At 42.4% G+C, this 110,427-nt stretch overlaps 4 protein-coding genes across 5 annotated transcripts; 3 read left to right on the top strand and 1 right to left on the bottom strand.

The window, feature by feature from the left end:
* The first annotated feature begins 406 nt into the window (after window positions 1–406).
* grin3bb (glutamate receptor, ionotropic, N-methyl-D-aspartate 3Bb) lies at window positions 407–53,619 on the top strand. The gene is made up of 9 exons (XM_036519448.1): window positions 407–1,050; window positions 38,561–39,189; window positions 41,509–42,601; window positions 42,963–43,108; window positions 44,775–44,890; window positions 48,819–48,970; window positions 51,912–52,076; window positions 52,791–52,858; window positions 53,091–53,619. The coding sequence occupies exons 1-9, from the start codon at window positions 598–600 to the stop codon at window positions 53,617–53,619; spliced, it is 3,351 nt and encodes a 1,116-aa protein (XP_036375341.1). The 5' UTR covers window positions 407–597.
* Window positions 53,620–55,568: 1,949 nt separating this feature from the next.
* On the bottom strand, window positions 55,569–67,587 carry tmem259 (transmembrane protein 259). Of its 2 annotated transcripts, none has more exons than XM_036521479.1 (11): window positions 66,432–67,587; window positions 64,104–64,397; window positions 63,833–63,941; window positions 62,414–62,524; window positions 61,890–62,012; window positions 61,498–61,598; window positions 61,120–61,177; window positions 60,572–60,655; window positions 60,168–60,300; window positions 59,523–59,622; window positions 55,569–59,076 (listed from the first exon to the last, which is right to left on the bottom strand). In XM_036521479.1, exons 1-11 carry the CDS (start codon window positions 66,639–66,641, stop codon window positions 58,303–58,305), a joined length of 2,097 nt encoding a protein of 698 aa, XP_036377372.1. In that variant the 5' UTR covers window positions 66,642–67,587; the 3' UTR covers window positions 55,569–58,302. The 2 variants fall into 2 exon arrangements, with proteins under 2 accessions (XP_036377372.1, XP_036377371.1); XM_036521478.1 differs by having other exon boundaries at window positions 63,779–63,941.
* Window positions 67,588–69,646: 2,059 nt separating this feature from the next.
* med16 (mediator complex subunit 16) lies at window positions 69,647–76,705 on the top strand. The gene is made up of 15 exons (XM_036521608.1): window positions 69,647–69,724; window positions 70,318–70,563; window positions 70,937–71,044; window positions 71,406–71,575; window positions 71,760–72,191; window positions 72,780–72,885; window positions 73,073–73,228; window positions 73,594–73,817; window positions 74,129–74,335; window positions 74,562–74,772; window positions 74,963–75,096; window positions 75,230–75,422; window positions 75,601–75,817; window positions 76,275–76,358; window positions 76,522–76,705. The coding sequence occupies exons 2-15, from the start codon at window positions 70,422–70,424 to the stop codon at window positions 76,646–76,648; spliced, it is 2,511 nt and encodes an 836-aa protein (XP_036377501.1). The 5' UTR covers window positions 69,647–69,724; window positions 70,318–70,421; the 3' UTR covers window positions 76,649–76,705.
* Window positions 76,706–85,522: 8,817 nt separating this feature from the next.
* plppr3b (phospholipid phosphatase related 3b) lies at window positions 85,523–91,199 on the top strand. The gene is made up of 7 exons (XM_036521838.1): window positions 85,523–85,884; window positions 86,199–86,384; window positions 86,845–86,974; window positions 87,323–87,518; window positions 87,783–87,840; window positions 88,215–88,388; window positions 89,873–91,199. Exons 1-7 carry the CDS (start codon window positions 85,804–85,806, stop codon window positions 91,175–91,177), a joined length of 2,130 nt encoding a protein of 709 aa, XP_036377731.1. The 5' UTR covers window positions 85,523–85,803; the 3' UTR covers window positions 91,178–91,199.
* Window positions 91,200–110,427: the final 19,228 nt, after the last annotated feature.

A 110,427-nucleotide genomic window follows, 5' to 3' on the forward strand; every position in this document is an offset into this window, starting at 1 on the left:
GGTGCAAATTTATAACAACTTGTAACGCGTTTGTTTTACTTGACTTGTGCTAATTGTGTGGTGAGATCAGACAAAATTGAACCAAAGACATCGAAACTTTATTTAGGTCAACAAATACTATTAGGGGCAATGAACCCTATCCGCTCAACACCTCCCTGGCAAAAAAACGACTGGAAAAAGCCATACACACACACACGCACATACATTATATACGTGTAATTACTGTACAATAATAGCCGTGGATAAACCCATAAACAAAAATGCACATGCAGTTTCATATCGGAATTTCACTGTTATTGATCATAGGTTACACACTCAAACAACCGTTCACTTGTTCGTATCACCGCCTCACGACATCTTCGCCGGTGTTAACGCCGAATGACAGTCGAGCGGCATCTCCGCCTTTCCAGCGTTCACCCCCCTCCCCTTCTCCACCGTATCCTCACATTCGCACTATAACTCCATCTATAGATCACCACTCATATCATCGTCAACAAAACGGAATTAAGAACAAAAGAAAGGAAAAAAGGGACAACGAAATAAGGCAAGCAATGCTATCTTCTGACAATACCTCATTCCGATTGAGAGCGAAGCAGGATGAATTTAATCTTCTCAAGATTCTTGGCATACTTTTACTTCGGGTTCCAAGTCGTTCTCCATTCCTTCATCGACCCTTGTCATCTTCATCCCCAGCCTTGCCACATCCTGGCGCAGATAGGACATACCGTGCGCCTGGGTGCTCTTCTGCCTACCCGCCAGCCGGCCAGGGTGCAGGCTGCCCTGAACCGCGCCCTCACCGGTCTGGCTCAAACTGGGGACAACTTCCTTCCATACAACCTGAGCTTGGAAATGGTGCCGCGCGAGCCCCTCAACGGAGACCCGGAGTCCCTCTTCAGGTGCGTCTGCCAGGCTATCGTTGTACAGGGGGTCTCCGCTGTGCTCGCCTTCCCCCAGACCCAGGAAGAGCTCGTACAAGTGGAATTTATGGCTTCTTTTTTGGAGATCCCTTTTATCAGCATCATTGAGCAAGGGGAACCTCTGAAAACACAGGTATGTGCTAAATTTGCATTTTAAGCATAGTTGTAATGTACATGGTTCGGAAGTTACAGGTGGTAAACTTTGGCAATTGAGCGTGCACAAATACCTCTTGGTGTTTTAACTGTTTTTTTTTTAATCAAAATATCTGCAAATTGTATTTAAGGGCAATAGGTCATCAAGATATGTAAAAGTTGCAATTCTTCATTAAGATATGATTGTATAGTCTTGATATTGCTACAAACTTTTGAAAAGTATACCGCGTCTGTGCATAAGTTCAGGGTTACCGTGTCCCTTCAATTTAATGTACAACGATGTTGGCGTTCAACTACTGGATGTGCGTTTGGAATAACAAGAGTATGTATGCATCAAAAGCTACCCATTTCTTTTCCATAACGCTCATACGCAAATTAGTGTACAGTTTCAGAAAATTCTGGAGCTCACAACAGCAGCTTCTGCGTGTGGTTTTGTAGATTTTGCATTGTCCATGACTCATTAAGTCATTCAGCTGTGAAAACGTGCGTGACCGGAGCACAATGTGTTGGGCAGTGCTGAGGCGCTCGGGTGCGCACAATAATTAGTAGCGGTGTCGTTTGCCCAAAAATATGTGTGGGTCACGATGCCAATGTCGAGGCTGCAGTTCAATAAATATACCTCTACCTTGGTAATCTCTGTGTTTTACATTTAAACATTAACATTTCGCAGTTTCACTGAACGTTTATTTATTTACGCGCCAATTTAAATTGGATTGAATTTCATATGTGTGCGGCTGATAGGTAACAATACACAGACTGTGACGCAGGCGTCAGCTTGGCAACATTGACCATATTTCACATCGCATCTTTTCAGTCGGATAGGTTTCAGTGATATTTTTTTTACCTGTGTACAATGTTTTTCTTACTGTTTCATACATAATCCTGTATTTGCGTGGGTTGCGAAAATCATATCTTTACCATTGTGTTTGCTCTACTCGTTGACATTTATGTTTTAATTACATGAGACTTAAACTACTCTTGTAGGGTCTTGCAGTACAAATTATCACTAATTCTCCCAGCAGCCAATACAAAGGCAGATGCTACTTATAGGTAGTGCGTCTGTTTAATGGCATAATGCGTGGGCACTGATGATATAATTAAATTTCATTTTCAGGCGAGATTCTGCTTAGTCATAATAAATGGCATCGCAGACTTTTCTGTAACCGAGACAGTAATATGTTTGGAATTTTCCCCCGGATATACTACAGTTTCAGTTGGATCCTGTCGTTCCTGATTTTCATAGCTATTGCACTGTAGATTATTTGCATTGTGTGGTTTTGTCTCCCCCTGATTTTCAGCCTCCCACATAAAAAGAGACAAAAAGCCCAAAACACTTGAAACTTAAAAGCATCGTCGCCAGTGTGAACGCTCGGAGCGGGATCTTGCTCTAGGGTGAGCGAGCTGCCTCTCAGATCCCTCCAGGGGCCGTGGGATCCCGCTTAGTATTCCCGGCGTAAATCCTCAGCGCAGGAGCAGTTGTGTTTCTCCAGCGGTGCAGCCAGCTGTAGGAGTCTCCTTCAGCAGAGGAAGCCCTTTATATTCAGCGCCGATGTCCCTGCACTGAAAGCGGAGAATCTCATTGTATTTTTATCGGAGAAAGGCAGTCCTTTTGGACGTGTTTAAATAAAGTTCCTTATGTAACAAAAATGTTGCGGAGATGGCTGCATTGGAGAGTCAGACTGAGAAAGCAAGAGATAAGAGATGAGAGACTTGTGAGAGGATTGTGACAAGAGATGAGAGGGCCACACTGTCAAAGATTTTCTCCCAGGTCTTAAACAGAAAAAAACTCATCACATTCATTCTGTAATTACACTTCTCTTTTGGCCCTTTTTTTATCATTACAAGTGAGTTTATATCAGCTGCCACAGTCACCTAAAACACCCAGCACAGTCAAAGCTTAATTTTCAATAAGCAGCGGAATGCTAACTTATTTACTTTGACGTACTCTGCGGTGTACCAATGGTGCACAAACACAGCATTGCTGCCATTGCAGCCTGCCAATGAGTACTTAAACGTGGTAACTAATGAGATTCTCCCTTCTAAGCTGGAAGGGTGCACTGAAAGGCTCATAGGTTCCAATATCAACCCTTCAGGCTGGTGCATTCTAAGGGCTGTCAAGTCAAGGTGTTACACCTGTTCTGAGTTTCCAATATATAGAATCCTTCAGACAGTTCCTTTGCACCCATGAGCACTCAGTCACGAAATCTATGCTTCAAGTAATGTGAGACAGGTCTCCTCCGATTTGAGCAGGCGTATCCACATCAACGGATATGCTCCTCTCTTGAGCCTCACATTGACGTGGCTACCATGATATCAGAAGAAATAACAACCTTCACTGGTAATCAGTAATCCCCATAAATAATCTTGATACACCCAAAGAATATGAGGGCCTGTCTTTCTGTATTTGTCTGCTTGTAGCTGTTTGCCTTCAGAAAACTGCAAGCAAAGGGTTGTGGTTCTGTTTGGCAGGGATCATCGATAAATTGCTGTGACTGTTTATCTGTCTGTTGCTGTATGTTTCTTTCATTATTATTTTTGTCTGGTAAGGTGCTTGTGTATCTGATGTACACTCGGCCTGTTTCCCTCAGTGTCTGTGTGTGCGGTGATGGCGTCTGTATATCAGTGTGTCTGCATCTGCATGTACTGTAGGAGCTGGCAGCATTTGCCAGTGGAAAACTGCTTACATCACAAGGTACTTTAACAAATTAAAAGAAAAAAAAAAAATCACACACTGTAAATCTTACTGCCGGCTAGGAAAAGTGCACACATTTGTCTTGTTTAATGCCTGCCCATTAAAATCACTTTGGAGGGTTCCTTAACTGACTGTGAAATTATCACTCTTGGCTGAATTTGGAATGGACCACAGCACAAAACACATAAAAAATAGACTAGCCACCTGGAAATAGTTGTCTTGTACTGTGTCTGTGCACCAATGCAGTCAATTTAGGCAGGGAATCTAGAAATATCATGTAACATAAAAGGTTCATGTCCATGGTCAGGACATATTAAATAAAGAGCATTGTGATCCTGTAAAGAGGTGTCAGTGTATCAGGTTGGTACTAGAGGGTGACACGGGAGTGGATTTTCACCCCTGTCCCATCCCACTCCCACAAAGATACTTCTGTCCTGTCTCAATCCCGGAAGAATGATTCCCGTCCCATCCCGTTCCTGTTTTGTTTAGTGGCGGGGGGGGGGGGGGGGGGGGGGGGTGGTTGGGGGGGTAGTCTTTAGGCAATGCAATGATTTTGATTTAATGTTCTCACCATCCTTTTCTTAGATTGCTTTGTGTTCTACTGCACAGTTTTTTATTCACACCATTTGGCCAGTACGTTGGCAGTACCAAGAACACTGGTTCACCTGTAGAAATATGGCATTAGGCATACATTGCCTTAACCCAAAAACCAAAATGCCTTCACTAAAGGGCACAAAAACATAAAGCTCTGTCAGTGTGTTACATGGATCATTGTCCTTTACTCTGCGTTGCAATGCTGTCTTCCCCCAATCTGACTGCGACTCCATTGTTGGCCATGGCATTTTTTTGGTGGCTGTATCATGTGTCGTCAATCCACACATGTCATGTACTGGGCAGGTGGCTGCCTGCAACCAACCAGCAACCAGCCACCAGAGCAGACAGGAGAGAATAAAAAAGACAACAACTAGCATTATGTTCAAAATAGGGTTGTCAAAATAGCACGTTAATTTTGGTTAATTAATTATAGAAAAAACAACACGTCAAAAAAATTAACGCAGATTAATTGCGCTCTACATGCCCCTTGACCCCATGCATCACTGTGCATTTAAGCAATGTCACAGAGGGAGTGCTGCTATACTGAATATCAGCACGGCTGTGATTCTGTCGTAGGTACAAGTCCGCAAGCCGAGTGCCGAAGATAATCACAGCCATGCTGACAGGGATGCCGGTTCCCTAGCTTCCTGCTTTTTATCATACATGAAAAGGCTAGCTAGCTACTTTCTTTCATACCTGACAGCAGGTTCGCCAGCTACTTTTTATCATACACGTTGTCAGGCAGCACAGGCTAGGACTCAGTCGCAGACCCAAAAAACGCGAGGGCAGAGAAACACACGGCAGAATCAAAAACCAGGACACAGGCAGGGTCAAAACCAGAGAGGCAGTCCGAGGGCAAATCCAAAAACGGGAAAGTCAGAACGGGCAGGGTCGGAAAACGGGAGGGCACGATCAGGCGAACAAAGCAAAGTGGCAGGCAAAAAACGGAGTCAAAAACAGGCAGGTCGAAATCACAAAAACAGCGAACAAAGATAACGCGGGGACGAAACAGGCGAAAAACACTGTGACGAACTAGCAAAGACTGCACAGCGAGCAGGGCATATAAAGGGACAGACCGACGAGGGGATGAGATGCAGGTGCGCAGGTAACCAGGCGGAGACAGGGCGGAGAGAAGGGCCGGGCAGAAACACAAGGGAAAAAGGGAAAAAAAACCAAAAGCGCAGGGCTAGGAGGCGGGAGCACTGACACACGTAAAGGCTAGCTATAAAATAGGCAAGCAAGCCACTTTTAATATTAATATGTGATATAGGCAAATAATGATATATGCGATGAATTCAGATTACTTAATCACAAAGCATATAATTAATGATTAATATGATTTTTTTTTTTTAATCGCTTGACAGCCCTAGTTCAAAATAAAGAAAACAGTGTTTTTTCATATTAGAACTGCATATTTATATATAAAAACTGACCTATTGTTATTAGGATTCCCATATCGCCCACTCCTGTTGACTTTTCTTCCTGTCCCGTCCCAGTCACGTGATGAATCGTGAAATTCCCCATTCCCCATCCTGCGGGAATCCCATAGGAATCCCGCAACCCACAGGATTCCCAAAAAAATGTCAGCCTCTAGTGGGTACAGGATTTGTCCATAGACTCAGAGGGTCGATGATCGATCTGTACTTACCTCTCTGAGCACCTTTTCCACATATACCCGAAACCCCCATCCCCCAGTCCCCCGCTCAGCCTAAAAGCTCCAGTTGGTCAGCAATGTAGCCAGTGTCATCAACCAAAAACATAATGGAAGTGAGGAAGAGAAGGCATGCAGATGACATACTTCAGACTGGATTTCCTTAGCTGAAGTGCCTTTGAGATGATGAACAAGCCAGGGACTGAGAGATCAGTGACTGCTCTGGGACTTGGCTCTGCCTCGTTGTACTTTATTGTGCTGAGACTGTCCCTGCTTTGGTGATGAAATGTTAGGGGTAACAAGCGTTGTGTCTCTGAGAAATGAAATCTGTTATCCTAAGCTCACAAAGTTTGTTTCCTGGGTGAGTTTGCTGTATATGTTTCATAATTGACAGAATGCTGGAATTTGCACTTGAATTGATTATTTTATTTCTGTCTAACGACTATCGATTATGACTGAAGATCTGCCACTGTGCCTTAAAATATCTGAAATTCAGTTTGGGCATGTAATCAGAATCTAATTGTTTGCTTGAAAGACATATAGGTACTGAATATGATGTGCTGTCAGCATTCAAATTTTCTGCCTTTTATGGTTCTGAAAAGACTCAGCATTGCTAATATAGTGTGATGAAAGGTATGACCCTACCCCACCTGCAAATTAATTTTTCATTATTGAGTAAAATATTGACTACAGTATCTGTCTCACAGTTTTTAAACCACTCAGTCACTGAACTTTATATAATAATCTGTTCCTGTGGACTCCAGAGAATGTTTTTTGATGAAAAAATTGATTCTAACAAAACTCAGAGGTTCCTCCTTTGAGTGAGATCCCATTCTAATCCCAAGACTTTACCGGATTTTGTTTTGGAGCGGTTCATAGCCAGTTGCATTCTGTGAAGGTTATTACGTTTAATGAAACTCCAGCTCCAGAGAGATGATTTTCATGTCTGAAAAGAAACACATATTAAAGATGAATGGATCTGGCCCACGGATACAATAGAAATCCTACACTGCCCAACAGCTCAGGGCAAATGAACTTTAAAAAGGTTAACTCTTTTGCTTATGCAACTTCTCCAAGATTGCATATAATTAGGATTATCTAAAAGGAAGGTTCCACACAGCTTTGTGAGAGGGCAAAAAAAAAAACCCGGGTGTGAAGGCTCTCTTTTCTGCGTGTTTCTTATTCTCCAATCCAGGCTTTGCTGCCAGCAGCAGAACTTCAGCTCCCATAGTCGTCATGGCAGGCCAGTACATTAGTGAAAGAGGTTTGACTCAGTCAAGCTCCTGAGCACCAAAGATAGAAACTGCTTTCGCAGTGGCAGGCCGAGCTCCCCGCTCAGAGGACAAAGGAAAGGAAGAGCCACTATTAAAACTTTCTGCAGGACTTTGGCACTTACTACACTGGAGACGATGACTCATCAAAGAGGATTTGCTGTGCTAATGTCTTACAAAGGTGATTAGAAAAGATAGAGCAGGGTTAACATCCTAATTCTACTATTTATCCTTTAAGGCACATACTATTTCAAGATATTCACTTTCAGGATTTGCCACAGTGTCTCTGCACTTTGGCACAGTAGGTCTATTGTTCACCAGTATCATCTGCTATGCCATAGCTACTCTTGTTTCTTCAGATAGTTATGACACCCTGCTTCGCATCTACAAGTACTGTATTGTACAAAGTACAAATACCAATACATCACAATTTCATTCCCATACACGATGCACATTATTGTTGTTTGCACTACCACACACACCTGCACTTTATGTATATTGTTTGTCTTTTATGTAATCTGTGTATTTCTTGTATATTGTGTATTGTCTGTAAATAATATGTACATTGTCTGTATATTGTCTGTATTGCTTGAGAGACACCAATGACCAGAACCAAATTCCTTGTGTGTGAAGAATGCAATTATGATGAGTAAAATATCATTAAAGTATTCAAATAAAAACACATAAATAAATTTCCCTGTCACACCACACCTCTCAAAGACTACATATGAACAAACCAAACACACCTTCGCACATACAGTCTCTCTCTCTCTCTCTCTCTCTCTCTCACACACACACACACACCTTATAATAGCAACACCTCTGTATGTGTGGAGTTACTGCCTGTGTCCTAATAACTTCATCAGTGTACAACATCAGTGGTATAAAAACAGGTGTGAAATACCTGTGGGAGATAACCTGTAATGGCTGCCAGGTGTGCTGGAGCGATAGACAGAACTGCTTCATGTGCCCAGGGCTTCACAGTGTGCTATCTACACCTGATATACCTGAGTGACTGGCTGCTGAAAGTAGGAGTGACCTGGTTTTTCACAGCAGGGTGTGTATATGAGGGTGGACACTATTATGCATATGTTTACAACTGTGAACTCCTTCCAGATGCTCACTGAGATTACCAGCCCTTATCTCCATCCATTAAGGATGTCTTCAAATGACACAGCTATTAATACATAATGTGTTTAGTCATTGAAGCACATTTAAGCGATACAGTTGATGATTTACCAATAAAGCTGCTTACCGTACACTACTTTTTGACCCAAATGTACTAAACATGTAAGAGACAAGATGCTGATTCACCTTAGATGCTGTAATTTAGTGGTAAAGAAGAGCTAAGGCCTTCTTGATAGCTGAAATTATTGTAAATGTTAATTAAAAGAAATTCTTCCGATGAAACTCCAGAAAAACATTGTGCTCCTCCATCCTCCGGGTCCTCTCAGCATGCAGCTCACAGAGGAGCAAACTGGGCACAGCGTTTGGCTTGGATCTGCACCATGTTGGCATCAGATTAGTGGAGCTGTTAAACAATGACAGTGACGCATGAGTTCGGTGAACAATTGCACAGCGCAGCCTCAGATTTGGCTTTCAGCGCACCGAGTCTTCTGTCCCGTCGCTGCCAGTTACATCTTTAGCACGTGCCGTTTCTGTTCTTTTGCCATTTAAATGAGCAAAGTAAATTAAATTCCCATTGGGTAAATGACGGTCTCTTAAACGGGGGGGCCCCTCTTTTGTCTGTAAATAATGCTTACTATTTTGATCGGTCTTTTCCCTGATGTGAATGGTGTCTACTGTTTCCCAAAATCAATATTCCCATTTGTTGTTCTTTTAGGGTTTATTGATCCCAGTGGTCAGTAAGTATGTAGGGATTATTCAAGGCATCTTATGCATACATTCATGACGATACATTTGCCTGAGCTCGAAAACCCTCAAGACTGATTTAGGAGATTGCTGAAAGTATACCTGAGTCATTCTTTTCCTACTACTACTTCAAAGACAGTGCAGAATGAGCATGGTGGGATCAAAATTTGATCATGATGAGATCCCTCCAGGTATCTCCACCACAATGTGTCCATCTTATTGGCACAATGCTTGTCCCTTTGTGAAACTATGGGAATTTATGCGGCTCACGAACTGTTCAATTACAGCTGGAAGTTTCTGCCAAATAAACAGGCAAACAAAACAAAGTCAGCAGGTCCCACTTTATATTGACCTGCTTTACTGTACAGTCACTGGGCATGCTCAGTGAATTTCAGCCATGTCATACTTTCAGTGTCATCCTTAATTTATTGCGCATACCTATTGACCCATTGTTACTCCCAGAAGCCTTTCTCCCTCTGACTTATTGAGAATTAATTCAGCTGCCTGGCTTTTACAGAGGGAACACAATCAGGACCGTATATTTGCTGGATGGACCCTGCTGGCATCTCACTTGAGAGATTATGCATTGTCTTCCCTCAGACTGCAAACAGCCTTTTGGCAGATGCCATGCGCACTGTATTCTGCACAAGCTGCTTAGCCTGCCAAAGACTCCCCAGCAACATTGCCATACAGCCTGTATCATAATGCAACCTTTAGCCATGTCACACTCCCCTTCAGGTTGTAACCACCATGTCTTCATTTCTGGATTCAAACTAACCTGATGTGGCACAGGTACAGTTTTCAGGCCACTCCCACCGCTGACCAAGCTACATCAGTTTTCTTGACACCCCGTTTCTTGCATTCACCAGGCATCACTGCTGGTGTTTGTTTGGGTAAACAAAGAACACATTTTCTCTGTGTGTTTATTCGAGAGGAATTACCCATAGATATGCAGGGCTAAAATCAAAGCCAACAATAGAGAGAAGTGAGCCAAGAGAACCAGTTTACCACCGATACATCCTGCATAAACATCTTAGACAAACAAAGGAGGGGTGGACATGTTTCTAACCATCTGCCTCTGTCAGAGTCTCCGTTTGCATCATCTTACAGATACAGCAACTGACAGGCAAGAGCCGAGGGTTGTGCTTTGGAAGGCTCTGCAAGGTTTTATTCCAGCAACTTTGCAAACAGTAATTCATGCAATCCTTTAATTAGCACAATGCATTTCTTGATATATAAAAAAAGAATCAGTTGCTAGAATGTTACTCAAGATAAAGCCAAATTTCCATATGCAAACTGGAAAGGAAATTATTACTCTGTTGATGATTAGTTACTGAGATAGCAACTGAGATTGGAACCTGTCAATTATTTTGAGGCAGGGGGCCATCCATTCTGTGGATGGCAAATTCCCTCAGTGTATGAGAATCAATGACAAAAGGAAACCAACTCCAGGGAATACCAATACTGGTAATAGGAAATACATCAAAAATAGTAAAGGAACAGCTAACTCTTTCCTATTCAGGGAAAAGGTAAAGGGAAAGTGAAGAGGAGAATAAAAGGATTGAGAAGCTCATTATCCAGTCAAAACTTATCTATTGCAGCTATTTTAATTACAATACAATACAAACAGAATGTCCATTGAATCATTTATCACTGCAACACATCTCAATGAAAAAGAACAGCAACAACAATCAGGCAAATCCTGTAAAAAAAGCAAAGAAAAACATCTTAGGCATTTAGCAAGAAGGATCTAAGGGAGAGATTGAGAAGAACAAGAGAGGGAAAGAGGGTCATTTGGAGTCATTGCACACCACATTTTTCCACAGCAAGCAGGTAATCTTTGACAGCTGTAAATGTTGATGTTAATTCTTATAGATCTAATCATAATCACAGTCATTTTTTGATGTTCTTAGTCTCTCACAGAGCAGATTAAAAATAGCTCCTCTCAGTTTGGGGAAAGTCTGACCTGCCTGATGTATCTTGATCTTGATTGTTAACTTAAATGGCAAGCTGAGAGCAAAGAGGAAGATTGAGTCACGCTTGCCACTGAAATTCTGTGAAAAAAATCTGAGAGGCTGCATGCTAGAGCTCTAAGTGCGAACAATTTTTTTTTTTTTTGATGTAGCAGTGATAGGCAGCATGGAATTAGAACAGTTCGTCCCTTTTCAGAAGTATTCTGCATGCTTATTTATTAATATTACCAAATTATCATGCAATAATCCATCTCTGGTAGTTCAATGTATGCCCCTTTTAAACTCCCTTTCCGCTGGCATGCCATACTGTAAAATTTAGTAAAACCTCTATGTGTTTCTGTTACTGAGGAGCCTGACAATGAAGTTTATGATCCTGTAACTTAGCTGGTGCCATTCCACTGAGATAAAGCCTGTAGGCGGAGTTGGTGAAGGGCATCCTTCACAGCAGGTGTAGCCTAATGTCACATTCTGTGAAATGCATATTGTCATCACTATAACATCCTACCACTAACAGAAAGGAATATGACTCCACAAAGGTAAACAGATCTTGCCTTCAGAATTTTTAGAGATAAACCATAGTTGTCTCTGTAGATGGTTAGATTTCTTTTTATTCATCGTCCACAGTCTTAACAGCCAACTGTAGAATGAGGCTGAAACTATAAGAGAATTTTTCCCAGCTCCCTGTGCAACACTGTGGCTATCCCTATATTGCTCTGTAGAGGCAGCAATGTGTGTGTGTGTTTTTTTTTTTTTTTGGTAAAAGTGCGAATGCCTCAAAGCCCTTTGTGTTCACATCGCACGCTATTGTACGTCATTCACTTTCTGGTAAGGAATGATTGGTAAGCATTTCTGTGTCAACAAGTATTAAGTCCTGTCAGGTCTGTGCTCCCGGGTTCTATTGTGGAGGATCTTCTAGTTTCTTAAAAGGCAGACATTTCCTGGTAGCTGCTCACCTTGAAATCACCTGGGCGCACCATGGCATACTAATGGAAAAGGGGTATTAGTGTCTGATTTACTGTTCTGGGGGTCTATGCCCACTGTAAGATGCCTTTGTACGTGTCATGTTTATTTCAGGAATTAAAGGGTCATCAGTAGGTATGAAGAGGTACTTTAACTGATGCATGTGGTAATAGAACTTAATGAGTTTTGTGTGCCATTCCTCTGTCCACCCACCTCTATTCTACTGCTCTGACTGCTTGTCAAGACAGCAGGGCTTGTCTTCTGTTAGCAAAGCAGTGAGGTGTTGTGGACCTGGCAGCAAACAATGAGACTGTCTTAGTATGTTAAATGATGGTGATCTCCGGAGCCTGGCTTGAGGCCTAGCTATTAAAAAAATAAAGGAGCATGGCAGGTGATTAATTCCTACCTCGTGTGGGACATGCACTTGTTTAAAGGACAGATAATCAGTTTGCATAACGGCGCGTGACTGATAAGGTGCAGGAACGATCTGGAAGCGAAAGCCAGCATGAGAGGAGACGAATCCTCTACTTCTGTTGAAGTGATAAATCTTGATTGAACAAACTTGTTCTCATTTCCTATCCAAGCCAACCCTGACAGGATATGGGACCAGAGCAATGCCTTTGCTCTGCACATCCTTGCTCACTGTCACCGTCTCATTTTGTGCTGCGTTATTCTTGAGGCATCTCTCTGTTGTAGTCTTTTCTCCTGTGCTGTCACCCCTTTTCCCCAAAATGGTGAACAAAAGGAGTTCCACAGAGGCTACAAAGTTTTCCTCAAATCTTGGAACAGAACATGCATAATGACATGCAACAGATTTGGAAGTCAAATCTTTAGTGCATTATACTGTTTTTTTCTTCCCTGTGTTCCTCTGTGTTTGGCTCAGAGGTCATGGTTGAACACTCCTCTTGAACTGCTACTCCATAACCCCCCTCTTGCTGTGCAGGGATCCATCTTGGCTGTGACACCCTGAATTAAAAACCTCTGATGAAGACAAATATCCAAATGCTTATTGATCTGACCCATTTCCAGGTTGTGGTTGATGCAGTGTCTTACAAGCCCTTCCCCTGGTTGATTCCCTTTTTTGAGTTTTAAATGCTGTGTATGTTTGTGTGTGTGTGTGTGTGTGTGTGTGGTGGGGGTATCCTTACATTTATCAGAAGTATTCTTAGCGTGGGATTAGTCTTATGCTTGTGCATGTGAAAAATCAAAGAAACATTATTTTACTTTGTCAACAGAGAGCACCACATTCAGGGCTTTTATATATACCAACCAGCCATTCCAGGGACCAGTGTACACTATATGCATCACAGAGTGTTTATAAGCACTCATTTTGCCTGATTTTCCTTTTTGAAAAGCCTTTTCTTTGGGTCTAGAGATATTTTAAGGAGAAAGTGACTGTCTAACAGGTCAATTGAAAAAGGAGCCAAAAAACACTGCTCTCATTTTAGTGCTGGGCCCCTTGTCTCTGTCTTCTGCTTGCAAGAAAATTATTCATCTGCAAACTTATTATACTGACAAATAAAAGTGAAATATGGGGTGAAGTCAGCTGAGAGTTGGCTGCTTTGCAAATTGAATAATAAAGGCATTTAAATGTCCTGAACACTCATTTATCATTTACTGTTTTTTTTATATAATAATTTCTGTGATTATTTTGGTTCTGTACCATATAAATTATTACATCTATGCAAATATTATAAGGGCTTAAGTTGGGAAAAATTATATCCATATACGGTACACACTAATGATCTCATTATTTGGAAAGTGTTAGACATGTTGGTGATGAGCAGGGAAAATCAGCATTAGCATGAAAGAGTCAGGCTCCTTGGAGAAACGCACGGTAAAGGGGTCACTGGTGTTGACTGTAGCAATTCCCGTGTTCAAAATCTCACATTTTATTGCTCAGGCTGTGGCCTGCTTTTGTGCTGGTTTTCTCCCAGGGGGTATTTATGGGTTCATTTTGTGACTTAAAGCTAAGATTCTGGATTCCAGAATCTGATCACATATCTGTTCTTACTGTTATCATTCCATCAAACTCCTTGAGGCATATTATCTCCTTCTGACCTTTGCCAAGGACTCTTAGAAATGTGTTTATCCCACCACCAATCACACATGGTCTTTTGACACTTCTCTTCTTAAAAATAGAGTTTTTAGGTATATTTTTAAACAATTCATAGAATATTCATATAGAATATTCAAAATGCCCATAAAAATTACTGACCATATACAATAAAAGAAATGAGAGGAAATAATAATATGACTTATTGTAGACACTGTCTTCATTATGATAAATGTACATGTTTGTGCTTAGTGACACAACGTACACTTTGATGTATGTGAAGTACAGCCTACATCAGGAAGTGTTTGCATTATATTTATTATATTTTCAGCAAACTACAAATTCAGCCCTTTTGAGGATTATTTTAAAGTCAATGAAATACTTTTCCATAAATAAACAATGAATTATAAACATAACTAGTACATTTTCTGAATTCTGAATATTATTGGTTTTAAGTGCCAGCATGATCACAAGCCACAAAACTGAATGTGGTGCAGTAAATTATAGTTGATTAAACTACAGTTGAAACATAGTGTGAGCTGAGTGAGAGTTTTGGGGACACGAGTGTAGTACTTTAGAGAATGTGGAGGCTGGGGTCTGGGACCCAATGCTAATGTAGTAAGTTAATGGTTTCGGAAGCCTGCCTTCCTGATAGCTTATCTGAGTGATTGCAGACTGTCAGTGGGCTTAGATATCCTTATCAGGCATTTCCAATGTAATCCCCGCAAACACGTCAACTGTAGACGTCTGCTGAAACAGAGGCTTTGTTAATAAACTCACTTTGACCCTTTTAGGAAATTAGATAACCCTACTATCCCACCCCATGACTTACTTCCCCCATGCCTGTAAGTATTGCTGTCAGACCAAAAACAGTCTGTAAAGTCGACAAAGGTAAACCAGGAAAGAGCCTACGGTTTACGGTCCAGGCTGATCCTTAAAGGCCTCTACACACCAACCCTGTGCCCCCCAGCCGATCTCTTAGGGACTAATTACCATTCTATTACTGTACAGGACACACCAGGGCGCACTGACCAACTTTCCTGAACGAGTTCTGAGTCCGCGCCGTTCTGAGCCTGCACTTCTCACCTGAGAAAACTCTGAGAAGAAAGCAGAAGCAACACTCCCACAAGCCTTAACTTTGACTTAAATGGACGCCGACCTCATTTTTAAGCTTGCAAGCTTGGGAAGGCAACATTTTCTGTCACTGGGAATTTATCCAAATTCTCATATGAGGATGAGTCATATATTGTGATTTGCTTGGCTGACGAGGGCGGGGGGAAATATTGAATATCCCTCTTACTTGAACAAATAGGTTGAGCTCAGACATTGGTCCCATTTTGCTGAAAGTTTCCCAGGTGTGACGGGAATGACAGGGCGAGAGCAATCTCAGCGTTGTCAGCCCCAGAGAGCTGTCCATCACTGTCTCATGCAGACAAGCACAGCGAGGCCTGTGGTAATACCATCCTCTTTATTTCAGTCTTTTCAAATAGCCTATCTGTGACTCCAAACAACCCAGGGACAGAACTGAAACCGACAGCAATGCAAAGATACTGCTGTGTTTAGGCGAAGACAGGCGACAATGACAAATGGCCTGAATGTGCGCTCGGTGGCACATTGATTTGGTCAGGTGGCTCTTTTTGGCCCCGAGTACTTTATATCCTCTTTTCCTACTACTGTGGGGCTTTTCTTGAGGTGGTCTCTCTGCTACTGACTGTGTCAGATGACTTACGTCATCGATTCTCACCTGTCACACACACATCCAGGGTAGACTAACCGCAGGGCCCCTGACATAGTAATGGCATCCCCAGGATACAGAGATATCAGCTCCCGTCAGGAGATGTGCCAGTGTTTTGGTGCCTGACAGACTGTATGCTATCTCTCCTCCACTTTACACCTGTGGATTCCCTCTGGAGTTCACAGTGGAGTTACTTTGTGCTTTAGAGGGGTTCTTATTTCCCCAGTGTTCTGGTGGGCATGGCTCATCATTAAAACATCACAGGAAGCTTGACCTTGACAGACTATATCTTGATTATTTTCCATTGTTGTACAAGTACAGTAATAGTGTGAGATGTTGTTGAGAAATCAATGGTCTGAAACCCAAACTGCTTTATCACATGCACTTGAGTTTCTCCTAGTGCCCTTGAATTGTGAGCAGAATCAGAGAGAATATCAAAAGATTCGCACTGAAGTACACTCAAAGAAAGCTGAAAGAGGATGTAGGTTCTTTCATTAAGTCTCTTTCATCTCCGCAGATGTCAATCCAGGCATCTTGGGATGAGAGTGCTAAAGCCCAGCTGACAGCGAGCTAAAAACCTCCAATTTCAACAATCACAACGTCAACCATTTTGTCCTGTAGCCTGTGACAGTATTGGTATACTCAGTACTACCCTGAAAATGACTCAGAGAGGGCACACCTCAAATGCATTGCTTACCACACGGACACCCAAAAAAGTGATTCAGCATTTTTTTTTCCACCCATTCAATTTTTACAGGTTCCAGTGTCATTAGAAAGCTGGATTCTGTTTCTGTTTAGCTTCCCTAATGGATGTTGCAGCTTGACATATGGATGAAAAGGCTGGCTGTTTTGAGAGAGCCCCTGATCCCCTTGTGAATGGTTTTGGGTTGACTTCTCACCTTATTGCCTCACTACCCTAGAAACTGTCATTAGGATAATCCTCTGAGGTCAAAAATCTTGGGAACCTGAAGGAATCCCCCAGTTCTATTTCATTTAATACAGAAAGATGAGGGGATAATAATAGATAAAAAATAATAGCGATTAAGATTTCATGGACCACTTTACATGCCTTTCAAAGATGGTTTGAGTCAGTGCAGTCATCAGCCTTGATGGTTTAGCCTCCAACAGCTAAACTGTAGATTTGGGAATTCTCTTTTTCATGTATCTTTGCATATACTGTTCAGTGCATGGGTGTTACTGTCTATCAATGTCAGTGGAGAAAAAGAAAGCTGGTTTTAACCAGTCATTCATTATATCAATCTTCAACAGTGTATTTCCCTGTCAAAGGCTTATCCCCATGTAATACTTTATATGTAGGCACTTAGGAACTGTCTCTCATCAGGAAGCCAGAAGACAAGCAAGTTACGTGTACGTGTTGCAGTTGTGACGGATATTATTCACTGAATTTCTCTTTCCCATCCCTAGGATGGGCGTTAATAAGCTCTACCTCCTATTACTTTTAACATCCCCAATCTTCCAGCAGTGGGCCAACCACGTCACACAGATGACATCTGTATTTATTTCCTGGGCCTTAAAAACAGCCCACTTGCAGTTACTGTACATGGGAGGTCTTTTGTAACATAGGCTGTCTAGATGTTGTTCTGCTGTTCCTTCTGAATCGTTAAGACTGCTGTGTCTTTCATTAATGTGTGGAAATGCTGATGCACCTGCCCTGAGACAGCGTTTCCTCTCTAATTTATGATGGGTGTAGCTCTTGTTTCCCCATACAAGCTTGCAAGTAATTGACTCATTGTGCATGTCAGCTGCAGCACCTCCAGGCCCTTTTCATGCACAGGGATACTTTTAGAATGAGGACTTAAATTCCTAGTTAATTTAAAGTTTGTCAATTATTAATAGATCATTACTCTCAGGGGGACAATGCCTCCTCTGACAAATGACATGCCATATGTCATAAATTAAGATTCATATCTCTCTCCCTCACTCTAAAATGTTTTCAGTCTAATTTCCTGTGATAAAATAGAATTGGATTTTGAAGGCTCACTTTCAGTGCAAAGTTCTGAATTATCAATCAATCTGGGGAATGAAGATCTTTCTGAGAGTTTTTTTCATTTTATATTTTACAAAGATGGTTGAATGTAGAGTGTTTTGTGGGCTGCTATGTCAGTTGAATTTAGGCAGGTTGTAGAATTCAGTCACCAGAGAATGAGGTCAGAGGCCAGAGGTCACCCCAGTTGAAACCAACTTAACATAGCACAATTTTCTCAGATATTTTTAAATATGGTTTATATATTAATCATCTTGAAGTATACTCATGCATTTATATTAAAGCATTCTGAGATATAGTCCATTGAAGTGCTTATCTTTTGGATTTTGTGCAGACCCAGACTTTTTAAAGGGAACGTAACAGAGCCTTGCTTGCACACTGCCTCCTTAGATTCCTTCTCCTAGATGTGATGTGACATGTCGAACCTGCTTCTAAATATGCTGAGCTCCTGACGGGGTGACTCTGCTTCTTTACTTCCTCTTTGTTTGTCTTACGCTTGGCTGCACTGCACTTGGATCCTGTGCTAGATGTGTGTTCTTTACTTTCTGTTCTAATATGTATCTGCACCCTGTGTCCGTTTCAGGAAATGTTACTTAAATCCATGTTAACATGTTCATGAATGTCTTTATTTTTGGCAAAGCCTTATGTTAATGTATCTAGTGTGTTCATTGTGCTTACAAGCTTATTGATCTGCAGCTTTTGATCAAATTATTGCCATCAAATTATTTTTCAGGCATTTAACTCAGGCATTTTCATAAAAGGTTTGGGAAACATAGCTTCCTTTTCCCGTGCTGGCTAAAATGGTAGTTCCTTTTTTGATACCACAACAAAATTTTTATTTTGAGGTATTCCTGAAATGTGAACATTTGTTGTTCTGTGCAAAAAGGCAAAGAGTGCACATATACTGGGGAATGTAGAAAGCTTTAAAATATATGAAAACTATGCCATTTTCAAGTGTAGAGTAAAAAGTTATACTTTCTTAAATACAGCCTTGGTAAACACATTAAAGATGATGTGTTTAGGCCGAAAGATGACGTAAGTGAATTATAACTGTAGAATCTCTAAAGACAGAAATTTAATGCATAGCTTCGGAACCATGCACAGGAAAAAATTATGATTGCTAGCTTTAAAGAAAATTTGAGAGGGTCACATCAAAGTCACTTTGAATGCACTTGTAATGACCCTGTCATAGTCCTGCGTGCTAAACCCCCTATTGTACCCAGTCACAGACAGAATGATATTTTAAAGACCAAAATGGCTTTTTATTACTGAAATCATCCCTGCCGTTTAATGGTCTGTTACTATTTATGTATTTATTTTTATGGGATCTGAACAGGCAGTGCGTCATGGTTTTTGCTGTTGGTGCGAATACATTTTCCTCAAATTGCTTTTTTCACAGTAACTGGTAGAATTTAAGAGAACAGCCCCCGGCATAGTCTTCAAAGACTTGTTAAAGACATCTGCAAAAGTGTCATTTTTATTATCGTTCCTCTTTAGCTTCATGAAAAGTATATAGCATAGCATTGTCTCGCAAAGCCTTAGAGCACTCCACTAATCTCAGTCCAATTCCTTCAGTGTTTAGAGTTTACATTGACAGTCTGTGTGTAGATAGTATTCACTCCTGATGCTTCATTGTGGAGGGAAAAGTAACTGTCTACTTTGCTAATGAACACACTTCAGTGGGCTCAGCATATTTCCTCTTGATGCCTGCACTAACAGCAGCAGATCATAAAAAGCCACTTCAGGTTAACACTTCCATTTTAGAGCAGCTATTTTAGCATTTCAAACCATCATGTTCTAACCTGTGGTTTCACTTGGTATCAGTAGAGTCTTGCTGAGCTCAGTAGCTCGAGGGTAAATGTGATTTGGACCAAAATATTTCAATGCACACAAGCGCTGGATGATGGCTGGCGGCTCTCCTCTTCCTGAAGTGGATAAATGTCTGTGACCAGGCCCAGGATTGGGAGATCAATCTGAGCCTGTCTGAGAGAGACGGAGTGTATCTGGCTGCATTTGGGGATCAGAAAACCCATAAACACCATGCATGTCAGCAACAAATCAGCCTCACTCCGTGCTCTGTGCCTTTGTTTCTCTCTTTTCGCTCTGTCTCTCCCTGAGTAATTACACTGCCCAACGGCTGGTCTTGGCAGTCCCCATCCTCCTTCCCAATCCTGATAATCCATTTGTACAGGGATTTGGGCTTTCTCAGAAAGCTCTACTGCCTGCCTGGCTTTATCCTGTCAAGTTTCAGTGTTCGCAATCATAGAGGAATGTCACCTATTCCCAGGGCCTTGGTGGACCGTAGATGTCTTCAGCAATGAGTCTGAGTGGGGTGGGTTACCTGCATCTGACCATAACATAAAAGCACTGATTTGCTTTTTGCAATGGGTGTTTTGGCAGAGAAGGTCTTGATACTGCATAACATGATTCTGCTTCAGAGGTTTCAATCAGAAAACTGCTCAGTGAGGTGCTGGAATCAAATGAAGCGTACCCGATATTGGGTAATTAAATGAAAAAGGTCCTGAACAGTGACCTTCATTCAGCTCTCATGTCTTCTTCTGCAGCTTCATGTAAAACACTAAGAAGAAATACTTTTGTCCTTTGAAATAGTTTCCAGCATGTAAATGCAATCATCAGAACTTTACTTTCTAAATGAAGTAATCATCTCATTGAGGGGAGATTGTATTTTCTAATTGAGTTCTGTAATTGTGCTAAAACAGGACTGCCAAACCTCTTAATAAGAGGAAATCCAAGTAATGCCGTACAATGTTGGATAAATTGAGTTCAATAATGAGAAAATGTAAATGGCATTGTACCTTTTTATTAATTCCTGAATACCAGAAAACCATCCATTTTAGATTAACCAGACATTATTTCTATTCATATTGTTTTGTAATAATCATAACAGTGACACATCAGATTTGATAAAATTAACCAAGAAAGTGTGGTGCTCTCTGAATGACTGAGGTGGGTTATCAAGTGGCTGCATATTCTTCTTCAATGGATTTGTCACATGATTGAAACTGTAACATTGCCACATACTGTGAGGAATGTAGACCACTTCCCACCCGGACTGCGCTTAATCAGAATTCATTTGCAAATCCACACTCCTGAAGAGATGGCTAGTGATCAAATCCCTTCAATTCACTCTGATTTCGAATTAGTCCCAGCATTCCTTTGAATGAGCTCAAACGGAGGTGCAGTTGATTACTGTGGATATACATGCACCCTTGCAGTTAGAGCGCCTTTGCATACACTATCAGGCCCCTGTTTGCGCTCAGAATGCAGATACTGGGAATAATGTGAAACACTAGTGAATTGGACACATTCAACTTCTAGCCCTCCGAGAGAGATGGATTGGCAAACTAATTCTGGGCAGGCAGCACTAGCCCACACGCTCAGTGTGCGGTGGTGAGTTGCATTTGAGATCCTCCCATAAATGTGCTGGGAAAAAATATATAGCTGTGGAACACACTCCTTTGGTGCAACTTTCCCCCGAGCATGTGTTTTAGTGGTAAGTTTTATGTTGGATTATATAAGTGATTGCTAGGTTCTTTGATAATGTTATGTTTTTTTAGTGCTATTCTATAATTAATAAACTGCACACAGATATTTATATTTACATATATAATTAGCTTACGGTTCTTGATATGGGGTTGTCACCTGGCCTACACCCATAAGAAAACTTTCCCAAAGCATGATCTGATTTGTGATGAGTATAGGTAGTTTCATTTTTTGACAAAAAATGCAAACTGATTACTCTTAGGAAATATACGATCCTGCACAATGTATTCACAGTTGGGGACCGCAGTTCAGTACAGAAACTGTTATCTTTGTTCACACTTGCAAACTGAGTACTGAACAGAATGCTATGAGACAGCAGACCAGTGACAGGAAAGGAAATTTCAGGTGTGAAAAGAAATGTAATTAGTATATGACTCTTGTTCCTCTCTGCTGACATCTTTCAGGTTGGCTGGAATAAGTTGTCTTCTCTTGTTCAGACCAACCCTTCAAAAGGCATTATGAATTCTCACTGGAGCTCTCCGTATTTCTTGACTTGTTTTCTTGCATATACTTAAGTCCTCCGACACCAAAGAGGTCGATACAGCTTTTTCAAGCCTCTTGTTAAAGAATTATTTGATTGCACCTCCCTGATCAGCTGAGTTGGTGAATTAATTGTACTACATTACATTATTGGCATTTAGCAGATGCTCTTATCCAGAATGACCTACATCGGTTCAGTTTTTTTTCTAAACAATGTTATCCATTTATACAGTTGGATATTTTTTTACTGAGGCAAATGTGGGTTAAGTACGTTGCCCAAGAATACAACCAACCAACCTTTTGATTAGGAGTAGGCCCAGTGCTATGGAGGTGCTTAGGGGTGCATTGCACCCCCAGATGAACCTCACTGCACCCCCAGTTATATCCTGATGTCTACATAGTATTTGTGACTTTTTTTGCACCCCTCTGGGTTGCAATTGAACCCTTGTATATTTTCTTCTGGCGCTGAGCCTGGTAAGGAGTCCTGCTCCTTAACCATTATGCTACACTGCTGCAAATAACAACAATGTTTATGTCCAACAGTCACATGTTGAATTCAGTGGGACAGAATCACTGACAAGGCTCATGTGAAATGTTGTACATGGGTGTGTTGGCAACAAGCCTTAGAGGATGTTATTACATCATTTTAAAATATTGTCAGAATACAAATACAGTCATATTATTAAAAGTCAGCCTCTGATGCCATCTGCAACCGCTGAGTAATTTGTGCTGGTAAGGTAGGTACGCAGTCTGAAAGGCTGGCTTTCAGATTGTGAGTGATGAATTTTCCTTGCAGAACAAATAAAATATGTGATACATAATGATGTTTACCATCTGTTGATTTCGCCTGTGACTTAAGATATACGGTCAGATGTTTTGATCACTTCTTTTAACTTGTTTTTATGCAAGTCTATGGAAGATAAATCTCTCAAAGCTGGTTTGGGTGATGGGATTGCCGTGCTGTTTATTACATGCTGATTCAAAATGCATCCACTGTTGATATTATCCACTTTATAGAAAGGAATCAAAGTTCCCATTAGGATAAATTCACATCCGCGACAATGACAGACAGCGTTGAAAATTTCCAAAATTTTGTCCATCATCATTTAGAATAGAATAGAATAGAATAGAATGATCTTTATTGTCATTATACTCAGGTACAATGAAATTTCACATGGCTTCTCTCGATGTAGTTAAAATAGAACAAATAAATACAACAAATAAATAAATAAAAGCAGTGCCAGAAAGACAGCAGTAATAGCAGCTTAATGTTTAGAGAACACAGTGGTATTAGCAGCTTAATGTTAAAAAAAAAAAAAAAAATAGAAGGCACAAATTATATTTACACATGGGTTGCAGAGGTTGTAAATAAATAGTGTCTGTTGTAGCAGTTCTGGGGGTGGAGGTGGGTGTGTGCGTGTGCATGTGTGTCGCAGTCTTTGATGTGTGAATGTGTGTGTCACAGTCTCGTGTGTGTGTGTGTGTGTGTGTGTGTGTGTGTGTATCATAGTCCTGATGTGTGTGTGTGTGTGTGTGTGTGTGTGTGTGCGCGCGCGCTCACAGTTCCTGTATTCTGTTCTGCGGTTGGGCAGGGAGGGGTGTGATGGAGGCCACAGCTCTGGGAACGAAGCTGTTCCTCAGTCTATTGGTGCGGGATCTTCTTGCCTTGAACCGTTTGCTGGATGGCAGTGGTTCGAACAGGGAGTGGCTGGGGTGTGTGGTGTCCCTGATGATGCTGCTCGTTTTCCTCAGTTGGCTGGCATAGATGGTGTCCAGTTTTGGGAGCTCCATCCCGACAATGTGCTGGGCCACCTTCACCACACCATGCAGGTCCTTTCGCTCGGCGACTGTGCAGCTGGCATACCACACAGTGACGCAGTTAGTCAGGATGCTCTCAATGGTGCTCCTGTAGAAATTTAGCAGCAGTTTCTGTGGGAGCTGGGCCTGTTTCAGCTTCCTGAGGAAGAAGAGCCTTTGTTGGGCCTTTTTGACTAGGTGTGAAATGTTGGTGGTCCATGTTAGCTGTTTTGACACAGTGACTCCAAGGAACAAGTCAGCTTAAGGTAAGCAAGTCATCGTTTCATTACTATCAAATAAAGTATCACCAGAAAGACAGCATGATGCAGATATACTTCACAAACCCTCAGTAATTCTGCTAAGACCGCTAAGTCCGCTAAGAGGTTTGCGGCAGTGTAGCATAGTGGTTAAGGAGCAGGACTCGTAACCGAAAGGTTGCCGGTTCGATCCCCACTGAGACACTGCTGCTGTACCCTTAGGCAAGGTACTTAACCCTCAATTGCCTCAGTAAATATCCAGCTGTATAAATGGATAACATTGTAAAGAACTGTAACCTATGTAACTTGCTTTGGATAAACATGTCTGCTAAATGTATAAATGTAAATGTAAGACCTACTCTACAATAAATATTTCAGTAATGCTATGGCCATTACGTTACGGGCGCACCTCAGCATGACTGAAATACATGAACAATTACAGTTCAACAGCAATAAATCAATTCAAAACTATTAATTTGTTTTAGCTTACATATTGTTAATATTAAATATGACATTAGAAAGAAACAATCATGTGGAAAGTCTGTGAAATGACACCATTTGTGCGCTGTGCATGATGGCAGTTTACCTCACATTTAATGTATTGATTCTACCACAGACGCAAGGTTGTTGTAAGATGAGGAAGTCCTTATTCTCCATATCCCTGTACAGTAATCTGTTGGTCAGCTTTGCGTACTGTTCCTCACAATAGATATCGCTAACTGTAGACATACACAGTCTTTCAGACAGAGAGGCTTTGAGGAATTCCTAGCGGCAAGTGACATCCTGCGACTGTCAGTGGTTGTTGTGACGTAACCAAAAGAATGAACTTGACTTGAAGGCTTATATGACACCTTTTAAATAATATTTGAATGGGTTTTTGTCTGTCAGAATGACAAATGCGTAAGTTTACAACTAGCAAACAGAAACCATGGAGTATATTTGCGTGTAGGAACGCTATATCATGACTGAAACCAGATACTGTTGCACTCTTTCCCTCAAAGTTAATCTCAGTGTTGTGGATGTTCTTGCCATTCCTTCCATGCCTCATTTCCTTTCCTCCTAACCCAGACCAGTCAGTTATCTTTTATGAACGTCACAATTATCCACTGACTGTATAATTACTCAGGTGACTGCGCAGTTTGTTTATGATCTCAACTGATAATTGAGTGCATACAGCGACATCTGGAGGATAACGATTGACATACAGGTTTGAATCCCTGCGAGTCACATGGTTGAGAAAGCCAGAGGACCATAATATTGAAGGAAGACTTGTGTAATTTCCCTGCTGGCTGCATCAGCATTTATGGGCGTCACTGGGGAGCAATGTATTGAATTATGTATGAGTCAGGCCTGACAGTGCCATCACTGCATGTTGCTATGAACACATTATACTGTATGTTTGAGTCTTTGATTGTTGTTATAGAAAACCAGCTTCACAAATCAACAGCAAATGTGTCTAAGGTGACAGGTTTGCTGAGTGCTTGGGTGTCTGTAAGGTGATATACAATAAAAAGTAATTATTATTAGTATTATTTTTATAGCTGATTTACTAGTTAGGTAGCTTAATAAACATGTAGTTTGCTATACAGTTACCTAGCTTATAAGCTAATAGTTGTGTCAGCATCATATTGGTGATCTTTTGCTGTTGTGATGTGTTAAGTTTGATGTGATATCTATCTACAAAGTTAACAAGAAATGCAAAATAGATTTGCTATTTTTCCTGACTCCTGCATCATATTTGTGTCTTGGTTGGGAGACATGCTCCCAATCAAGAAAAGAAGGCATATTACAATCTGATCAAATTCAGAATCAGCTGAAGAGGTAACTGAAGAGTTGTCAATTACTTACAGGCAGCAGTTCACAGCTATACAAATGTACTGATCTTTGAAGAAATGGCTAATAGTGGACACATAATAAAAATTAATATAAATGCAGGAACAGTGTAGAACCAAGAGGCCAGTGGCCTCTTAGCTGGTAAGGTGTGTGTTCCTTCAAGTTGTCGAATTTCTCAAACCCGTTTTTACCCCTACAGTATTTGTACTTAAGAAAAAGACTGAGCATGTTCAAAGCCTCTGTCAGCTCTAATAATTCTTCCCTCTTTATATGTGTGACCTGACAAAAGGGAAAAAGGGTCAATGATATCTAATAATCAGTTCATTCTGTCAGTGACAAATACATTGTTGATAGAAATCTTATTTTATAAAGAAGAAGCACGTATTTCCATTTATGTTGGCTTAGTTATTGATCTGTGTGATAAATGACATCTACAAAAATTAATACATAATTGATTTTACATCAGCTGAGAGATCAGCTGCAATCCTTCCTTCCTTCTTGTTTTCCCATACCCAGTAGCAGTCTCAGAAAACAGAGCTAGGTTTGTAGGGAGGCTGACATTGAAGAGATAGCTTGATTCATTTTTTTTGTTCTGGGTGTTTTTCTTCAGCTGTGAAACACTATGCCCAGTGACTCACCCAGTTATTAATTATAAAGCACTGTCAGAAACTCAGGTTTTTGACATCTTCTTCCAAAAATATGAAGGAAAATACGTTAGCCCCAGTGTCATGAAAAATAGACATATATACCTGGAACCAGGAAAGCAACACAATTTATTGCCAGAAATATTATAATTGAAGCTTATGTTTGTGGTGATTACGCGGGGGGGGGGGGGGGATTTTTTCCATCACAACATTCACTTGGCAGCTTCAGTGCAAAGCTGTCTGCCGTCTGCAAATAAAGTATCCTTTCAGCCAACAGCAATTTTCCCACAAGGCATTTGCTTGTATTGCCCAGAGAATCAGCCTCTTACCTCTGCCAAGGGTGCATCACCAAAATAGCCACTCCTTAAATTGCTGTCTGTACTTTTTTGTATCATGACTGCAGATGTGTTGCATGTCACATTGTATTTGTGCCTCAGGTCTGTTTTATCAGTAGGAAATCTCTTACTTAATGCTAACCAGTTTTCCTCAATAAAGAGATTTATTATCAGGCAATTACTGTAATGTACGATGGAGATATTCATGGGTTCAGCTAAACTTATTGTTGCTTTTCCCTTACAGCTCTAACATTTCCATCATCTGTCTTGCTAACTGTAATGTAAAGAGGAGTGTCGTCTGCTAAGAAAGCTCCATTCATTGATGTCTGAGGCAGGTCATTTGCAAAAATGTACCATCTGTAATCACGCGTCCCTAAATAGCTCTCATATCCAAGCTTTATTTAATTAGTCTGAAGGGGCACTGGAATCTCTAATTTTCATATAGCCATTTGTGAAGGATCATTTTTAATGTATGAATTAAAATAAAGCCTTAATTTCCGAAAAGCTCCAGACTTCCATTACGGCTGTGTTATTGTTTTCACTGGGTGTAATGAATGAGGCAGCTCTCTGTTGACCCTTTTGCAGTGTAATCGTGCGGCCATTGTTTTCCTAGTTTGAGTTTAGTTTCCCAAGTCATTTCCAATGGGAGTCTTGTACATGTCTGGATATCTTAGTCTTTGCATACTTTACATACTACTCTTCCACAGGGTTTGGTTCCAAAGGACTGGAATGCTTTAGGAAACAACTCAGCTCACATTATATTAGAAATTCCACTGATTGTAGTAACTGACAGATTGTTTCAATGTCAGATGTTCTATAAGACAAATATGTGTGAATTTCAAATTTGATGATACAGGATAATGCGCTTCCAAATGACATGAGTCCTCACCAGACACACACACCCATGCACACTCACGCAGACACAATTTACATTATTGTGTTGCAGTGTTTGGATAAATTCAAAGTTACTTTCAAACAACCAGTGACCTTCCACGTTATCCGAGTGTGTGTGTGTGTGTGCTGTGTTTCGTCATATGGCAGAACAGAAATGGAGACGTGTGCACGCATCAGTGCCCCCGCCATTGGAATGCATCACCTGAGCACTCACCTTCTCACTCGGAGTGCAAGAAGCAGGAAGAGTGCAGGCAGAAGGCATTCAAGGCCCCCCTCCATGTCATTTACATTCAGATTTCCGCAAGCATGCCTCATCCTGCAGTCTGATACACCTGCTGCGTTCTACTGTAATACACGGAGAGGGAAGATACACTCACGCTCTGAAACAGAGAGCGGATATCAATTTTCATAAATCATGGAAAGCAATGCAATGCGATGCGCATGAGTCAGAATATCTGCACCTCTGTGCTTAAAAAGTATTCTAAGTCAATACTGGTCTGTGTATGCCAGTGGTAGCAATTTCTTACCAAGTGCTAGTTAAACAGTGCATACTAACTGTGAAATAAAACCTACATTTCTGAGAACAAATGTATAAAAACAGTGAATTCATCCCTTTGATTTAAGGGAAAGAATTTGAGGTTTTGAAAATACAGGCAGATAAAATATGCATTGTGCAAAAAAGCTTACAATATCTACAGCAACAACCAGGAGAAAATCACTGAACTGATATGAAGTGATTTGATTTACCCATTGAAAGTGTGACCCTGATAGGCAGTGTGTTTAATTAAAGGTCTTGTTCTCCATTATTCTTGAGTGACCTCCTGGATGCACCTATGTCTTCAAAAATGGCCAAGTCAATTAGAATAAAGCATATGATAAATGGCAGCTGTGTTATAGGGGAAAAAAAAACAGCTTTTTACTCTATGAACTGTCCCATCCATTTAAATTACATGCTGTTGATGCTGTAGCATGAAAAATTATGAACTAGTGTGACTGAACTGGAAAAATGAAGAGAATGAACAGAAGAGAATGAATGAAGAGAATGAGGAGAAGAGAATTGTTATTGGCAGGATCAATTTTCCTGTAAATAATTCATTTAGAAAAAAAAAAATACTTATTAGTATTTTATTCTACCGCAATCATAAATCATGGTAGCATGATTTGTGTCTGGATGCAAACGTTAGAGATGCAGATTTCAATTATGCAAACACATGTTTCAGAAAGAAACGTACAAGCTGTTCAGAAATACTGTGGGAGTAAATAAGGGCCTGATGTTTAGGGATATTACCAAACACATGACAGGTATGACCTTCATAGTCAGAACTGTCATGTACAGACCACATTTCCACGTGTTTTTACAGTTAGTTTAACCTATTACATAGGGTTTTATTAGGGTTGAATTGTAGACAATGAAAACGCACCTTTTCTTATATTGAATGAACAAATTAAATAATTTGGGCAGCTATTAAACATGTGCGTTATTGAGCCAACAAGAGTGGTGAACAAATGATTATGGTCCTATGGCATTGTAAGCTAAAAATAGGTTTCTGGGTACTGTCCGTGGCTTGATTGCTGCGTGCAAAAAAATACAAATTTGCATTTAAATACAAATAAAGGACAATCACAGTGGCGTTCAAATACACGTGAAATTAGCCCCAGGCTGATTCAGACAGTTACAGATGGAAGACATTTTTGAGACAGATTTTGTAAATTACTTTTGTTATAAAAATCCTCCATTGGAAAGAAAGTTCAGACAGAGAATTTTTAATGTGTCAAGATGATAACTATGCCTGTCTGGTAGGTAGTAGCACTGTTACATATATCGGAATTCACTCTGCCTTACAATCTCCCTGCACCTTAGGCAAACAATAATTGAGAAAGGCACAGAATACTGCGTTTGGGTCAATAGCAGATAAAAAGCTTTACATATAAATGATGCAAAGTATGACTGAGGCAGTAGCCTCATGATGCTGGAAAGAAACTCACATGTCAGCCTTCCTCAGATAGCAATCTTTGAGATCTTTCAAAGGTGGTGCAGAAGGCTTCTGACAGCAGGTGCAGACAGTGTGGGTGATGGGTGGCAGTCATGGGTATGCCGACAGGCTGCGTTGTCTTCCATGCTGAGTTTGTGCATTGGGTAGTCTCAGCAACCATAGCCAGCCCTGATCCGGTTTATGATTGACTGCTGGTGGCAGGGGATTTTGATAACAGGTCGTCCAGTTTTGGGGTCTTGTTTTAGGCATTTAACCTTCATGTCACTCGGATCCCAGCTTTCTCACCCTCATCTGTGTTCATTGTGTGGCCTAAGGCTGAAACCCAGAGGGGACAACATAACCCAAGGCTTGTGGGATGCAGTAGGTTTATACCCTGATGTGTTGGAAATCATGGGTTTTGGAAGTATTTTCTTGTATTTGCAGCAGGTTGCTGTTCTGTGGCAAGCTTGTGGTGAAATGATGTGTGTGAATACTGGAAGCTGTTGGGCTGGTGTTCATTTCACTATGCCCCAGAAGGTTGCTTAGGTGTCAGCGTCCTTCATAAAAGTGAAACCTCTTGAAAATGAGTTGGTTTTTTTTAGAGGTTCTTCTGTGCCAAAGTGACATTGCTACAATAATTCATGTGAATATGAATGAATGCGTAGAGACTGTGGGACAGATATATCAAAGGTGCAAGGCATGCTACAGATTTGCAGGGCTTATGTTGAGCACTATAGAATGTCTGAGTTTGAGAATCAACCACAGTATTTGCATGTATTAATAATTATCTCTGTTTATGTTAGCTCTGATGCATTCATAATTTTGCATATGCTTCTGTAGCTCAGGGTGTTGCAACACAAGCCTACAAAGTGAAAAATATTTGGAAGTGAAGTCATAAAAGCATATTCTAAGCAGCCAATGCAGTCACATGCCCTGCATACATTATTATACATTATTATGGCATCCTATTTATGACATGCCTAAGCATGAAAAACACTGACATCCTATTTTAATTTCAAAATAACATTGCAGTACAGAACTATTAATCTGAAAATTAACAAACGGGGGTATGTATTTTATTGCTTCTTGGCACATTAACCACAGTTTCAAATTCTGAGATGCTTAACTCATAATAGAACATTTAATGAGCACTCCCTAGGGTAATAGGGTAAGGGTAATATTACTGAAAGACAACTATATGGAGTGTGACATAAAGCAGATAGCATTTTTGTGTGCATATTCTAATTGGACACATATTCATATGAAAAAATGATCAATCTGAACTGTATCTAAATGTCTAACATGAGTTTACCTGAGTGCTGTACTATTGTACTGTACTACTCGGTGGAATACCACGCAAATGTGTTGTAGGGCTTGCTTTCAGCCAAAGATCTATGTGTCACCAATTAAAGTACTTACTGTTTTTCTCCTTGTTAATTTAATGTTTGTGTGTGTGTGTGTGTGTGTGTGTGTTAGGGATTCCTGCTGAACCCAGATTTCTTCACCAGATAAAGCTTTTCATTTTCTTTGTCCTTCAGTGTTGTTTTTTCCCGTATGTGCACTTACATATTGTGTTCATGAAGGCCTGATAAAGCAAGATATTCTAAAGTCCTCCAAATGTTCACAAATATATGACTTTTATTTACAAAAAGCAATGTAACCCATCCATTTTCTCTTTGACTCCTACTGTAGATAGGAAACTACTGTGTTTTTGTGTAGCTTTGAGGTAGAGGAAAGCCTGCTTAACATTCATAGCTCTTCATATATTAGAATCTCTTTCCTTTTTGTTTTGTTTGCTCTATGTAATATTGTGTGTCTTTGGGCCACCATTTATATCTGTACCAAAATTATATTACAGTGAAAAATGCTTATTTTTGTCACACTCTTAGAAAATGCAGATCTTCCATAGTTTAACAAACAGCAAACAAAACTCAATATTTCTGCACATACAGTGGATTGAGCAAAAGCCACTTTCTTAGAAGTGACCTTAGTAAAACTGATAGCACCGAGAGGCTAGCGAGATTGAATCGCAGCTTGTTGAGGACGGAGCCAGGGCAGATCTCATTCAGAAGAGTAATCAGCTCTGAGCCCCACGGGAAGAGGAGTCCTCACTCTCTGTCAGCTGGAATCCCTTTAGGCAGCAGGGCACTTTGGTGTGTGTGAAGGGTCGCAGCGGGCTTGAGTCTGCCAGTGTCTGTCACATTCTGGATCTTTCCAAAAGGAGGATTTGAAATGCCCATGACCTCACCTACGTGTAATAAACCCACACCAATGGCCCATGTCAATCTCCCTGAGGAGTCTGTTAGGCCCAGCCCTTTTCTGTTACTCTGTCTTCAACAAGGACATAGACATTAGCTATATGCAGTCTAGAAACACACCTGTAAATGATGTTTTCAGTTCATGCTCTTGTATACCCGTATGGAAAAAATATATCGTAATATACTGAGAAATGTGTTGTTTAGCCCAAGAATAAATTAGAAATATGATTAAAATGTTTTAATACAAATTAGAAATATATTACAATATACCAAAACTGCAATAATTTACATATTTTAAATGTTTTTCTTGAGATACAAATATTTCTCTAAAATATATTGTCAATATGTATATTTTTATATGGGTATCATACATTTTCTGCATAATTTTTATCAATGTACAGGTTTAGGATTTGATCGCAAAGATTGAAGGGCCCTGATGGATTTTCCAGAAATTGAGATGTTGAAATTAGAATTGAAACCTCTTATATGAAGCTGTAATAGTCTCTGAAAGCAACCATTGTATCAAGCACATTTTCACATTGCTGGTGAATCTTTACACTAATTAACATGACTGTTTCTGTAACTTAATGCAAAAGGCAGTCACACATGTAATTTAGCTTCATCTTAGTGATATGTGGGTATCAACACAGTGGATTGAATGATTAGTCAGCATATTCCAATACTGTATCACTGTATCAGATCAGCTTTTCTAAATAAACTGCAGTTGAAAAGTGAAGGCTCTTGTTAATGTAAATAAAAGATCAATACATGAAAATTTCATCAAAAAAATTATAAGCCTCTTCTTTTGGACAGATTGAAAATGCACCAATATCTTACACAATAATAAAGTTTATGGGTATAATAATATAAAGATATAGTAAAGCTTATAAAAAATCAAGTGTTTAAATTACTCTTCCTGTCTCCTTGGTTATAGCTTTATTATAATATAGTATTTTATCCAATTCCAGTATCCAGTGACAGCTATAAAGGTTCTAGAGAATGTTATTATAATATGAGTCATATGTTAACTCAACACTGAATATGTCCAAGTTAGGCTCAAATGCATATTACCTTTTATTGATACTGTGTATAGTATTTTACCCATCATACAGTAAAATGACCACTCCTTTCCCTCTGCGTCTGTCCCATACACTCACTAATCCCTGAAGGTATCGCATTAAAAACACAAGAACCTCGATACTGAGAAACCGCCTGTCATGGCCAGATAAACACTGTAATTTATGTGGGCGCACAGAAACTAACTGCAGTTTGCAAAACAGCCATGGCTTGCCTTCTACAAAGCCATCTCCCCAGCATCCTGGATATGACAGATAAATTGCATATTATTTCATTTCCAAAATGAAAATATCAAAAAGTAATGCAAAGATGTATACATGTATACCATCTTGCAACTTATTTCTGTGCCAGATTTGTGAATGTCAGATTCTAATTAACACTGCTGAAAAGTAATATTTTCTCACATACAGTAATTTATAAATGATCATTTATTTTCCTCTTGCATCAATGCTTTGTAGACCTAAAAAAGAGAACCATTAGTAACACCAAGCATGCAGTTAAAATACCAAAAAAACCCGGTAAAAAGTCTGTGCTAGGCTTCTCCAAAGCTGAATTTACTGCACTTTATTTATGAAGGAGTTGGTTGTATACATGACAATTCAGAAATAATGGATGCAAAGACGGTTCTTGCAGACAGAAGGTATTTTTGATCAAGTCATTCTTTTCATCTTTTTCAACATGTTGAGATTTACTTAAGAGAAGAAAGGATACTGCACATGATTCACAGTGGAGTCACATATATATACTTTGTTTGGAGCTTGGACTGCCAACACCCTGCCAACAGGGTGCCATGTTTTTCAGTTCGTATTTATTATCTGCCTGTATCAAATCAGAACCACTGAATCAGCTCTCACCGAAATGAGGCCATTGTTACCTTTTTATATAAGGCAATGTTCTGCAGTGCTGAGGCTGAAATTAGTTTTTTTTTCCTATGATCATTGTAAAATTTCTTTTCCTGTGAAAAAGGCATCGAGCTCCATTAGTTGAGCCTATCATAGCTCTCTGTCTTCATTTCAGACAGGATTAAACTCCGCCTGTGTAGCTGACACCTCGCAACAGCATATACCCAGCTGAAATGGCATAAAATGGCTTAAATGTTAAACAAACACCCCCCCCCCCCCCCCCCTTTTCTCTCCTGTTCTCTGGAGTCAGTGTTTTTCAACACAGTGCTAAAAGACTACTAAGTCTGTGTGCTTTTATGCTTTCAGCACATTCAACGTGACTGGTTATAAACCCACTTTTTTAGAGTGGATTTTTCCATAAATGAGACAAATAGATTGAGCCTGGGTTTTCAAAGAGAAGTCTATTTCTGGAGTCACGCTAAACCCCAAAGTAATGTACAGTATCCTCACCAATGCAGTTACAGGTGATACATTAACACTCTTATGTAATGCATACAGTATAAATTATGTATTTGTAAGTTTTCAACGTGCAGACACAATGTGATTGTTGTATACTTTTTAATGTGAACCTTTCTGTTCAGATGTAGTCATGTGGTAACCTTTACTTTACCTCTAACTGTGTGTATTATTATATTATATTATATTATATTATATTATATTATGCTGTTTCAGGGTTCTGGCACTTCATGATCAATAGGTAACAGTCTTCTTCCAAGCAGTGCATACTGTATCTTGTTCACAGAGCACCACATGCATGCATTATTTTGTGATTTCTTGCAGGAGCTTAGTTTCAGCCCAAAATATGAATATAATTCAGTTCCTGCTGCAGTGCTGACAATAACACTGTATCAACCGACAGACAGAAAAATAAGGCAATGTGGTGAATTGACATGTGCCTCATTCCTCGGTGCTCTCCATCCCTGGTTACCTTCTATTTGCTTAGATAAATGCAGGACATTAGAGATGGAATTTTCCCTCTCATAGGCCAACATGATAAATAAATGCATCACACACAGAACAGACCAAAGTGATTGAATTTTTGTGCACATCAGAGACTTTTATCAGGTATGCAGTAACCTGCTGAGGCATTAAAATAACATTCACGGGCCCCCAATGCCCAGGATTATGCATTTGTATGGAGAGAATGGAAGTGCTTAGTTATACGCTCAAACATTTGGCTCTGGATAGACTACTGCACACAGATAAACACCGCCAATTGAAATGGAGAATAAATGAAGATTGTGCTGGGTGACTGTATCAAACAAAACTGGCGGCCTATGAGGACATCTGTAAAGGGTAGATAAATATAACATTTCAACGATCAAACAGCAGTGAATAATAAGCGGATTCACTTATTCTTTACAAGTGAACTGATTATGAAATATTGACATATAAACCTGTTGAGTTTCTTTTAGCTCACATAGCTGTTTTCTTTTTTCCATTGTGCTCCAGCTCTGTTTTTTTTTTTACAATGGTCAGGTCCAGGGTTGAGGCACATATGTGGTGCTTTGTTCCGCAAAACTCTAGGCTTATTGTATGGTTCTAAGGGAGACAGATTTATGGATGTGTATAGCTTGTATGTGCATATTTGGGTTTATCCAGTGTGTTTCACAGTAGCCGAGTTGGGCTCAGCGTAGCAAAGCAGATCAGCAAAGCCCTGTTGAGGCCCAGGACAGCCACCAGAGCTGAGGAGCAGGAGGGCCATCTCTGGTGCTGACAATAAGGTACAGCCAGGTTTTCAGCTTATGTTTCCATTAGTACTGTAATTGATAAGGAACAGAGTCGGAGTAGGAACAGTATCTGAAAGGAAAAATAAAATTAGTCCTCTGTCACTCCTGAAGGCTTGAGTTCCCAATGCTTGCAGTAATGTGATATGATCTACTATAAATGAAAGGAAAGGAGCAAGGTTAAGGTATGAAAAGATAGTGGTGATAAAAATAAATGGAAAAGCTCCTGTATGGCCCAGCCTGGCCCACCTCTCTGCCGTATCTGACAATCCTGGCTGTCCCCACCCCAGCATCCCCCTCCAGCACAGGCGTGTGCTCCTCATCTAATTCCCTCCTTGACACGGCCGCTCTAAATGCAGGATGACAAGGAGGTTTTCCACCGGAATGCTAAGCAGCTGCTGCTGATGTCAACATGACAGGCAGGACAGACAGCGTGAGGGGGCTTCCTGATGTGGGAATTGGGAGACCTCTGCTGATGGGGAGGGACTGTGTGTAGGTGTGTGTGTGTGTGTGTGTGTGTGTGTGTCTCAGTTCCCCAGGGAATGAAATGGAGACAGAGAGAGATTAAATCTGAAATGGTGGCTGTCAGTGTTTGGTCACCCCGCCCCATCAACTCCCCCTCCCCATCCCACCCCACCCCCACCCTCTTCTTGCTGGGAACATCTACACCTACATCACTTGTCTGTCAGCGAAATGAGCCCTCCCCTCAATGGTGTTTTCCTCTCTGCCCTGGTGTCATCGCCTTTGTGGTATTTCATTAATTGTATGACAAACACACTCAATCCTGCACTTGTCCACAAAGCCGTGAATCATGTGGGTTATTGTCATCATCACCAAAGCTCTTCTGCGTCAGGCAATACATTCTTCAAACACCCTGAGACCCTTGAGGTGATCTGAGAATTTCTGAGCATTAAGAATGACATGAACCGCTGTACTGTAGAGCTGCCATTTGCTCACACCAATCCCCTGTTTTGTAAGTGCATCTGTCGACGTAACCTTGATGGAGCTAAAAGAAAGTTTAAATCCCAGATCCCCTTCCCAAACCAATTTGAGGGCTGAACATTTCATTAAACTGTCTAAAGGAAACAGAGCAGTGGGATCAGATAAATAATGCATGAGTTGAATTGATCTCTTTACCAGCGTGGCCTGAACTGCTGATGCTAATGCTGATGATCATTTCATCCTCATATTGTGTTCTGACATTTGCATTAAACTTTTGTTTTTCATTAGGTTGTGTAATCTGTAATGTACATGGACCCCTATACCATTATAATCTGCTGGACAGAAATGAAGTCCTGTTCTCTGGGTTTTTCAATGACAATGACAATTCTCATGTTTGCGAAAGCTATGTAAAGGAAATGAGAGGTTTTCCGCATTTTGGTCTCACCTGACTGGCCTAATTACTTGCCGTGGGCATGTGAAATGCACTAAATCTTGAGAGGAGCACACAGCTGTCCTCTGGCTGTGAGCAGATATATATGTGGAGGTGGACACACAGAGCACAGCACGCTGGATTGCGTGGTGAGCTGTGGCAGCACTCCTGGCCTGTGTGAGTAATATCTCTGGTATTCCAGTCACACCGGTACTGATGTCATGCCTGCTTGCTAGCAGAGCCAGCCTGCTCCTCTACACTCTTCACTCTCATGCTGAGTTCAAATGCTCTCCCTCTGTCTCCTGGAGAGGAACCTTTATCAGCCTGCGCGCTTTCTGCCGCCCTCGCCATCAGATCGTGCGCACGGTGTGCACTGATGACAGCTCCAGCGCACAGTCTCGGGAGCCGCCCTCTCGCCGTTGCCCTCCGAGTCCCCCCTCCGCTCTTTCTAAAGGCCACGCCGCTTCACGCGCGGTGATTTTCTGATTGCGCCTGCAGACGGAGGCAGCCAAACGGCGTTGTCGGTTCCAATGCTGATCGAAAAATTCTGCACTGCTCTGTTGCGATTGACGTCTCCCGCAATCCCTGAGAGGCACTGTCTTCCGGCGCATCGCAGTACAAAGCCTTTCGTTTAACCCCCGTGAGGATTTGCCTTGTTCTCTGTCTTTGGTCATGAATATCAACGATTGATTAGTCTTGTCGGGAGTGCTCCCTGCCAGCTTTACTCTAGTGTTAAGACATCAACTCATCAGCCCACTAGTCCTTCACCTTTTTTTTTTCTTTGCAGACAGAGTCAAAAAGGGGTAACATATGATCATGGGAAATCCACAATGACAGCTCATGAATTACAATTACTTTCCCCACTTCAGTTGCTTGGCTTGTAGAAGCAGAACAAATTAACAGCTTGTCAGGGGTGGGGGGGTTGGGGGGGGGGGGCTTACTGGAAAAAGTACTACAACACAACCAAGGTCACAGTCGAAACACAACAAATGTCTTAAGTAGGAATACTTTCAGATTAACGGTTTTCTTCATTTACATTGGTTTGAGCTATGGGATTATAGTGGATGCTGCAAATTATAGCATCCAAGTAAAGTACAACATTTAAATTCTTAATAATGCTGAAGATTGGTGCTATGTAATAAATTAATGAGTGTCAGTGTGTACATCTTGCCTCAAGTGGTCATACTGCGCCACATATTACAGCCTTATAATAATTGTGGTGTTGCTCTCCTCTCACCCCATGTAGTTATAAATGACCTCAGTTAAACCATTAAGGGCCAGTGTTGGATAAATGACACATTTGCACCGAATTAGCATAGCATAATGGAAGGTCTTTTATGCCTCATCCTATTAGGCCTAATGCTGTACTCTGAGGATACACTGAACAGGCCCATAGCAACATGTTTTATTAACCTGATCATGTGTAAGAGTTCAACAGGACTGTACACACTGTAATTGAATGTCATGCCCATGTAACTCGTATGGTAGTAAACTTGGCTTCCTTTGTCTAGGCAGGTTGTACAAGTTAACAGAGTTTCCCTCCCTCCACACTCTGGCCTCTCCCTCAGAACCGGTTCCACCTGCAGATGATGACTCGGATCCCTCCATCGGGGCTGGCGGAGCTGCTGCTGACCGTGCTGCGGAGGAGTGGCTGGCAGGAGGGCATGGCTGTGCTGTGTCAAGGCTGGGAGGAGGCGGGGGTCCTCGAGCTGCTGGAACTGCAGAGCCAGTTGGGCTGGGGTGAGGCTCACTGGCACCTGCGGGCGGCCCTCAACCTCTCCACGGCGGCGGAGGAGGATGTGGAGGTCGCTGACTTCCTCTCTGAGCACTTCCGCCAGGCCCGGCCTCCCCCGGCCTCGGTGCTGCTCTTTGGGGCTGACCCCCAGTGTGCTGCCACGGTCCTGCGCAGCGCCAATGACCTGGGGCTCACTCTGCCCACCGTGCACTGGATTATGGGATACCCTCTCAGCCCCGATGCCCTGCACTCTATAGGACTTCCACTGGGTCTGCTAGCCTATGGCGAAGTGGACCGCAAGCCACTAGACTACTACATCCGCGATGCCCTGCAGCTGGTCAGCCGGGCTGTCTCTGCAGCAACTATAGTGCGGCCAGACCTGGCATTGATTCAGAATATGGTCAACTGTTACGACAAACCCAACAAACATGAGGTGCCCTCCTCTGGCCAGTATCTTGCCAGGTAAATGTACTGTATTTACATCACATCAAATGTAACTTTCAATTTAATGAAAGAAACCTTTTTCATGTTTCTGAAAACATGTGTAAAAGAACTCACATTTTAACCCAAATAGCAGGGCTGGATATACCATTTATAAACTTGCCTGATAATGACCCAATGTGTGCATGCTGTCTTCAAGCAGACATGTTCCCTGGGATTCATTTTCAAATATTCATTAAGTTCTTTCAGTACACTTTAATTATTTCAGTAATGTTAAGGTATTTTCAACAATGTTAATGATAACTGGGAGGTAAACAATGCACAATACAGATTACTCTTTGTATGTACTGCTAGTAGTATGTCATTTTTCTGGTTTTTACAAAGTTAACTGTGGTGTCAGGTGATACTCATAGGGGTTTATGCTCTCACAGAGGCCCAGCAAGATGAACTTTTTAGGCAATGTATGAATTAGACTTGAGGTATTTTTCATATTTTGGATTGGCAAGTATTACAGCTGACCACAGAGTTTTGCTCCTGAGGTAGCAAGAGAGGCTGTTTTCCATATTTGAAGAATGCTGGGCAGTTTACAGATACATAAGTGGAATACAAACACGTTTGGGTGCTTTAAGCTTTATTCTTGAGTTCCACTCGGCTGGTTCCCCACCAGGGAGGACGCCTCTTATCAGAGGAGTCCACAGCACACATTGCCCTTCAGTACCATGGTGCAAGGCAAACCACAACACTGCCTTCCGTCTTCTGTCTGCTCCAAAAACAGGAATAAAACAGCTCTGCAAAGTATCACTGCTCCAATGTGTTCGGCAGAAAACACAATAGGATAAAACATTCCACCAGCTGCACCGTGACAGAGCTGTAGTATAATCGCAAAAATGGTTTGTTATAGGAGCCCTTTTCCATCTGCTATGGAAGAAGTGCAATTCTATGATGTTATTTGTTATTATTGTTATAATATGAACTGTTTTGTTGAGAAAAGCTGTATTTGATTTGTTGGCTGTGACCTCCATTTTCATACCCCAAAAGCCTCGAAATTTATGGGGTTTTTGCGTACATTGATGTGCCCCTCATTTGGTATAGATTTGTGAGAAAAAATGAATTTTGTGCCAAATGGTGTCATGCCAGACTGTCTCTGCAGATTCTGGTTATGAGTAAAGAGAGGCAATCCTTGTGCTGCTCTTTGAGGCAGACAGATTCAGAATAGAAATTGTTCTGATGTGTCTCTGGATGCATTAGTGTGACGTTAAAAACACTCTTTTTATGAGAGCCTTGCCTTTTAATGAGATGGCAAAGAATAGTAAGAAAGAGGATCGATATTCTTAAAAACAGAATCATAATAAAGGACTGCCATTGAAAAGTCACAGAAAGCACATGTGAGCAGAATGTTGATGCATTCCCAATCCAGACATTTCACACGTGACCTCATAAGTGAGCCTTGTTGTTTCATCCTGTCTTTCCAAGTGACTTCTCGCCATCAGTTTACGAGGGCTATTAGCCAGAGAGACTGTCTTTTAGAATTTGGAATGAGACTATGTGTTAGGTCTGATACAGTTCCGTTGTGACAGTGATGTGAACAGAAGCATATGAAGCAGATTGAATGTTATGTGCATGCACTGGAAGAACAAAGGGGGGCAGGGTTGCTTTTAAGTAATTACAACCTGCTGTCCTATTAAGAGTAACCTACCCTTTCAATGTAATAGCATTCAGTGAGGGAGGGAGGGGGTGGCACACTCTACAGGCAGAGACAGGTGAAATTAATGATCCAAAGGTTTAGGCCAAATTACATTTTCTGATTTTCTTCCCCTTTTTATTTTTCATGAAAGAGTTCAGGGTTGGTCACACATCATGCTTATTATTTATTGCTTCAGTCATTTGTCTTTAGCTCACGTCCATACCTCAGCTGCTTGGATGAGAGATCTGCATTTCCTTAAGTGACCCTGGGTCAGTACAGAAGCACTGGAACAGTCAAGCGTCTAGGCCTGATTTGTTGATGTGGACAGGTCTTACATCTAAATATGGTCGCTCATAAAAGCAGCACGGGTATGTTACAGTCTGTGAGGAGCTAAGTCATGTTTTTCATGTAGATAGGCAATCTCCTTCTCGGTAAAATCACTCGCTGTCACTCACAGTGCCACTGATATTTACAAGCTGCCACGCTACAGTGGAGATTACACTATCTTAAATTGAAGCCAGTATTTTGCCAGCACTCTGTTGTCTACTTTCACTAAACTGTGGCACAAGGAAATTGAACAAGTGCCCATATTGAACAAGCTCCCAGGTCTTGAAATCCAATGATGACCCTGTGTCTTTTTTTTTTTTGCTCTTCAGGTTTCTCTCCAATACATCCTTTACAGGGCTGACAGGCCCTGTCCAAGTCCAGCGCAACATGTCCCGTGTCCTCACCTCGCAGCGCTTCCACATTTGGAGCCTGCGACGGGACGCTGTGGGGCAGCCCACCTGGGTGACGGTGGGCAGCTGGGAGAGCGGCAGGCTGGAGGTGGAGGAGCAGGGGCTGTGGCAAGGGCCATCCCCGCGCCAGCGGGCCGAGGGACAGGGCGGCAAGAAGGACGGGCGCTGGGAGGCGGGGCAGCCGGTGGCGGGGAGCCGGCTGCGGGTGGTGACACTGGTGGAGCACCCTTTCGTGTTCACGCGAGAGGTTGACGAGGACGGCAACTGCCCCGCCGGACAGTTTTGCCTGGACCCACGGACCAACAGCTCGGATACCCTGGATCGCCTTTTCCGGGAGCTGGCGCAGGGCAACAGCAGCTTCCTGCCCCCTGACTTTAGCAAGTGCTGCTACGGCTACTGCATCGACCTGCTGGAGAAGCTTGCAGAAGATATGCATTTTCAGTTTGATCTCTACATTGTTGGGGACGGCAAGTATGGTGCATGGAAGGGCGGGCGTTGGACAGGGCTGGTGGGCGACCTGCTGAGTGGCGTTGCTGACATGGCTGTCACCAGCTTTAGCATAAACTCCGCCCGCAGCAAAGTCATGGACTTCACTAGCCCCTTCTTCTCCACTAGCCTCGGCATCCTGGTGCGCAGCAAGGACACGGCCGCCCCCATCGGCGCCTTCATGTGGCCCCTGCACTGGTCTATGTGGGTTGGCATCTTCGTTGCCCTGCACATCACTGCCCTCTTCCTCACCCTCTACGAGTGGAAGAGTCCCTTTGGCATGACACCACATGGGCGCAACCGAGTGAAGGTCTTCTCCTACTCTTCTGCCCTCAATCTCTGCTATGCCATCCTCTTTGGTCGCACGGTTTCCAGCAAAACGCCCAAGTGCTGGACCGGCCGCTTCCTCATGAACCTGTGGGCCATCTTCTGCCTGCTGGTTCTGTCCAGCTACACCGCCAACTTGGCTGCAGTCATGGTCGGAGAGAAAACTTTTGAGGAGCTCTCGGGGATTCATGATGCCAAGGTGAAATATTGATTAGAACAAGTTTTCCAACATGTGTTTTTCAAATCCAATCCCTTATTTATATTGTATATCTCTTGATTTAAACATAGGCTGAGGTAGTTTAGAAGTTTTTTTTTTCCACTGAGCATGTAATTCATTAGCTCTCAGCCTGAGTATACTAAAACGTTTGATGTGCTCCTGACCTTTAGCTATTTTACATTTTTATGTCTGAATTAAACACTAATTCAGTTTGCAAAAATTTTGCTAGTTCTTTTGGCACATCAGCTATAGAAGCTGAATATGCTTCCTCTCTCTCTCTCTCTCTCTCTCTCTCTCTCTCTCTCTCTCTCTCTCTCTCTCTCTCTCGCTCTCCGGATCTCAGCTCCATCACCCATCCCAGGGCTTCCGATTCGGCACGGTTCGGGAGAGCAGCGCTGAGGACTACATGAAGAAGAGCTTCCCAGAGATGCACGAGTACATGAGGCGCTTCAATGAGCCCACCACTCCTGATGGAGTCTCCACACTCAAGTAGGAGATCAGAGCATCTGAAACAAAGCACCCCGCACTTGGTCTGGTTTTACAAGTATCAAAGGCTGTCTGGGCAAAGTCTTCCATGCTTATATAGCATGCAGAGGTGTCCCCTCACCTGGGAATTACAGCCACATAATAACTCATAATAATGAGCCCTTGGCCTAGTGCATGAGTCACAAAAAATGAGTGGTCAACGTATTGAGTGAAACAGCTGCCATACTCTTGGAAAATTTGTAGAGAAACACATTTATAAGACAATCTACACTCAGCTGCTATGTATTAGAAATCCACACCATTGTTATTGTATCCAGATGAAGAAATTGAACGGGACTGAAGGAAAGGGCAGATAACTGAAAATAGGTCACAGCACACAACCAGAATCTTCCCCTGGCCTGTCATGAAAGAAGGCCTGTGATTCCCTCTCTCTCTCTGTTCTCTCCACTGGGAAAACTGTCTGCTCCTTGCCAGATGCAATGAAAGGTCTGTCATGCAATCAGAGTTGAGCCCAAAGGCAGCTGGGCTGAGTGCTGATTCATAGCAAGTTTTTTTTACAATGATATGAAAGTATGAAAAATATAAACAGAGTAATGTAAGGATGAGTTATGATGCAAAAATTTGGACACAGTACCCTATTATTTTAGCATCTCATTTTGCCAATGGTGTTAGAGAGCAAAAGGAAGAAGGAAGAAGGAAAATGGCTGACCTGATCGATTCAATTTTCGATATTTTATATGGGCGGCAGTGTAGCATAGTGGTTAAGGAGCAGGACTTGTACAGTAACCGAAAGGTTGCCGGTTTGATTCCCCACGGGGGCACTGCTGCTGTACCCTTGGACAAGGTACCCCCAACTGCCTCAGTAATATAATGTATAAATGGATTACATTGTAAAAACCTGTAATTGACATAAATTGCTCTGGGTAAGCGTGTCTGATAAATGCCAATAATGTAATGTTTGCTCCCATGGCTGCTTCATGTTAGTTTGGATCTGAAATTATATGAAATTTTTTTTCTACAACTGTGATGGTTTGATGATGGTTTGGCTTTGATGATGGCTCAGACAAGCTTGTGCTGAAAGCTGCAACCAAAAAAATGAAGCTATTAATTGTGTATTATATACATTATTGAAATGCTTATTAAACTATTAATGTCTAAATTGTTACTACTACCCTGAAGTTAATACTCACAACCAGGAGTAAAGCAAAGAGAAGTCCCACAATTCACAAAGATGTTTTTTTATCAGATAAAAATTGTCAGAAATGGTAGCTTGCAAAATGGGGATTCTATTCAAACCAGTGACACATGCTTCTAATTTTTGCTAACTGAAATGATGTGCAGAGGGCACAGGGTCAGAAGCGAAATAAAAAGTCAATTGAATGCGGTGCTTATTGTATATCCTCCCATCTGTGGCTGTAGCTTCAGTGCAGACTGTATTCATCTTCAGAATAGTTTCATCATGCTTTGCCTGGGATCTGATTAACAGAGCTCCTCTCTGTCCTGTGCACAATATCCCCTGGGGGCTGGTGCTGACAGTTCCATTCAGAGAAATAGGAAAAGTGTAATTATGATAACTCAACTCAATACTGTGAGCTTGCGGTAAAGCAGGAAATGGAGTGCTAGTGTGGTGTGTAGCTGCCTCTGTAACCCCTCTCCCTGTGTGTTGAAGGACAGATCCCCCTCAGCTTGATGCCTTCATTATGGACAAGGCCCTACTGGACTACGAGGTCTCCATCGACGCTGACTGCAAACTCCTGACTGTGGGAAAGCCGTTTGCCATTGAAGGTATGGCTCCCCACGCCCTATTGACTTCATTCCCTTCCTCATCCTCCCTTTTTCTCTAGCACAAATGCAGATACACTTCCTGCAGGAGTCCCTGTACCAAAGTATTTTATTCTGGATGTTATTAGTAGTAAAGTGGATTTTTTGAGTTGTCACATATTTATCATTCATGTTCTTCATTGCAGCAAGAGACAAATGGGTGTGAGTGTACTGCATAGATTGTAGATGTGTCTTATTGTGGTTAGTGTGATATTTGTTCACTTGGTTAGGGAAGGTTCTACAGGGAGGTGGTGTACTATTGCTGTGATTGTGGTTGTAAAACAGAAGTATTGCAGCCACTCGTGGTATCACTTGTCCTTTGTTTTACACTTTGTGATGAAAAGAAAAATGGTGGAAAGACCTCATTCTTCCATTTAAAAAACAAGATGTTCTGACATAGTGCTGTCATAAAAAATGAGGGTGACTTATGGTGTTGTGAAATAACCAGGCAATGGAGTGATTTAATGTAAAGGGCACATCTAAAATGAGGTTAGAGTGGGAGGGAAATCTAAGACAGAGCCATTTAGAGGCGGTGTTCATTAGCTTCAAAGGACATACCTGCGCTGATGGCCATGTGTAATGACAGCTCCAGCCATGTGCCAAGTTTTATCACAGGGGCTCACGTAAAGCTCTATCTGTGCTTTTGTCCCTGATCAAGCCTTACATTCCCTCTTTGACTCCAAAATAACATCATTCCCTGTTCCGTTTGCATATTTTAAACTCCCCCAGTGAATTTCACAGTGCACAAGTTAAGCTTTGAGAAGGCGGATTTCCTTTGGCAGATATCTTTCATGAGACTAAGTCACCCATGCTGGTAAGGAGCACCGAATTTACATTTTACTCAAGCTCTTTCAGTCTATTTCTGAAAAGACTGAAGAGACACAACAGGTTTCACTTTGAGGATAAACTATTCATGAAGACGGAGAATTCCTTTGGGGGAAAAAAACAACAGAGTGGTAGGGAAAAAAAAATCGTTCCCTCAGTTGGCTTATTGGCTTTTTCGCAATTTCTTGCCCTGACCCCAGATCAACTTCCAGAGTAAAACATTAATTGGGGTTTCCTCAATTAGACCTCTCCTAAGTCATCTTCCCTGGTGCTAATTGTTTCATCCGTTCTGCATTTCATCATCTGTTTGCCATTCAGGCCGCGGTATTGATCATTGAGTCCTCTCTTTTACCCCACATCACCCTCAAACACAAAAACACACTCACACACACACACACACACACACACACACATACATACAATACCATACACTACTCCCCCATGTGTTGATGATGAAATGACATAGGAGAAAGTTGCATATATGCACATATACAGTGGGTCTGTTTTTTCATGTAATCACAGGGACAACACAGCCTATTGCTTTCGGTAAAGTAGAGCGAGACTGAGCAATATATTATATCTCCTGAAAGGTACCTGACAGGGTTTTGTAGATTTTGTGATAAAAGTCATTGAGGTTTTAATGATTATTAATCAAGAATCCTCCACTTTATCAAGCTCAACATCCTCATCAACACTATACCGCAAATAACTCTTCCCTCATGAAATGGCTGAGGGCAGTGGTTTTATGGGACACGGAGAAGTTTACGAGGATTGAGATGCACTCCATTAAGGGGATTACACCGAACCTGAATTTGCTTCTCTGTTAAAGAGTTCAGAATGCCACTTCAGTTCGTCCCAGAGATCCCCCAGCGAAAGGGGCTTTAATCAAGATGCTGTGGGTGTGTTGATCCTCCTCCCCCCACCCTCCCTATCCATTTCCCTGTCCGTATCCCCATCCCTGTCCCTTCGCAGTCAAGAGTGATGTGTGCAGACGATTGGTGTCTCTCGCTCTGATGAAACGCGTGGATGTCAGAGAGTTTCTCACATCTGTCAGCCCCGGCTGGCTCCAGAGAGTGGGAAATGACTGACAAATGCTAGCCAGAGGAAAAAAAAACCTCATTGATTGAATAAGATTCATGCTTGTCTTCCTGAGGGACGGCGGCATCTCAATGATATCAGCTCTCATCCTCTGTTAACCCCAGCTGAACACTGCTGATTATTCGTTCCACTCTGAAGGCACACTGTGGATAGGGATTTGTAACACGCAGCCTGTCATTAGATAATGGATGTGCTCAACACTCTCACTTTTTCTTCTTTTTGTTTTTCCTGAATGTTTTTTTTTTCCTGTTCATGCTTATATTTTCTCTCTCAAATTCCTTTGTTGCTACAGCTGTCAAAAGAGGGTGATTTTTTTTTGAGGCCCATGAATCTTATGTAAAACTCTCATTTACAAATTTCATTAAAAACTTCAAAGAAAAGTGAAAAAAGTAAAGGATCAGCACTATAGGTATAGGAATTATTGAGATCTTAAGACGGCCATTCAGCCATAACTCTTACTCGTAATTCATGTTTCCTTTTTAAATAAGATTAGCGCTAAGGTCTTCATATTTTATTATATATTGATTTGCTCTTTTACCTCCTCCAGAAGAAAAATCCTGACTCAGTTTTCTCACCTAGTGTGAAGTTTGGTGTGCCACACCTCAGTTGTTACCTAATCATTTGTTTCAAAAGTTGTCGCTCGACATTTTTTACATGATTTAAACAATCCAAATGGTTTATTAGGAAAATAAAACAACCATTTTATGACATTTGTTTCCTCCGCTTGAATGAAGCCCCCTCTTGCCAAAGAACCTAGTTATGTGGGTAAGGATTTCCACTGTCACACTTCTTGGTTTCAGTTGGAGCTTGAGTCTGGCTTAGCTATTGGATCATTGCTTTCAAACCTTAAAGTTCAAATATTCCTTAATATGCTAGAAAGTTATATGTTTTGAACTAAACAGAACAAGTGTGACATTAGGACATACAGTAGTTCCATTTAAATGGTAAAACAACTTAAGGTGGTACTATACCACAGATATTCTGTACATTAAATAACAGCTGCATGTATTTCGCATTGAAAGTACATTCACAGTCTCTGCCATTGTTGATACTAAAATTCCTTTATTATTATGACTGTTCTTGAACATCCATAGCTAGCATAGAAATGCAGATGGCACCCAAACCTCCTGTTACCAACAGGAACCTCCCAGACAAGGAAAAAGAGAGGACTGGGGCACTAGAGACTACCTAATCATGTAGAATATCTGTGACTTTACCTACCCATTCATTATTATTCATTCATGAAATAATTCAGTTGGTATTCTTAAAAATTCCTGTGGACACAGAAACACTAGCCTATCGGTCTCTTTCACTTAGCAATCATAACCCAATTTACATCTTTTTCAGAGTCACTGTGTTGGATAGTCTAGCTGGCTAATTCAGGGTCATTTAAGTAAATGCTGTGGCTAATATCATTAGCTAATTAGCTTTCCAAAGCAATAAACAGTAAGTTTTCAAGCTGTTATTTTTATTCATGCATAGTTAGATACTTTTTGTTCATAACTGAATTGTGTGGACAGTCTTGATGCTTGCTCACTAGTATAGTTCAGCTTGACAACTTTGCTTGCTTGCTTAACAAGTACTCAGAAAAGCGTAGCGCTAAGTTAACTTAGCTTACTTGTAAGCAAATCAAATAGCTACCTACCTATTTTTTAAAGATTTTCACTCCTGAGGATCAAATATCAGATAGCAATTTTGTATCTTGATTTAAAAAACATTCATGTTTATGAAACAGTTATTTTTTCCTGTACTTTTTCAAGGAGTAAAGTTGGGAGGTTGGTATAGCAATTAAAGCAGTCCTTCATAAGACAAGCTCCATTTATTTTGAATGGTTAAGTCACACTTGAGATTTGGCCAAAACTAGGATATATAATAGCAGTGATCTTGAATAGAGGTGTTTAATAAGCTTTAACAATTCTTGTTCTATGGTATGTGATCTTTAACTATTCCTGTTTTTCTCTTCACCTAGGCTACGGTATTGGACTGCCCCAGAACTCCCCGCTCACTTCCAATGTGTCAGAGTTTATCAGCCGCTACAAGTCAGACGGGTTTATGGACATGCTGCATGACAAGTGGTACAAAGTGGTCCCCTGTGGAAAGAGGGTCTTTGCAGTGACAGAGGTGAGCCCAGAAAGAACAGCACCCCCAATGTCATGGGCAATCAATGACCACTCTGTGTTTTGGTCAGTCATGAAGAGGATCAGGACAAAATGAAAGCTTTGTGGTCCCAACTGGCTCAGTCTGCAAGGTGTACACTTTGAGTGCAGGTTAAAAACTGGCCTTACATTTTACATTTATTCATTTGGCCGAGTGACAAGGCACGTCATTCTTGCCTTGTCACTCGGCAAGAATGACGTGCATCCCACAGCTGTGGAACAAATTACCTTCATTCCACTGGTGATAAGGTTGGGTAGATTGACCAAGATTTCATCACCATACCACTCTCAGGCACCCATATACCAGGTGCCTGCGTGCAACTTGCTCGGGTGATATCAGTGGAAAGGCGTCTGTCCTGCAATGAGTGCACACTCTATTGTGTGCGCTGTGTGACTTACAGAATTGGAAAAAGGGAAAAACAAAATGCATGCCAGTGTATCAGAGGATCACATTTGTCTCATTTTACTCTCTTTAGCGTTCCTGCTTGAGCGGAGAGGTTGTCAGGGGGAGACAAGTCTAATATACATTTGCTGATTCCAAACAGGGTTTCATAAAAGTGGCAGGGGAAAGGGGGGGGCTTTATTATACAACAGAGAGAAACACTACCACTACCTCTGATGTGCTCTGGGAGTCATCTTGTATGCTGAAAAGGACATTCCTGGTGTCCTTCATTACCAGGATCCTATAAAGTCATGCATTGACATACAACTCATCACACTACATAATAATAAATCATAATTTAATCAGTATGAATGAAGGCTTGGCCTCTGTCTAAGTTAGTTGCTCACAGGAACATATGCCACGAAACAGAGCCTAATCCTGAGTGCCTCTTCACTGCTTTTTGCCCCAAAGCATTGTGTCACTGTCCTGGGCCAACAGGCTGTGTTTGCTGTAATTAACTGCTGTCTTAATCTAATCAAACAATGTTATTTTAGCTCTGCCTGTCTGAGCGCTTGGCCTCCTAAGAGGCGCCTGCCAGCCTGATGGTCTTGTCTGTTTACTGAACAGCTCTGGCTCCCTAGACAGGGAAGCAGAGCCCAGGACATTGGAAATGGGTTCATAATATAAAGACAGAAGATAAGGCAGCTGTGATTTGTGAGCGTTCCCCCAACGTCTGGCGCGGGAACCAAGGAAACGTGAGGAACAGACGAGTGGCTCCACCAAGTGCTTCCCACTGTTCCAATTATCTAATTATCGTCTGATTTCTTTGCAGAGAAATTAATGGAGTATGTTAATGTTTATTTCATGCAAAGCTGTTTTCTGGTTCCCCTCCAATGGTTCCCCTCTGATAAGAGCACTGGGCAGGCCTCTCTCTCCAGCTGTGAAGAGGGAGCCATTCAGTTAGACACTAGTTGTTTCCTTTTACTTACTGGTCAGTCTTGACTCACAGACCGGGTAAGTAATTAAATGCGTCTATCAACACATATTGGGAAGCTCAACAGTTCAAGAGAACGATGAAAGTTGATTTCCTGGCAAAAAAAGAGGGGAATTAAAAAGCTTTAAACATCACTGTGACAGGAACTCAGAAAAGGGATTTCAAGTTATAATACCCTTCATCTACCCTCTCAAAATACATAGTTTAGAGAATGATTAAAGACATCACTTTGGAATTTTGTTTTTGTTATGATTTTAAAAAGACATATTTACCACAGGCTGCACTCAAAAGATTATAGCCAATTTGCATTTTAAATCCTTTCACTCATACTCCATTACAAGAGAGGTGAGGGAATCAATGGTGAAGGGCTAAAGCAACCTGGACCTGAACACAAAACAGAGCGGACATGTTCATTTTTAAACGATGTTGACAGGCTAACACGCTGAGCAAACCTTGAGCGCTAATGGGAAGAGTTATTCTCCAGTAAGCATGCCCTGTTTCACAGACAGACTCGGTGGTCTGTGGTGGACTTGCCAGCTCCTCCTGGCAGCAAACCCAGATTAAATGGCCATGAGTGTTTGGGTGAATATTGGGGTGGGCTCGTGTCACTCCGGGCCCAAGTATAGCGTACCCATGGGGTCTAGCATGTCAGCGCTCTGGAACAGCCCAGTCCCCTGTCCACACGCGCTCCTCTTTACCCTCACATTTCTGCAGAGGATCATCTGTTCTGCTCTCATACACATGTTGTCATTCTGAGTCCTTGTTCTCATGTTAACATTGTATTCAAGTGGGGAGCATCCTAGAGCTGCCCAAGTAACAACATTTGCCCAATAACTGTCTTCAGATAAATGGCTGGACAGTGTGACAAAACTAAGGATAGCAAGGGACATTAAAAATGACCTTTATCAGCAGACCATCAAGGAATTGTGTGGTACTTGTCCACTTAAATATGAAGTCAGGATCCATATATCCATATGTTATCCATACATTATTCTGCTCCCTGCTCTAGATGTGAAATGGCCCAAGGAACTCAATATTTTCACAGTTCAACTGGGTAATGTCAGCATGACGAGTATTTCAATTAGAGGGGATGCTTATTTAATTCTAATTAGTTCCTGTCAGTAGGAGTCCTTCCTCTTCTCCATCAAGGCCACTCCAGGGGATGTGGGAATCTTCCTCATGTCACCTCTCGGACATGCTGTGTGGATCTGTGTGTGCACAGCTCTGCACTGCCACCTGCTGCTGACGATAGGGAACCGACTTTGGCAAAGTAGATCTATCTAGGGTTGCCAGTATTTCCACGTCCGCAGCACTCATTACAGCTAAAAACAGATACAAAAGAAAAGCCCTGAGCCAGTTTGTGCTTTTTGGCAAGCTGAAGTCTGGGTTTTTTTTTTTTTTTGAAAGAAAGGCCCTGACGCTGACCCTGACCAGGAATGCGCTGCCATGCAGTAGCTCTGCCAGTCTCTTCAGTGCTGAGAGGAGATGTCCGGTATAGCATGCTGTGCTCTCTCTCCCGGCTCTGTGCAGACGCTGCAGATGGGCATTCGGCACTTCTCCGGCCTGTTCGTGCTGCTCTGTGTGGGCGTAGCCGGCGCTCTGCTCACGCTGGCCGGGGAGCACGCCTTCTACCGCCTCGTCCTGCCTCACATCCGCCGCCGCCAGAAGTTCAAGTACTGGCTCCACACCAGCCAGGTGAGCTTGTCCACAGCGCTCCTCCCACGTCGCCTCCTTTCTGTCCTTTGGGTTGTGGCCGAAGACTGCAGAAGACGTGTGGGTGCCATTCTCACGACACTGTCCATGTATGGCAAATTCTCATGGAATCTTGCTGTATGGACATGCTCTTCTCAAGCAGACATGTTCCTATTTTGGACTAATGGTGCTAATGGACTAATGGACTGTCTGCGTCTTCATAATTTAGCTGTCTAAAGTATATTGTTTTTGCCCTTGGCACATATACTGCATGTGTGTTTTAAACAGTATATTCAAAAGCACTTTATTTTCATATTTTTAATAAATTCAACATTAGCAAACATTTATTGCCCCTAAAACATCCTTATTTTATGGTATTGGTTTTCCATCTTCTTGGCCAAGAACAGAGCTGTCTTTAGCACCAGTATATCACGTCGACTCTCTACAAAAAAGAAAGAGTGCCATCTATTGTCAAATCGAGGCCACTGCAGGCAAGATCACACTGAATTCTGTCACATCTTCCAGGGCACTGGCAGCTCCAATCTGCCTGGCTTAGTTTCTTGAGGTCAAATAAGCTCCTCTCCCAGTGGAGGATTACTAACTAGCAGGGAAAGTAATTACAATTTCTGAGATGGTATTGATTCCAAAAACTCGAATAAGAGAGTGTGAAGTAGCCTGGCTCCCTCCTCAGTGTCATTGCTGCCTTTTGTTCTGCAGAAAATCCACAGAGCACTGAACATGACCTATGAGGATGTGAAGAGGCAACGGGCCAACACAGAGAAAAGGTACAGACAGCGATTTTTCATCAAAACTAACAGCTACCAGCATGACAGTATCCCATAATGTGATTAAGACCAATTCAAACTTCCATGATGTCACTAAAATAGAAAGAAAGCTCAAAGCCAATCTGACTAGCCTGAAAACCAATTGTTAACTGATTTTGCTCCATTTGTCAAATCTGCAGCAATCATTCGTCACAATAAGCTGTTTAAAACAGGCCTTTTCTCTATCCTTCAGCTGCAACATCCAGAAGGTGCAGCCCCCACAGCCGCCCCCTCCCGCCCCCCCACCTGGCGCCACGGCCAAGTGGAACAATGAGAGCAGCAAGGTCTCCCGGGACCCCAAGGACCCCAGGGACAACAAGCGGGTCCACTTCAACCTGGAGACCCTCAACAGTCGCCGCCTCCTGGCTCGCGCCGTGCCAGAGGGGGAGAAAGCTATGCCCAGGCTGAGTCTGGTGGGACGGATCTGTGAGAACGGGGGGCCTGCGGCTCCGCCCCCGAGCCTCATCCTGCCGCTCCCTCCCTCCTCCTCCCGGTTGCCCTCCTCTGGCGCCCCGCCCCAGGATGGAGAGCTCCAGGAGCTGCAGGAGAGGATCGAGGAGATCAGGGGGCAGCTGAGAGCCGCGCTGGCCAGGAGAGCCGAGCTGCAGACCTTCCTGGCCAAAGAGAAGGCCAGCTCTGCCCTGACTGTAACAGAAACCCCCCCTGCAGGCCCCCCTGCCCCTTCCGCCTCCCCCTCCAAAGACACCAATGAAAAAAGGTGATGCTCCCAGCCGCTGGGCTCAGAGGCTGGAGGGCTGTGGAGGGGTGTGGGAGCTGGTGGGTTGTTGCCTATTTGGAAATATCCGATCTTCAGGCTTTCTGACATGGCTGGGATTTGCTACGGCATCCATCGGGGTGAGAGTGTCCCCTGGACACATTGATTTGATCAGAAGAGAGGTGGTTGGGGGTGCTTGCAGTGTGCTGGAGCTGAGCGTTATCCAATACCCCCCTGCTGGCTGGAGTACACTACAGAGAACAGGTTCCTACAGGGAGAACTCAGGCCTTCATTCATCTGCTGCCCCAGAGGTGGGGCTGGAGATACCAGCATGCCTCCATAACTGGCCGCTCTGATCACGCTGAGAAACTCAAGCATCCTGGATTTTCTCCACTCACACAATTGAAAACTGCTATCCAACTGTTTTTTTTTTTGTTCGATTTTTGAATTTTGTCTGCCATTTCACAGCAGGTGATGATGGCTGGGATTGAAAGAAGCAGCGCAATGGCACCATGAAACGACAATCTGCACATACATGTCAAAGCGTCAGAGAGGAGCATAAGGGGACTTTGACACCAAGTTCATTTCAATGTTTGATTTGAAAAGAAGAGCAGTTCTGTCCATTAAGACCCATATTTAAAACCCCGGCAGTAACCTTACCACACCAGGGTATGCATTACCACAAAGAAGCGGATGGGTGGTCTCAGAGCAGCTGGAACTGTGTTTGGTTTGTGTCTGACTTTGGTCCCCCAGACATTTGGGCAGTCTGAAAGGAAACATTTTGTCTTCACTTCAGCTGCCAGCCTTGTGTGTTGCTCGTTTCCAAAAGGACAGCATCTTCTACAGACAGATGCAAAAAAAATTCACTGTGCTATTTCTACTACAATTAACTGATGAAACACAGATGAAAAACAAGAGCACAGCACACTGGGTGTCTGTATTCTCCATCGTATCTGTATATTCTCCAAAGAACTGCTGCAGGTAAAAGGCTAGTGAACCGAGTGCAATTGGAAAGTCGCAATAGAACTCTGTCTGGGCTATGTGTTGCTGCAAGTGATCTTGAATTTGTGTGCAAGAGAATTCTTTTTCCTGGCCTGAAACATTGTGAACATAGTCTGGGGTGCATTTTCAAAGATTTTTTTTCCTCCAATCTGAACCAACTGCAAGTGAACTTGGTGTAAAAGTGCTCTTGACTTGGAGCCTTGACTTGGGGCAGGGTGTCACAAGGACCTAAGGGGGTTAAAAGGACTTGATACTGAAACCCCTTTTTAATGGCATTTCCATTGTTCATTTTACTTCTGTAAGATCTGAACTGGCATTGTTCACTGGCCTTGACATTTTTTTCAAAATAAAGTCTGATAGAAGTATGGCTAGAAATGAATTTGAAACCCTTTTCAAATGTTTGGTACATTCCTACAAGATGGCAAACAGGATGCCTTTGCTTTCCGCTTATGTCTCAAGCCTGCAAAGGATTTAAGCATTGGCTGACAACTGGGAGTTAAATACACATAGCAAATTCCCTCAGCGTTTCATTCACAAATACTCCCCGGAATAAATGGCAGACTGGAGCAGCACTCCTGGTGGCAGAAGCAAGTCTGTTGTATGTAGGGTTAACTGGAGGAAAAAGGGGTCAGTCCTTTCCCCAAGAGAAACAGCCTGCCACAGATCCCAGACCATCATTACAGAGACCTAATCCACTTGTAGGAGAGAGCTCTGATTGGGCGGCTGTGTGTGTGTGTGTATGTTTCTAATCTGGGTGTGTGAACCATTGCGCTCCCAGTCTCTCCCTTGGAAACAAGGCACACGTCTGCTATCAGCAGCCCTCAGGCTGTTCCCAAGTGACAGACTGGTAATGAGCCTCTTCACTTCAACAATGTCAACACACAAAGTCAACAGACAGAACACCAAGGAACACACTCACAAGCACAACTGTATGTACAAAGGAAGGCTTTTCTTTTTTTTCTGCAGATGTTTTTATGTTACAGTTAAATACATTTGAATGAGATAAGAAATCTAGTCCATCAGAGATTTAAGGATTTGTTTACATTGTCTAAAAGAACATCTACAATGAAGAGCAACTGTTCCAAGGCTACAATCATCCTGCTTTCTCTTCCATGACAGCAAATAGGCACAGAAATATAAACACATGACTTGTCTGGAAACCTTATCATTAGGGTTGTTCATTAATTGTATTAGTTACATCTCTTCTAAAAACAAACTCAAAAGACGTGAATCAAACAGAATATTGCCGTATTGCACAATTTAAACTACCTGCATCATTCCTGAACCAATGGGCCCTTTTCATTTTGCCCTGCATATTGCATAGCCATTACTGAAACACTGCATTTTTTTTTTTTCATTTCAAAAGCACAAAAGATTTTAACCAATTTTTGTCTCTAGCCCACTTGTGTTGCAAAAAGTGTCGCATTTGCAACTCCCAACTGGAAAAAATGGAATCATATAAGGCATCATCAAAATTAAGCTCTCCAGGCAGCAGATTGGGATCAGTCCATTATGAAGCAGTGCGTAAGTTAATTATATATCGGCTTCGTTACTGCCCATTCAACCTTTCGGCATTAAGAGGCACACACACCCACCCAAACACCCATTAGCAGGTTATACCCTTAGTTCCATTTACATAATTTTTACAGAGAAAATGGTAACCCTCTTGTTCCAGGAAAGTGGAACACAAGAAGTCACTTCTAAAACAGGCTTGAAGAGACAGGCAGATACACTGTGGACTGCACTGTCCTCCTTAGCAGTGTCCCTCAGGTCACAACAGTTTGGTCTCTCAAGGGGGCCAGATGGGTTTTGGGGGGGGGGGGTGGTAAAACTAGCCGCCTGTCCTTTAAAGTCTAGGAGCTCTGGAGCAAGAAGTGTTACTAGCAAGAGTAAAACTCCATGTAAGGCTATTCAAAAAAATGTAATTAACCGTTTTGTATCGTGTAGCAAGCCTTTGCCAGCATTTACATGTCCATTTCCATATGTTAGAAAACCAAACCACTCAGGTTTGGACACAGTATTCAACATCACCTTCAGCACCTGGAGTGAAATGCTGTACTTCGAGCACATAGCGACAAGTCTGGGGAATTTAGTACCAATCGAGAGTGGCATTTCAGTCTGTAAAATACACAGCACATAGACAGATCACTCTTGTCATTTAACTGTCTGAAATGACAGCAACTTAAATGCCTGCGAGAAAGCGTGCGAAACCCGTGAGAGCATGGCATTGTCGTGCACTACTCTGAGATGAAGACGTGACTCTACATTTCATTTCCTCAGCGTTAAGGTGGCTAACCATAGTGCTGCTTACTTCCAGTATAGCCTATTGTAGTTTGTTGGGTTGTTTTAACAGTATAATAGCAAAGTAGCAAGGGCCATAAGTGAAAGCTAAAGCATTTTTTAAGTCCCCTGTGTGGCAAACAGTGCAGGGCTTAAGGCGATAGCTAAGCCTTCATGCACAAACTACATTTGCTTACAGATATTCATTTTCTACAAGACTACATCGCTACTGTGTGTCCAGGTCTGACTTTGCCTGGCATTTCCCTGGTAATCCTCCCTCCAGAAACTCACTGCGAAGAGTTAAGACGAGTGCTATATATATATCTGTGCGCTCCAAGAGCCAATGAGGGATTCTCTCAGAGAAGCTGCAGATAGGCAGCTGCAATAATCAGGTACTTGAGGTGGAACCTAGTTAAGTTTGATTGTAATCAGTGGGAAATCTAGCAGGACTGGGCGAGAGCTGGATGAGTAACCCCCCTCCCCACGCCCCCACCTGACTCACCAACTCTTGCTCCATTCAATATGACACCGGCTGCCGTTCTGATTGCAGCCTGGAGTCTCGGACTGCAAACACCACAAGCAGCTTTGAAGGCTGATGCGGGCAGACGTTTGAATCACGCTGCAGCTCGCCGGCCACGCCAACGCCACAGAGCGGGACAGAGGAGCTCCGTTCTGACAGAGCCGTCTCACCGCTGTCCCCGCGCTACTGAGAAACATGTGCGGCTCCAAGACAGGGCCATACAAACGAACGAACATATTTTTCTGTTCTGAATGAGTCAAAGCGGCTTTGGCGAGATGGAATGGAAAAAGGACATAAGCCCCCGGGCAAGGCGGCCCTCGGTGACGCGGGTCTGACGATGGCCGTCTGTGTGCTCCCCAAACCGGCCAGGGCGGGAGAGCTCATGCCTCACTTCAAATCTGCCTTTCATACAGACACCGCTACCTTCAACTCCACACGGGTCAGCACCTTTATTTTACAGAATCACACTGGAAATAGTTTCTCTTCTATACCACCTGCACAAATCTGGCTACACCACCTCAGCGTTTAAACAAACTGATCATCGATTAAAACATAAATCACCTGGAAACAAATGTAGCCTTTCCAAATTAGCACACTTTAACATGTGGCCAGTTTAACAACATAATTCAATAAGAATCTACTGTGATGCGAATCCCACAGGAAAGAAAATGAAAAGCTTACTTAAGCCCCGCTTCCCAAGGGGAAAATGGGGGTGGGAAATTCTGCACTTTCCATTCCTCTCACTTCCCCTCTAAGTCTTCTTAAAGAAATTAATTAAGCCACATCAAAAAAAAAGGCCCTTGCTTTTTGTCCACACAAAAGACATGGTGTTGAAGAAAGGGGCGGGGGGGAACGATCGATCTGCATGTGGAAGTGTGTGGGTGGAGCTCAGGATGGAGTGGGTTGGGGGTCGGGAGCTGGGGGGCTAGCCCGGGAGTCGTCCTCTGTCTTAGCATCCCAGTCTATGTCATTCTGCCTCACGTTGTCCGCCCCCCCCGCATCGGGTCCCCTACAGTCTGTGTGTGGAGTGGCTGGGCCTGCAGGGGGCGTGGGCTCTGCTTCCTGGGGTGCCCCACCGGATGGGCCCGGCCCTTGTGCGCAGCCACTCGCTCGGATCTCCACGGTCACCACGCCAGCCGAGCCGGGGCTGCTGCTGCTGCTTTCCGCGGCCACCCCGACCCCTCTTCCTTCCGTTCCCCCTCCTGTGACGCCCCCGACGCGGAGCTCAGCCACCACGCTGACACCCGGATCAGCGACCCCTGCCTCCCGGAGCCCTTCCGCTTCCAGCAGCGACCCCCCCAGCTGTGGGGCCGACAGCGCCTCCGTAATTATCGCCGCAGTCTCAGCTACCCAGTCCAGGTCATTGCCCACCTCTCCTGTGTCTGGACTGACCAGGCCGTTGGGGTGTGGCTGGGGAAGGGGAGGGGCCGGGGCCAAGGGCTGGGCGTCGGTGGGCGGGTGGACCTGGCCGTTAGCGTCGGCGGCAGCAGCAGCAGCTCTCTCGTTGGGCGCGGCGCTGCTAGTGTTGTTGTTGAGGTTGTCCTGCAATGTGGTCTGGTTGCCCTGGCCGGCCTGCTGGTTCTGCAGCAGCATCTCCTGGATGCGGATCTGCTGCAGGATGGCAGGCAGCTCATAGTGATGGAAGAAGTAGATCATGGAGTGCTGTAGGGGTCAAAGGTCATAGACAGGGTGTGAGGGAAACGGAAGGTAACAAGTGGACCATCGCCTCTAGAAAAAATGTTTCAGATAGGCTGCCTCTTAATTCATTATTGCAATGGCCATAGGATGTTGGGATGGGGCGGCAGTGTAGCATAGTGGTAAGGACCAGAACTTATAACCAAAAGCTTGCCGGTTCAATTCCACACTGGGGCACTGCTGCTGTACCCTTGGGCAAGATTAACCCCGAATTGCCTCAGTAAAATATCCAGCTATGTAAATGGATAACATGTAAAAACTGTAACCTATGGAAGTCGCTCTGGATAAGAGCTTCTGCTAAATGCCAACAATGTAATACAATGTCATCTTTACTCATGTGATCCCCGGCTATATTGTACACTTAACTAGCAATGGACTAAAACTCTGAGGTTGTACTGTAATGACACACTCACCTGTATGAAGAGCCAGGATGTGACCAGAGCCAGGCTGCTATACTGTCCGTTGAAGCGGTAATGGTAGGCATAGAACGCAAAATGATACAAATAGAAGAACCTGAAACACAGAGGAGGCTTTCTTGAGAATAGATGCCTTTTACAAAAATAAAGACACCATGTTGCAGCAGAGAAATAAAAGCAAAGAAAACTACTTCAAGTCAAATGTTGGAATTACGTGTCACTTTGAAACACTTTAGAGCATGGTAAGTTCCTGAAGTGAAGCATTTCTCAGCCTATCACTGTAACCCATCCACGTAATGCACTAAAAAGTAACAATAAAGCCAGACTGGTAATGTGAGATGTAGCGTTTATAATGACTTACAATGACAATAATGTTATTTTAAAAAATACAAGTATTTCAAACCTAGACACCATTAACATTGGCTCATTTAGGAAGTGTTGAGAGAGTGTTACAGCAGCAGAATTTAAAACTGAAATTTAAAAATAATAATACACCAGCTGAGACTGACAGGGTAAGTGAACAGTATTTCTGGATGAAAAGTAGGAGCAAAATAACAGAGCTACTGCCCTGTTCAGTGCTGTGTGACAGTGATGCTGGTCAGGCTTGCTACGAGGACAGTGAGCGAGTGTATTTGTCATTACCGGAGCCAGTGGCGCTTGCTCGTATTGGTGTGACAGCAGATGGCATCGTACTGATCTGCCAGCCACACAATGAGGATGATGTAGAACGCTGTAGTTGTGTCATTGAAGAACTCTGACATGATGGCTTCCATACCTATGCCAGAGGGAGCACAGAGAGACAGAGAATCGGATGAAAGGGGAATGTCTTGTCTTTTTTCTCTTTATCATTCTTGCCTACACGAGTGTGCACTTTGCTTAGGGTCCACCATACTGCATTAGAGCAGAGGTTAGAGCACTGATATTCCCCAAAGACAGCAGCACACTGTAGGGAAAGGACAGTGAGACGCCAACCTTGATACAGCTGTAACATCTGCGCTTTCAGAGGCCTGGAAACGGAGATGATAAAAACAGCAAAATACACTTACCGACAAGAGCCAGAATGACAGTGAGCAGAGGGGCTGCTGGGAAGGCGATGGTCATGTTCATCTCCAGCATCTGCAGCAGGTCCACTGTTGGACACACAAAGAGCGGAATGTAGAGAACCAGTGTAATTTCTGCACACACAACTACGCATCTCTCCACCTCGCCACATTCCTAACTATGCCAGTGTGTGCTGGTATTCCATGTTGTTTTCAACACTGAAATAGCACTGCATTCCCCTCAAGGTCAGTGTGGACAAAGAGACTACAGCTGGGTGCATGGTGGAATACAAACTCGGCAGTGAGGGCAGCAGTGTTGCATAGTGGCAAAGAGCAGGACCCATTACCAAAAGGCTGCCGCTTTGATTCCCCCACTGCGGCACTGCTGTTTTACACTTGGGCAACACACTTAACCCAGAAGTGCCTCAGTAAATATGCAGCTGTATAAATGGGTAAATTGTAATAAAAAAAAAAAAAACAAATCTATATTAAGTCGCTCTGGATAAGAACGTCTGCTAAATGCCAATTATGTAATGTAATGTGATGTAACTCACCAATGAAGACGAAGATCTGATGGTGTGAGTACCGTAGCAGCATGGAAACAGAAAGTGTCTGAAAGAAGATTCATTATTAGAAAGGGTAACAGCATAGAGACATCCAGCACACTAATGATCAGAAAGGATGACAGCGCACACACACATCCTTCGCCCTGTAAATACGAGCACACTTTCCCAGAAGACTTAGGAATTGGGCTGGGCTTCCTGGAGCCCTTTGTGGAAGATATGAATAGATAATTATTACCACGGGGTTCAGTTTTGTTCCTTGTTTAACAGATCACTTGATGACTCTTGCAATGGTAAACAGTACAGAAATATCTTAAAGTATCAAATCCAATGCATCACAGACGGGCCTGCACCCAGTCAGATACTTACAAATATGACCATGATGACGAAGGCGGCCAGGTAGGAGGTGCGCGCCATCCACATGCTGACAAAGCGGTAGTGTTCCCCAGAGACCACGTTCCTCAAAAACCCTGAACAAAGACAGACACACAGGTCACCATGTGGCCAGTGTATGTACCACACAGTCACACACAAACATCCAAACAAATACACACAGGTCAGCATGTGGCCAACGCTAGCACCATACATTCACTCTCACACATGCACACACGTGTATATACACCCTGCTCCATCACCACTCGCAATGATTTTCCTCAAAATGAACACTGCATTGCTTTACTTCCTTTCACAATGACAGAGGGCAGATGGAGCCATGTTACACAACTCTCAGTCATGAAAGCAGAGCTAGAGTGCGGCAGTACCTTTGTTTTCCTCGTTCTCTGCCAATGCCTTCACACTGGACATTAGGATGTCATCATAGCCCAGGAACTCGTCCAACAAGAAGCGACTGAAGCCATCCCCGAAGCACTGATCCTTCATTGGGTCTGAGAAACAAGGAGAGTTCACATTTATCTTGCCAACAGTCCTGTTCTCTTCTTGTTGATTAATTAGAGGAAGTGGATTTAGCACTGTTTTGTATGTCATGCTTAGTTGGAAGCGCTAATCAGGACAGCTTAAAGAGACTTCCTTTGACCAGTTAAAAACTCAGCAATGTTTCAAATGTTTCAGATGAACTGAAAAAGTCTTTAGTCTCACTTCAAAATAGGTCTAGGTTTTCTACCTTCATTGACAGTGCATTGCATCAGGCAGTAATGCCTACAGTTCTATTGTAATGAGTTGAAAACCTGGCCTGAGCTTCCTCTAAAGTAAGTGCTTTTGCCCATCTTACAAGCAGGAGAAGAAAGGGGTACACGGTCTCATATAAACCCTGCCTCCTGTCACTTACCCAGAGTGACCACCATGACAGGGATGTTGAGACGCTGCCGTGTGTTCTGGGACAGCCGTAGGAACCCATACTCCAGTGAATACTCCACAATATACTCCTCCTGTGGCCATACTGCAAACACACAAAGCCATGTTCAGAAGAGCATGCAAGCAGTGCACACACACATAGCCAACAATGCAAAGCCAGTACAACACACACAGCTCCCACACTGCTACCACACCGCACCACACACGCACCTCTAAAACCGCAAAGACAGCACACTAAACACACACCTCCCACACTGCAAACACTACAACATAAATACACATCTCACACTGCAGAGTACATAATACACTGTAATCACAGTACAAATCATTATGCGCATCTCACACAGCAAAAGGCATACAGCACACGTGCTTGAATTTCCCACCCTGCAAATTGCTAAAACAAATATCGCTAATACTATTACTAAACAAGGTCAACACTCTCTCTCAAAACTGTTCAATAGTGCTGGACATAGCAGTGAGCACACGCACACGGACACACACACAGCCACAGTGCAGGAGAGCGGACACAGCCCTGCGCTCAGAGAATGACGGCACTCTGCTAACGCTGCAGGACGCGGGCCAGCGCGGAGGCCCCTGTCTGCCTGTCAGCTGCAGTCTGCTGGAACGCACTGAAGCCCTGTCCACTGCATGGACTGGCTGGGGCTCTGCCTGCCACACAAAGCAGCCATTGTGTCACTACCAATAGCACTGGCCGGACTGCTGAGCCGCGGCGTCTCATGTGGAACGCAGCGGCCTACTCCGCTTAAAGTGGGCCTGCCAGGAGGGCAGTCTGCCTGTATACAGGACGGCTGCTGCCTCTCGTCTGCACTGCACTCATCGTTTTCTATAAAACCTGAAAGGGCTCTGACCCTGTACAACATGGTCCATCTGCATTCACAATGAACCATGTTCCTGCTAAAAAGGTGCGGGCCCTAAAACAGTATTGCTGCCATTCTAAAGTGCTTCAAGGTTGAATGAGCATGAAGTAGAAGGCAGATTCCACCATTCCACCCACACTGAGAGGGCACAGAACAACAGTCAAGGTGAATCACATTTGCTCAACCTTCCCAAATCACATTTTAAAATGTTGCTCTGTTGGCCGGTGGCCATCGCCATTTAATCCTCATCAGTGTAATTGCACTTCTAAATCACCTCAGAAGGAGCTTTTGTCAGTACAGCGTGAGAGAGTGAGAGGGAAGTACAACAGGTGGGAAGTGAAAGGGGGTGGCAGAGGAGAAAGGGATCAGAAATTCAGGACTTTAAAGGAGTCACAGCTTCACTCAGTTGCCTGTCTTTCTTAAGAGCGTGAGTCAGTAAAAAGTGGTGAATGATGGTTTACCTGCTCGGGTTAGCATCTCAATCTCGGAGACTGTCTCCCTCAGCGGCTGCATACCTTTAGTGGGCGCCTGACTGAAGGAGAGGTCCTGAGTGTCGTTGAGACCCACCCCCGGCCCGCTGCTGCTCAAGGAGGGCTTCAGGCGCGGCTCGATATCCAGCTCAAACTGGACAAGAGAGAAGGGGACCATGAATCTCTCTCCCACAATGCACTTCACCCTGCTTTCTGAGAATGGTTCAGTTCAGTAGTTCTTGCCCAGCAGCTACAACTTCAGCTCGTTCCACACTACCCCTCCTCCCACCCAGTCGGCTCCCTCTCCCTCCTTAACCTGCACAGAGCTGTTGTCGAACATCTCCAGGGTCATCTCCTCCTCCTCCTCCTCCTCTTCCTGGTGCAGCGAGCCCAGCCCCCCACCCTCGCCCTCCGGTTCCTTCACCAGGCCCTGGAAGCCCTCTGTCTCATAGAACTGCAGGAAAATGGGCGCCCGGCTGGAGTTGCGCTGGATCTCCACCCTCAGAATGCCGTCGCGGGGCCACTTCTCCCGAACGTGCTCCAGGCAGTTGATGGGGGAGCGAGAGAAGGCGATGTGGATGTAGGCCAGGATGAAGAGCACGAACAGGGCCTGGAGGTGAAGCAAGGTGACGTTATAGGGCAATGATCATCAACCATGAAGACTCGCCAAGAGCACAGAAAAATGTGGAGTGGAACAGGGGAAAAAGTTAGAAGAGACAAAGTATTTTTGGAGTGGTGAGATTAATGTACGGCCTAAGTCAAAAAAGAGCAGAGAAGAGAAAAGAAGTGGGAGTGTCCAGCAGCAATCAATAACACTACACCACTACAGAGGCTATATCATCAGACATGCTCATTACCACATGCAAGGGAGAATGAATAGTCTCTGGCAGACAGATAAGGATCAGAAAAGTTTGGAGAGGGACAGCAGAAAGACTGAAGTCTAACTTCATATCCTATATACAAATCTGATACGTATCAGCACCGGGACAGGTTTGGCTTATAGATAGCTCTGCTATGAAACAGACAGGTAGTGCCACACTGTTCTGCATGAGTCTGAGCATATTGATTATCATGAGCAGGTGCCTCAGCAAATCTCCCTGTTCCCATGCCCACTTCTGTGTAACAGAGCTGCAGACTGGCTATCAGTACAAGGCACACAAGCCTAGTGTGCCTTTAGATGTCATGCATTTTCTGCCCCCCCCCAGACCTGTCTACCACACTTTCCATGATGCTACATTTTCAGTTAGCCCTCTGTGCTAACAGCCCTCAAAGACAAATTCCTGTGTACAGATACGAGAACTGCAGTAAAAAAAAAAAACACAATTCTGCCTGTTTATTATACCAGTGCTGTCTTCAGCAAAGGCAAGCGCTCAAGACATTCAAAAGGACTTGCCTTCCATTTCTGCTACTGTACAAATCAGTCGACATGGCACATGTCTGTAAATGTGCATCTCTTCCCCCTCCCTTATCCCTCTCTGCATTACACAACCAAGTGTTTTCCCAACTCTTTTACAGGTTTCAGACTTTGAAATAATGAAGGCAACCTATGACTAGGCAAGACTCACAAATGTTACACACGCACTTTATTATTAACCACGTTTATACTTTTACTACAGCTATCATTAGAAGTAACAATACAGTAGTAACTGTAGCAGTAGTAACAATGATCTCATTCTCACTTTTATTTCGAACAGAACTGTAATGCACTTTATTTTGGAACTGTTTCCAGCTGGTCATAAGGAATATGGCATACAATTCATCACAGTGGCCCACAGAACTAGAATTACCTGACGAATACCCACATGGCTGGCTCCTCTACTCCCATAAACAACATGTCAGGCAGTCAATTCATACAGACCGCAAACACTGGAAGCTGCAATTCGCATGTTAATATTTGGCTTTTTATTACTACTTCAGATAGAAACAGAGCCTGGTATTACCAGGATGCTACATCTTAGACCTGTGTAGTAGTTTCTTTGGTCTCAGTATGGAAACTGAATCCAGCTTTCAACCTGCAGATGCACACCAAAGCCAGAATTTTGACAGGATTCTTTAACTGTGCGCCATCGCGGGAGAATCTAAAGAATGCTGAAAGTACGTAATGTGTGGATGTGCTGTAAGAGAAACAAAGCGCTGACAACATAACAGCAAAGTAGCAGCCACTGTCAGGAGAATACTGTATGCTGGTGCTCTGCAACAGCAGGTTAAATCGCTGCTTATGGACAGTTTTCCAGCCCTACTTAGCAGTCGTAACTTCATACATTTATGTGACTGTCATTCCTAGTTTTTTTTTTTTTAATCTAAATTTCAAAAACAAATCCACCTATATATCCACCTGCCTATAACTATCCACATGACAGCACGTGTGCATAGACAGATATTCTATTAAAATCACAAACAAATGCAGAGAAAAGGACGTACATAAATGGACTGCATTAATTGCTGAGTCCAGACAACAGCTGATGAAGGGAACACAATATCGTCGTTATAAAGATCAGCTTAAGTATTTCAACTGATGGTTATAAGGAGATTAGCCTGTACAGAGAAACCGTTCAATATCTTGAAAATCAACATGCATTTACAGTGATGTGCTACGTGCAGCACAATTAATGTTACTGTACCATTTTGTGAAAAGCGGCCTTACCTTTAGCAGGACGAAAAACTCGAAAATTCTTCTGAAAGACGGAGGAAACAACCTTGCGTATGTAACTGCCATCTTAAAGAAGAGAGCGTGAAAAAGCCGGTCCCGCACGTTGATGAGTGGGTTTTGGTTGATGTTGGGGTTCCGTATTCGGTTCGCCCCTCCATTGTTATTAAGGGGATTATTGTTCACGTTACCCTGATTTTCTGACATCTTTAAATTTTAGTCCTACGGTTTACAGATTCACGTCAGACACGGGACAAATGTCGGCAGACGAGCGATTCTGCACTACAAGCTACTGTGGCTAGCTACAAAAACCACAAACAGAATAGTTTTGCTTAATTGAAGGGAAAAAACAAAACTGTTTTTAAAGCTAATGTTACCAGCTTGCAGGTTAACTAACTAACTAACCGAACTAGCAAGCCAGGAATTCCTGATCATTTCTGAGAGAGCTAGGCTAGCTAGCTAGCTAGCCAACCAACTATCGTTAGCTATATCACATTTGATGCTAACAAGCTACATTAACTTTTATTCACATCGAATTGCTGATTTTGAGTGGTGGTGAGGAATCGTAATTCAGGTTTATAAAATTATTCTGACTTGCACCCCGACAAAGCCTGCCCAGTTAGCTCGATGGCTCACTAGCTGTCTAAATTGTGGCCTGTTAGCTATCGTCTACTAGCTCGCTGAATAATTGGCTTAACGTTAAAGGTCCCGTCTCTGCAATTCAACATGTCAGAGGTAGCAAACTGTAAAAACGACCAAACGTCAAGCATACTTGGGGGAAATTAACACAGAATGCATATTACTTAGCTCAAGACAGCTTGAACACCGTTAACCCGCTAACTAGCTAGCTCTCCAGTTTCCTTGGTTAGCAAGCCAGCGACACTTATTCGAAGTGCTTTTAGTTAGCTGGCTGGCTAGCTAGCTAGCTGTATGACGTCCTGTGTCGATCACGGAACCCGTATGTTGATCGGTTTTAATCGTTGGCAAGCTTGCTATGAACTCAAATTTGTAGTCGCAGCACAATTGTGGCACTCCAGGACAAGTAAATAGTGCTCATTTCCGATTACTCGCACTGCTTAGGAATCTTTTCTTGTATTCCTAGTTTTACCCACTCCTGTCGCTACAGCCATTTTGTCAGCTTCTCATCTCTCTCGCAGCACCAATAAACACACTGTACAAGACAAGCAATCGGCTGGCAATCGAGTAACTAACCACATTGAATCCACGTGAGCGCCGACTGCAGCTGGGATGTCCACACTAACGGTAGCTGCTGGCGTTTATGTGGTAGTGATGTAGTTAGTTTGCCATCTATTTATGACGTCTGGCAAAGATCAATGGAGGATCAATGAATCAACATTGATTTTCATGTTGATGTCTGACTTTACAGACATGTGTTGTCTACCCACTACACTGTAATTGTGCAACTTTGTTCAACAAGCCAGTCATTTTATAAAATAATTTTTATGGGTTTATTTTAAAATTGTTTTTTTTTTGGAAAAAAAATACTTTCAGTCTTTTTAAAAATAAGTCATTTGATAGCCAAGGATAAATATGAATATACAAAGTAATAATATAAGTAGACCTTTAATTATCTTTGTAATGAGTTTGTGTATTTTAATATTATACCCTTTATTGTATGATGTTACAAACAGGAAATATCACTGAAATTAACTACATTAGAGGTTGTGAGCAACCTAATCGTCCCCCAGCCTCAAATTTGGATTAAAATATGACGAAGTTATGTAAATGGTATATGAAATAATTTTAAGAATGTTTTTGTCACCTACCTACAACTTAATGCAATTTTGTTAGGCACATATCAGGGGATATTCGACATATACGGGTACCATACGTAATTAAATGGCAAATATTCCTTTGTAATCCAGACACATTTATGTTTTGGTCAATCTACATGCTGGGTTGTCTTGCTAGTGAATTGTCCAACAACAACAAAAAAACTCAAATACTTCGACAGCACACGTGAACTTCCTGTTTTTTCGTCAAGTAGGCCTCAAAGTCTGGCCGTTGTTGGGTTTTACCGCTCATTAAAAGTTTTTGAGTTTTATTTGTGGACTTTTAATCTCACCAGAGAGTAATGCCGCTCGATTCAAAATCATGCACTTCGACACTGAATGCTGTATAGCAGCCCACAGTAATGCTGATATAATAGGATGCAATTGAAGATGAATATACTGTCCACTTAGTGGCAGTTAGGGGTATATTAACAGAAACAGGACATTTTAACAGAAATTACACACATACACACCCATACGCGTCTGTGTATTACTTTAGCTAAAAGTAAAAAAGTAAAGCTAAAAGGTGGCTTTGACTCTCAGCCTCATTGATTGACGTGCGTGTTGGAGTGGGTGCGCGCTGGTGGTCTCGGCCTTGTGCTTGGTTTTTCCATGTATAGGTGGTGGTCTCCTTGTTTAATGTTTCATGTCGTTTCGTTGTATGCTCTTTGTGATTGACTCTGGGAGTGGCTCTGGATGAGAGCATAATATGCAACCTTAAATGAATTCTTATCTTTTACGTCGCTCTGGATATGAGCGTCCAGAGATCTGCTGGATTTCTAACATGTAAACGCAACATTAAATACTCACATTGTGTACGTCGCTCTGCATTACAGAATCTGCTAAGTGACAAAATGAAAATGTGGTCTAAATGTAAAATCTGAGCCTTAACTAAATCAAGCTTAATCGACCACAACTAATGGAGGGTGTGCAAAATACTTCTAGTCAATGACCACGAGTTGCCAAATAACGCCCGAGATGATTTATTATGAAAATAATTTATATAACTTTCATCTTTCTTCAAAACAGCAAACAATTTCAGGCAATGTCTTCTTTATTTTTAAAATCCAGTTACTGTGTGGAAAAACGAATAACCTCATCCAAGCCTGACAGTTAAATACATATACACCAGCCTGCTCTGCAGGTGTCCGTACAGACTCGTTGAGGCTTTTGCAAGCCACCCACAGAAGAAGAAGAGAAAGACGTCTATTATAGTGCCTGCACAGAATCAATCATCAGACTATTTTATATATCAAAGTCTTGATTACGAATACCCATATTAAATTATTGTAAATATTCAATTATCTCTGATATAAACTATTGCCCAATTTTCCCACTGAGCTCATAGCTGAAATATCAGGCAGAGTAAAAGACTCCTTAGAAGACCGACTGAGGGCCTAACAATTTTTCCCTGGTGAAATTTATGCAAAAGATGACTGGTACCCATTAGAAGCTTATTGTGGATAGCTAGCGTTACCCTGGTGGACTTGTTTGCTGGTACAGAGTTGTCATTGCCTTAGATTGATGTGAAACCGATTTTCAAAATCGGTTTAGCTGACTTGGTTTATCTTGTTGGTTGGTGAGACGTTCACTTAAAGCTCACGAGTTAACGTTAGCTAGCGCTACCTTTCAAGCTAACGTTAGGACTGTAAGCCAGTCTAGCTTGATAGAATGCTTGTGCTGTAGTTATGCTTGAATGATTATCATGTCTGCTTACCGTTACGTTAATTAGCACCAGCTAACAACTATGTATGAATTGGCTTGTTATGTAGCTACCGGGAAGAAATAAATTAATAGCCGGCTAGTTAGCTAACTGACAATTAGGTAGTAGCTCTAACTTGCTAGCAAGCAAGATATGTGTAAGTATTGATGGGCCGTTAGCTTCTTGGCTTATTTTGGACACTTACCAGGCTTGTCACATTTTATAACCTGAGAGTTAAATGTATCAGTTTAACGCCACAGCCAGTGTAGGAATAGTTGTTGCTGTATTGACCTGCAACCGGCTAGCTGCGTTGTTGTGAATTTGCTAGCTTGCCGGTCATCTTATGGACAATGGATGATATGTATGTGTCTTTCCAAACTGATTTCAGGAGCTAACGGACTACCGCTGTACTTATTTGGGTATATGTGGACTAGTTAATCAGGTCAAAATAATTAATGTAAGACTGCGTGGTCTGACGAAGCCCGGGACTGAATGATGGAAGTCGCCTATGTCTGTGAATGGGAGAAGAGACCGAAGAGCAACCATTGCCCATCAATTCCTTTGGTGTGTGCCTGGTCATGTAGGAATCTCATCGCCTTCACCACCGATCTCAAAAATGAAGAGGATGAGAAAGGTGGTTAACATTTTCACCATTGTTCGTTAGTATGTTGTTGTTTATAATGTATAACTCATTGTTAGGTAAAAATTTAGACTCCTTTTTGTCATGTCTTAAAAAAGGCGCTTCCCTTCTAACTCGTACAACAGTGGTCTAATATGTATTTTCAGAAATAGTGCATGCTGGTTAGTCGTAGCTAACTATGGACTTCCATGAGGTATTTTCAGTTTCAGATTCACTAACTCCCTTTAATACGTATGTGGCACTTATACAGCTCTCATGATCCAAGTTGTCATTTTCCCACTTCCTCTCATTTGATTTGGGCTTGACCACAGCATCTCGGTTTCACTTGGTATTGACCCCAGCCCTTGGTGTCTCTCTTATGTTTCAGACCTGAGTCACATGATTCACATTATTGACACAGAGCACCCATGGGATGTGTACTCCATCAATTCTGGGCACACGGAGGTCATCTCCTGTCTGGAATGGGACCAGTCTGGTGAGCCACTTTGTGAAGGCCATTTAGTTTCACAGTGTTATTTGAAAGTTTAGCTTAACTTCTGCATGTGGTGACTACCCATATTGGGGATCATGAAGCCTCAGTCTCTTGTCACTGAGGAAAAACAATCCACCATGTTGAGTCATGCCAGGACAGGAAGCTTCACCTGCAAGTCTGTGGAAAAAGTTGGACCGTAGTTGTGATAGACTGCATTTTAGAATCTATAATTTGCAGTGTTTTAGAATAGCTATTAAATATATATAGCCACAACTGACTGTATAAATTCCAAGACCAGCAGTAAGTTGTCATTTAAAATATGTGAGGCTTACACTGTTGAGTGTGCTTTCATTACTTGTGCTAGGTTCCAGGCTACTATCTGCAGATGGAGATGGACAGATTAAGTGCTGGGGGATGGCAGACCACCTGGTCAATAGCTGGAAAAGCACCCTGGGCAGTGCTGTGGAGGGAGACCCCATTGTTGCCTTGTCCTGGCTTCACAACGGGGTCAAGCTGGCCCTGCACGTGGAGAAGGCAAGACTGACCACTGACCACTGGTCATTTTCACCAGAGTTTAACCTCAAGATTTAAGTGGGCATTGCAGCACATACAGTGTATGTGAATATTTTGTTTTTAGGTCTTTTGGTAGGAAGTGTCTGAAAGAAATATTAACAAATGCACTTTCTCTCACTTAATCTCTGTGTTTTGTGCGTTGCAGTCTGGCTCCACAAACTTCGGGGAGAAGTTCTCGCGGGTGAAATTCTCTCCCTCCCTGACACTATTTGGAGGCAAGCCAATGGAGGGGTGGCTGGCCGTGACTGTGAGCGGGCTGGTCACCGTGTCGCTGCTGAAGCCCAACGGCGCGCTCCTGACGGCCAGCGAGAGTCTATGTCGCCTCCGGGGCCGTGTGGCCTTGGCGGACATTGCCTTCACGGGGGGCGGGAACATTGTAGTGGCGGCCACCGACGGCAGCAGCTCGTCCCCAGTGCAGTTCTACAAGGTGTGCGTGAGTGTGGTGAATGAGAAGTGCCGCATTGACACGGAGCTCCTGCCCTCTCTCTTTATGCGCTGTACCACCGACCCCGTCCGCCGAGACAAATACCCCGCCGTCACGCACCTCAAGTTCCTCACACGGGAGAACTCTGAGCAGGTGAGAGCCCTAAGGAATACTCATTTGCTGCAAGATGAGGCTTGTGTCACATGATGTCACATGATGATCATTTGATGTATTCTCATCATTATCCACTGTACAAGACGCTAGCTATCTCACGGTACTAGTAGTTAACAACTTCTGTCCCACTCAAGGTTGCTTCTTAAAATTCTGAATACCCGCACAGGGCTTAGAAAAACTGCTGAAAACTATTTACCTAGCTGTTAGAACATACTCCAAAATCAGGTAAATTCAGTAGCACTCCTCTGAATGACTGTTCATCATTGAAGGTACTATACACAGTATTGTTCCTGGGAAGTGCATGTGTTTAATCCTGATTGATATTCTGGTCCGTTCCTTTTCTCGCTATTGTAGCATGATTATTGTGTATGTTTTATTATTTTAGTCTGTTTTGCATCCGAAGTTTTTAATCTTGGTAGGATTTGCGCGTTAAACAGGGTAAATCGATATGAATTTTATCACCAGTGTGACTAAGCCATGTGTGACCATTATAATGCATGTTAAACTGTTAAGCTTTGATCACTGATATTGTGTTGTAATGTATCTGTGGTCTGGGTGTACTTGAAGGTATTGCTGTGCGCCTCCAGTCAGATGGGCAGTATCGTGGAGTGCTGGTCACTTCGCAAGGAGGGGCTCCCTGTTAATAACATCTTCCAGCATCGCTCCCCTGTAGGTAAGTCAGTATGCGAGGCTGTAGCTAGCTTACCCCCTGAGCTGTGCTTGGCTACAGAAGATGTCAGCAGAAAACAAAAAAAGAACTGAACTAGTTTTAGTACCAAGTAATTACCGTACATAGATGTCACATCACTGGCATAGTGGGCTCCTGGCCTCATTCCTTCTCTCTGTATGTTTTCCCCTAGTGGGAGAGAAGCAGCCCATGATCCTGAAGTGGCGCATCCTGTCTGCCACTAATGACCTGGACCGCGTCTCAGCCGTGGCTCTTCCAAAGCTGCCTATCTCCATCTCCAACACTGACCTCAAGGTGGCGTCTGACACCAAGTTTTGTCCAGGCCTTGGTATGGGAAATCTCTCACAGCACACACTCCCATGTCAGAGCTCCTACCCTTTCCAGAGCCACATGTACAGGCTTATCCTACGTATCAGGCATTCACTTTCATTCCATTTAAGCTTCAATCAAATTCCATTCAATGTAAATTCTGCATAAAATCTATGTATTTTTAAAATTTATGAGTTTGTTTTGTTGTTATTTTATTTGTTATGAATGTTGTTAACACTTTCATATCCATAGCTGTTGAACATGTGCAGTATGTGTTAGTGTTGAGATATTTGTAGATTGTAATTTCAAAGATCTTAAGGAATAAAATGTATAATAAAGTTGGCGGTCTGAGTCCCATGCTCTTTTCTGCTCTCGTATGAGTAGGCCTTGCACTGGCTTTCCACGATGGCAGCATCCAGATCCTCCACCGGCTCTCCCTCCACACCATGGGCGTTTTCTACGGCTCCACATCGTCTGGTTCCACTCAGCGTGGGGGTGATGAGCCAGCAATCAAGCGCCAGCGAGCTGGAGGCCCCACAGTGCACTTCAAAGCCCTGCAGTTCTCCTGGACCTCTCTGGCACTGGTTGGGGTTGATAACCATGGAAAGGTGACCTCCACTGTCATGTTTTTATCCCTCTGTACTGCTGAGTTCGCACACATCTTTAGAACATTGATAAATAAGACTGAGAGACCCACTAATTTTTGCTGGATAATCCCTCATGTGGACGAGGTAGACTGTGGTGATAGGTGTTAATCTGGTAGTAAAGCCGATATTTGTATTCCACAAGTTGTAGTATTTGTTAACATTCCTTTGTAAGGTTCTTATTACAGTTACACACATTTGTTTTAGCTTGCAAGCCGCTGCCTTAGTTTGAGCCTTTTGTCCATCTCTTTCTCCCAATTCCCTGACTGACTCAGCTTCACATGGTGCGAGTGTCTCCATCCATGGGCCAAATTCTGGACATGAACACCCTCTTGCGCCACCTGCTGTTCCTCCTGGAATACTGCATGGTGACAGGCTATGACTGGTGGGATGTCCTGCTCCATGTGCAGCCAAGCATGGTGCACAGTCTGGTGGAGAAGCTACATGAGGAGTACATGAGGCAGAACCAGGCCCTGCAGCAGGTATGCAGAGCAAAGCTCCCTTAATTTTTTGTTATCTCCTTGAGCAGTTGCTTTGACTGTGATTTAAGGTTTTATGGAACTGATGAGTTCTGTGGTATATTAATGATAAGTTTACAGTAGGAGACTATTTTTAAAAACATTATTAAGGGTGAAAAACTAGCATGACTACACTGAGTGTTGTACCAGTGCAGTATCTGCTGATGGTGCTACGACCCTCCCACTGCAGGTGCTGTCAACGCGGATTGTGGCAGTGAAGGCATCCCTGTGCAAGTTGTCCTCAGCCACAGCGGCCCGGGCCTGCGACTTCCACGCCAAGCTCCTCCTCATTGCCATCAGCTCCACACTCAAGTCCTTGCTTCGGCCACACCACCTCAACACCCCTGACAAGAGTCCCGGAGACCGTCTAGCTGAAATCTGTGCCAAGAACACTGACTTAGGTAATGACTCTGCCCACACACACACAAAGCCTCTCCGACAGAGGGAGGGGTGAAGGTGTATCATTTATTAGTAGTGTTTTGTTCATTATTAATATTTACTATTAGTCTTGCTTGTATATATTTAAGTCTGTCCTCTGCCTCATGATTAAGCAAGTGATTGGTTGTAAGCCGGTACCCTGTGTCCTTTCAGACATAGACAAAGTGATGATAAACCTGAAGACGGAGGAGTTTGTGCTGGATGCCTCCACGCTGCAGTCTCTGCAGCAGCTCATCCAGTGGGTTGGGGACTTTGTGCTCTACCTGCTTGCCAATCTGCCCAACCAGGTGAGTGTCCACTCTCGTCATTACCTTCCAAGTATTATGTGACTGCTCAGCTTGTGCACCACATAGATTTCATTCTACTGTCATGACTAATGATACAGTAGCTGGTGTTAAATAGTGCCCCGTTTCCCCACAGGGCTCCATCGTGCGCCCAGGGTTTGGGTTCTTGCGGGACGGGCCGTCACTCGGCATGCTCCGGGAGATGATGGTGGTGATCCGTATCTGGGGCCTGCTGAAGCCAGGCTGCCTCCCCATCTACACCGCCACCTCTGACAACCAGGACAGCATGTCCCTGCTCTTCCGCCTGCTCACCAAGCTCTGGCTCTGCTGTGAGGGTGCATTCTGATCTCTCTTTTTTTTTTTTTTTTTTGTCTTTTTTAAAACCTGTGTTTTTTCCCAGTCACTGTAGCCAGAATACCAAGTAGGAAGTGATAAGGAGGTTGTCATTCATCGATGTCTTGCCATGTGGAAAGGTCCTCCCTGCTGACCCCCATCTCCCCCCCACAGCGCGAGATGAGAGCCACCCCCAGGAGCCGGACGAGAACCTGATCGATGAGTGCTGCCTGCTGCCCAGCCAGCTGCTGGTGCCCGCCCTAGACTGGCTTCCCATCAACGACGGGGTCATCTGCAAGCTGCAGAGCAAACACCCGCTCCGCCTGCAGTTCTGCAAGCCCTACAGCCTGCCCGGCCTCAACTCCAGCTCGCAGGTGGAAATCTTCTCCAGGTGAGGGACAGGGCGGGGCACTTCGGAGCCTGACCACGTGAATCTGGAACATTCCCTTGTCCTCATAGGGCCAGATTGCACTCTGGTATAACAAATCACAGCCTGTGTAAGTTTTTTACTTGTACGGGGATGGTACTTTTCTGAGCTCTTTTTATTTGTGAAATATTATTACATTACTCTCAGTGGTTAAAAGCAGGCCAGTAAACTCACCCTGATGATGGCTGTTCTTATTATTCCAGAGTGGTATGTATTGAAGGTCTGCTTAATATTTAGTACGGTTATTTTCACACCACAAACAAAAACAAACAGTAAATTGCTTAGTTTGCCAGTCTCCGGCCAAAAGCTGTTGGTTTAGCTCCGCTCACAATGTATTTATATTTGTAATGGCCGGTGTCCAGCGTCCCTGAGTTCAGTTCAGTCCCCAATTTCTCAGAGTTCCATCTGTTTCTCCCCGCAGGAGTCCTGGGTCTCAGCGGATGGACAACCTGCGCTGTCTGCACATGGGCGTCTGTCCCACAGAGGACAGCAAGGCCTGCACACGGTGAGGGCACGTCTTTTCCGTTTGTGTCACCTCACCCGCTGTCCCTCAGCGTCTTTCACTCCTCTCTTGGCTTCTCCAACTGCTGAAGAGGTTGGCTGGGTGTAGGTCACCCTGGCTGGTTCGGTGAGGATGGTAACGCTGTCTGACCCTGCTCCTTCGCCAGGTGTGGCTGCGTCACCATGCTGCGCTCGCCCAACAAGACCACGGCCGTGAAGCAGTGGGAGCAGCGCTGGATCAAGAACTGCCTGTGTGGGGGTCTGTGGAGGCGGATCCCCACCACGCTCTCCTGAGAGGAACAATCACATCAGCCCTCACCTGCAGCACAGGCCACTACCAGGTCCAGTCTGTCAGCGTACAGAAGTCCCAGAGGAGGAAAGGTCACCTCAGTCAGAATTTGTTCAAAGTGCTGAGATACTTGCTGTAATTATGCCTCTGATTTTTCTACTTGTAAATAATTCTCTTTTCTTTCATTTTTTAATACAAAATATTGTCAAGTACAGTACAGTTTATTTCCAAATAAACTCTCATGAGACTGTGTTTATCTGTATGCGGGTTGCAGCTGAGTGCTTTGAAACAGGGATGAAAGCCGGAAGGAGGACACGGTGCCACAGGGTGGCTCCAGATCTCAAGTATGTGGATGCCCTTGGGTGACTGAGCTCACCGAGTCTCAGTCCTGCTCTCACTGATAGGGTGTGAAGTGGGATTAAATAAAGCAGGATTGCAAATAATTGAATTCAAAGGCTTCTTTCACTCAAAATGGCACTAAGTTATAAAATGATTGGAAAATGATCCCCATACCTGCATTTCCATTTCTTGCAGTAAACGATCAGAATGCAAATTCAAATGAAAGCAGCCAGTCCTGGTGGTGTCATGCAGTCTGTGCGGGTAGGTTGTGTCAGGACAAGTCAGCCAATCACAGCACAGTGGAGATGGAAGATTTGATTTACGGTCATATAAAAGAGAAGGCTTTGTGAGTACAGGCCTGTTCTTAGGTTCAGTCCCAAGCCTAGAAATGAGATGCTCTCCCTGTCACTAGGCAACTTGTGGATGCCCTTGTATCCAGCATTTAATAGTCCACAAATGCTTCTACAGTTGTTGGGCTTTGTGATTTACAGTTTTCTTCAGAATTGAATATTATTACTTCTAATTGCTCCATGCAAAAATATGTAAATATTCCATCCTCATTTTCTTGAAACATTGCATACTCAGCTTTTCAGTACCTATACTGAAAGCCTGTGCAGGTTCTGTTACACTGCTGTTGGAACAATTACATAACAGTGTATTAGTGCATTTACATTATGAGAACCTAGATCCTTCACATTTTTTTACTGTTTCTTCAGGAGTGTTCTGTGCAAAAATGGTCATTAACACACTCACTGAAGGCATTAATTGTGACATCCGTCCATTTTGTCACTGGATTGTAATCTCCCATCTGGAAATGGAAACAGTAGGGAACATGGACTCAGATACTCTCTTCATATTGCAGTGTTTCACACTGAGATATAGAAATTGGAGCAATTCATCATCCACATAAGCGGTTTTTGGGCTCAGTCCCCTGAGTATACCTTTCAAGATAGGCTACAGAGTCTAGTAGTCATAGTCTGCATAATTTCTCTGGCATATTAGTAGATTGTCATAAGATAAAATATTCAAACTAAGATTTAAAGTACATGCAACAGAACAAATAATGTTTATCCATTACACTATCAGACTGTAACAATGTAATGGTGATACAGTGCAAAAGTCACTTAGAGTCACTTAGAACTGCACTTCCAAGCAGAGATTCACAAGTGTAGTTGTTGGATGATATCTCAAGCAGTTAACAGAAGTGCCAGTTTATCTTTTTTTAGACATTTCAATTTTGACTGCTCTCTTGTGGCTTTCTTGGCAGCTCCTTACATCTTGGTGACAAATTCCTTGATGATTAATCCAGCACCTTACACTGACATGTAAAAGTAGCCTAAAATCACTGACACCCTTACAGTGGTGCTTTGCTTGATACTCCTCAGTAATCGCAGCCTCCTGTAAATGATTCCTCCCCATCACTTCTTATGCATCCCTTCCTGCCTCAAGTCCCACTCCTGGGATGTACATCCTTGATAACCCGGGCACTTCCTCTTTCGGGAGGGGGGAGCCCAAGTCCAAACGGAGTCGGTCCAATGCCAAGACTTGATCCCCAGAGAGAAGCTGTTTATGCTCCAGGCTGGTTACCTGTCTAAACCCTGTGGGTTTGTCTGCCAGAAATTCATTACACATGCTGACCATGACCCCTTCATCCTACTTGAAACCGTACTCTCCCGAGTATTCTCACAAATTCTCTAGACTCAGAATACTAGTTGCCATCATAAACCTGGCATTAGCTGAGGTTCCTCCCTATTCTTACCCTGTCATTCAGCCATTCAGATGATCCATAAAAAACATACCTCAGCATCATCTAGTTACATTGTATGCTTATTCTTGGATCTGAATGCTTAACTGTTTCCAGCACAAAAATTCATTTCCTTCTCAAAATCCACCAAAAACATGAGCCACATGCATCCACCACGAGAAAGACCCTCACTTTTGCCTCACCAGTATACATTCCTATTACCTTAGTCTAGTTTAACGCAATGCCAAGATCACTGCCATGTCAACCGCTTACCCAGGCATAAATAAGGTCCTGTACCTTGAAACAATTTCTTTTTACTTATAATGTTGTAGATAAATTCAAAAACTCCTGCACTTTCTGTAAAATTGAAATTGAAGAAAAAGGTCTGCAGAAAGTAGCAAAACCCCTCCAGAGCTAGTTCCCCCAATCAAGCTGTCTGAATACATAAGGGAAATAGAATATATATGTGCTCAAATAATGACTGCACTAAGACCCCACCTCCATTTCCTTAATGTGTCTTTGTTATCCTCAGTTTGATTTTTTTCTATTGTTCTCATTAGTGTATGTTATAATATTGTATGTTATTTATTATACACAAATAACTGTAATTACTTATGTTTTATGTATTATTTACTATGTCACCACAGTAAATACACATTTTGAAATTCTGACAATTGTGCAAAGGTTCAGGAAGAAGGAGAAAAGGAGGAGCAGCATGAACTTTACCAAAAAATGGAATGTGTCACTCCGGCCCAGTCACAGTCCTCTCCAGTATAATCCGGACTTTTTAGAACTTATTCTTTCACAACAAGAAAGCAATGCCCATTTGAGTGAATTCTGCACAGCTGCTTGAAAATTCCATTTGAGTTGACCTTAGTGATCTTCTCTAGGAAATCTGTAGGTCCTGCTGGGCATATGAAAGCCCAGTGGATGAAGATGATCAACGAGTTGACCCCCCTGACCAAACAGCAGTTGGTGCCCCTACGGTAGTAGCTTGTGGGTCAAGCAATGGATGATGTGCAGCAGTTGTTTCCTTCGTGTTCTGGAAAAAGCACATATCCACGCACTCGCATTCAACAAGGCAGAGCAGTACTGCAGCAAGTGGACAAAAAAAATCAATGACTACACAATCAGCCAATGTAAGAGCATAAAACAGAGGAGGAAGGAGTGATGGAGTGCATTTGGACTGTGTAATTGGGTCAGCCGTGTGAAAACGGTGTCAAGAAGCATTTTAATCAACTGAAGAAGCAAATTGATCCCCAGAGTTTTACAGTACAACTCATCCGGGAAAAGGCATAAAAATCGTTTTGGCAAAATTCACGTTACAGCAGTGAGACTACTGGAACCGGCAAAAGACCAGATGGTTGTCCTATAGTCAATGGCAGGTTAGTGTAGTTCTTCTCAGCATGACCACAGCAGTAAGAGGTACCTGCTGATACAAATTTAAACTTATATAATAAAACTTTAAGTAGATTACCTTTTCATCACTAAGCAAATTATGTGGAACACACAGACAATGAAATCACTGAAGAGCTAACCTTCCCCACTTGGATTGCATTCTTTGCATTTCAAGGAGGCACTCACAATGGTCACCTGGTCCATGCTGGCACAGATAGCACTCTGTCATCTGGTACATTCCACTAAGCAACTTAATCAGAGTGTCCCTAGAGCTGGTTGATCTCTGATTCTTGATGACACAAGTAAGACTGTATGGATCTTAATGTTTTTCTGCAGCTGTTGTTTCACAGCCATGCCCTACCCCAGGATGTGGAGGGCTTTCCTGTGGAACACCACCCCTGCCCACACACACACACACACCTGTCTTCAGCCATACCACAACAAAAGAGGATATTACATGTTAGTGTTAATGAATTGCCCTTCTTTACTTCTTCACTGTCACCTCACTTCCCAGTGAGCCTGTAGGGATGGTAAAGGACATTTCCTAATCAAATTGAAACTGTCCTCAGTTTCTCCACAGTCCCAGACCTCATTCTCTTCAGGCTTGTGTAGGGGACAGAGTGTTACACACCAGAATCAAAGGCTTAGAGGTCCAGGTGTGTGTCCTTGGCCCCTTATGTTACAGATGCAGTGGTGTAATGACAAGACCGCTTACATCAGTGTTGCAGAGGTCTTGATGTACATGTATCCACATTTACTCTATTAAGTGTGTGCTTGGGAAGAGATTGTGATGTATAGAATAGACAGTATGTCCTCTACTTCTTACTTATTCACAGTTTATAACTGCCAGAGCATCAGCTTCTCATTTAAGATAAGGCTGTGGACCAATGCAGTCTGTGGTTTCCAGAATGCACAAGTATATTTTAAGCACACGGGGGTTAATAACAATTAATGATATATTCGTAGCCCCTGAGGATGTTTTAAATGAAACCAGCTTTATGTTCTGCAGAATTTTAACCGAAAATCCGAAAACATGTCCATGTTAATCAAAAGTAACACAATAAAAACCCTAAGCTTTGCTGGAGGTGCTGTGATGTGATCAGAAGGGGTTTGCAGATAATTTCCCACAGATCTGCAACAGAGGGGCACTCGCTTAGATGCATGTAAAACAATCCCATCCGTCTACACACAGAAAGTAAGCGTGGGAGCGAACTGGGAAAGGGCAGTTAACTGGACGTGGCACTAATAACCTCCTCCATTGTAAATAAAAGCCAAATGAAGTTACAGGACTCGTGAGAGAGAATGGATTAAATGGGATGGAAATTGTTCAGCATGTAGGTTTATAGTGACTGAGGTTCGTTTTTAAGGTGAAATTTAAAGGTTGTTTGTAATATAAAAGCGCAGAAAATATCCCGTTAACTTCACGGGGTCTATTGTGACTGTGCACAGCATGCCTTCTCTGGTCACAGACGGAGACGCCCACCTCCTCCCACCCCCACCGCCTTTCCATGTCTTTTGTCTTTTTTCTTTCTGTGCAGCGTTTGGAATTCTCTATGGAAACCGTAAGCCGAAATATGAGATGGGGACCGAGAAACGGCGCTAGAAGGAAGAGTCACCCCAAGTGAGGGTGAAGGGAGAAACCGCCTATCGCTTGCTCCCTCTCTCACACACACCCCTCCCTCCACCTTTTTCGCACACCGTCTTTGTGCTCACGTTGCTCAGTGTTTAGCGTTGTCGTTCATAACCTCTTGCCTACAACACAGTTAAACGGCAGAGGGTTGCCAAATATAATTCATACCAGCACCAGGCGCGGGACCTGGCTTTGCTTTTGAACTGCTCGAACCCTCGGACACTGGCACAATAGCTCATCTGAATTAACAACTACCGGAGAAGCATCTCTTGGAAATCGTGCTTTACACCACACACCACTGCAACCGCAGTAACGAGACGATCCTCGTGTATGCTCTGAGAGTGCAATGGATTGAGTTGCATAGACAGTAATTGGAGCATTTATACCGTTTCACAATACGTTAAGAGAGAAAACGAACCGAAGATTCTTGCTCGTTCATTCACACTATTAACAAGATAAAGGTGAGATGATCTTGATTTTCTACCTGTATTTTGTACAACCTTGTGCAGGTGAATGCTGTCAGAATGGTACGGACATTTAAAAACGTACATGTGCAGAGCAGGGTAGAAGAACACGAGTAGTTTTTACGTATAGCTAGACATGTTTTCACTGACTTTTTTGTTTGTCCAAATGGTATTAGCAGAACAAAATATATGTGCTGAACTGTGAAGTTACTGAGGGAATTATTTTTGCGATAATAGTCCTTTAAATAATAGGAAATGTATACATTTGTTTAATTAATTAATTAATTATTTCATCAATTTATTTGGACATATTTAATAACAGAGAGGATGTCATAAAATATTCTCCCACCGACCGGTTATGCAAATTGTAAGTGTTCTTTTCCACCTGACATAGTGAAGCGGCCCCGCAAAATGTGATTTCGACGTATGTATTGATTTGCTGGATATTATCAGCGGAGGCGTTTAATATAGCAAGGATGCGGTTTCTGTCCCTTTTTTGTCTTGCTCGGTAATGCCGCGAGGCTTAGTATTGTATGATGCTGATAAGATAGCTTACAGAAGAAGCCACTGTTTTTCAGTGGACAGCAGTGAATTGTGACAATGACGTGCAATTGGCAATCAGCACACGTCCCAAAACATCTACCTGCCTCGTAGCTCAGATGTCCCTGCAGAGTAGCATCAATCCTGTTTGGAAGCTAATGCCTGTTTCTCTCTTAAGTACATTCCGGAATGCAATGAATTCGATTTGAAGCGCATCTGAACGCAATGGCGTATAAAAGTATGAGGAGCCAGGTAGTGAGTTACTTCATTCTGAGAAAGTAATTACACTGTAGATCAGCAGGCTGATGCTGTAGGCCTAATAGTTAGCACTGTAAAGAATGGCATGTTTGTTGATATCTAAAGAAAGGTGCATCAGTTAACGAAAGTCATTGTATTGGGGGATACCATCAGCTGAATTTCATAACCTGTGTAATTTTTTAAGAAATGCAGTCCAAAATACTGTTGTAATCTTTTTGTTGTGTCTCATATTGTGCAGTCTTAGTTGCAGTGCTACTGGAAAAACTGTCTTTACGCATTGCCTTAAAGTAACCACACTACTTACTGGATACATTTGTCTGGTCCTTACTGGATTTAGTTTATAAGAGAACAAAAAAGCTTTAATTGATTTCTGTGTAATTTTCATTAATGCAGGGAAAGAGAAAATGAAGGAAAATGTTCCAAATGTTCTAATCAAACCTTCTGTGTATCTTTTTAAAGCCCCTCTACAGAGAACCTAAGTCTTCCAGCCTTAGAAATCTAAGCTGCACTCAGCTAACCTGTCCTTGTGATGACAGAACTGAATCTCAGCAAGATCCAAGGGCATTTTTATGAATAAATGCAGTTTATTTATATGATCTACTTTTAGAATCACTCCTTTCATCTGTCAGAACCTGCTACATTCAAAAATAATAAGTCAATAATGCTACGTGGTAGTGCCAGACACAGTCTTTTTAACAGAGCAATCACTGCCAAATCAGACTGCTGAAGGAATCCGGTAACTTTTTTGAAAGCATGCAGATGAAGGCTCTGTAGACTCTGAAGAATAAGGCTTAGTGCTGATCTCTAGAAAGTGTCTTAAGAATCTTTCAGAATTTAGGTCTCTGGGGGCAATACTGTTTCATGAGCCTGATTGGCAAATTCAGATCGCACCCTAGGAGGACAAGAATGGCATGAGAATGAACAGATTTACAGTAATGTGTCAGACACAAGGATATGTTACTGTACTGTGCAAATAGGAATGGTCATGTATTTAATATGATTTTTTAATGTTTCATGCATGTTAATGGTTGGATATGATTTTTTTTTGCATGTATTGATCCCACTCTTTAGTGTATGTGTGTCTGTGGATGTGCATCTGTGTGGAAGGGGAAGTGTTACTGTTTTGCTTGGATGTCTATGTAGAGGATAAACAGGACATTGTCCCCAGCCTCCCCGTACAAGACGGAGAGGCTGTGTGAAAGTGACACTGAAGCACAATGTGGTTTTCACTACTTTGGTCTGAGAGCCATTTCACCCCCACTCTGGTGAACAAAGACACCAGTGAAAGAGCTGAATCTGCCATTTCCTTGACCACATTTTAAATTTAATTGCTCCCTTTTAACCCAGTTGGCTGGCAAGTTGGGTCTTTCTGACCACAGACTTAAGTGTGTATGAAACAACCCCCATACCCCCCTCCTGACACACACACACATACCCAAACACATACACAAAATCACAAACACCCAGACACACACACTTATACATTTCCCTTCCATTCTCTCTTGAAAGGCAAATGGAGCTCTGCAATATGAATGGTGCTTTGTCAGTGAAAGAGACCTTTCTGCTTTAACTTCATTCACACTTGGGTATTTGGATATCTTTTGAAGAGTCTGCTCGGTGTTTACATGTTCAATCTGACATTGTGCTTTAGTAAATAAGCTCAAGATACACAGGGGGAAGTCTGAATTCCTTTTCCCCCCAGTGGCAAATCTGTTGTTATGAGATATTAGGAGCAGTCTGTTGTAAGACGGGTGCCCTAAGTCTGCAATTCAAAGAATCCCTCTTTGTGCACTAAATCTGCTGTCACAGAAACTGCTCCTTGTCTTTTCTCAGTTCCTCATCTCTGTGAGGCAGTCGTGTTGACCGTCCCTTGACAAGTATTCTCCAACTGACCATCTTTCTTTCTAGTGGACCAAGACCAAGAGCTGTAATCCATCTTCATTTCACAGATGAAGCCTTCAGGCTCTGCATGTTTCCTTCTTGGTTTCCATGAGAGCTAGTAGCGGCTTTTAATGGATATTTAATTTTCTTGAAGACGGAAATCAACATTTTCACTTTTCATGTATGGGTTTGAACCTACACATGTGATTTGTGCAGGCATCACTGCAATGTATATCATTCAATTATATGACATAAGGTACAATGTATATGTTCTTTTAAATAACTGTTTAACAGTAGCTATTCTCAGCAAAATATTTTCACATTGAAAATTGTTCTGTGCTGTTCTGTGCAGGTATTTTCTTTGCAATACCTGGTTGCCCTCACTATTCTGAAGTGTAATTAGCCCTGAGATGCCATCAGAGGAGGTTAATAGCATAGGTTACATCACCCAGGAGGAGAGTCTGTTCTATTAATGGCTGCCTAGAGATAAAGGCCAGTTTGTCAGGGAGTGTATCAGTGTCTTGGCCAGGGTCAAAGTGAGGTTATTATGATTGTTATTAAATGCCCACCGCCGTCCTAAGGGGGTAGAAGGCATCAATCAGTTAGTCAAGGGTTGTGGCTGAAAGTGATTTAACTGCACACAGTGCAATACTCTGGAGCATCCATGTTCTGCAGAAATTACTGGGGGTTAGATGTCCTTGCAAAAAAAGTAATTGTAATGTTAAATAATACATACATCACCAGACATCTCTGTAGTTGTACAGCTCAGTTTCTTCATGCACCCATTTCAGTGGGGTGATTCCAAAGCCCATAGATCCCCATGGCTTAATAGCACACTGTATAGGATCCACCTATCCTATTGTCAATTCATTGTGTGTTTTCAGGTTGGTCTGATTAGCCCTCATAATGATCTCTTCAAAAGACAAGCCCAAGAAGAAACCTCCCAAAGACAGCATGACACTGCTGCCCTGCTTCTATTTTGTGGAGGTGGGTTTTCTAAGGCGTTCTGAAATCATGAGATCTTACAGCAAAACATTAAATCCTAATGCATCACAAGTGCTTTTTTTGGCTGTTTCTGTTTCATTTGTTGAGAATGTATCCCTGGGTTCCTTAAGGTTATGGGTCAGTAAGACTGGATCAATACTCTGCCAGAGAGCAGACTGAATACATAGCTTGACCAAATTTTTTAGAGCCACCAAGCTCAATCTCCCTATCATTAGCTTTTCAGTCTCCACCTTCTAAATGCAGTGGAATTTTGCCTCATTTGTAGCCATTATTATTACATGTTCCTCCTGCCGTAGCTCCCGATCGTGGCCTCCTCCATGGTGTCCCTGTACTTCCTGGAGCTGACGGACCTTCTGCAGCCGGCGCAGGTGGGGTTCCGTTGCCATGACCGCTCGCTCAGCATGCCGTATGTGGACAGCGGCGACGAGCTCATCCCCCTGCTGATGCTGCTCAGCCTGGCTTTCGCTGGCCCCGCAGCCTCTGTGAGTGGTGGACTATGGGAAATATTACTATGTGCATTGGGCTGTAGGAAATACTGCTGTGAGTGCTGGGTACTCAGTTGTATTTTTTAACCAAAATGTAATGTATTGATTGGATGTCAAGTAATTAAGTTAATTTACTTAATGTTAGGGATGTGCTGAACAAATTTTTTGGTAATTGATCAGTCTACAGCTTTGAATAATCAATGAATTCATAGAGTGCAACCTTTAACTTTCTTGGCACCCACCAGCTTTGTTAATAGCACATGCAAGAAATAATTTCTACCTTTAAGTCAGCTTTCAATATTGCCACTTATGGTCGGAAGGATTTTTAGTTTAATATGTAAACATCTAAATGTCTCATTAAACCATTGATTAGTGTCCTTGTGGCTGCATATTTGAAAATTAATTATTAGGCCCCACTCCTAATAAATGGTGTTGTATTACGCCACTTGTCCATCAGATCATGATGGGGGAGGGCCTGGTGTACTGCATGCAGTCCCGCCTGAAGATCCGTCCCGGTGTTGAGGGAAGCATCAACGCCGGGGGCTGCAACTTCAACTCCTTCCTGCGGAGAACTGTACGCTTCGTGGGTATGTTTACCCTGCTCAGACTCCCGCTGCGGAGAATTTGTAGCCGAGGCCACCTTTGCCAACGTAAACAGCTGAGGCGGTAATGGGAGAGATTCCCACGTCTGGCATCACAAGGGAGCTGATGCAGATGTTCATGCAGGGAGATGGCAATGAATGGCAATCGTGAGTGAGCGGAGGAGTAGAAATGAGCAGCTCTGAGTAGACTCTATCCAGGGGCCTTTGTAGATGACAATGTGGAAATTTATCCTGTTATGTGAATCTGTGTAGACTCTGATTTGAGATCCTGTAGTAGGATAAATGTTCTAGTTTCTCTCACCTTTTCCTTTTAATTCTGATCTCGTCCTCTAGGGGTTCATGTGTTTGGACTCTGTGCCACAGCACTGGTGACTGACGTGATCCAGCTGGCCACTGGCTATCACACCCCATTCTTTCTGACGGTGTGTAAGCCAAACTACACCCTGCCTGGTGTCTCGTGTGACAAAAATCCCTACATCACCCGTGATATTTGCTCGGGCCAGGATCAGCATGCCATCCTCTCTGCCAGGTAACTACATGACCCCGGAAGCGATCCAGAGGCCAGAACAGGTCAGCAGATTTGTTGCTTTGTTTGAACCAGCAGCTATGGTAGATATGCGGTTTGATGCCGTTTTACAAATGCATTGACAGTCCAGATCCACCTTATTTTCAGACAACAGATGGGAAAAATGTAGCTTGCATACTAAATGAGAAAACTTCCTAATGTTTGAAACAATGTGTCAGCCATTTAATTGTATTGCTTTAGTCTCACTGCAGATTTTTTTCATGACAGGAAAACTTTTCCTTCCCAGCACGCCACCCTCTCTGCCTTTGCTGCCGTTTATATATCCGTAAGTCTACCTGCACCTTTTGTTTGTAGGAAGCACAAAAGATGTGAGTTCTGTAGGATGCCAATGGGAGTTTGTCACATATAAAAACGGGACCTGCAAAGAACTATTTTTAAACTAAACAAATGACATTCAAACAATCTCTCTGTTTTAATGAAGGGAATAATAATTCCAGCAGTGGACAGAAATGTACAATGCTAAATCAAAGTGATGTGCCACAGAAGTCTGGCATTCGAAGAACCTGACACCACCTGACAGAGACAGTTATCATAGCTTTCCATCACACGAATGTCAACATAAACATGCCTGTGTTAGAGATGTTTGGTACACACCTTTGCTGCTCTGGCTCATCTTTCTCTTTATTTCTCCCCCGCCAGATGTATTTCAACTCCACAATATCGGACAGCACCAAGCTGCTGAAGCCAGTCCTGGTGTTTGCATTTGCCATTGCAGCGGCGCTGACTGGACTGACCCAGATTACCCAGTACCGCAGCCACCCCATTGATGTCTATGTAGGCTTCCTCATCGGGGCTGGCATAGCTGCTTACCTGGTGAGTGTCTGATGAACAAGCAAGGCCTAGATGTCAGGCTGGACAGGGCTGTACACTTCTACTTGGCTGTTGTGCAGTAGGAAAGACTAGTCTGAGGTCTGTTATCTCCCTTCCCCACTCAGCCCTGTGCCAGTAGTGAAGCTGCTGCAGGCACTGTCTTTGATTGCTTTACACTGACTCGCTCATAGTGTTCATTCCTGTAGTTCTTATATTCCTTTCCCTTCTCCCCCTGCCATTTTTTTCACCGCATTGGGACAACTGTATCTTATTTACAGTCCCCAGGGAAGAATATAAGCCACTGGGGACCTAGTCATCTTTCTCTCTGTTAGTCTCTCTCTCTCTCTCTCTCTCTCTCTCTCTATGACAGAGACAGAATAAATTATAAAATCTATCAGATTCTGCAAGTGTCCTTTCATTGGTCCTTCTTTTTAAAAACCATCTTTGTCTTTATTTCCTCTGTTTCTCTTTCCAATCCTTCCCCCTCTACATCTCATTGTCCTTATCAGATACAGAGCCAGAGGCAGAACGACTTCGCATGTCATTTTAAGATTATTTCTTTTGGTATACAAAATTGACGAAAAGTAGCAGAGAAAATGCGAACTGATAATAACCCCCCAACTGTACAAAACATTTGACACAGTAAAATATTGCTCAGTTTTGAGGTTATTTTGAGGTGATTTAATGTAACGCTTTCCCCAATGCCCATTTCACAGTAGAGAATCGAAAAGTTGCAGGATTATGAACAGCTTGTTTTTTTTTATTGTGAATACTTTGTATGAGTATTGGTGTATATGCATGAAGCTGCCTGGTGTCTAGCCGTAAAGCTGCCTAAACTGCTGTTTGCTGCAATGAGCAATTTATAAAAGTACATTCCCAATTTTCACATAGTGACTTATCTAGTGGTGATTTCAGTGCTTCCTGACTGTACGTGCAAATGGAAGTCAGCCATAAATGACAGTAATGCTCGCCATTGTCTTCAGAATGCACAGCAATATGATCATGACTTACTTATTATCTCAAATCACTACTTGTTGTCTACAAGCAATATTATGTATCAATATGCACAAAATCTAGATGTGCCAGGAAATGAGTTGCTGTCTCATTACACAACAATTTCTGTCTGCTTAAGACTAGACATGACCAGATATTATAGTGATGGGCTGTGACCTTTCATGCATTGCTTTAATGATATGCAAATAAGTGTTAGTGTCTTTGTTGAAAAATATCAAAGGAGCCAATATACAGAGTTATGCTTCGCTGGATGACGGTATCTGTGTTTCTGTCAGGTTTAGTGTTACAGTAAATTTTCTTGTAGATACTCTATTCTGTATTAATGCATGTTTGATTCATGAGAAAAATACGTTGTGCTCTTATGGGTTCCTTGTCTAAGGAGCACTAATTTTGGTTCATTCAAGTGCTCCATCAGGGAACCTAAACTGATTTCCCTGGTCTTGTTTCCCTGGGTCCCTTCTCTCTTTCCCCAGGCTTTTCATGCAGTAGCCAACTTCAAATCCTCAGAGGACGTGGACCCCAAGCCCCCCCAGCCTCCCCAGAAAGATGCCCTGCGTGCCCTGACACAGCGGGGCCACGACTCTGTCTACCACAAGGGCCACGCGTCAGAGAGCAACGATGAGCTGTCAGGGCCACAGTGCATGGACGGCCTGAACCGGCAGGTGCAGAGGGAGAAGGCGTCACTGGGGAGCCTGAAGAGGGCCAGCGTGGACGTGGAGCTGCTGGCCCCCCGCAGCCCCATGGGAAAGGAGACCATGGTCACCTTCAGCAACACTCTGCCCCGCACCAACAACTGTGTCCCGGAGATAGGTGCAGGAGACCCAGTGCGCCGCCACATGACCGTCCACGTGCCACTCGACCCCCTGCGTTCCAAACAGCTGGTGTCCGAGTGGAAGCAGAAGTCCATGGAGCTGCGAAGCATGAGCCTCCGAGGGGACGAGTCAAAGGAGGGCAGTGATGACGGCTCAGACACCGGCGAGGACGGGGCAGAAGAGGAGCTGGTCATGCCCTCTTCGCTGTACCCTACAGTCCAGGCAAGCCGAGGAGGCGGGGCAGCAGCGGGCACCAGGGTGGTGATCTCTCCCAGGCCGGGAGCTCCGCCACTGGTGCACATCCCGGAGGAGTCGGCGGGACCCCCGCCCGTGTCGCCCAAGAGCGCCAGCACGAGGGCCAAGTGGCTGTCCATAACGGAGAAGAGTGGGGCCACGGTGCCCGGGCCCCTGCGCGCACACAACCAGCCACGCATCATGCAGGTCATCGCCATGTCCAAGCAGCAAGGCCTCATGAGCGTCACTCCCAAGTCGTCGGAGACCTCATCCTCCTGCACCTCCTCCACTGCGAGCACAGACTCGCCCCTCTATCGGGCCCCCTCTGAGCGTGACAGCGGCAGCATCGTGACCGTGGATGCCCACGCGCCCCACCACCCGGTGGTGCACATGGCCTCGGGCAATGGCAGCCCTTGGGAGTGGAAGGGCACCACTAACGGGAGCGCTGCTTCAGATTTCCACGATTCCTACGAGCTCAACGATCTCAACCGTGACTGCGCCCGTGGATACCGCCCGGTCAAGAGTGCGTCCCCGGGCTCCTCCATCGGTGAGGCCGACCAGGAGCCTCCGCCTCCCCCTCACCCAGACTTGCCTCTGGACGGCCGCAGCCGTGACTCTACCCTGCGCCGAAAGCCCCCTCTCTCTGCCCAGGACAGGGAGGGCAGTCAGACCCAGGCCGAACAGGACCCCTATTATAAAAAACTGCAAACCAGCCGCCGGTTTAAAGACTAAAACTAATAGAGAAATAGCAAAACAGCACAAAAACAAGGGAATAGGTGGGGGGGGGGGGGGGGGGGTTGGAGGAGGGTCCAGTATGCATCAGCCTGAATTTCTCCACACTGACTGGAGGAAAAGAAAGTGAATGCAGAATATTAGACAACAGCATGGACCAGCCTAAAGTAAACATCTTGAGTGGACTGATAACAAGAAGTGCCAGCAGATATTTACAAGCTTGAAATGTCTCAGCAGATTTTGATTTATTATCTGTGAGAAATGCTGCTCTGAACAAAGTCTAAAAACACCAAGGATATTGTCACTGCTTCTCATATTGAAATGGAAAATGAAACCAAACAACAATGCCAAAAATACAGGAAACGGGGAATGTCCATGCCTTCACTTGAGGGGCAACATGCAACAGCAACAATTACAGAGCCGTACCATTATCGAAAAGCTGTTTTAATATATTGATAATACTTCTACTGACTATTTCATTTGTTCTGTAAGGGATACATAATGGATGGATGTATAGTAAGAAAATGGTTGTTTCTTTCATAGTGGCCTCTCCTCTGTTAATACTTGATTGTTCAGTAGCCTGTCTGTGTGTGTATGTGTGAATGTGTGTGTGTGTGTGTGTGTGCGTGTGTGTGTGTGTGTGTGTGTGTGTGTGCATGTATGTGTTTCTCAGTGTGAATGTGTTTTTTTAAGAAGCACGAATTTGGACTGGATTATTTTCAGATGGACTTGTTGGGTTGACAGTGCAGCCTATTCTCAAGTTCTGACGTTGATCTGAACTATAAAACAAAGAATGTAAGGCTTAGTAGTCCGATTTGCAGTTTCTTCAATTTTTTCTTCTTGGCTAAAGCATACTGGCTGAACTTCTGATATTCAACGTGGCTTAAAGCCATATCAAGGAATGTTTATTTTCCAGTCGTATTGGTTTGAATATGAATATCAAACGACTGAAAAGAAATGACTGTGCCTAGTATTAAAGTAAACAACATCAACAACAAATATGGAAGAAAATGCATCTTCAGAAACTGGATTTACAATTCAAATCATCAGGAAAATGCAATTCAAGTGCAGGTTTTTAAGCTTGAGTTACTATTTCAAAGCAATAGTGAGTGTAAGGTATGATGTTGTTATTTACAGATCTTTTCTTTATTGTCATTTTTTAACTGACATTTGAAAGCCTGTGGTTGATGTATATACAAATCAGAGCGCTCCTGCAGCTGGAGTCCTGCATGTTATGTACGTGATTGTCAAAGTTGGAAGTTTTGCTCTGTCAGAAAAAACAAAAACAACTGTGAATGGTAACTAAAAAAGTGTAACATTGCGAAAACTGTCTGTCTGTGATTGGATATCAGTACCAATTATGTGCTCAACAAGATGCTGGGAGAGTTATATTTCAAAAGAACATTGTAGTTGGCCACCGCCAATATGAGATCTGAGTCTATCCAACACAACTTACAGAACATACACTGCATTAGTTATACATATATGGTAAATACGTGCATAATGAAATTGTAATTTTGACTGGGATTTCAAGAATGCAATGTGTACATGCATATGTAAAATGGAATCAGATGGTGCTGGCAGTTTAAATCATGCTGATGAACAGATTTGAGTGAAAACATACTTCAACATGCATACATACAATACAAACATACTACAACACATATTAATCAATTGAGAATTATTATAATTCTTTATCTGAAAATTGCAAAAACCAGTGGTCCATGGAGAAAAGTGAGGAATGAAAAGTTTCTGGAAAGGTAATAAGGTGAAAGAAGGTAATAAAGGAGAGATTGTGTAGATATAATATTAATGAATCATTCACTGCACCACTGTGGAGCTTGAGAAAAGACAGATTTAAAATTAGAAGCAGGAGAAATAATAGTGGAGGCTCTGAGTGGAAAATAGGGAGTGTAGGAGGAAATGAAATTGAAGACAAAGAATTGTTAACAGTAATAATCAAGTACAGGTTTCTGAGCAAATATGAACAGAGAGAAACAGAATAGACCGAGAGAAATGAGGAAGGAGACAACAAGCTGAACAGAAAGCATGTTGTGTTTACTTAAATAGATGAACAGTGTAAATCAGAAAGGAGAGAGGGATTTGACAGTTATCAAGGCAAAATAACCATAGCCCAAACAACAAAATTATATGTGATACATACTTAGAGATTGATTCAAAGGGAAATATTTAGACAAGAGGAGTGAGCATTCTAGAACAACATTAAGTCTTTTAGCTGGAGTAAGGGGGGCAGAGTGATGCATTCAAAGGAGATAAAGAAAGAGGGCTGAAGGTGTCAGAAGAAGCAAGTTTAAGAGATGGTAAGAATCCACTGAGGAGGTGATGTTCCATGGGCGCCCTGATACTAGAGGATCAAAAGGGAGACCGAAGCAAGAGGGAGAGTTATAAAAGCAAGAGAGAGGGCAAGAACATTTAAAACCAGGGGAAGAAAGTCTACAAGTTCATGGATGAGAACAAATGTCTGGGAGATGTGATCAAGCACAGAATGGCTGAGTAACTAATGCAAAGGCATGGCTAGTCTATTCAGAGACCAGTCCAAGATTTCAAGGACAGTAAGGTGGCATGCATGAGATTCAGTGTCTGGAAGGGGAAATGGGGTAGAAAGGAGGAAAGGTGGCATAACAGACCCCAGCTCCTGTATAGAGCTGCTGTCTGTTTTGTTGAAACAGGTTCACATCATACACATTCCATTACTGTTTCCAATACCAGCTTCACATTGTGTAAATAAGATGAGATGGATAAAAAAAATTAGGAATGGAAAATAACCCACCTTCAGATGCCTGAGTTGCCACAGTCTCAGTGAGTGTAGCATGCCTGTAGCATGAGATCAGATGGCCTAACATAATCCCACTTGGATTCTCAAACCACATCAATAATGTCATTAATGCTGGACAGCTCACCATCACTTTTACATGAAACTTGGTCCCCCCATAACAGTATGCCACCACCCTCATGTTTGGTTTACACATGCTTGTATAAGCACATCAAGGCAAGCTGTCGTATGAAAGTTACACTGATGTTAGTCAATTATTGAATTATTTAAAAATCCTTTCAAATGAGTAAAACAAGATAGTGAAAACGGTTAATAAATCAATAAATATATGAAACACCTTTATATGTAGTATACAGCATATGCTGTATATGCACATATATCAAATATTATGTGTAATAAATGTTACGATCCAGAGACCTTCAAATTCATGCTCAAAAAGTAAATATTTAAGCTCTCTATGGGGATACTCTATGAGTGAGTCATAGAGAATCCCCATAGAGTATGTCTTGGATATTTTACAATTATTAAAAGCTATGATCTGAACACAAGTTAATATTACTCTGACATGAGGATCCCCTTGCTCTTCAGTATATCACAGAATAAACTGATCCTGAAAGGTTGGCAACCATGTAAAGGCTAGACAGGTGCCAGCATTGTGTCAGGGCATTTTAACTGTCTGCTTGATATGTGTTACATTCTTCAAAATTCTTGTGGACAGTGGTTTGTCAGAGAAATGTTGGGTTCCTCTTTGCTTTTTTGCTGGTTTCATTTATTAGGGTCTCCATTTGCCTACCTCATGGGAAGTATACTCTCTACAGGAGTAACACTACTTTTTTATTTTTTATGTAATTCATCTGCCGAACAAACAGGATTGCTCTTTCAAAGACGGGTCAAATAATCTGAAATCATTGTCCCATGTTTATCTACCACTAACCCCCCCCCCCCCCACACACACACACACACATACACACCACCCTGCATATATTCTGAGCACTAACCATGAGCTAGCCTAATTAGCTGTATTGTTTATTACTAATGCATCAGAGAACCAGCTTCCATAGTGACACAAGTGGTTGAAAGAGTTTGGAGGACTGATCATGACAGAGGGGTAGGAGTGTTGTGGGGGACAAATTGCTGGAGAAAAACATAATTATTGGAAATCATTTGCTGAAAGATTAATAATTAATTTGTGATATTCTTATGGGAATGAACATAGCAACCTTGTCAAAGAAGCTCCTTCTCTTGCTGTAATTGTTATAAAAAAATAACAGCATGATACTGTACTTTCAACATTCTCTTTGATTAGAAATAAACACACCCTAAACCATATGCATACAATAATAATGGCTCATTGTCTGCCAAGTGTTTGAGATTGGTAGCCCACCTGCTTGAAGAATTTACCTTGGGAAATGTCAAAATGGAAATGATAGTCAGTTATTATTTTGAAACAAGAATTCCTCTTCCAGTTGTGACTTCACAAATATTTAACAAAAGTGAAATGACTGACCTTAACTGCAAAATTGTCATGGCTCAGTTTTACCTCCACCAACATGCACTGTATCTGACCTATAATGGCTTATGCCTCCCAAGAAATGCCTAGAGTCATGAACCCATAATGGAGAGGTTTAAAAACGGGATCAGATGAGATCAGATTTTGTTTCACCCTGTGAAAGATGTTGATCTACTGGTAAGTATTTCTGTAAATATTTTAATGAGCATTGTGTGGATTTTTTGTAGTAATTGGATTATTCTGATTTCCTGTGTGTAATTTCAGTCAGTACTTCAAATATCTTTATCAGTTCAATAAAATATAATTCACAGCCATGACATTCAAGACTAACCATAAAAGCGGAGGTACAAAGAACTGTGCTTTGGCTACTTGTCAAAGTGTTCATTGGCAGAAAACCCTTCAAGCACTTAAAACCTACCAAAATGATCTATTTTATATTTCCCTGTGTCTTTTAAAAACACACCTATGTGAGGTTTGGACTTTTAAATCTGATATTACATTGAATTTCCGTCATTTATAAATACACTTGATCCTTCAGCCGCCACCCAATGCCAATATACACAAAACTTTTTTCTAAATAAGTTTCTAAATAAATTCCTAGTCTGTATAAATTGAATACATATTTTATTTATGAAGCCAAACATGTTGGTTTAGGTATGTTTCACTTTGTAAACAAGGTCTCACATCACATAAATCCTGTTTTATCTCTGTTTGTCATTCTCATTGGTTGCAGATAGCCTAGAAGACATACTTAATTTAAGGAACACAGACAAGAAAATTGGTGCTTCTTGAGAGGAGGGCTTAATTTGTCCAATTAGCGCAAGTAAGAGCTATTGAGAAATTAACAGGCCTGGTATAGCTAAAGCCTGAAGCACTCTTGAACTCCCCAGCTGCGGCTCAGTGGTACCCCTCAATTTCTAGATGACATGGAGGGAAAGTATTCATTGGCCCAGTCCAATAGGAATGATCTGAAGTGGACTGAGCAGGCACTCAAACCTAAAACTGGTGAAGGTCGTCAGATCATGAGTGACCCTGCTTACCTGGCCGGCCACAGATCACCTGTGACAATTTGCTTATGATAGGTGTGATTTACCCATACCCAGAATCACATAATGTTATCATGATGGTAGTAAGCCAACTCTGGATTTGTAAATATTGTGTCATCATAGTCATTGGTGTTCTCCACAAGGTCTTGCTGCCATTGCGTCACTCATTTACTGCTAGGCAATCTAGTCCTATTTCTGTGTCATTGTCTGGAAAGATTAACACTGCTCATGACCAGACCTACCCCGTGACCCATCTTACTCCATTTTGATACAAGCACAGGAGAAGATGGACATGGAGCACATCACCATTGAATCTGAAAAATGACCACTATATGTAATGGCTTTGAACACATATTGTGTACTCATCCCTGATGAGAGGACACAGGTTTCATTAATAAAGGATATGATACAGCATGTGTGCCCCCATTAATGCTTATGGGATCCGCCCCATGTTTGATTGGTACAGACTCTGGTATGGAAAGACTGTAAAGTCAAAATGGCTGTCATAAATTCCTTGTTGCAGGTGAACTTTGGATTGGGAGTTAGAGCCAAGTCATCACTCACTTGGAAAAAAGCATTTGCCAGTTCAGCCCTTCAGCACTGACTACATTTCACTTTCTCCCAAAAGCATGCCAGCCATTCCAGCAGGGTATTCACAGTATTTAAAAAGCCTCTTTTGTTTCAATCCACTTTAGTCTTAAACTGAACAAATCCTGAACTGAGTGCCAGCTGGAAATCTTTATCACTGTGTGACTGAGAGGTGTCTTTTGTGCAACAGAGCATTAAGCATCACTCAGTATCAATCCAAGAATGTCACTGAGGGTGTGAGTGTGGTTTCCAGGTGCAGAAACAAGGCTAAACAGTGTCTTTCTTCCGAACAGTTTCTAGCTCATTTCCCTTCAAAAGGTGCATGCCCACATCCAGTACAGTAAAGTCTCAGGAGACTGAAGTTGCCTTGAAGTTGTCTGAGACTGGTGGTTTATTATGTATCTAAATCATGCTTCTGCTTGGACCGCCTACTGCATATATTTCACTCCTCATATGAATTCTGGATACTATCCAGCAAGGGTTATTTCAGGCTGAGTCCTGCTGTCCGCATTCAATTTCAGCCCTGGCTCCAGGCATGTCTTACAACCATCACATAGACGGCTGGAATTGCATAACCTGTCATTATTTCCTAGATGGCATTTTGTGCAATGTCATTGTTTTTCATCTTAACATTTCCTTGTACCATTCTCATACCATGAATAACATAAACACTCAACTCTCAAACTGATAAGCAGCAATTGGTATTACTAATATATTTTTTTGTTTTGTTTTGTTTTTGGAGCCAAGACTGAATTAACAGTAGCCTGACTTCAAATGCAGTGTAAATGTAAATACAGGGGCTTTGAGTCCTATAACTAATATTGAAATTGACCAGAATGTTTGCAGCAGTACTGCCTGTTGGTTTTTTTTGGAGCTGGAGACGGAACATTGGTGCCTCACACCTGGGGCCTCATTATGCTGTTGCCAAGGCGATGGTGCTGATGCTGATGCAGGGCCCTGGAGATGTGAACCAAGAACACAAGTTCTCTCTCTCACTCACATATACAGAATAACATACTGTACATATCACACTCAGCCATGCATAACTCATCATCATTCTGTATTACTGTGGACCGGTGTGAAGAGTGACTGGAGCACTGGAGCAAACAATTTCCTGTGCATTTTCAGGGAGACTCATAGATGATTCTCTTTATAACTTTCACATTGCTTTCATAGTGCCTTAGGCTTGCAGAGCTTTGAAACACACAAAATGTGGTGACAATTATTAGGCCAAACTAACTAGTGCATCTGTTTGTGAGATCAGCACATAGTGTGTGTGGCTGCAGTGGTTGGATCAGCAGCCTTTTCTACTAGTGTTAATGTTGAAAAACCACCTTTTGGCCACTTTTCCTTAGTTGTATTCCCTTCAGCCTTCACTTGTGCTCTTAGATCATCTGAAAGATGAAAGCTATTACTCTTATAATATAAATTATTCCACTTATGGTTGTTGTGACTTGATTCAAAGTGATTCAAGGGTTCTTATCCACAATGTGCAACATATGCAAGGAAAGCTGGAAAACAGAAGAAGGGTAATAAATAAAAGAATTACTGACATTTGCATTATATATTATATTGTTATATTAGAACGGTTGGAATCACTTGATCTCATTCAGATCAGAAAAATTGACTTTTGTGAATACTGAGGATACTGCCTGCCTCAATGAATTAGCCAATGGCCAGTACAGCAGAAAAGCTGTTATGTTATTTATTACAGGACAAATTTACTCGCAAAGTGTTGGTGTTTTAATTGATTAGAGATGGTAGGTAGGGGTGCTAGATACAGACCTGGAAGACTGTGAAAATCAATCCCCTTAGCACTACAGAAAGGATACTCAAAGGAAGAACATCCAGCTTTTCCATCCTCGTCTAGGCTTAACAAGGAGAGGTGGGGTGAACCTGTAACAGTTAGTGAGAAGAGGACCTAAGGATGGCATATACATTGGGTCCATGTAATGGGAGTGTCTACAGAACTAGGCCTGATCCAGGATCTGACCTCTGCTTTTTCTCTCTCCTGATTATTTCAGATTATTGAACACTGATAGAGAAACTGGGGCTGCCTGGACTTCTAATCTCAAAAGGCCATCAGGTCATCTAGTCTTCATTTGCAACCCCAAGGTCTGACCTGAACATATTTGGTCCGCACAAATTGGTTAAAAGGGGGTTTCTTTCTGAAACAATGTGTAGTTCGAAATTGTCTATCATGATTGCATGACGCTGACAAAGCAGGCAGTCAATAATTAGATGTGGGTTTCCCATGTCTCACCAAAAGCCCGCGAATGCATCTAAAACAACGAGGAATAAATAAATGATTCATTCCCTGGTCACAGCCGGCAGCGAAAGCCCGCGGATGATGAAAACCTGGAGCAACTCATACTGCTGTGCAATGGGAGTCTTGGGGCCTTAATCCCTCTCCAAAGAGCTCCGCCCGGTGTGTGATTCTAACAGCAGACACATTAAGGCCAAGCCAGTGCTGTTGGTCTTTTGATTGTTTCCACCTATTCATGTTTCCTCCGTCAGGTTCTGGGTCTGTCCTCTCTTACCCTGCAACTGAATCTGCAGAAACAGAGGCGAACTTGACAGTATTATTCGTAATATATGTCTATTTATTTATTTATTTATTTATTTTCTCCAAGGCGAGTGCAGCACTGGCTGTTGCCATGGTGACTGTAGCTGAGCAATGTGCGCCTGGAGTGTGAAGCAATTTATCATTTTAATGAGCAGCGAGAAAGAGAGTGAGAGAGAGAGAGGAAGGGGAAAGCAAAGAGAGGGGGTAGAGGTCATGCAATGAGACAAATATGCCATCTATATGTTTGTTTGGTACCATTTCACAAAAAAACCTAAAATGGAATAATAATAAATGTTCAGCTCATTTTTGGTATTTTGAAATTAACCTCACATTTATCTCTGTAAGCCTACATGTGTTTTTTGCATGGCATTAAAAGCTGTCAGTGCTAGAACCCAAAGGCACCAGTGCTGACAACTTTTGTCGCAATTATCTTGAAGAATTGAACCAATCAGCTTGTCTTTGTGTATTTAATGGACTGTGATTTCAGTATAGTAGCTTGATTTTTCTGTGCAATTAAATAGTCAAAATTTTATGTTCCATCTCACACTTTATTCGACCCTCTGCTCTGTCCATTGTCTCTCTCTCTCTCTCTCTCTCTCTCTGCTGAGTTTGTCAGGTGTTGCTGCTGTGTCAGGAAATGGTGATGTGTAGAAACATTACATAGATTTAAGGTGTTTTATAGACAATGAGAAAGCACACATCTCAAATACTCATAATTTTGAAAATATAATTCTGACTATTAAGCCGCCAGGTGTATATTTTTAATTATTGAATTTGGTGTGGGGTAAAACACCGGAGCCCCTACAAAAAGCAATGACTTTCATGAGCAATGCCCATTCTTGTATGTAGTACGATGTACGTTAGCGATTAATCAGAGAACTTAAGGTGTTGCCAGATCCAAACCATATTTTGATTTCATTTTGATATCAATATCTTGAATGTCATATTTTTTGGCAGAGTAATTTGTCCCTACTGACTTATAGAGCATAAGTACTTTGTATGTGTGAGTAACAAATGTGTAATTTTTGTATGCTTCAAGCTCTTTTCATAGAGATGTTTTAAGTCTAAAGGATTTCATTTTAAGTCCTGTTTTTAGCAAGTTCAGCTACATACAATACTATGTAAAGTGAACACTGCCTGAAACTCATGTTGATCCTAGTGGGCAGCTTTTAATAAAAAACGTTTCTATGGCTGATGATTCAATTATTTCTTCCAGTGTTGAAACTACATACTGCACTGAAGTACAACCAACAACAAAAGTTGAATGCTGGGAGGGAGGAGGCGTATTGACTCCATTTCTGAGTGCAGAAAGGTAATAAATGATTAATCTTGATATTCAGGCTTGAGGTTTTTCTCTCAAAGCATCCAAGAAGTATGAGACGAACACCTAAACTGGACTGCGTTGAGTTCACAATAGCACAATGAGCACAAAAGCTCATTTAAATGCATCCAGCAACAAAATATGTGATATAAAAATTATATATTTGCATATTATTATGCAAATATTATAATATTTGCATATTATAATAATGACTTTATCCAGGGCACACCCGTCTGTGAATTTTATAATAGCTTCATATTCTTATGTTGCATCCTATATACAGTATCTTTTGCTAAGTACTCTTTTAGTAATTTTATGGTATATTGATGTGAAAAATATTCTTACAATTCTGAAACAGAGGCACATTCTAGGGCTCAGAACTCACATCAAAGCTTATAATGCATTTGGACAACTATATTAAAAATACAAAACACTTCCTTAAGCACATAACTAGAATACTGGTCATGGAAATTTAGTCCAACATAGCTTTTGACTAATGCTACAACACACTGTATCATTTCAGAACTTTAAGCACTGCCTATGAGTAGTAAAAAAAAAGTCTTCCCCAAATTTAATTCTTCATTTCTAAATGGTACATTTAGTCATGATACATTAGGTGCACACTCCTGCTCACTCGCAGGTGACAGCGGGGTACATAGGAAGTAACAACAAGACATGGCAGGCATGGCAGGCTCTAGTTGACAGGGAGTGAGTTACTGCTTTAATGTCAGATGTTCTCCACAGTATGTCCATCTCACTCCTCAGGCAAAAGAAATGCAAATGATTTCATTTTATTTAACATGTATTCAGAAGAGGAATTTGAAGGACCTAAAGAAATCCTTTTCCATTCTGTCATGATGCAAGCGTTCTCTTTCCTTTTTTTCGCCTCCCACTCAGATATCTGCATGTTTACACCTCTGGGCATTTCATTTCTCCTGCCTGCTGGCATGACTAAAGCCAACTCCTTTCTCTTCCGCTCCTCTCCCGGCTTCAGCCTTGGATGAGACAGAAGCAACAGATGCTGCTGTAACTAGTGAATGTCTGCTTTAATCTAATATACGTGGCAGCTGGTGCCAACAAGCCCAGTGGAGAAGCGACACAGAGATTGTTCTCATTGGGATTAACAAGTTTTTTTTCACTGACTAAATAAATAATTAAGGCAAGTCAATGTCAAGGGTGTTCATTCTCTCACCGTCCCTGAGAGAATTTGTCATTTGAAGGGGTGTTGAGACGACACCAATCAGTTTTAGTTAGAGGCTGACATAGCCAGCAGTTAGTCCCATGACGACTGTTTCCCATGAACATGTCTGAGAACCTGTCATACTGCTGCCACAGAGTGGCATATTTCTCTTCCTTTACAGCTCCTTCTAAGTTTTATTTTCTATACTTTTTTCTTTCAAAACAATCAGTCAGAAAATGTTGGTCACAGCTGCAGTTTCATGCCTTTACTTGAAAATGGACAGGCAACCACACATAAAGTGTCTATTGTGAGAAAATAAGACACTCTCAGACCACAGAAGACATGTGGATGTCATCACCTACAATATACTGGTTGTCAATTTTTAATTTTTCAAATTATTTTAAAGAAAGGTACAGAAATATATCTTGATCCCCTTTAAACAGATTGAACAATTTCATACCACAATCATGAAGAGTGACCATTTATATGCACTGCAGTGATGGATTTGTAACTTCAGACAGCAGCCAAAACAGGCTGAGTTATTATTTTTTCAGTATTTGAAAAAATATTATGATCCATAACAGGATGAATTTTTCCTTCTGGCCAGGATTTGTTCACTTTGAGGCTAATGTTTTTTTTTTTCTTTTCCTCAATATAAGTACTGTGATGCTTAAGCAGTTTGTTCACACTAATCAATTTTTAAAAAGGTTTAATTGGGTCTCTGGCCTCTTTGATCTTAAGGTGCAATAGCTTCTGGCAGATTTCAAAGCTGTTTTCTCACTGGGGTAGTTTTTTTTGATTGGACTCTTACTGTACAAAATGGCCAACATGCATATAGAAAAAATAAACACAGAGTGAGCGATGAGAATAAACAATGGAGTCCTTGACAAACATCTAAGTATGCCTTGCCTTTGGAAACTGGTTCTCCACTGTCATTTTGTAGAGGCAGTTCAGTGTGGACTGCTGTCAGTGGGCATCCTTAGTCTCAGTGAATGCTTCTGCTGGATGGAACTTCATTCATATGTGGCCAAGAGTGAAGAGTGTGCCCGCTTTGCCCAGACAGGGATTTCTCCTCTGGCTCCTTGCTGAAGTTACAGCAGTGATCCGGCAGTCAGACAGGCACGTTGTCGGTACCCTACAATAGTGTCACTTGGCTCAATGTAACTGAGAGGTTTTAGCCATGGACAGCTTCCTGCTGAGAAAAAAGTCTGCCATATGCTGGTGCCCAGCAAAGGCCAGTTGTCTGTTGTTCAGTTGTACTGCATCAGCATTATGTTATTATGTAAATACCCTATACAGCTCCTCACACTGTCTGATTACTTAACCACACTTTTCTGTGATACCTGTGTTTGAAAGTTTGTGGTTGTAGGAGATCAATTGATCTGAGCTGCAGAATGCAGAGTACTGTTATTTTCCCCCCATATATATATGTATGTACAGACAGAGAGAGAGAGAGAGAGAGAGAGAGAGGTTTGATTTCATTTAGCCACTTGAAAACATTATCTTCTTCTTGAGACTTGAGAGTTTCACAATAATTTCTACAAAACAGAAATGTCCCACTCAAGAGAGCAGGGTATACAAATTTATATTTCTTCTTAGGCTTCTGGAAGATAGAACAAAAATAATGTTTAGAATAAGGCTGTGCGAGAACTTTGTGGAGATAAACCTTTCCTGCCTTTGGGCTCTGCAGCAAACCATTTGCAACATAATTTGTGGAAATGTTTTCTTAAGCTGGCTGGGATCTCCACAGAGATGGCATATCATGAAAAATAGACTTTTTCAGTGATCTGGCCCATTTAAATGAACAGGTTATGGTTTTTTGTACTTCTTTGCTGGCAGCATTTCATGTAAAATCTACCTTAACAGATTTAGTAGGATGTATTTCAAAGCTGCTTAAGATCTGCATGAAGGTGATGTGTTCATTTTTTACATTCTTTGCTGGATCACTCTAGAGTGCAGTATTTAATCAGTTATAAGTATTTCAAAATTTATAATTCTTTTGCTAAACCTCTCTCTCCAGAGGTGCATCTCAACATTAGTTTACATCATATAGATGTAGTAGAGAGTTATACTATATATTACTCACTCAAATAGCAAGTGAAGAGCTCTGAATTAAAAAAAAAAAAAAAAAATTTATGCTTTTTTATAATTACAACTTCATGCAAAATCAAAATATTTGAAATTTCTGCTACAAATATTTAAGTAAAATGTTTTATTTTCCTCTCTCAAGTCTATTGTCACAGAAAAAACAGTCATACAATGCCAGTGCCAATGCCAGCCATCTTTAATTATTCAGACTCTAAAGGGAATTGCAAATGGGAACACCAAGCAAACCATTTAAATATGTCAGTATGTCACTTGTAATGAAAACTCCAATAAATTAAATTTATTTTCTACTCTAATTGAAATATACTAGCACATAATTGTACCTAAAAGAGGACAGTCTTTGCTGTGAAATACACTATTTATTTGCATGACATTATTTATATAGGTCAGTAAAGTACAGATATGCATTATCTTCTACAGTTAATAACATCATTCAATGAAATTTTTTATTTTTATTTGAACTAAATGCTTGATGGGAACAGAACAAAAATAAATTTTAAAATTCAGTTCTAATTAAACTGTGTATACATTAATAATAAAATATTTGTCAAAATGTATCTTTTTATTCATGAAGGCATAATTAATTAAAAAAACAAACGAATGGAAATAAACAGCAAGATTTGATTGGTGTCTCGAACAAATTTGCAAGGCAGCTGTATGCTTTTGTGTTGTCAGTGCAGATATGTTCTTTTCTGTGGTTTTACTGTAGTGCTGAAAACCTGAGCATTATTTCAGCCTTCCATCAAAGTTCATACTCCTGTCTTCACTTCATACTCAGACCACTTCATAGTCATGGTCTTTATTTCACAAACTCAGGAAAAATTTTCTTTTCGTCGATTTTTGGTCATTTTCATCCCTCTGTGATTCTCTCCCTTTGGTCATTTCTCTCTTTTACTCCCATCTATTTCCATCTGCTGTCTATGTGCCAGACAACATGGTGGGCCCAACTGGCTAGATGGCTAACTGCAGGAAATGACCATTCTTCTGATGCTGATCTGAGACAGGCTGCTTGAGCTGGGGTGGGACCAGGCGTGAAATGGTAAAATATATTCCATATGGGCTTGGAAAGTCTTAGCTGATAACTATTAAACTTCTACTTATTACCTTGCTTGAACACAAAATGGGAAAATAACATAGCAAACTTTTCTAGCGCACAGTTAGCTGCCAGTGGGTGTTTTGTAGCGGGATAATTGTAGTAATTTTGACCTTGGAGGTGTGATAGACACTCACTGGTGTACCCCAGAGTATGCCCTGAAGTGGGACACATCTAGCTCTGCTTATGTGTGATGAATATTCATCAGTAGGTGACTGTGCCTCACCATGGATAATTGATATGAAATGTTTTTCTTACCCTGCTGACAAAAAGCCTTATCTAGGGAAATAGTCTTGGATATTTAATCAATGTCTGCATGAATGAGTACTTTTACCTCTGATTTACTCTGATTGGGCCCTCCTGTTGTTCGGACGAGGCAGTATAGACACTAAAATGACACTCCTTTTTGTGCATATTTTCAAAAATCCTTAGATACATCTTCACATTTTCAATCAGGTGACTCCTTCCTGTCTGACCTCTCTTATCATCAAACATTGATATTTGGAATTTAATCGTGACACAGAAGTTCACATCTTTACTTCCAAACGATTAGGATCTCAGTATAAATAAACCCTTTGGCTTTGTTCTTCCTGAGGCTTTCTCCCTGCTTATAATGCTATGATGATTTCTCATTTCATCTCGTTGACTGATGGGGATCAAAAACTCATATGGCATAATCTATCTAGATTTTAGTCAGCTTTTAATTAAAAAAAGGGGTGAACAGACATTTCAAGGGTGGAGTACTCTATTTCTGTCTCTAGACTGACTCACCAATGTTTGGAAGATCAAACATTCTGGCAAATACAATACCCTTCTTATTTTCTTGGCAGTCTTTAGGAACAGTTTGTTAGTGTCTTATTCGTGAATATTGTGTTCGATATTTCCCGCAAATGCTGATATTATCTCTTCATACAACAATTACGGGTCAATTAGAGATTGGAAGAATGGTGTGAAATGAAAATGCAAACAGAGGTCATCTATACACTTCTGTAAGGACTCCTAAATGTGCATTAGAGCTCTAGTTGAATCAATACTGCGGAATATCTCCACCTGGCGCAAACACTGGTTATGCTCTCCCTAAAATGGAAAATGACACAGTTCCAGGAGGAATTTGAAGGCAAAAAAAATCCAGATCCCCTCCCTTATCTCTCCTCTCTCCGTTAAGACCCCTGCTCCTTTCCTTTGTGTCTGGATGAGGTAGCCCCCCTCCGTCCACTGGAACTCTGGCTGTATTCCAGAGCCTGGCGCTAACATTCCTATTGATCAGAGCAAATGGAGACGTGTCAAGTTACCACGGCAACTGCCATGCTTACTTGGGAGCTGTGTGCAAGCTGTTAGAGGATCTGCAGGAGGGATGGGCCAAGGGTGGTGGGTGTGGAGGATGGAGGGAATTCTGAGAGCTGCTACTGAAGAATGTGACCTTTGTCTCAGGGAATATATAGTCATGCCTCTATTAATGTGGCACATAGAACACATTAAAATCAAAATGCCCTGCAGCTATGCGCATTGGGTTAAATATTCAAATGTACATTTTATTCAGTGAAAATATTTCAATTTCTGTTAACAGCTTTTTACGGTTCATGGCATTCTCCTGTAGCCAGCAACAATGCTACCCAGCAAAATTGTTTGCTAACCTACTAAAGACAATTCAGGATGTTTTAGCATACTGATGTAATGAACACATGGGGAGAGCTCTGCCACTATATTTGTCTGAACAAAATGCACTACAGTCCTGAAATGAGACACATAGGGCCTCTGCACCTCAATCAGACACCGAGACAATGAAAACGCTCGCATGCAGCTTTGACCCTGAGCTCCTCAGCAAACTAAGGGGAAAATTTCACTATAACTGTCACCTATGCTGAAAATCCTGGCACTGTGACACATCCAGACAAGGAGGGGAAACCTTGTGATCGGTCTTTGATCCTTTGAGCTGCTTGGTCACAGTGTGTGTCCATGGCACAGCCTCATAAGTTGATTTCCATCCTGCCCCACAGAGAGAGAGATGGCTTTGACAAGATCATTAATGTGGCAGAGTGAGGCGATACATGGGGCTGCTGCTCTGTGCCGTAGCGTTTGTCATTATCACAGTAGCTGACAGCATCACATAGGCCGGATATAGGCTGTCCCTGGATCTTTGAGGTAGGGCTAGTCAGAACAGCCATATATATATATATATATATGTGTGTGTGTGTGTGTGTGTATATATATATATATATATATATATATATATATATGATAATAAAAAAAACATGAAGAATGGCAATTATTTGAATGATTCTCATACTGAAGCATTAACGTTAATTTCTTCACAGTGCAGTGTTTGAGAGTTTGGATTGCGAAGTAATTACACCTTAAATTTCCAGAGAAATGTTGCTGGGGAAATCAAATATTGTTAATAGTTTTTAAGTTTTAACCCCACTTTATTTGGACATCACATCACACTACTTTGCATTGATTTACAAAGGGGGAGACACAATTCATTCACAAAACATGACAGAAAACAAAACCCCTATGACCCCACCCCAACAAAACAGAAACCCCACCCAATTATATTGTTAAAAGTCTGATGAATAAAAAGAAAACTACAGGTACACTCACTATGATCAGTAGGCATTTTTGTGAGCACTGTCTGTCAAATCGTTCTGGGGTTATTGCATTTGCTATGAATACACTGTGATTTTTATATGACAGGACACAGGGCAAGTCTGTATTGTTCTGCATTCTTGACTGTGATATTTCCTGTTGTGTGGAATCAATTTAAGATTGTGGCCACAGTATCATTCCCCTGAGGATTTCAGCACAGCAATGGTGCGACACATACCCCATCTACAGGGCGAATGAGGTATTTAAGGTGGGGGCTAGCTTGCTTTGCATTATTTCCACTCAAAAGTCACTTGTTTCAATTGGTACAGAAACAGGGATGTTCCATTCAACATTATTTGTCACAAAAATCAGACGTCAGAACTAAACTTCAGGATGATGTCATCTTCCTCTGGTTGTAGAAAAAAATATATCAAACAGATAAATGTCAAAGTATATGTAAATAATGATCTCTACATAAATATGGGGGCATCTGAGGAAATGTTTGTTTGATGTCCGCACTAATGATAGAGCAGGATATAATACATACAGTTAATGAGGGCTGGGTTTGCCTGTGGCACAAAATTGGCTCTAGAGCAAGAAATCCACAATGTAACAGGACCAAAATACATACTGTACTCTGTCTCCGTTGTTTAATAGTCAGTATTACATGAATGTGTGGGATTTTGCTGCCTTAGAATAAGAACAGTCAAAATGTACCTTTTTAAATAGTCTTTCTTTCATTCTTTGTTTGTTTCTCTCTTCCATCTGAAAAAAATCTACAATACAAACACCAATCTGAGGTGAACTCTCACAGTGCATACACCAGCCTTTAAATTTTGGGTTTCACCACATTTCCTAACACATGTTTGAATAAAATGAAACTTAAGGCTTTGGGTGTGCTCTGTCAATTACATAACTGTGATTTATTAAAAAAAAAATCACAAGATGAGGTGAGAAGCTAATGGCGCAACATCTCTTCTCTGCTATGTTCACTCTTGGAGTACTTACTAAGCAAACATTCCAATTTGCAACTTCTTTCTGCCTAATGGAAAACTCTGGCTGGGTTTGATTAGGGAACAGAAGACCTGGGGAAATTCAGTTGTGCTGGAAGTGGGAATGGTGGGCCAGTAGGGAAAAGACATGCGTCTCAACCAAAGAGACAACCTACACCCGGGAGTAGTGACGGAGATACTGTGCTGTATGAGGTGCAGTCTGAGACATTAAAATCACAGTCTGGCTCCCTCATAAAGACCATCTAATCTTCCCCATCCCCATTGCCATTCTCTTCCTCAGCTGATGTGTGTTGAGTATTCTGCAGCAAAATGGCTGCCATGCATTATCCAGTGGGTGACTGAGGTGAGCCCTTCCTCCTCACTGTAAGGAACTTTGAGGTCCATGAAAGGTGCTGTACAAATGCAGATTGATCAATTCACTACTTACACTGCTTTGTCTTTCTTGACCTTGTGTAGTTTTAGTCCAAAGGTCTGGTCCACATCAGATGAACAGATGAAAGAAATTTGACTGTTATTAGTTACTTCAGCAAGACACAGATTGCGATAGTTTTACATTACATTTTTACATTACACTACATTGATAGTTTAAAGTTATTAAAATCTACAGAATATTCCAGTACTTAATACAGTAGGCATTGTATTGACGTATCCCCCTCACAGTGCCTGGACCATAAAGGAAAATGCAAGAAAAAGCACTTTGTGTCCTTTGCCTTACTTTTAGACACTATATATATCAGAGAGATCCACACCAACCTGATACCGTTTCTCACCTCACCTTCTCATCCACACTCAAACAATCAGAAAAATGTTAGAAAAAAACACGTAGGGAAAACCAAAACTATGCCCATCTCACACCCAGTGGTTAACAGATTTAAAGCAGAAAGATTTTCTTCTACATTGTCTTGACTTCAGTGTTCCTGAATGGCAAAAAGATCATGGTAAAATGACCAAATTTGCAACTTTGTGCTTACAGCATAAATGGACTGGCCATTTCAAATGAGCCAGATGAGTCATGAGCAGACGACACTTGAGTGTTTGTCACCAAGTCGTTTCTCACATGGCGTGAACTAGCAGCCTCTTAGAAACTGATACTGTGCATGGAGACAGCAGTGGAGCTACCACAATTGTTTCACACTTTTAATAACATTCCGCTGTTTGAACATCTACCTTGTGGCACCTTACCACTATGCTACACTGCCACCCTGACCCACTGCAACCCTGCCCACTGCCACCAATGATGAGAAAAGTGAATTTCTAGCGTACACATTAAAACAATTAAAACTGTGAACCCACTTGAACCACAGCAGGTTACTGCCTAGTTATACTCCCGTTCACTGGAATGAAGGGTGAGCATGGAGACCAGTGCACAACTGCACCAACAGGGGGACAACTCCCTTTAGCGACTCTGTGGAACAGAGGCTGCAGGAACAACACTTAATTCAATGGC

This window comes from Megalops cyprinoides, chromosome 2 (assembly GCF_013368585.1).
Source record: "Megalops cyprinoides isolate fMegCyp1 chromosome 2, fMegCyp1.pri, whole genome shotgun sequence".
Lineage (NCBI taxonomy): Eukaryota > Metazoa > Chordata > Actinopteri > Elopiformes > Megalopidae > Megalops > Megalops cyprinoides.

Bases quoted from the DNA above. Each gene is read 5' to 3' on its own strand.
- grin3bb (XM_036519448.1), top strand. From the start codon at position 598: ATGAATTTAATCTTCTCAAGATTCTTGGCATACTTTTACTTCGGGTTC. The intron at 1,051-38,560 runs GTATGTGCTAAA...CCTCTCCCTCAG, and splicing joins GGGAACCTCTGAAAACACAG to AACCGGTTCCACCTGCAGAT. The intron at 52,859-53,090 runs GTACAGACAGCG...TCTATCCTTCAG, and splicing joins CGGGCCAACACAGAGAAAAG to CTGCAACATCCAGAAGGTGC.
- tmem259 (XM_036521478.1), bottom strand. From the start codon at position 66,641: ATGTCAGAAAATCAGGGTAACGTGAACAATAATCCCCTTAATAACAAT. The intron at 61,599-61,889 runs GTACTGCCGCAC...GTCTTTGTTCAG, and splicing joins AGAGAACGAGGAAAACAAAG to GGTTTTTGAGGAACGTGGTC. The intron at 60,656-61,119 runs GTGAGTTACATC...TGTGTCCAACAG, and splicing joins TCAGATCTTCGTCTTCATTG to TGGACCTGCTGCAGATGCTG.
- med16 (XM_036521608.1), top strand. From the start codon at position 70,422: ATGATGGAAGTCGCCTATGTCTGTGAATGGGAGAAGAGACCGAAGAGC. The intron at 72,192-72,779 runs GTGAGAGCCCTA...GTGTACTTGAAG, and splicing joins CACGGGAGAACTCTGAGCAG to GTATTGCTGTGCGCCTCCAG. The intron at 73,818-74,128 runs GTGACCTCCACT...TGACTGACTCAG, and splicing joins GGGTTGATAACCATGGAAAG to CTTCACATGGTGCGAGTGTC.
- plppr3b (XM_036521838.1), top strand. From the start codon at position 85,804: ATGATCTCTTCAAAAGACAAGCCCAAGAAGAAACCTCCCAAAGACAGC. The intron at 85,885-86,198 runs GTGGGTTTTCTA...CTCCTGCCGTAG, and splicing joins CCTGCTTCTATTTTGTGGAG to CTCCCGATCGTGGCCTCCTC. The intron at 87,519-87,782 runs GTAACTACATGA...TTTTCATGACAG, and splicing joins CATGCCATCCTCTCTGCCAG to GAAAACTTTTCCTTCCCAGC.